We start from the raw sequence: 144,179 nt of genomic DNA on the forward strand, positions 1-144,179 counted from the left end.
AAGATTTTTTTTTTTTTAATTTAACTTCTGTTTAGATTTAAAAAAAAATGCTTATTTTCAGTTTGTACTTTCAGAGCTGCGCAGTTTTTTTTTTTAAAAATTAGGAATGATGGCATGCAAAGATGGTCTAAAAGAAAACAATAAGCCTAAATTGAATCTAACTGTCTGAAAAGAGATTCTAAACAAAGCGCAGCACTCAGTAAATGGCTATGGTGGTCTTAGATTTTATCATTGCATTACTGCTGGGGCTTGATTACTGTTCAGTGTTCAGAGAATAAAATGTGAAAAGACCTGTTGCCATAGTGCTTTACCATTTATGAATTTTAAGTTTACACTACTTTATACATTGCTGCCCCACCTAAACACTTTCTCAAACGTTTGAGCTATTTTGTCACGTTGCAAAAAATTTTTTTGTATTTGGCACCTGCGTTTGTATATTTTGTGTACATCTGTGCATTAGTGTGTTTTGTTGATGTTCTTTTTAGCAGAGGGCAGTGATTAGCATCGTCAATGAGAGGTGTTTGTCATCTGCAACAATTGAAATCTGCGTGTGCGTGTGTGTGTGCGAGAGAGGCTGAGTGGGTGGATGTGGATAACATGCTAATGATACTGCTGTTACACTTCCTGCATGACTCATCGCAGTGTGATCCAGCACACTCTCTCAGTGTGGGCACACACACACACACACACACACACACACACACACACACACACACACACACACACACTCACAATCTCTTTTAAAGCCTGTGATTTGATGTATAACTGCATTCATTCTGTTCTTTCTTGAGGCATGCTGGGATGCTCATTAGCATCATAAACGGCTTTATCACAGACTGTATGTTCCTTCTGAAATGCTACTAAACTTTTTAGATGTGCAGTGAAATCTGTTCTGAGCACTTAACTGTGGTGTAAGCTATACTAAATGCTAATCAAAATTCATAATAATTTGAAAACACTGTTATATGTAATGTTTAGGAAAGCTTAAAATGAGTAACTGTTCATGCTAGTGGTCAACTGATACATTGCTAAGTGCGATTATTATTTTTAATTACTAGCATCGGCTGATAAGATTTTCAGGTTGGCTAGTAAGTTGTTGTGAGTGTGACTTTTATTTTGACAGCCAGTGCTTGTAAAACAATGTGAATTCGATGTGGACAGTGTCAGTAGACATGCACAAGTGAGCAAGTTTAATTCCTTGATTTCAAAACTATATCCAGTTTACCTCTGTCATATACACTGTGTAGTGTATTTAAAATGAACACTACCTGGTCCTTGAGAAAATACAGTCCACACAGATATACCAGATTACTGAGTGTACTGGATGAAGTGTTTAACTCACTCCCTCCTGGTACTTTCATAGAGGCCATTTATTCTCTGCCATAAGCAATGTTCATCTCAATGTTTTGATTTGCTGGATTTCATGGATTTCAACATCATTCATTCTGTGTCGTGCTGTGTTTCTAACACTCACAGTTTTACAGTTTTACCAGGGTGTATGATGGAGAGCTTAGTGGGATAATGTGTTATATGTGATATGTGACTTATTAACACCCTGATAATGATTTCAAGCATCCTCTGATGCATAGATGCACATTTTAATCCTGTGACAAGCTTCATAAAAAATTGGGGAAGAAGTTTTCAAATTTGCATTCATGATTTAAGTAACTGTTTTTTCATGTCAAGCCTACAACAAAAAATATCAGAGATAATCATCTGAAATCTAAGACATTAGAATGTTTTGATATATATATATATGAATATAAAAATTCCCACCTCCAACCGAGCAATCCACAAAGCAATGTGCTAAAAACATTTTAGCAATGGCATAGCAATGCTATGGCAGCCACCTGCAAGTTTAGCAAGTTATGCATGGCCACAGTATTCAGGTCTTCATGGGTATGCAACATTTTAAACTATTAACTTCTTCCAGTGTAAAACATTTAGTGGAGATCATTACTTTGTACCTTTAAGGGTTAATAGAAATTGTCTCTTGGTTTATTAGGCATTCACACATCATTCTTGTTATGATTACACCCTGGATACTTTTCTTTTTACTCCCAGCTCTTTGGCAAGTCATTTGTCAATAAATCCCAATACAATTAATTGTACATTTTATGAAAGCTATTAAATGTCTATTATGTGGGTGGAGCCAAAGTGCAGACTCAAATTAATATAAGGAAGCCCGTCTTTGTTCTCTGACTTACCCTTGACTCTGAGTTCTTTCAACCACATTGCCATCTTGCAGAAGTCAATAGCTTAGTCAGACCGTTTTATAATTTTCAAAGAACCGAGGACTTGCTGAACAAAGAACTCTTTTATGTAAATTGTAATATAATTAATTATTGATTAGAGAAACTAACGCCTCCGTCACTTTTTAGGGTTTTGACATGTTAATAAATCCACATATGTCCACATATTTTTTAAAAGTGTAATTGTTTTATAAATTTGCATGATTTAAATAGGTCACTCATCAATGAACAAAACAATGATGATGCTTCCCGTGATAATCAGCCCGCTGGTGTTAAATAAATGCTAATTTCGCCTCTGAAATAAAACAATCTGTATTCATTTCATCTGCTCACTACAAAGAAATAACCTCCTGAAACCAATTTATTTTTCAGGGGAAAAAACCCTCTTCAATTCTTGAGTCTGAATGGGAAGATGACCCTCACCCCTCCAGAGCTTGTCTCTTCTTGCTGCTATTATTCCTGTATTTGGTTTAAATGACCTTCCCAATCACTCGTCTGAACCAGACTATTCAACACACAGCAGTTTCTGTAAAATCAATTTGCTGGCCCGCATTTCATCTTCTATAGCTCTTGTTAGTGGAATTGTTAGTGCTTTTGTTCATATTGGTGACAGTTGATCGTGAGTATTGTCAGAGTGAATGCACTACTTCTGAGAGCCCTACATGTTTTTGCATTTGAGAGGCCTTTGTTGTGACCTTAAAAAAAATTACAGCATCAAAACCGAGGTGAAATCAAAGAAGATTGGTTGTCATTTTACGCCATGAAATTGTGATCCAACCCACACATCCATGAGTTAAATAAGTGATATTCTTTAGAAAGCATTGAAGTCTTTAATGAAGATTCAAATGCATTCAAATATTTCTATTTTTAAGTCTGTTCTGATCCCACCGTCAAAAACATCAAAAGCAATTTAGTTTGAGGCTGAATTTGCAGCTTGTGATGCCAGTGGGAACACGTCTATTCCCTGCAAACTAAAATCCAAAAAGAAATAAATATAGAACTCCGGGAGTGAGGGGACTTAACCAGCTCTCTTTTTTCCATGTCTAGTTGATCTTCCAAACTGAAATGCCTTAGTGTGCAACAACCACATAAACAGATGCAAAACAATGTTTTCTTTTACTTTGACATTGAGGGCCCTATCTTGCACCCAGCGCAATTGACTTTGTACACCGACGCATGTGTCATTCCTATTTTGCACCCGCGCAAAGCGCGCTTTTCCCTCCACAGAAGCACGTCGCTAAACTAGTGAATGAACTTACGCTCCCTGGGCGGTTCAGCGCAAAAAAGGAGGCGTGTTCCGGCGCAAACGATCCCTGGTGCTATTTTGCTGCTCCATTACACAATTGCGCCACTGACCAGAAAAAACCTAGTCTAAAGTCAGTGGCGCGTTGCGCGTTGTTCATTATGCTATTTTAAGGGCGCATGCTTGGCCATAATGTATAGCGTGCACAACGCGCATACACTTTGCTCATGTAATCTACACAGATGCAACAGTTATTTTTGCAAATCATAAATTGTTACACTAAAAAAATATTAACACATGAGATGACGGAAATCATTGTGGTGTGACACGAAGATGTGAAAAAAAATAGGCATAAAACTAGCTCACAAATTATTCAGGCTAATTATTCTCCCATCCCCATACAACACAACTTCTCTGTCTTTCACTGCTCTTACAAGAACATCAGTCTCCTCGGCTGTGAACCGCTCCTGGCGTGCGCCTGGTAAATACGCCATAATAATAGCAATCCATAATGGAACTTGCGCACCTGCTTTTAAAGGGAATGTTGGATGACGCTCTGATTGGTTTATTTCACGTTACGCCCAAACCACACCTATGAATAATGAAGCTACTTCAGACCAACCCATTTTAGATTTGCGCCGGGCGCAAGAGCCATTTATCCCGCCGGGAAAATAGCAACAGCGCCGAGACCCGCCCACAAAGTTACTTGCGCTTCGCGCTTTGACACTTGCGTTTCAGATCGTTAAAATAGGGCCCTGAGTCTTAGAATGAACTTTTGCATGTTCCATATAAGCCTCTCATCTTTTGTGCATTTTGTTCAAGTCAAAGTAATATTCCTCCATCCATGTCGCCGGCCTTGTCTGTTAAAGGTCTTGTTGTCATGGCCTCTGGGCTAGATGATGCGTGACCCGCAGACTCCAGAAATTTCACAGATGAGAAACAGAAGCCAATGAGAGAGGATAAGCTTTGTCATTACTGTGAGATACACAGAAAAGATTCTCCTCCCTCTCTTTCCTTCTTCTTCAGCCTCTCTCTCACTCAGTCACTCTCTTTGCTCTGGGAAGCTGGAAATGGGGTATGATTTAACTTCAGGCCATTTCATTGTTCCCTTTAAGCTTCTTAGCTCTAAAATATTCATATTTTGGGCACAGGAAGCAAAATCTGTGACAGCACAGAGAGCAGACAAGAAGGAGAGTGAGAGGGAAAAAAGCACAAGAGTGTGAAACAGAAATAAGATATTTCTGTAGCTGATGTGTTTAGATAAGCTGCAGACAGGCTCGCTTTCCATGCTTATCTCTTTCGCTTTATCCTTCTCTGCTTTTCTGTCTCTTTCCTGGCTTTCTGTTCATCAGTCACTTCTTTTTAAAGTATTATGTTGAGCACCCGAGTGCGCTATTCACTTTCACTCGCGTGTGGGAAAACAAACAAAACGTAGCTCAGTGCTTATCCTTTCTTCAGCAGCTTTTTATTTTAGCAGCATCACTTGAACATAACATCAGTTCACATCTTTGCTTTTTAGCTGAGAACATCACGTAATGATATAACGTCATCACGTACACAACCGTATACCTCCAAATAGAAACTAAAGCTAATTTTGTATACTGTAATCTAATGTATAAGGGCGCAATACTTTTAACACCCCCACTCGCTCTTAGCCATTTGTATTACCAAAAATAACAAATTAAATAACAAATAAACTTTCACATAAGTTTAGTGTTACATACATTTTTACACTTTTTATGTTCCAAACATATCTTGAGTAAACCTCTTTAATTTCTGCTTGGTGGGTGGCTTTGTCATTATGTCAGCTATCATTGTCTCTGTAGGACAATATTCCAAGATAACTTTGCCATCATTTACAATTTCTCTTATGAAATGGTATTTGATATCAATGTGCTTGCATCTTTGCCTACAGATTGGGTTTCTGGCTAATGCAATGGCACCTTGGTTATCTTCATACACCTTTGTTTGTGCGTATTTGTATGAGTCCATACCCTTAAGCAACTGCTCTAAGTAGATACATTCTTGCATGGCGGATGCTAAGGACATGTATTCTGCTTCGCAAGTAGAAAGGGCTACTGTTGGTTGTTTTCTGGTTTTCCATGAAATCAAAGAGCTTCCTTCACTTAAATTAACACAGTATCCTGAGGTACTACGTCTGTCTTTCGTATCCGATGCCCAGTCAGCGTCACTATACACACTCAGACCTAGCCTCTCTGTGTCATTCCTTCTGAAGCATAATTGCTGTTCTACTGTACCTTTAAGGTACCTGAACACATGTTTTACTGTGTTCCAGTGCTGTTCTGTTGGTTCAGCAAAATACTGAGATAGTTTACTGACGACAAAACTCAAATCTGGTCTCGTGCAAGTGGACAAGTATATTAAACTTCCTACTGCCTCCCTGAACCTCTTTGGTTCTTTCATTTTTTCAGCATTTTCTGTAAAATCAAGCTTTGGTTCACATGGAGTTTCCCTAGATTTACAGTTCTGCATGTCGAAACGATCTAGTATTTTTCTCACATATCTTTCCTGTGACATTTTGACTAGACCCTCTGATTGTTCAAAATCTATGCCCAGGAAATGTTTCAACCTTCCCATGTCTTTCATTTTGAACCGTTCTGTGAGCATTGTTTTCACATTTTTCAGAACACTTTCATTGTTAGCAGCTATAATTAAATCATCAACCCATACTATCAGGATTACTTTCTCATTTGGCTTTTCTTTTGTGTACACACAGTTATCAGCTGGGTTTTGTGTAAAACCATTCTCTGTCAAACATACATGTAACACCGCATTCCAGTTTCTGCCAGATTGCTTAAGGCCATAGAGAGATTTCTTTAGCTTGCATACTAACTTTGCATCTCTTTCAGATTTTTGCTCATAACCCTCCGGTTGTTCCATATAGATCTCGTGATCTATTGGTGCATGTAAGTAAGCTGTCTCAACGTCCATCTGATGCAAAATCAGATTTTCTTGCACTGCTTTCTGCATAACCACTCTCACACTTGTCATGTCAGCTGTGGGTGAGAATGTTTCATCGTAATCAGTCCCTTGTTTCTGACTGTAACCTTTCGCCACAAATCTTGCTTTGTATTTTTCAGATCCGTCAATGTCTCTTTTGAGTGCGTAAACCCATCTTCCTCCTACTGGTTGTCTTCCTGGTGGCAATTTCGTGAGTGTGAAGGTCTTATTCTCCTCCAATGATCGCATTTCTTTGTCCATAGCATCCTTCCATTGCTTGGATTTTGTTGATGTTATGGCGTCCTGGTAGGTTTGAGGTATGTCACATACTGCTCTGTAGCAAAAATCTATGCATGTTTGCAGTTTGTCTTCTGTGTCCTCAATTTCAAAATCCTGTAGGTGAGCTGGCATCTTCCTGGTTCTTGGTGGGTTCTTTCTGGACACGGTTTCTGCAACTCTACCTGACTGGTTGGGATCAGCTTGTTCAGGCGAAATCTCTGGAACATCCCTCTGAAAACCCTGATCTGGTTCATCCTCCATACTTTGATCAACATTAAGTTCACTGCTGAAGATCTTTGGATTCATATTTTCATATCCTGTGTGTGTCTCAGATGTCTGTGTTTCTCTTTCACTGATTGTCTTTGCTGTAAACTTCACCAATCTGTGCTTTTGGACTTTTTCAGTGTTAGGATAGTACACTAGATAGGCTGGGCTGTTCTTGTCGTAGCCTATGAAAACACCTTGTTCGCATCTTGAGTCAAATTTGCTTTTCTCTTGTTTGTAAGCAAAACATGTTGATCCAAATTTCTGCATCTTGGAAAGATCTGGCTTTTTGCCTGTGAATAACTCATATGCTGTCTTCTTTGTACGTCTACTGTAGCACCTATTCCTCACGTAGGCTGATGTTTGCATAGCGTAGTTCCACAACTCATCTGGTAATTCACTCTCTATCAGTAAGCACCTACTCATTTCATAGAGTGTTCTCCATCCTCTCTCTGCTGTGCCGTTCTGATGTGGTGAATAAGGCGCAGATGTTTCGTGTCGAATCTTATTCCTTGTTAACAGTGTTTGAAAATCTCGACTCATGAATTCAGTGCCGTTATCTGAACGGATGCACTTGATTTCTCCAAAAGGTGCAATGTCAGCTAAAAACTTCTCTGTAGCTTGTGTTGTGTCACCTTTAGTCTTCAAGAAATACACAAACATAGTACCTGAATAGTCATCTGTGAATGACTGTGCATATCTGTGTCCTTCCTTGCTCTGTGTTGGCATGGGGCCGGCCAGATCCGTGTGAATTAGTTCTAGGGGTTTCTTTGCCTTTCTGTCTGGCTCCCTGTTTCTGGTCTGCGTGAATTTTCCTTGTGTACACACTTCACATAGCTGTTTCTCTTTCACTTTATTTCCTTTTATCTCCATGCCTCTTACTACATCTTGTAGCTTCTTTAAATCTTCGTAGTTACAATGTCCCAGAATTTCATGCCAGGTTTGTAAATCATGACACACTTTGCACTGGTCAACATCCTCTTCTAGTGTTGGTAAATAGTACAAGTTTCCACTTTCATGAATATCAAACCTGCTTTCGTTTTTGGTTATCAAGTGATTGTCTCCTCTTTTGAAAATGATTGTTGCTCCTCCATTTGTCGCTCTTGCTACCGAGAAAATGTCATGTGGGTACGAAGGCATGTATAGCGCGTCCCGTAGCTGTGCAGTGTGCTGTTTTCCAGCGTCATCTAGGAGATAAATCACTGCCGTTCCTCTTTGTTGCGCCATTCCGCTGCACTTCGTTCCGTCTGCTAATTCCACTGAATGAGTCTCTGGTTGAAAAGAGCTATCAAAACTTCTGAACTTTCTGATGTCACTCACAATATGAGACGTAGCTCCTGCGTCTACCATGATCCCTTTCATCTTTACTTTGTTTGCTGGTTTTTCATATTCTGAGTGTTCAGCTTTGAAGAGATGGTCATGGTCTGGGTCATTATTGTGTTCATCTGTAACCTTTCTGACGCCATCTTGGTCACCCTTTTTCTTACACAGAAACTCAGCGTGTGTACTATTTTTACAATGATTGCACCACACTTTCTTGTAACATTTTCTCGCTCTGTGTCCCTTTATTCCACATTTGTAACATGTCATATTTGTGTCTTCATCTTTTCTTTCTTTAGTGTGGTACCTGGCAGGACCCTTTCCTTGTCTCGTCTGTGTCTTCATCACATTATCTGTGGATTCTGTTCCTTTCATTTTCTCCGCCTCTTCGTAAATCCGCAGTCTTCTCTTAAAATCTGTGAATGTAACGTCGTCCTCATTCTGTGTTATGTGGACGGCTAGCGGCTTGAAAATATCAGGTAATCCACGAAGAACCATCGCTATGGTTAATCCATCACTCATGGTTTCTCCTGCATCTCTCAGTGCTGTGATGATGTTCTCTGCTCTTATCAAGTAGTCTGTAACACTCTCATTGTCTGACATGCGTAGCTGAGTTAACGATGTGTACATATTTATTATCCGTGGCTTGCTTTTCCCTGAATAATGTTCTTTCAGTATTCTTAGGGCTTTCCTGCCATCGTCAGCAGCTTCATGTCTTATCAGTGATAGGCTTTTATCATCTATCAGTCTTACAAGTTCAGCATAGCAATCAGCGTTCTTCCGTCTGTCTTCAGCTAGCTGTTCTTCATTAGCACCGGTGGGCTCATGCAAAATAGTCTCTTTTAGCTTTAGAGTGTGTAGATAGCTTAAGAATCTCGTTTCCCAAAGATCATATTTATCTTCAGATCCATCAAACAAAGAGTGTGCCATGACTCCTACCGCTCTGTTCGCCATTTTGTAGGATCACCGACCTTTCTTCTTATATGTTTCTTCAGTTTAGCTTTATCGTTAGCTTTATAGCACGCGTTATACGTCGCGTCTGACTGAACTTAACTCTACTCACGCTCGTTTGTTTCCGTGACTGGGCCCATAACCTGTTGAGCACCCGAGTGCGCTATTCACTTTCACTCGCGTGTGGGAAAACAAACAAAACGTAGCTCAGTGCTTATCCTTTCTTCAGCAGCTTTTTATTTTAGCAGCATCACTTGAACATAACATCAGTTCACATCTTTGCTTTTTAGCTGAGAACATCACGTAATGATATAACGTCATCACGTACACAACCGTATACCTCCAAATAGAAACTAAAGCTAATTTTGTATACTGTAATCTAATGTATAAGGGCGCAATACTTTTAACAATTAGTTCACCCAAAAATGAAAATACTGTCATTATTTACTCACCCTCATGTTGAGCCAAACTTATGTGACCTTTTTCTTTTGTTGACGGATGTGAATGAGGATAGGCCTTGTAAAGCTTCATAATTAGTAAAGTATCGTAAAAGTGATCCAAACAGATTCACATTTTTTTTCGCTGAAAATCTTGACATCAGCCCCAGCTCTTCCAGAGAAGTACCTGGAATGATATGTAGTTGAGCAAAAAAAAAAAGGTGACCTGTCTCTTTAAGTCTGTAATGCAGTGCGCTCTATGCCTGTTTGTGTTTTAAATGGGAATCTGTTGTGGGGTTCAGTGTCGAAGCATACTGCACTAATTATACATAATCATATTGTTAGGAACTTGTTTCAGTGAGCTAGTGTGTATGCCACTTCTGACGCACATACGTCGCTTGTGTCATTCTCTAGGGAGTTAATTGGCAGTGATATAGTACATATACAATTGCACACAAAGCTCATTTGATTGGATTTAAGCCATAGTGATATATACTTGGCTCATCACTTTGTGGTTAGAGGCTCAGCTTCTTGCTTGCTAATTTAGTTTTTAAATGGAAAGTAGTGACACTGATAACAAAGTATTTGTTAAGACAAATGAAATTCTAATCAGAAACAATGGATAAAGAGAAAAATACACCTCCTACTCGACTCTTTTTCTGCAAGTATTATAAATAACATTTTTTTATGTAACTTTTTTGAATATATATTGAATATATATTATTTGTGTTATACTATAATTTATTTTTTTACAGAAATTAATATTTTTACACATTAAAATGGTCCAAAGTGACATAAAAAGTGAATATTTAATATTATTAAATATATATATATATATGTATTTATAAGAAAAAATGTATCTGTTTTCTACAAAAAGTTTAAGCTGCACGGCTGTTTTCAACATTAGTAATTACTAGTTAAACATTACTATTAATAAGAAACGTTAGCATGATTTCTGGATTATATGACACTGAAAAGTGAAATGATGACTGATGAAAATTCAGCTTTGTCATCACAGCAATATTTTACATTTTAAAATATATAAAACAGAAAACTAATATTTTAAATTGTAATAATATTTTGTACTGTATTTTTATTTATTTATTTCTTTTTTAAATAAATGCAGCCTTGGTGAGATTAAGAGCATTTTTTTTTTAAACATAAAAAGTCTAACTGACCTCAAACTTGGCAGTGTAAATAGCACAACAAATATTATTTCTCTTACAAGTATTGGTCAATACAAAATATTTTGTGAACAAATTGAGATTTTACTTCTGGTTAGATGCTACCCGTGTTTCATTAACTTCATATTTGCATGATTACAGTGACATTAATATAACCATTACCTGGAGGGGAGAAGGCAATATATTGCATGACCTGAAGTTTTAATCCCTGTATTCCTCAAAGTGGGACTGTTAATTCCTACCTAAATGTGTGCTGTCTGTCCTGCAGAACCTGTAAACTACCCTCTGACCTTTTGTAGTCACATAATCGAAGGCTGCGCAGGGCTGCATCACCTGAGGGCTTTGTATTACATGTATTTGCTGAACCAGGCACATTGCTACGTGATTTAATTACTTAATTATCTCTCTTGACTGAGAACACTTTTGTTCGTGAAAACAGGTATAGCCATTTCCATTGTTGAAATAAATATCTGCTGAATATACAGTCTCCAGAGTACTGTGCCTCTCTCTGCTTGTTGTACTGCAGCGTTTCACAATATTCTTCCAGATAATTGAACCTCAGATTTGTCATGTTGCCCCCAGGTGATTTGAGACTGTTGACAAAATATAAAGTCTTAGAGGCAGAGATAATGGGCAGCCAAAAACCTTACAGGGCCACAACTAAAGACAAGTCAGAAAAGTTGTTGATCAATATCTGCTTTTCAATGACCATTCCCTAAATTTTGTACATAGTGGTGCCTTGTTGCCATAGAAACACATTTCTTATTATTATCAATGTTTAAAACACTTGTGCAACAAACATATTTTTCATAATATTTTTTTGAGTAAATAGTTCAAAGTAACAGCATTTATTTGAATTTTTTTTATATATATAAAAATGTAAGTCTTAAAAAAGCATCCTTGCTATATAACTGTATGTGTATATATAAATGTTAATATAAATTACTGACCGCAAAATGTTTTATGTTTTTGTGTCGATAGTAGGGCTGTGAATTTTTAAGTACTGTGGGCAGCGATTCGATTCGATTCATGATTCATACGTCTTTGATTCGATTCAAGAACAATTTTTGCAAATTTAGAACGATTTGATTCACAATCAAATTTGATTCGATTCGATTATAACGATTCAATTCTGCATTCTTTAAGTGCATTCACAGGATTACTTAAATGCTTCCCCTAAATTCTTTAAATGCTTAGTCAGGGGGCAAATTACACAGCAGCCTTTATGATTAGAGAACCATAGGTAAAAAACAACAACAACAACAACAAAAAACCTTTGTCCATTGTTAGATGCTAGTTTAATGATCCTATGGCATGACATGGCATACGTAAAAATATATGTAAGCCAAAATTTACAATTATGTATATGCTAACATTTTGTCACCCCAGGGATGTAGCCATCATTTCAGAAGTGACAGAAATGTCAAATACAATCATTTTATGTATGTAGCCTATATATTATCATAATCATTATAATTTTAATAATAATTTAATAATAATTCTTCTGTTTTTATTACTTTTAATTTGCTGTAAGAAATCAAATACACTGCTGAAAAATAATCAATCATTTTTAATCAGTATTTTTTTTTCCCTAATGGCAATTTTATAATTGTTTTATATACATTTAATTAACAATTATTTACATTTTCTGCACAGAATAAGGTAGAAAATATACTTTATAGTTTCTGTACTGTAATGAATGATGTCAATTAGCACTGCATCATTCATAAATTGTATGTATTTATTGTGGGGGGTTTTTCTTAACGTTTCATCAGTTCGTTCTGCTTTTATTCAGTTTAGCTGCAGATAAAGCCTGGCGCGTCAATGAGAGCGAGATCACTTCTCTTTCAGTGTGAAAACTTCTTCTAATTTTCACAAAATTAAATGCTATAGTAGCTATTGAAAATTTCCTCTCCATCAGCGAATGATGATTCTGAGAGAAAACACGCCAGATGTCTGTTTGCCAAAGCAACGAACGCTACTTTCATGCATCTGATTATCAGATAAACCTTGCTTTTATTTCATGGTCGTTGTTAATGCTGTGGTTATTTTAACAGTTTCCTTCATACATTTGGTTCATCAGCATTGTTAAAACACATTTATCATTCAATGGAACTGTGCTTGTGATTTAGACACTTACATTTCTGATCTGTCCATGCAATAAATACGCAGCTTTCGACTGCTCGGGTCACTCAGTCAGTAAGATGCAGAGAGCCATTGACAAACTAAAGAAAAGTAAAACTTACTTCACTTTAGTATTACCGTATTTTCCAGACTATAAGTCACACTTTTTTTCATAGTTTGGCTGGTCCTGCGACTTATAGTCAGGTGCGACTTATTTATCAAAATTAATTTGACATGAACCGAGAGAAATGAACCAAGAGAAATTAACCATTACCATCTCCAGATGGTAATAGAAAACATTACCATCTCCAGCCGCGAGAGGGCGCTCTATGCTGCTCAGTGCTCCTGTAGTCTAGCACTGAAGACATAGAGCGGCCTCTCACGGCTGTAGACGGTAATGTCTTGGTTCTTGGTTCTAAATAAATGCGACTAATAGTCCTTATATATGTATTTTTCCTCATCATGACATATTTTTGGACTGATGCGACTTATAGTCCGAAAAATACGGTACTGGCCACGAGTCCCAAGGAGAGATCACACATCAGCTGCATCAGAGATGAATGGAGCGCGAGCGCATTCCTGTGACAATCTCGGTCGGTAATAGTGGAACGCGTGAAGGAGAGGTAAGAGGCACGATTCACGAACACTGTTCAAGATCTCCATTAATTGGTGCTTGTAGTATTTTAATGTGTGTATATATTTTGAAAACATTGAATTGCTATAGACATCGCGATTAATTCGATTCTTAGATAATCTTTTAAATCGATTACTGTCCAAGATCGGCGAGCAAGCCAGGGCTTGTAATCGATACATCAAGAAAACGAGTGAATCGTTACACTTCTAGTCCATAGTGATAAATGCAATACAATTGAATTTGTGAAATAAATTGAATTTGTGATTTTTAATTTGCCATTTAAATATAAAGCTAAGATGAAAGCACAAAGTTCACCCGGAAAATTAATTTCTGTCTTCATTTACCCTGAAGTCATTCACGCTTTGAGTGCCTAGAACAGCGCTATATAAATGTAATGAATTATAATTATTCTGCACCTGTTTGATTCTCTTTGTATAATAATCAGTGAATAATGACTTAAAAGAGCAGTTTGAACATACTGCTAAACTTCTCCTTTTGTGTTTCACGGAGGAGATAAAGTCATACTGTTTTGGAGCAACATGAGGGTGAGTAAATGATGACAGAATGTTCATTTCTGGGTAAACTTTCCCTTTTTATTTAAGTCTTAGCTTTGTGTTTAAACTGCAGATTACATTTCACAGAAGTACATTTAGTCTCAATGTATTTGTCACATAAAATCATAAAATGAAATGTACCTCACAAGTCATCATTCACATCTGTATCACTGAACCCATCAGACTCTTGGAAATGCACAGATCTGTCCTATCAAGCCATGAACCGGGCACAAAATTGCAATTACATCCACTTAAAGGAAGGATTCAGCAGTACTCTGGTGGTTGCTGCATTAGCTGGGTGATTCACAGCGTTAAGTGGGATACGCGTGGACTGCTTCTTGTAGGCCTGCATATAAAACACCACACAATTGATATGCTAATTGGAGGAGCGGTGAGTGGGAGGCCTGAGCAGATAGATGTGACTCTCGCCCTGAGGAGAAGTGAGAGAGAAAAATCGTTAGTCCCAGACATTATTTTACAGATCCTCTGTAATGCTGCAATTAATAACATCTGACTGCTTCTTCCACAGTGTCTCAGAGCTGATGCACCTTTGAAACACCAGGTGTCTGCCAGGAGTTGCCACACAATGGCAACAGGCTGTCATCTACTTGATGTGTTATTGTAGACATGTCAGGATGCTGACTTACAGAGATAGCTGCTGGAGTCGCACCCCAATACTTAACAACTGGTGACAGTTTTTGGAGACTGGGGTGCAAGTACCAGTGATGTTTTGTTACAGTATGTAACGGGAAGGTATACCAACAGCCAGAACTTTTCTCATAGCTCCTTTCATAGGTATTTGTTTCTTCAGTAACTCCAGGGCTGGTGGGCATCTAAACTACACTTTATAGTACAGTGACAATAGTTAAGAAACTGTTTTTAAAACAGTGTAGCTATAATTTTTTACATCACATTATTATTATTATTATTATTATTATTATTAGATAAGGCAATTAAGCACAGCTTTATTCATTTTGGGGGATCTGTTCATTCAGATGATTCATGTAAATGAACTGGTTCATGAACCGGGTTTTTAGGGTAACGCTTTTTTTTAGGGTAACACAAAGTTAATATTAGTTAATTATATAAGTTAACATGAACTATTAATGAAAAATACTTCTAAAGCATTTTTTTTTTATCTTAGCTGATGTAAATTGCAATATTTACGAATGTATTATTAAAATCAAAAGTTGTATCATAATATAATTTAATGGACTTGAGTTAACATTAACTAAGAACAGTTGTATTTTTATTAAGTAACATTAACAAAGATTAATAACTACTGTAACAAATGTATTGCTCTTTGTTAATGTTAGTTACCAATGTTAACAAAAGGAACATTATTGTAAAGTGCTACAAGATTTGGTCGAATGTAGATTAACCAAAATAATATCATTGATTGATTGATTGATTGATTGACTTTATTAATCCAAAAGGGGAATTTACATGTCACAGCAAAGCTCACCACACAATAGGTAGATAAAATAAATTAATAAAAAATACTGCACAATACTGTATTTCATAAATCCTGCCTTGTTTCAACCTTGTTCAAGTATGCAATACAACAATACAAATTGACTTTTTATATCAAGCTTGTTATTCAAATATACACCCAGGTACTTATATGATATGACAATCTTAATTTCTGGCCCTTGTATATCCACTGGCGCTACTTGATGAGGATATCTACTAAAATCAACCACAATTTCCTTAGTCTTACTAGCATTAAGCCTAAGACAATTTGTTTCACACCAGTGCACAAAACTCTTTAAAAGCTCCCTATATTCACTCTCATCATGATCCTTTATATAGCCAACAATTGCAGAATCATCAGAGCATTTCCTTGAGAGGACAGTTTGTGGTGTTGTACTGGAAATCTGATTTATAAAATGTTAATAAAAACGGTGCTAAAACCATTCCTTGAGGAACACCAGTGCTACTCGTTACTACTTGGGACACACAGTTATGCATCCTTACATACTGTGTCTGTTTGAGAGGTTGTCCATCATAGTCCACCATTATCATGTTGTTTGGGAAGCTACAGCTTCAAAGAAGCTTCCCCAGTACCATAATTACTCAATTTAAAACACTGTTTAGGCCTTAAACTAAAGATAAAGCAAGTGTCCAGCATCAAAGAAATTCACTGAAAGTGAATTGCTACAAGAAGTGGCAAATTAATTTAAATTAAAGTTGTGAGAAGCAGGGTTTTGGAACAAGTTGACATTGGGCGGAGCTACCGCACAACATTAAAAAAATCCATTCAGCTGACAAACTGTCTTCATTGCTGTCACTTTAATACATTTTGTCTCAGAGCATATTGCGACATTGGAAAGACTGTGGAATCTGTGGAAATGAAATGAATCCCAATGTGTTCCTCCTGACTTTCTCTGCACTGAGTCCATTTCATTCTCTGTATCTTTTCCCCTGTAAGTTCCCTGCTTACCAGAGAAATGCCATTCAGATTCAGTCCCTAGGATAGAACAGATCAATAGAGCTTACATGCCCTTCTCACTTTCCAGCACAGAGCAATCATAACTGTGCGGCTTTCAAATCCACATGTTCCATTCCCATACCTCCTCTGAGGCTTAACTGTTAACAGACCCTGCCAAACACACTTTGCTCTATGGCAAAACATGCATGGAATTCGTTTCACATGTCTGTGTACACAAACTCATGTTCCTGTAGTTATGCATAAACGTCTGTTGGTCAGAATGGCTTTTGAATTTCCTATCACGTGTGTGTTTTCCTGATCAGAACAGGGGTGGGAGGGAAGTTCCGTTGTGGTGCAGGAGCGCAGGCTGCTGGTTGGGGTACATGGTGGCTGGGGTTGAGTGGAGAAGCCTCATGTATTGGTGCTGGAACATGTGGCCAGAGGGAGCGAAGGGGCCAGGGCTCATGGAGCCATGGCAGGCAGCAGCTTCAGGCAGACCTCCACAGACAAACTCAGGTGGATACTTGGCCCATCTGGCCTACTAATTTACCTTAATTCTGAGAAATGTTTCCATACTTCCATGGATCTCTCTTCCAGTTGCATCCACTTTTACTGAAATTATTTTACCAGATATCCTGGATCTTTAATGATCTATTTTTCTTTTCAGCTGCATTCAACTTCAATGGTCTTAATTCTCATAGTTCTCATACTACTGTCTATAAAGAGATCATTAATTGGTCCCCTTGTCTGTACTGAAAATCTTCACATCTGTATTTATTTTGAATGTTTCTTGCTGATCTTGCAATGCAGGTGCGGTCAGGCTCCAAAACTGACATAAATCAACAAAAACGTGGTTAGCACATAATATTTTGCCACCTTCTAAGTTTTCTAATAGCTTTGATCGAGGTTGAACAGATTGAAAATTTTATTTAAATAATTTCATTATATATAAATTACATTATATGCCTATACTGTCACTTTCAATCCATTTAACACATTCTAGCTTGAAAGAAAAATTTTCAGTATATTCCACCCATTTTATTATCTATTTTATTCATAAAACTTTAAATATAGTGCATAAAGTCAATGGTTCACTGTTATGCTTATTCTTTTTTAAATCTTTATTTTATCTTTATTTTCAGGAAACACAGCAGCAGGTTTTTCAAAACGTCTTATTTTGTATTCCAACCAAGAACACAAGCATTTTTGTTAAGCATTTTCATTTTGGGGTAAATTATTTCTTTAATATAAACACACTATGGTCTCTCTGTGGCCTCCTCCAGTTTAATGCTCCATCTGTCCTGTTTCAGTGACTTTAACTCTCAAAGCCACACTGGTTGTCCTCCCTAGTGCTTACCAAGCAGAGATCCCTTTGTCCTCTCCTCACCTCGCTGGTTTTTGTCCCAGTTCCATCTTTTTTTCAACACAGTCCTTATCAAATATATATATTTTTATTAAATTTTTTTTTTTTTAAGAATCTTACCAGAAAGTATTGAAAACAGTTCCACTTTCTAAATTAAGGTTTCTTGTGTTTGCACTCTGCATTTAATTAAAATGCCGATAAGCTGTCGCTGTGCAGCACAAATGAGAAATGAGGGTTTGATTGTTGATGTCTGCTTCACTCCATCTGCTGTGAAAAAATGAGCCCCGCCCCCTACCACCACAGAGTCACTGCCATGTGAAATCTCACTGAAAGAGTCACAAGCACTGTTCATGTGCAGTGAGAGAAAGAGGTCTATGATTACCCAATGAGAGAAATTAGGTGTCTGAGAGAATGGAGCATCACATTCTGCCCTTTTGGAAGAGAGAGAAATTGGGTGTAATTATGGAGACGTTAGCAATAAAAAAATTAGCTGCACGTTCTCAACAACACTGCTGTGATGACTGTAGCAAATATGTATATGAGAGTGTGTGAAAACCCGTCAAGAATGAGGCAAACAATCTGATGCCAACCTGTCATTTCCTAGATTAGATTTTGGCAAGAAAACCCGTGCTTAGAATTTCAACACTTTGTAGTAACACTGCCTGAAACAAACTTTTCTGAGTCCTTTGAGTTGTTTTTCTTTGTTTTCCTGTATGGAAAAATTGAAAATTTATTGACTTTTATTTTGATGTTTTTAATTTTTTGCACTGTGTTGTGCTCATCTAAGATGGTGTGTACATTTTTCTCTGTAGTCTGTACCTGCTTATGTAATAATCTGCAATCATTTTTAAATGCTTTTTTGAGATTCAGAATCTGACTATAAGGACTATGACATGATGACTACAGAATGCATCATAGCACAAGCAAAACAAATAAATGAAATAGAAATGCAATTTGAGTGACTTACCATATTAGAATGATAATGGTTTCATTCTAATGTTGCACAAGCATTAAACTCAGGACAGAAAAACAACTTTTTTAGTTTAAAACTGTGTATGGTTTGAAAATGGTAAGATACAACTGTTTAACTCTAGGGCAGTTGGAAAATGGTCCTATTTTCAAAAATAGTGGAGTTTTCCTTTAATTAAATAAAGTACCATTCAAAAGTTTTGAGTCAGTTCCAATTTTTTTCATATTTTTGATACAAGTCTCTTATGCTCTCTAAAGCTTACTTTACAATATTTGATTAAAAATATTATTGCAGTTTAAAATAACTGTTTTCTATTCTAATATATATATATCTCTATAAAGTGACGTCTTGAAATTCTTTTTCAGTTGACAGTTGGAAAAATCATGGAAATTCATTGTTGAGCATGTGTGGGAACCCTGTATAGGGCTTTATTCAGCAGTGCACTATATGGGATTCATACTGTGATTTCCAAACTCATAAAACAGTGAACTGAGACACCTGTGTTAATGAATGTCACTCAACTAGTTGTGTTTTTGGGTCAGTGTGGGTGTGTAGGTTCATTACTCAAGATGCCATGCTGATCTGTGATATTTTGGTGATCTCACACTCTTCTTTCTGCCTCCTGCAGTGATGGAGTGTCTCTTCGTGGCAGTGTGGAGCTGAAGATGATGAGTGACATGGCGTTCAGCATCGTCTTCCAGCTCCAGTATGTTTTCTCTTGTCCTCTTACCACAGATGGGCAGGTGAGTCATATGCTAATGATGCACCTCTCAGCATTTCTTTCTCGACTTCACTCAGGTCAACGAAATTCGAGGAGTGAATATCTTATTTAATGGTACTTGCACTATGTATTTTTTTTATACAAACTAAACATTTTGAGAATTTTGCTTATGAAAGAGTTCCAAAAATAATTTGGGAGAACCAGATTATTTACTTGTGTTTACCTGGCACTAGCAGCTGTTGAAATTTTCCTGAGAAGAGGTCAGGGCGTTTGTTGTGATTGATCAGTTTTTGTTGCTCCTTTGATTGTGTGCTGGAGTGTAAAGTTGATTGTGATTTCACTAAGTAGGATGTAGATATTTTTGTAATACTAAGGCTGCGTCCGAAAACAGCTGACCTCACTGCCATATGAGGCAATGACTTTACAGGCAGTGTTTTTGCACAAAGGCACCTCATGAAACTGATTCCGGACAGACTTCTAAGGCATCTTAACGGTTTAATGATCTGCAACAAAATAGAACAAGTTTTTGTGATAACTAAATTAATATTTAATTACTACAATACTGATTTCTTGCTAGAACTAGCATCAAATGTGCAAAAAGTTAGTCAGAAATATACTTTAACACACAAACTGACCACCAAATGCAACATTCAGATGGCATCTTTTTTTTTTTTTAGCTCAACCATCATGGAATGGAATGCACAAGATTGTGGAATATCAAAGGTAATGAAGGATACATCTATGCTGCCTTCAAAATTAGAACAGAGGAAGGTACCTCCGGAGACAGGAAGTAAAACAGAATTAAAATTTGAACGTGCCTTGGAATGCATCCTCCGAAGGCAGCATTTTAGAGCTTTCGGATGCAGCCTAAGACATAGACGCTCACTGGCCACTTTATTGTGACACAAATTACTAGTCAGCCAATCACATGGCAGCATCTCAATGCATTTAGGCATTTAGATGTGGTGAAGATGATTTGCTGAAGTTCAAACCGAGCATCAGAATGGGGAAGAAAGGGGATTTAAGTGACTTTGAACATGGAATGATTGTTGGTGCCAGACGGCTGGTCTGGGTATTTAAAAAACTGGTGATCTACTGGGATTTTTATGCATAATCATCTCTAGGGTTTACAGATAAAGGTAAAAAAAAAAAGTGAAAATATCCAGTGAGAAGAACTTGTGTGGCTGAACATGCCTTGTTGATGTCAGAGGTCAAAGGGAAATGGGACTGGTTAGAGAAAGGCAACAGTAACTCAAATAACCACTTGTTACAACCAAGGTATGCAGAATACCATCTCTGAACGCACAATGAAAATTGCGTGCTGTTTCTCCATTGCAGCACTTCTGAGGGGAGATGAGACAAAAATGGTGTGCAGGTAGTTGGTTTGCTGTAGTTAGTAAACTTAATTTAACATAGCAGCCAGTTATGCACAAAGTAGATGCATTACATACATGCCTGATATGTAGTTTATGCAGCTTTGCTCTAAGAAATAGAGACCATCTCAAAGAGTCAAGTTAAATAATCCATCAAGTCCTGTCCCAAAAAAGACGTAACTTTGCCTGAATTAAATAATATGCAGCCATGAATGATCGCATGTTGGAAATAAAAGCACTGAATTTAATTCTCTCTCTGTTGTCTATGCTCATCGTTAGTCTTGTGAAGTCGGAGTCACTTAGACAATCCATCAAGATCCTCTCCCAATAAAGATGTAACTTTGCATGAGTTAAATAATACTGCCATGAATGAGAGCGTGTTGGAAATAAAAGCACTGAGTTTAATTATCTTTCTGTTTTAAATTTGCTCGTCTCGCGAAGCCACTTTCATATTGCTGTTCACTCAGCGGGTTCATGCTCAGGAAATGCTCCAGCACGGCCACTGCATGTAACTTTTAAAAAGATTCACATTTTAAAAGATTAAAATGTAATATATAACCATTATTTTGCTAATTAACATCTAAATAAATACAACTCTTTGGAAATTAATTATTATCACCGCGAGCGATCGTAGTTGGAGTAGAGTTGTGTGTAACTGCACAGATAAACGGCACTGTCAGCAGGCATTTCATAATCTAGAAGGACAAAAACATTATCAATAATTCTGATATAACATTCCAGTTGAGAAATGCAATAAAACATGATGTTTTATTTATTATATTCCAATATTCCAGAAAATATTTTTTAGTGAATTAACATTATCCAGTGAATTATTCTTGACTCTGTAGCTATCAAACAGCTTATAAACCTACTAAAACGGTAGTTTAAAATGAAGTTGATATGACTCCTGTCCTTTATTTATTTTCTCCATTTGAAAACATTAGACACACTACATTTATTTTGCTTATTGTTAATATTAGTGTTGTTTCTGTTGATGCTTTTTATAAATCAAATGTTTTTTAATATTGTAATATAAAGATTAAATTTAACATGACAAATTTTCAACACCCAAAAAAAAGATGAGTGAAAAGAGGAAAAACCAAAGTAAAGTATGTTCTTACTTAACCTCAGTCATTTATTTACTTTATAACAGTAAATAAATATTGTTTCCGCATATGGTTCATCGGGCACTTAAACAGGCAAATAATTGGTATCGGTATCGGTAAAAAAACACACACACACACACACACACACAAAAAACAATATCGGTCGATAACTAATGTCCATCCCTTTATGTCTACAGTGTACCCATCTTCTGATGGCTACTTCCATCAGGATAATGCACCATGTCACAAAGCTCAAATCATCTCAGACTGGTTTCTTGAACATGACAATGAATTCACTTTACTGAAATGGCCTTTACAGTCACCAGATCTCAATCCAATAGATCAGCTTTGGGATATAATGGAACAGGAGATTTGCATCATGGATATGCAGCTGAAAAATGTGCAGCAACTGCGTGATGCTATTATGTCAAAATGGACCAAAATCTCAGGGGATTGTTTTCAACACCTTGTTTAATCTATGCCACGAAGAATGAAGGCACTTCGTCAGTCTTTTGTTTGTTATCTGGCTCGGCTCGGTGTTCATCTTCAGTTCTCTCTTCACAGCAGTTCGGTCAGTGTACTGTTTGAGTGCATGCATTACTCCGGGATATTGGTTTGTTTTAACTCAGAGATTGTCAGCCACATTAAAAAAGTTAACAACTTAAGTCATTTGTGGATTAATGCGTATTAGAGATGCGAACCGTTTAAAACGATTCAGTTCAATTTGGTGAACTGGTTCAAAAAGATCCTGTTACATCGGATGATTCGTTCGCGAACCGGATATCACAAACTGCTTTGTTTTGAACTCTCACAACAGACACGGAAGAGAAGACAATGCTGAATAAAGTCGTAGTTTTTGCTATTTGTGGACCAAAATGTATTTTCGATGGTTAAAAAAAATTCTACCTGACCGTTTGATGTCACATGGACTACTTTGAAGATGTTTTTCTTACCTTTCTGGACATGGACAGTAGACCGTACACACAGCTTCACTGGAGGGACTGAGAGCTCTCGGACTAAATCTAAAATATCTTAAACTGTGTTCCGAAGATAAATGGAGGTCTAACGGGTTTGGAACGACATGAGGGTGAGTTATTAATGACATAATTTAGATTTTTGGGTGAACTATCCCTTTAATGTTTCATGTGATGGTGAAGCTAAATTAACCCATGTCAGCGATTAACCCATAAGAGCCTAGACCAGTTTTCAGTCTTCAGTGTCACCATGTGATCCAGCAGAAATCATTATGCCGATTATGTGTGCACAGATCATATTATTTTTCATGTTGAAAACAGTTGTGCTGCTTAATTTTTTTTAAATATTTTTACCATCAATTTAATAACACATTTTTTTTTATTAATAAAAAGTTCAAAAGAATAAAAATAAAGTTAAATAAAAATCTTTGTGTAACATTATAAATGGTTTTACTGTTACTTTTGAAACATTGAATGTATCCTTGCTAAATAAAAATGTATTTATTTAAAATATATTTATATATATACACATACATCTTAGGCCAGACATTTGAATTGTAGTGAATATGTAAATATATACAGTATATCACCATTCTGAAATGGTCATATTCAACATTTTGGATTAGCGTTTTCCAAATAAAGGACTCACTGACTACCTTGTTACATCAGAACATTAAATATAGAAGTTATTTTAGATAGAATAGTTAAGTCTGAGACCTCCAGTACAAGACCCAACTACTCTGCAGGGATGTTCTCCTTTTCTGTCCAGAGCTCTTTCTAATTGAGAATGGGTTTGAGAGATAACTCTTTCTGTCACACTCTCACTCTTTCGCTTTCTCCCCTCCCTTATCTCGCTCTCTCTCTCTCTCTCTCTCTCTCTCTCGAGCATTGCCATGTCTCTCATTGCCTCTCCCTGAGGAAATTAAACAACCATCCTTGACCAGACAGCCTCAGTAAATAAACATATTCGGGGTAGAAAAAAGGGAATCTCAGGTTCCAGGCAGCAAGCACAGAAGCAATTCAATCAGGCTTTATTCATCCGGCTGGACCCCCATCCTCTCGTTTCTTTGCTTAAGGCTCTGGTTCAGCCTTAACACCCTCAGGATTAGCCCTCTCTTATGAAATGACACAAATGTGGCTCTTAAGTCTATCTAGAACAGTCTCAGCACATATGCAGTTGTCTGAAACCCCAATACGTCTCCAGAGTGCTTGTTTTTCTCTGCCAGGCAACACAGAAGGCTTTTAAAAACTCTCGTCTCTACAGATAAGTCTTGAGAGATATTCAGCCAATTACACGTGTGGGCGGAATCGCCAGAGTGCTCTATGGGATGGACACTCTTCGTGACCAGCAATATTATTTCCCACCTGCGAGGGCTAAAGATGTCGCCAATTAAAGTCTGTCAGAAAACAATATGCCGTTCCGTAGGCATGTTAAATGATAAATGCTCGGTATTTGGACTAAAAATGCTCATTTCTAAAATTCTGGCTCAGTTGGAACTGAGAACTCCTCACCATTTCAGATTGTTCACGAAGATTAAATTTTCAAGTAATTATATGCAAGTGCAAAGCTTTTTTGGAAACTGAGATTTTCTCGGGCTGTCGAGGCTCCTGGTTGAAGAGACAGGCAGAAGTGTTGGACAAGTATCGCCTGACATGATCTGCACTCTCAAACTGTGCTGAGTTTGAGGTTTAAATAGAAAATTTCAGTGTGTGTGTGTGTGTGTGTAAATTCCTAATGATGTGTGTGAGCGAGAGAGGGTAGACAGACAAGGAGAGACAGGGAGGGATGGAGTAATTGCGTTATAGGTGTATTTATAGAGCGTGCTGAAGGAAGGTGTCTGGAAAGTCATCACAGTGACTAATAAAGGTGGGACGAGACTCGACCTCCTGAAGATAGAATGACCTGCCCTGCAGAAGCATTAAAGAGAGAGATTTTTCTTTACATTTTAACAGCTAATGGATTGAGAACACAGGCTTTTCTCCTGCCGTCATATTTTGGTATAATGACTTTTAAACTGTACAATTAACTAAACCGATAAGTGATCTTTCTCTGTCACTCAATGAAAACATTTCAGCTCAAAATTAATATTTGATGTCCATTTATTTGTTTGGCAACCAACAAATACCATCATTGTCCTAATAATTCTCTTATAGTCTAACACTGTCATCATCATTATTTTTATTAACGATAATTTACTATTTTTATGTAATATATAGTGTCTGGGACCACATAAAAAAAAAACAGCAAAAAATAAAACATTGGAAGTTTAATTTAAAACTAGCAATAAAGTCTCAGGACTTTTTAACTTCTTTAAACACTTATTAATATTTTTTATTACAACAATTGAAGCGCACACCAAATACTGAAATTTTGAACGGATAACCAATTAACTAAGAAAAAATGCAGTCTCAGACTCATTAATATAGATTTTTGTATATATTCTGTACTGTATACAAATACTTATTAATATATAAATAAAATTACTTATATACAGTGTATTATTTAGGTATTTTTATAGCATGAAGGTTAGATTAGTTTAGAGCTTCTAAATAATTATTCAACTAATTAGAATTAATTTACATTTGTCCTCAATTAAATGATTGTTTGTTCATTTTAACAACAATAAAACAACAATTTAAAAACATAATAATGGTCTGTCTCCTTCCTCCGTGATCTACAGGTGTGCTACTTTTCTGCATGAATGCACTGTGATTCCCTATTAATCGGTTCATAATGGCTCATGATGGCCCAAATGCTGTTTATTTTTTCCTTTCTTCTGGAGTCACAAGATGTAAAACCTGCATTTACTATTTCACCAGAAGGTGGAGCTGTGTAACTCACAAACAGTCTTCGCAAGAGAGTGTGCAGTGTTGAAGTCATACTGTGTTGACCACTATTTACTGCACCGCATGTCTGTCCAATTGCTCTTGTAATACGGTCTGATAGATTTGTTGAATGGAGCAAAATTAGGTCGGCGACTAATTAACAAATCCACCACAAAACAGACTGCAGTACCTCACTTTTAAAGGATGTTAGAGCTCCAAAACTCTGTCTGACAGCTCAGACTTCTTAAGTTTGAGGAATTCTGAAGTGACTGTTTCATGCTTGGGTTTTGGTTCTTTTACTCTTTTCTTCATAGGGTTTGGTGGACCGGTACTCACATCCGTATCAATATGCACATGGAGAAAGTGAAAGAGAATAAAAGGAAAAACAAAAAACCTAGAGGAAAGACAGTGAGAGACTCTTTGGCAAGTAGAAAAGGGAAGTTGGAATGTGTATGTGAGAGGGATACAAGCTCAAGCAGCACTGTGAACCTCTTCCCAGCTGGATAGAGAGACTGAGGGCCGAAATCAGTTGCGCATAGAAAATGTGAAAACCCTGAACCTCCCACTGTGCATCTTAACCACAAAATGTGATGAAATTGCACCGCACCTTGAGCATTTTAAGGAAGTTAATTTCATTGTTTTCTTTGCAAAAGATACATGGCAGATTGTGGCATCCTCATCAAACTGGCAGTCAAAACAAGCCAGCATTGTGAAGAATTGCACTGTGCAAATAGCATTCAGAATGGATTTTTTGGGGGGGATGTGTTTGTGATGTTTTATCTTATTTGCATAATTCTTTTACTCAATCAAATGATAAAACAGCATTGACACGTAGCATGTGCAGATAGACATCACTATCAGAGGAATCAGTTCATTCTGACTCAGTTCTCACTGAGGAACTTCAGTGTTGTGTACTTTAGATGAGAGAGAGAGAGAGAGACTGACAGAGGGAGAGAGAGAAATATGAACTGCTTACTTGGCATGGTCTGATTTGACTCAGCACAACGAGACTTGTAGTGCTAAATCTTGAGCACCGAGAATCTCAATCATCCAAGCCTCTGGCCTAAAAACACCATCTCCATAATATTGCTTTCTGCATTACTCTGATCAGCTTTTCTGTGCCTTACTAACGTATATGCATAACATTCCTTTGGAAAAATCCTCATCAACATCATCATCTGATTGACAAGAGAGGTGGTAATTTCATTAAAAGCAGACTTGGACTGTTACAATCATGTCATTTTTGGCTGATGATTAAATAATTGTCAATAAATATTTTTTTTTTAGTTTGTTCTTGTTTTGGCATTCGTTCATTTTTAAGTATAAAAGTATAAAAATTACAAGTATTTAAAATTGTATTATACTTGTTTATGGAACCCTGTCAGCCGTTATATTATGATATATTTTATTACTTTACATTATATATTAACACAATATTATCCACTTTTTTTTTTTTACCGAAGAAATGCATCAATTCGATGGTGCTTAGAACGGCTCTCTCCTGAAGAGGAGACAAAAACCACTGCAATAACCCAACCATTGGGTTACGTCTGACCCAGGAGCACAAAAACACAAAAACTACCCACACACTAATCAAATAACCCAAAAGGCTCAACCCAGCATTTGGGTTGAAAAAAATAACCCAGGATTTTTCTAGAGTGCATAACTTAGCACAAGGTTTATTTATACTCTACACATTCTCTAAGAATTGTTTGGTTTAAGTGTTGTGTTTCGTATGGCTAAAAAACTATGAAGGTATTTTTGATTCAAATTAACTGAGCACCTGTGGCAGTGCGATTTGTAGTTGTAGAGAAAAGCCACACATGTGTATCAGTAAATTTGAAGTCACAGAGTGAAATGTTTTTAAGAGTTGCAAACCTGTAGCCTTTTTTTCTCTCCCACAAACACAACACAACAGTTACACCTTCTCAAATTCTTCATTGCAGGTGCACAAATCCTATTCTACAAATCACACATTTAGAAACTCGTACGCTCACATTTTTGAAACAATTGCTGCAGTGAATGTGGTGCAAAACGCATTTACACACCCGCATCAAGAAATGTGCAGTCGTGGAGAAATGTTGAACATCCGCAAATCAGTACGTGAATTCATCAAATGAGAGTTGCACACTTGTAGAATATTTTCTCAGAATGTCTTGTATATTTTTCTAACACAAACACAAAGTACATAACTACAGCTTCTTGAATCTGCTGCGATGAAGCTCAAACACTGTTTTTTCGCTTTCAAGCGACAAGTTTCGCGCTCTCCCTTTTGCACCGAGATATTTGGTTCAAAAGTGATTTGTGCATCTGTAGAGGTAGTGGGCGGGACTGTTTAGAAATTACAGAATTTCAGCCAATCAGAAGAGCTACTGAGCCAGTAGATATACGCCCCAAGCAGTTTTACGCCCCTGTTGTTCCTCATGCGTCCAGTAGGGGGAGGCAGTATATTAGTATATGAGCCCAGTCATTTATAAGAACAGCAGACCATATCTATATGTATGATAGCAGCAGACCTTCTTGAAGCGATACGGATGAGGTATGTTAAATAATCTGCTAAAGTACTTGTTGTTGATTGTATTGTGTAATGATGCAACATTTATTATTTATAAAAGATTGATCAATTAAATAAGAAAGAATAGCGATATCAATTCAAAAGATGGATCAGTTTATTTCGAGAGGCAAAAGTACTTGATTGAGTCAGATGTTCTGTCTGACTCAAACTTAACTAACCACAGTCTATCATCAATGGACAAAAAAAAAAAAAAAAACAATCAAAGTGACTTGACACTTTTTCCAAGTGTTCCATCAATATTGTTCATTGAAGATCAGGAGCGAATTGATGTTATCTACACTCAGATGACTTCAATTTTGGATGGCACACCTACACACACCCACAGTGACCAGATCAGATTCATTATGGATGTCCCTTTTCCAGAGGTATGGTCTTGTGTGTTAGTTGTGCTCTGCATGGTGTCATATTCACATTGTTTTTAATGTCAAATAGTTTATCCATAATGTTAGATAATTTCTATAAAATAATAGTTTTGTGCTTAATATAGAAAAGGAACTTTGGATTTTGTTGTAAAAAAAAAAAAAAAAAAGCAAAATGATGCTTGGCTTATTTGGGCTGTGATAAATCTTTCTCTGGTGGTCCATCATCTGTGCTCTTGCTGTTGTGAAAGATGTGTCCATCTTGGAGGCTGAGGAGAAATTCCTTCGAGGACCTGTCATTGAAGCAAAGTACTGTAAGGATCCTATAAAGGAAAAAAAAAAATTGAAACATGACATCCTGCCATTATTTATAAATAACCATTGTTTTCTACCACTATGCAACTTTTGCTTTTTTATTTATTTTTATCAGAGAGTGGGATCACTTTGACCGCAGGATAAAGAAACAATTAAAGAAGAGTGGCAAACCATTGGAGAGTCATCTACAGGAGTCATGCTGTTAAGAAATAACCAAGTCATGGTGTTAATAAAATTTTTTTGTGAACAACAATATTGTCTTTCTTTTAAATGACCCTTGGAACTTTAGAAAATTGTTAAATTTTGTTGGTCTTCATAAAATGCTATGTAGAACATGTTCTGTTGCTGTATAACGAGCAATTGTGAATTGTAAAGCAAATATTTCATTTAGGATCCATATGATTACACAGTACTGTATGTCTAATGGCCTGAATATGGTTAATATCTAAATATAACTTAATATAAATTCACAACATCATATATCAGTCAATCTCTGTATATAAAAACAGTTTATAAATATATATAAATAATACATTTTACAGTAGGTCATAGGTCTGCAGCCTCCCCCTACTGGACGCATGAGGAACAACAGGGGCGTAAAACTGCTTGGGGCGTATATCTACTGGCTCAGTAGCTCTTCTGATTGGCTGAAATTCTGTAATCTCTAAACAGTCCCGCCCACTACCTCTACAGATGCACAAATCACTTTTGAACCAAATATCTCGGTGCAAAAGGGAGAGCGCGAAACTTGTCGCTTGAAAGCGAAAAAACAGTGTTTGAGCTTCATCGCAGCAGATTCAAGAAGCTGTAGTTATGTACTTTGTGTTTGTGTTAGAAAAATATACAAGACATTCTGAGAAAATATTCTACAAGTGTGCAACTCTCATTTGATGAATTCACGTACTGATTTGCGGATGTTCAACATTTCTCCACGACTGCACATTTCTTGATGCGGGTGTGTAAATGCGTTTTGCACCACATTCACTGCAGCAATTGTTTCAAAAATGTGAGCGTACTAGTTTCTAAATGTGTGATTTGTAGAATAGGATTTGTGCACCTGCAATGAAGAATTTGAGAAGGTGTAACTGTTGTGTTGTGTTTGTGGGAGAGAAAAAAAGGCTACAGGTTTGCAACTCTTAAAAACATTTCACTCTGTGACTTCAAATTTACTGATACACATGTGTGGCTTTTCTCTACAACTACAAATCGCACTGCCACAGGTGCTCAGTTAATTTGAATCAAAAATACCTTCATAAAAAACTAAATTTATTGCATGTGTCTATTCTCTTATTATTGGCAATATGTGACTTATGGTAATTTAATGTGCACGTTGATCGCTGTTATCTCTAATAATTGCGGTCTGGTGATAATGTAGTAATCATGTCTGCCTCAGTGCAGGCTTTTGTCTCAGTCATTACCATAAATTCTTCTATTCTGCTCTCTATCTTTTTCTTTTGCTCTGTCTGTCGTTCTCCGCTTGAGTTGCAGCTGTACAAGACTGACAACTGATCCCCTGCACAGATAGCTCCTAATGCTGGTCTGTCAACACCAATTCTGTTACGAGGCAGCTCGAACGAAACCAGTCTTTGGCTTGAAATGCTGCTTTTAATGTTCCTGGATGAGCATCTGTCAGTCAAGCCGCACTAATGTAATAAAGTGTTGCGTGATGCTGAGGGACAGGCCAGCTTCTGGGCGATGTGGGGTTTTCTTGCCGGTCCGCCGCTAGCTGGGACTCATGGATAATGTAGAATGAGCCAGAGACTGAGACTTTCCCATTCCTGTCCTGCAGCCAGTATATCATTTGTGTTACAGCAGCTTTCATGTGAAGACACTGATGCTGGTGTGAAAAGGGGTTTCTCCTCTGAGGCCTGGAGGAAGGGTGAGCAGTTTCGGTCACATAATTGTGATTTGTAGTAACAGATGCAATGGAAATGGGTCCTGACATGCTCACGGACACACTGACGGTTCTGCTGCAATCCTGAGTGAGTAATGATGCCCCATCCTATCTGGTGACTTACAGCAGTAAGAAAGATTAGTAATGAATAATGATTTAAACATTAAACTGTTCCTCACACAAAGCTATTTTAAGACTTCATAAAACACGAGTCTATAAATAATAGTTGGGTTCAAGATGAATTGTATGTTGGTCTGTTTATTGTATTTATATGTCTTTAATTAATCATAAACAGTTAGGAGAAAATCTAATGTGTGTCAGTTAGAGGTCTGCACAGGCTTTGAACTGAAGGCCAAACCTGGCCCGTACCTCAGATCGTCTGACCCGACCTGACCCAACCCGAGTTCTGTGTCAATTTGGTAAACTAAAAATAATCAATCTTCATTTTTTGTGTTTTTTTTTTCCTTTTCTGTGATGTATGATTTTAGTACACTTAACGTGGTATAATATAGGGGAAAATTTTATAGTTTTCGGAAATTTTCATGCAAAAATCATGAAATCCTGGTGGGACTATTTAGTGTTTTTTATTATTATTATTATAGCTTGACATACTTGTCTGTTGTATGGACTGGAGCTTGTGAAGAATCTCTCCTTTTGTGTTCCATGGAAAACATAACAGTATGCATAAATGGCTGAACTATCCCTTTATCCTCTCTGGCATTTGTAAAAGAGTCTCTGAAAAAACAATGGAGGAAGTGTGAAGTGCTCAGTCAGATTAACCTTCAATGGAATTCATACCATAAGGCATGAAGACCAACTGGAATCAGGCTGTGAGATCACCTGCGAGTTTAGCAAGGATAATGATCCATTTCGGATTTGACAGCCATTTCTCAACATTTTACTCGCAGTGGAGAGCCGCAGAGGAGGACGTTCCAACGGATGGAAAAGCATGAAAAAAGAGCATCTAACTGAACAAAGCACTTCAAAATCAAATAGACCGCAGCGGCCATGTGGGTTGAAACATACAGGGGGCGGACACAACAGTTTTCAAAAGAACAGCTCTTTGACAGCATCTGAAAATTGATATTAATACATATGGAACACATTTTCAAACAGTGCTCTAGTGTAAATGAAATGTAATGTGTCTTGTTGCAGAGGCAAATAAGAAGGTCACCAGTGACATGCTGCAGGTCAAGGAGGTCTATGATACAGAAAAAAGCTTTTTGCTAGCATTCCCATTCATCTCAGTGGAAGTTGCTTGACTGACGCGGGATCTTGTGGAAGAAGTCGGTCTGAAATTCGACACTTATGAGCCAAATCTATTTTTTGCTAATTTTTTCCCCTAAGTGAATTATTCAGTCACTTTCAGTGAACTTTAGACAAAGTCATGTGACTTTATCCACATTGTCCAGTTTGAATATATGTAACAACAAAAAAATAATAATATTAATAATAATAAAAAATTGGTGAAGGTGGTTCCATAGTAAATTTTATTTTATTTTTTACTTAAAAAATATAGTGTTTTTCAAATAATTTAAAATCAGTTATTTTTTATTCTAATTTATTATTGTATTTAACTGATAAATTAGGAAAACATCAGACAGCTATTTTTGGCTGTAAATGTAAAATGCATTTGCCTGCAAAATTTTATAGTTTTATAGTGAAATTTATAGGCCTATCCTAGCCGTACTAAGCATTCAAACCTTGAACCCTTGCTGTGGGTAAGTTAATGTTCCATATCACACAATTCTAGATTAAGATCTTAACCAACACTCTAAGAGCAGCGAAGCCATTGGAGCAGAAATCAATGGAGCCTCTACAATTGATTTACCACTAACATTCAGCTCTTTTACAACAGCACTGCTACATGATTTATTTTTGCAGCTAAACCCTGCTGATTAAATTTCAGCCTCCATGTTCCATCGAGGAAGACACTTCTTCTGTTAGTCAGTGTGACCTGCATGAACCTCAGGAGTCTAAGAGCTTGGTGAAGCTCTATTAGCCCTACACTTTGCGTTGAGTAAATCATGGCCAACTTACTGCTCACATGGCGTATAAATTATGCAATGGTATCTCACTGTTGCACACCCCATATCAGTTTAGATTTACTCATGCTCCTTCACATCTGTGGCAAAACACAACAGCATTTCTGCATTTTTAAAGGGTTGCTGATGTTGTTTTAATTGGGATCAAGTCTTGCGATTCGTTTTTTATGCGCTTAATAAATAATTTTCCTCTCTCTCTCTCTTTCTCGGTGTCTACGATGTTCATTCAGTTCCTCATTAAGGCCTGATTTTCTACAGGCTGTCTGACTGCCCTCAGTCAGTCCTGCGATAAAAAGACGATTTAGGAGTAGTAATGCTTATTTATACATGTTTCTTTTATTTAAATGTTTTCCCGTTCTGTCGGAAATGTCACACAAATGTTAATTAAATGTTAATCAAACATCACACAGTAAGAGAGCCCATGTCTTCACCATTGTGCAGATATATTTAGCAGTACAGAGAGGTCAGTCTACAGCAGGGTCTGATGCCTTCGCTCCAGGGGTTTGCATGGGAGAGCAGGAATAGGAGAAACAATGGTCAACTAATTAGTATGAATGTCAATTTCTCCTACTGAGAAGTTCATAAATCTACTAAACAGCCTACTGGGAGTTCACCCTGTCACACTGAGCCGCACTTTCCAGACCTCCCCTGTGCATCTGCCTGCACTGATCAATGATTCCATAACATACTTCTAAGTGTGCGGGAGAATGAACAAGGCCCTCCTGGAAAGTGAACAGAAACCTGTAGGATATTCCCATCCATGCAAAAGCTAAATATCAAAAAAAAAAAAAAGAAAAAAAAAAAAAGAAAAAAAAACACGCAAAATTTGTCAATAAATAAATAAATAAATAAAACCTTTTACTAAACTAATGTTTCAGATATTCGTATAACAAAATATCATGGGGGCCAACTGGCAACTTAAAAAAAAAAAAACGCCAGTGTTTAATGAGTTGACATTGTTTTTCAGAAAAAAAAAAAAAAATTTAAGATTGTATCCCATCCTTTGAGAACCACAGAGCTAAGTACTGTTACCTTTGTCTTCCTACTAAGTACCTCTAAACTTGTTTTTACACTTGAGTTTCTCTCAGTCACATTGGTTTTCTCTATTACCTTCCTTCTCATTCTTTACATCCCCTCCATCTCTTTTCGTTAACTATATCTCTCTAGACTTTACCTAATTTAGGGTCTTTCAACAGAGTTTAATACTTTACCTTTTATCTGTGTGATTCGGAATGAGGATAATCTCACAGTGGGTAGTATTCCAAATTCAGCCGTTTTTCATATATTGATATCACATTGTCCTTATATATTATTCATACGTTTTGTGTTGAGTTCTTTTGATGTCTGAGTCGAGTTCACTTGCTTGGTGTGAAAGCATTTTTCTAGATGCATCAACAACTTTTTCATATGGATCTGATTCTGTATAAAAACAATTCATCCTAATTTCCATAAGTTAACTGCTGTTGATTAAAACACAGTATTATTCAAAAGTTTGGGGTTTCGTAAATATCTTATTTTTTACCAAGGCTGCATTTATTTGCTCAAAAATACAGTAAAATTTTGAAATATTTGTACAGTTTAAACTGTGTTTTTAAACAGTAGTGTAATATACAAGCTCTGGTTTGAATAAAGTAATAAAAACAAGTCTGAAAACTACTTTTTACACTTCTTCGTTTTGGAAGTTAGAACTACATTTAAATGCAGGATTGGCTCCCATAAATAACCTATTCATGTGTGATGAACACAGGAGTCACTCCTGAAATTGATACTCATTTTGATGTCTTGCTGCAGTAAACAAAGCATGAATATGAGGAGAAACCAATTTAATTTCGCCTATTTTATGTGGAGGAAAATTTAAAGAGAGACCCCTGGCAATTGTTAGCAGACGTGTAAAGGCACAAACTGTAAAAAACTGAAGAGTCCCACAGAGTCACTGAATGACATTTCTGCACACGCTTAATGTTTTAATGAAAATTCTGTCACTATTTGGAAAGTGGACAGCTCTGTTTAGCTGCTGTGTAAACAAAAACCAACCAACCAGCATTTAACAGGGAGTAACAGTGGCTCCTTAAACACTTATTTATTCATTGAACCTTGCCATTGTCTTTTGTGTTTCTCTCTCAAAAACGGTTTCTCTCTTTTAATTATTTAAAACAAAGTTTCTGACACATTCATCACTGTTCCTTCTGAGAGTTTTTAAACAAAGACAAGAGACAGTTCTGAGAATGTGCTGAGCTAAAGACTCGACACAGCATGTGCAGGAAAGGTCTGGCATCAGCCTCTCACCATGACGGCGGCGAGAGCCAACAATGTATTGCCTTGTCCCTGCCACCCGCCACATGCCTGAGCCGTCCCTGAGGAATACGCCAGCCAAATGTCTGAGAACACAATTTCATTCATCAGTATGCTGCTGTCTCTGCCGTCGCGGTGGAAAAGGAGTTGTCAGACTACAACAGTTTCACTGTATATTCGAATCAACTTTCGGTTTTAGTGTTATTTCTGCAAAAGCTAGATAAAAAAATAAGGAGGACCGAATGATCTGTCTTATGTCTGTGAATTCGCCGGCAGCCATCTGTCAAAGACGTCTGGTCTTTCACCTTGATTGGTTTATGCATTTATACACGTTTTTGTTTTTGTTTTTTTTGTGAGGGCTCCAACATTTAATCAATTTCTAATGATGAATTTGGTATTAATTAACTCTTTGCAGTTTTTGTTGGCATTCTTATGCTTCTTTCCGCTTATAAACACAAAAAGCTTAATTTCTGCCTCTGGCAATTTCCTGTTTATTGTAATTGTATTCACGCATGGCAAAGTTTTCCTTGTTTGCTCTTTAAAATCATTTTAGCATTTATGTTCTTGAGACAGAGCTGCGATGTTGTGAGTTTTAATGTGGAATTCTTGTTAGTTATGTGCTACAGTGAATCTCGATTTGATTTCTCTTTGATGCTTTTCTTTGTCTATCAGATGCTCTCTGCTGCATTGCTTAAAATGACATAACAAGGACTTCATAAGTGTCTTGCAAAGATAATCGGACATGAAATATAAGCCATGTAAAGAGGTGCACTATTGTAACATGCTTATCAAATGATATAACTACAGTTATGTTCCAATGGGGTCTTTCATAAATTATTATATGATTATTTTATTTAGTTCTTAATATGTCTATATGTATAATCTTTTCCCGCCTCATTAATTTGTTTTTTAGAAGTTTATTAATATTTAAAGGGGTCATGAGTTGAGAAATCAACTTTTACTTCAGCTTTTGAAATGTAAGAGGTCATCATACTAAAAGGATATCCCATGAGTTTGTACTTTTTTTGACAGCAGGCCCACTGAAAGCCAGATCCTTGAATCTGCCTACCTACAGTATGACGTAATAGATAGTTCAATCAAACTGTCAAGTATATTTATTACAATTATATAGCAAACAGTTAGTGTTGGCGGTATGGTTATGTTCTGGGCAACACTCCACACACCTGTCCATGCAGCCGTGCTTGGACAGAGCAGGGATAGCAGCGAGACAACCCCCCCCCCCATACATAGATATATGCATACATAATTACAATTCACAGTAACATGAGTTGTAAAACACAATGTGAGAGAGAATGCATCCAATGAAAGGACTGTAAAGAAAGAACAAAGTTAGATCAGATTACAGGTTCAGTTAAGTGGAAGTCGGGGTTGGACGAGGGAGGTAATTGCAACCAGCGATGCGATGAAAGAGATGCTGAAGAATGGGAATTTAAATCAACCGCTTGTGATAGGTGTCAAGACTGGATTGGTACATGTCAGGAACAGTCGACTGTCCGCTGATGCCAGCTTGACTGACATGGCCTGCCTGAACTAATGCGATGCTGAAGGTTAAACACCGCCTTCACAAAAGAATATCAACGCCTAATTCTGAACCCCCGCACACTGATTTGCGCATGATATAGTAAGTAAATAACATAAGTGGCGCTAAACCAGAGCGAGCAACCAAGGATGTAGGGTTTCAGAGCGAACTGCTTGAACAGCTTTAAACATTAGAACAAAAGAACAATTATGGACAATTCCAATTCGGAAAGGAGATTTTCAAATTTGGGGCTAGTAATCAAGATTGATGGTCAAAGAGATGTACAGCATGACCATCACATGTAAATCCATAATAATAATCATTATCACAAGCTCTTTGGATTGCCTTTACCCACCTAGAGAAAAGAAACAGACTTAAATTCCTTTAAAGGGATGTTTAACCTTTGGTTAGGCACTCAAAAAGACTGTAAAAGACTTATAAATTAATATCAGTCCATTGCGTGACTCCATATCATATATGTAACTCACAGATTGGACTATAATGTTTCTAATCACTTATTGTGGATGTCTTTTTAATAACTTGAATAGCTTAAGGGTTCATATTCATGTTTAGTATATGTGTGTTTGAATCTTCTTGCTTGAAACGTTTCTGACAATCAAATCTGTGTCATATGTATCATATTCTTGTTATAGGAATCATGTCCAAAAGTATACACTGCAAGAGCGGAAAAATTTGGATCACATGATTGATAAGATGACATTTGATTTATGAATGGGAAGGAGGAATATACAACGCCCTGAGCAAAGACAATATCTAATTGGTTAAGACACCATTTGGGAGTTGTCCCGCAGCTTGGTTCAAATATTCAGTAAACCATCAAATTATGCTCTTAGCTTTTGCTTTAAGTGTTAGCTTTGAGCTTTTGCTTTTAGTCATGCCAGCCTTTTAGCTCTTTAGCTTTTTGGTCATGGCTTGTAGCCGTGGATTTAGTCAGCACTTTCAGCCATGCTTTTTGCCATTCCTTTCGCGTTCTCTGAGGGCCCTTCCAGCGTGCTTCGGGCTGCATGCCCGCTGCTACTTAGCCACAATGAGAAGAAATGCCACCTAGTCTTGTCAAACTTTACTTCTATTCTTTTACTTTAGTTTCTTTTCCGTTGAGAGTTTTGTGTTCTGAGTTAAGTTTTGCCAAACGCTATGTCTTCGAGTCCATCCTTGAGTGCCTCTCTGAAACTTCATCCTGCCCACAACTCTGTATCTTCAGACAATTTCCAACGACTGGCTTCCCAAGACATCACTTCAACGACTACTGAACTTCCAGCCAATCAGCAACCTTGAGAAACCCTCTTTTCGACAACAACAAAGGGAACCCCTTTACATAGGCAACACAAGTAACTTACCTCCAGATTCTGAACTGAGCTGGTGCATTTCATATAAAGTTTAACCTCATTGTGGAACTCAATGCGGGAGTTAAGTGATTGATGGTTGTTCCTGTCTACGCAATTTCACGTTTTCTGTTACAGTAATTGTTTAAGTTAATTAAGGAATAAATGTTTGGTTTGTCTCTCCCTGCTGGCTGCTCTGAGAATAAAGCTGTTGTATCATGTGACTGATCATATGACTAACAAGGAAATTAGCACTTACCATGCTGGTATTCTATTCTTGAGTCAGGACGCAGTGAATCAGTATCCATCTGCATTCATCCTTGGCCTTTGATAGCTTTGTCGGTATGTTTTATTGTCATTGTTCATATTACCTTCAATTGTATTTGATTAATTTGAAGTTTTGTAATTTGTATTAATTGAGTGCATCTTAGATGTATTTTCTCGTTAGACCATATGAGAGCCATTGATACATTTATCATTTGCATTTGCCTGACAGTGTATTTTTGTGTTATCTAATAAGCAGAAATGTTTGATCTAGATTACAAGATATCTGAAAGATTGATTCCTTTACGTACACATTTGGAATCACAATTCATATTGTTTATTGTTCTCTTCTTATTTCATATTTTTACCCTTCCCTTATTAAAGTATGAAAAAGGAAATTCCATATATGTGATGTTGATAAGGAGCAGTTTAGCTTGCTGTTGAAGTATACACAGGACATATACAGTATGGAAAACAGTACACGCGTATTGCTATAAACTTGGGATTTCACATTTTAATTTTCTTAAACTCATTCTTTACTTTCTATCTTGCTGCAACTTCTATCAATGTGTTGAATGCAGTCGTAGAACATTGATTCTGTCCAAATTCCATATAATACCTTAAATGATTCCCTTTGAACTAAATTAACCTGTTTCCCTTACATCGAGTCTCCAAGCAATAAACACGCCATTGAAGATTGCAAAATATTGTGCAGTTCCTGGTTGTGGAAAAACACAGTCACTTCCTTCCTTCCTTCCATGTCAAATATTAGGAATGCATGGTTGAACTTTATTTTTAATGAAGTTTCAGCTCACGTGAGTAAAACATTTGTTCGCTTCATTTCTCAGCGGATTCCTTTGTAAACAAGACATAGGTCGATGCTGGATTTGCAGAGAGACTGAGATTAAAAAGCAATGCTGTGCTGTCCATATTGGATCCAACAGGAATTGCACAGCACACTTACGTGAGTAAAAAATACTGTTCTTGTAATATGTCACTATTGCTTTGTTAGGGATTGCTTGGTTTGTCCTGATTAAGTGCATGTGTCTAAACAAAAAAGGACATATCTTGTCAAACAGACACACAGTAAGTTTACTATGCAAAAATAATAAAGCCTGTTCATGACCCCTTTAAATTCAATTATATAATATGGAACTTATATATGTATGATTTATATATTTCATTTTAAGATTTGATAATTTTGTAATTTGTGAAGAAATGCAAAAATAATTAATTAATTTATTACATTTTGTTTCATTTGTAAATTTTGTATAGATAAATTTTGGTGTAGTTAGTACATTTACCATTTTCTTACAGAACTGGGAAGATTTAAAGCTTCAGAACAATTCTACGGTAGATTCTGCTTGGATGTTTTATTCAGCTGCTTTAAAGCAGGTTCTTGTGCAATGGCAACACAGTTCTGACTGAAGTTTGCTACATGACTGGACTTAGGGAAGGATACTTCATTATTATTCCGCCTGCTCATCCCCTTCCCATCAGTCCTGCTGGCAGTCCCAATGTAGCATAGCGCACACCCGCTGACAGTTCTTCACACTGGGCTGCAGCTCACGGCCTCCCTACCCGAAGCCTCGCTCCAACCTCCACACCACCAGCCACTTTAATAGCTCAGCTTGTTACCAAAACCAGCAGTTATCAATTTGTTCTCAGAGCTGGCAGTGATTCCGCCCTGCTTTGATTTATTGTGTGGAAGCTGAGGGTAAGGGCTGTTGAGATGTGTGTTTTATGATCATTGCCTGACATGGGTGCCATGTCATTGTTACTGTCTGGCGTATGCCCATAGGGTTTGTTCTGAACAGTGTTGAAATCATACGCAATACCCTAGATTCATCACAATTCTTTGAAAAGCCACAGCTTAAGTTTATATCTAGTAATGGTTTGATTTATTATAATTAATTCTTGACTTTCTTGCAGGTCTCAAACATACGCTGGATGCAAATAGTTTGAATACCTCTAGACATTTTGAGTGACTTTTTAACAGTCATGTTTCAGTCTACCATTTACAAAAATTCAGGCCACATTCATATTTCTGCAAAATATTTAATTAATCCAGATTTCTCTGAGCCTCAATGTTGTTGTTGTATATCCATGCCATATCTCATTTTTGAGGCAATAGGCAGGAAAGATAGCGATTAATATGTTATATAAAAGACATAGTTCTAATCAGAGACATCTCCAGAGAGATATTCAGCATCAGTCTGCTCAAAAGATTTTGCGGGAAACGTTCCAGAATGAAATCTTGTTGACTCCAGTGAGAGGGGAGCTTGGGAGCTGACAAGAAGGATTCAGGGTAAATTATGTAGCAGTGATTATTTTCATCTTCAGACCATGTTAGGTTGAACAAAAGCTGGGGAACTTCAGTCTAAATATCTGAAGTGTTCTAAGGATTTTGTAAGGATTTGTAGGAATCGTCTCCATAGTGAAAAATTGGCAATATGCCGAGTCTACACCTTCATGAATAGAATGCTCTTAAAAAGAAAGTGTTTCTTGGAGCTGGCGCTTTAATTAGAAATGTGGTATTGATATCCCAGCATGTGCTATGTACCTCTCCAGGTGTCAGTAATGGAAAAGTGCATATGAGTTAATTTTGCTTTAATGACAGCACTTGAGCTACATCAGCCCCACAAGGTTGTTGATGATCATATTCTTAAACATGATTTAAGAATGAGCCAAAGAGCATCTTGAGCTTCACTGGAAGCAAGAACATCTGACAGTTTATTCAAATTAGTTTAAATTATAAACACCACAAATTTGGTTTATTTGATTAGTAATCTAGAAATAGTACATTCTTAAAAATTCTTATTCTCTCTCTCTCCTTGTTTATTTACATTATAATGCATAAGTAAAAAAAAAATAGAAAAAAAGACTTTGAATCTGACTTTCAATGAGGCCTAGACTTTTTGCTCCCCATTTCTAAAATGTGTTATATGATGTTATTACATTTTATTATTATTAATAATAGTATATATTATTAATTAATATGAAAATAAAATGAAATATTTAAAATGTTGCTTCTGTTATTTTTAAACAGTAAATATATTAGTAATAATAAAATATAGCACTTATATAAATATATATATTTAATGTATATAAATTAATAATTTCAGTCAATTACATATGTTGTATTTTATTCGTTGTATTTTAGTTTTGTCTGCACTGTGATGATGTGCACTTGTCTGTGGCTATGAAAGGAAATTCTGAGAGAACAGGGTTTCTTTTGAAAGATCATAATTGAGATCATTTGTGGCATTTGTACCCAAGACTGATTGTGTCATAGTGGGTCTGAGATACTGAGGGACTGTTAAAGGTGATTATAAATCTCTTACTCGCTCTTTCTCTGTCAATCAGTGTCTCTCTCTCATGCTGTGAAGTGTAAAATACATCTCTATGTATCAACGCTCTATGCTGAACTGGATATTTAATATACAGCCTGAGCCTATATATCACTGGCCAGATACATCAAACCTCAGAGGGAGGTGGCAATGAGAGAAAGGGGGGCTGTATAATTCCTTCTCTCCCTTGCTGTTTTTCTGTCATGATTAATTACGGTGAGCTGAGCCTGACCAGCTCATTTATTGATTAACTTTAATGCCTGATCCCAAGGGATCATAAGAAAGCCGAGGGGAGGCTCAGTTCTCCATCTTTTTCTCTCTCGTTCTCATTTTATGTCATCTTTATTTTATTTAATCTGTTTAGTTTGTGTAAGTGTGTGTACATGTGTACATTTTGGGAAATAAAAGGCTGATATATTTCCTATCTGTGTGATTGTAGCTGCTGATTTTAGATTCTGGAAAGTGTTTCTGGCAGCATTGTTTCCAAAGAAGAAATCACTGTCCAATTGGTAGTATGAAAAAAGTTGAACCAAGTTATATTTAAAGAGCGACACCTTGTTCTGATGACTTGGAACATTAGATGATGCGTTTTCGGGGACAAACTGAGAGCAAAATGTCTCTTTATCTTGTTCTTTCTCTCTCTCTATTTCGTAAGATTACATCCCCAGCTGTGCACAGAGCAGCGTTTATGCAGTGTGTGCGTCGGTGTGCTTGGAGTCTGTTTTCGGATCCTGAGGGTCCCGGAGAGAATGTGTGCCTTGACTTGCAGGGCAGTGCTCTCCCCAACCCTTGGGGCGACATGGTCTACTCTGCAAGCACACAGCAGGTAATGATTGAATACATAAAACCACACACTGGAATAATGGTAATATCACAAGATGTGCCACTCCCATGCAGGCTGTTTTAGAGTCCTTATGCAATGCCTCTAATCAGGAGGTTGCAATTAAATTAATGGTGGCAGACTAATTATGTAATTATACATTTAGAGAATAGTGCTAAAAGAAATCTGACTCTATTGTGGCATTAATGGCACTGATTAAGAAGGAAGACAAAATAAGAGCAGTTGGATTATATCACTCATAAGGAACACATTTGAGGAATTTTTTTTTTTTTTTCCTACAAACATTTTTAATTGTTTATTTTGCATGTTCATTGTAAAATAGTTGCGCTGCTTAATATTTATGTGGAAACCGTGATACTTTTTTTCTGAATTCTTTGATAATTAGAAAGTAAAAAGAAAGCAATATTTATTTTAATACGCCATCATGCAGATTGTTTTATTTTATTCGGTCATGAGGTGAATGGGAAGCTAAACACTGTAAAACTGTGACAAAACTACCAAGCAGATTTTATTGGATAAAATCAATCTTATTCAGAATTGGTACAGAAAAAAGTATGGACCCACTTTATATTAAGTGGCCTTAACTACTATGTACTTACATTTTAATTAATAATTTAGTACAATGTACTAATTGTGTTCATACATGTTTTTACATTGTACTTATATAAAAAAAACAGATGTATAATTACATCTGTATTTAATTTCTGTAATTACATTTATAATTGCACTGTTGACCCATACTTTACACCTTAACCCACCTTTAAACTTACCCATACCTCCAACCCTCTCCCTAACCTTACCCCTATCCCACAACAATAGCAGCAAAAGTGTTTTACAATGCAATATGAACATAATAAGTACATTGTACCTATTTTTTATGTAAGTACATAGTAGTTAAGGCCACCTAATATAAAGTGGGACCAAAAGTATTTAAATATTGAAAAATTACAAAACTAGGTTGAGCAGTTGAGCGATAGAAGTACTCAACATCTGGTAAACCTTCATGAAATACAGTCCCTTGAAAGAAAGTTTTGCAATTTTTTTCACAGACAAATTCGGGGAAATGTGTCAACCTATTCAAGTTTTCATCTAGTGTGGATGTGGAAGGAGCTTCTTGCAGCACGGCATTGAAAGTGAGCCGCCGGGAAACGACACCACCTAAGAAGTTACTTTCAGCATCCCAAGGTGAGTCAGGGTTTATTGTTGTTTTTCTGCTAGGATGTGAGACCTTTCATTTGTGCCTTGTGCGGATTTACAAGGCTGTGATGCTCCATCCAGAGAGATAATCAAAGTGTCTACACAGAAATGAAACACCACTCTCACTAGGTCTGTCTTCAGCGCTGCTACATTTCCAGCCAATTTTCTTGCATTAGTCATTGAAATACAGGTGTTTTAAAGTCTTTTACAAGAATATTTTTACGGACTATTGTATAGGAAACTCAGAAGCAAAGACCAGGAGACTATTTTGTACCTTCAGCAGGATTCTTTATTGAGAAAGTGATATGTTACGCTGCAGTCATCATAGTCTGACTAGGGATCTGTACGTTGCACTTCGAGACAAAGCACCTGGGAGACATCATCATCTGATGTCATCATCTTTACCTTAAATATAAAATACAATGTACTTCACCTTAGTTTTTCATGTGATGTTATGCCAGGACAGATATTAAACTGATTCTTAAAATGGTATTGTATTCTTAAATTTGTATTGCAGTCATCTAAAGTAATGGGTTACTCCGTTGTGTTGAGTTGTTGTTAAACATTATGTACTGTTTTCCCATAACCAGAAGTATTAAGAATTAATCTGACATTTTTGTTATGAATTGTTGTGGATTTGATCTTGAATTGTTAGAGAAAGAATTGTCATGCCCAAATGAATCACCCTTAATATGTTGTGGGGAGGTAATTACAAAATTAATAACTACTAATTACTTTTCCGTCACAATCTCTGCCTTCCAATTAAAAGGGAGTTTTTGCATATCTCACATTTCCCAGTTTCTGATAGAGATCGACTCCTGGTGGGTGAGATGTTTGGAGGTTGGGGGTCAGACCCACCAGCACAACTTCTGTAGTGCTGTGTGGGTGAAATATGCTCTGGTCAATTTGAAAGCCTCAGGGTCATATAGTCAAGGCCAGAATGAAAAAAGACCGTAGCATATGCTTGCAGTCTTCTTCTTTTAATTCCTCCTCACTTGAGCTCTGCCTTCTTTGGCAATGAGGGATGAAGCTTCTGGCCTGAGGGCCAGGCACTCGGCCAAGTCTATAATTTCTCCCTCTCTCTTTCCTGAGGCATGGACTCCCTACATGCATGAGACTTCAAACACCTTACCATTTTCTTTGCTTATATCTCTGAGATTTCTTCACTAATATTGACAGATAACATACAGCTCGTGCCATTGCTTGAGCCACGGTTGCTGTCATAGGTTGGTCAGCAAGTAATGTTTTGATACTATTCAGGTGGCTTATTCATTGTTGTCTTTGTGTATTAATCTGCTATTTTTATATAAAAAATGACATGTTTGGCTTTAAACGCTTAATAACAAACTATTAATATTTCATGAACTACCGTATCAACTTCTAACATCTCTTCACAGCAGACAGGAGAATTGTTTTGATGTGTGCTGATTGTCAAAGATCTGGAGAGCAAGAGAAGAGTGTGAAACATGGGCAGCGATGATCAGAATTTGTTCTTTTCTCTCTTTGATGTTGGTTGTTCTATTTACTTCCCATGAACGCTGATCAAAAGCAAAAAGATCTCCTGTGATTTTGCCCTTTAGCCAATAGTGCACAGTATTTACAAATACGTGATGAATGCGTCGTGAGCACGTCCATGTGTATTTATGAGGGTGGTTTTCATAGTGCAGATGTCAGCAGTTCAATTAGCCTGTGTGAACCACTGCCAGCGTGGCAGCCTGTCCATCCACATTATGCAGGAAGTCAATCAAGAGTTGATTGGTTCTGTCTCCGGAGATCTCGTTTCTGTGTCTAAATTCTTAGAAGCGGCTGAGGCTGCCGATCAATGCATATATACTGTATATATATATATATATATATTTATGGAGTGAGCTATCAGAATGAGAGCAAGATGTGAGATAATTGTTCATCTCTTGTCTTTCTCTCCATTGTTCTGTCATATCAGGATTAATGAGAAGAAATGTATTGTATTTTGGAGTTTCTCCAAAAACCTCCCAAAATTTGATCAAATAGAGGAGAGTAGGTGTAAATGAGAGTGAAGGTGTAAGAAAGTCAGAAAGTGAGTGAGTGATGAGTTCACACATGCAAAAGAAACAGATTGAGCATCAGACTGAGGCATTACTTAGAAACATGTTGTCACCCAACAGTGTGGTCACCTTCATTCGGCAAGGAAACGTCACCACTTACGCTGACACATCTCTGGATGTCCTTTTTGACAGTTCCAGTCCAACAACTGCGCCTGATGTGCAATCATGTAGAGAGAATGCTTATTTTATAGTCGTTCAGAGAATGCACGGAATTACTTTATGAATATTTAAGCATTGTATAGCTTGGTTAAGTATTTATACTAGTGTCTGAGTGAAATATTTTATTTGGATTGTTACACTAATAGATTTTTTTTAACTAATCAATACTTTTATTCAGCAAGGCTGCCTTAAATTGATCAAAAACGACAAGGATGACATTTATTAAGCTACAAAAGATTTTTGTTTCAAATAAATTCTGTTCTTTTATTCATCCAAAAATACTGAAAAAATTGTAACACAGTGTCCACCGAAACATTAAGCTGCACCGTTTTAATAATTGATAAGAAACGTTTCTTTAGCATACTAGTATGATTTCTGAAGGAAACTGAAGATTGAAGTAAACGACACTGAAAATTCAGCTTTGCCATAACTAAAATCAATTAAATTGTAAAATATGTTAAAATAGAAAATGGTTATTAGAAATTCTAAATAGCACCCTAAATGACTTTTTCAAAAACATTAAAATCTTACTGACCCCAGTCTTTTGAATGGTAGTGAAGATGGCCCATTGGGGATGTATTGTAATCCAAACAGTTTTGATACTGATAGAATTTAAAGATGAAATGTTTAATATTTTCATGTTTAATGTTATGACTGTTAAAATACTAAAAGCAAGTTAGTTACTGTATACCGTATCTTGTCACATCCCTCTGAATATCAGACAGGTTAATCATTAATGTTCCCATCACAAAATACAAATCTCCATTAATGTTCCCTTCTCAAACAAAAAAATCACCAGGCAGGTTTGATATCTGTTGTTCCAGACAGGGAGGTGAAAATCCAGCTGACAAAGCACACTAGGGTGGCTGAGAGAATGTTCTCCTTAAATAAAGATCCATCCAGAACATTTACTCAGTCAGGGTTTTGGGAAGTCACAATAGCCTGAAGAGCTAATCCCCTCAGGCCTGTTAACCAGGGGTATTACACTTAATTGATGGACACATCAAGGGTCTGTCATTCAATATAAAGCCTCACAAAAGAACTATTCCTTGTAGCTTATACACATTTACACTCTTCATTTTTAAAAGAGAACTGCTTAATTAACACTTATTTGTTAACCCATGTCCCATAAGCACAGATGGTTTAGCACATTCTATAAAGTTAAATAACCACAGTTGGTGTCAAATCCCAGGCGCCCAATTTTAGACTCTCACAGGATTTCACACTTGTCAGGCGCTTATTTTATAAAAATCAGTTACCAAAAAACAAGAGTGAATCATAAAAGGTGTCTGGTTTAGCATAAGGCAGCTTATGGCCCTCTCATCCAAGCATCTGTTAATCGTGTTTGAAGAGGTTTAGATCAGACAAAGGAGCACAAATGTGCAGCAGTCGTTGAAGATGAGAATCTGTCATTCAGTTTCCTCCTACTCTGGCACTGTTTACACCCAGTGTTAACATCCGTCTTAGGCGATCCGTTCCCTGGCGGTCAGACGAGAAGATTGTCAGTTACACCTGTTGGTAACACGTCTCTTGTGTTAAATTAAATTGATTAAATTAAAAGTAAATATATTGACACAAAAAACAATGCTTCACATTAATTGTGCTTTTGAACTTTCTATTCATAAAAGAATCCTTTTAAAAAAATGGTCATGTTTTCCATAGATCTATTAACCAGTTCAAATATTTTGAACATTGATAATAAATATGAATATTTCGTGAACAGTAACCCAGCATATTAGAATGATTTCTGAAGGATCAAGTGACACTGAAGACTGGAGTATTGATGCTGAAAATTATGCTTCAGAGGAATAAATGGAAAATGGTAATTTATATAACAATATTTCAGTTTTTACAGAATCTCTGTTCAAATAACAAAAAGACTTCCTTAAAAACTTGCTCCTGCAAATAAACAGAGACAAAAACAGTACCCCATTTATCTCCACTATGCTTAATTTTCATTTTTTTTTTTTTATATAACTGCAGCCATTTTTTTTACATTTCCTCCACTATAAGGTGAGGGGACAGGCCATTAAAGTATGTGGCACATGCCTGTATGATGTAGCCAAATGCTTTTTAAATTACAACTGAATCTTATGTAAATTATCTCTTTGCACAATTCTTTGCATCTTTTTTAGAGACTGATGTTAATTCTGGGTATAAACCAGGTCTCTGTGTGAGGTAATTCGTAGTTGCGTATAGAGCTGACCTCATTATCTGACTGAGCAAATGATGTTCTGTTAACTGTGACTCTAACCTCATCTCTTGCCCAGCCCAAACCCTTTCTTCTACTGCCAGGCTTACGTGACAAATGTGATTCATTCGGTGGGTCATTCGGCTGTCTTTACACCATGAAAGCAAATGAGTATTTACCACATAGCCTAAGGCCATAAGAAATGCTACCCTGAGCCTTAGCAGTCCTCAGACTCCACATTTTGCTGACGTAATGCTGTGTAAACTGGGATAGACACACATGCTGTGAACAAATTGGACAACTCATGGACAATGCACAGCTGTTATAAGTCCAAGCATGTGACGAAAAAGAGAGAAAAAAAGTGTCATTTGCATGGTTTTGAATTTTACGCTTGAATATATTTAAAGAATCTTTAGTTTTACAGTAGATTTGAGTTATTTAGCTCAACTCAACCTGTGACATTATTTAACACAATTAGAAAACTGTTGTGAAGGAGATACTTTGTTTGCAAATATACAGATTTGAGGAAGAAATGAATGTTTAAACTGCTCAAATTTTTGTTTTATTAGCTTGACCTTCAGATGAACACATCTCGGAGCCGACGGCTACAACGCTGCAGTCTCCACACGGCCCAGCGGTAAGTCACTTGAAATCATCACATGCCAAAAATCTCTCCCAGGGCTCAGTTTGTTTCTGTGGCACCAGAATGGCAGCAGTTTTAGAACAAACTGTTGTATCCTGAATGTGATGTTGTAATGTCTGAGAATCTGCGCTAGACAAATCAGAGCGGCCTTATCGTTGTATTCTGCTGACCTGAGCAGATGGGCAATGGTTTCTGTGAATTACGGCAGCATTGCACCATGAAAGCTTGAGAAGTCTGAGGAGGGTTTGCAAACTGAAGAAAAAGGTATCGAAGGCCAGGATGGAGAATGCGCCACTGTTTTTCAGATAGCACACTGTATTCAGTTTCACTTCCCACAGAGACTCATGAAGCTCACGACCCCTGCCCAACTGCAGATCTACAAGATGTACAAATATACCAAGCCAACTATCAGATCAACATTTTCGGCTTTGTCATTTTAAAGCAGGGATGTCCGATCCTGCTCCTGAAAAGCCAACATCCTGCAGATTTTGGATCCAGCCTGCCAAAAACACACTTGCCTGGAAGTTTCCAGTAATCCTGAAGACTGAGATTAGCTGGTTCAGGTGTATTTAATTAGGATTGGAGTTAAACAGGACAGTGGCATGACTCTCCTTAATTTAAAGTATTTGATTTGACGCAATGTAATTTTGACAGAATGTGATTTGTTACTGTTTTGCTTTGATTTGATTTTATTTGGATACTAAGCAGTGTGAGCTGATTTTATTTAATAAATTCATTATTTAGAATTTTATTGTAATTGACTTGATTTGATTGCTTCAGTTTGATTTAGTGAGATTTGATTAAATTTTAAATTGAATTTGATCCAGTTTGATGTGTTTTGATTCAGAATTGATTTAGGTTAGGTTCTATTTTTGATTCAGTGCCATGCAATTTTTGTTTATTTTTGTTTCTGGAATTTGGCTACAGTGGTCATTTTCTTTTCTTTGTGAACCTGATTATACTTGTTGTGTTTGCATGCAACCCAAAAGGTCAATTACACACACACACACACACACACACGCACACACACACACACACACACACACACACACACACACACACACACACACACACATATATATATATAACATAGAACAGAATCTGACATTAGGATATATAAAAACTAGTTGACAAGAGTGCTTCAAAAGTAGAAAAAAAGGTGAATTGACAAGGCTGCATACACTACTGCAAATGCAATAGCAATCAAAATCAGAACAAGTATGTCAACTACCAAAGATTGTCCCAATTCAAATACCATGTGTAAAAAAACCTGAAGATCCTGAGAATTTTAAACCTGAGATCTAAAATTTTACATTAATGGATCTGACTGAATATGCAGTTAAGATTGAAATAAAAATGAGTTTAGTCATAGAAAAACACTGAATACATGCAGTCAAGTCTTTATTTTCACTTTAATGGCTGGATAAACCCCCTCCATTTTCAAATGTGTATTGCAAGTTTCCCAACAAAAGATTTTGTTGGCTCATAAACATAAATGCGTTAAATCCAAAGCCTGATTTAACACTTCAGGAAAACAAAAGAAAACAAAGCAGATGCTGTCAGACCTTAAAGACCCTTTAAAATATCCAGTGACACTTCCTAGGCTCCTAGGATGGATCTGGTCTCCATCGATTTTGGTACGGCACTAATTTAGAGGGACACCTATTTGGAAAGGTTGATTGGAGCTCTTTTTTCACCGACCCTGCTGCCTGTGTTTGTTCACTTTGTAAAGCCTGAGTCCCTCACTTAGTCTGGAAAAAGCCTGTCAAGGCTGTAGCACATCTTTCTGATTGATGGGCTGCTCTGTCTCGTTCTCAAATGTTCTCTCTTTTTCACTCACACTGATTCAGAATGGCATGCACAGACTGGTTTAGACATTCTGCATCTTGCGAAGGATGCTATATTTTACCTAATATCAACTAGTTTCATAAATGTTTCACACACGTGTTTGCTTTTAAATGAATATATATCACAACTGTTCCATAACCCAGTTAGTTTCCTTCTGCAGGCAGCATTTTATTAAGGCATCATATGTGCGCTCTCAAAGTCAAAGCTATTTTTGGAATAATTCTATGACAATGTCACATGCATCCTTCATGGAGAAAGAAATAGCATTGTGACAAGCGTTATGAAAAAATAAAAGTAAGCTATTTTAGTTATAAGCAGGCTATAGCAGACTGAATTTGTTATAATTCAATCAATACTGAAAAGAGTAAAAGGGTTTTATAGTCAATAATAATTTATATTGTATTATATTATAATGATTTTTATATTATTATATCAATATAAATACAAGATACATTTCCATACATGCCTCCATTTAATCATTTTAACAGGTGTTTGCTATTTGTTTATAGTTATTAAATTATCGCATCCTGTCATGTCATCTGTTTTAAATGCAACTCCATCAAATCTTCCTTTTGAGTGAACACTTGGTTTCCAGAAGAATAAATTATTTTCTCCTTAGAGACATTCGCCCACTGCCAATAATAAAAAAAACATATTAAGTCTTAGACTTTTAAATTATTTGTATACGTGCATTTTTGTATATATTAGATTGATTTGCATATATACATGACATTGCATGTATTAGAAAATATGGTGAAATAAATCTAAACAACTATTTGAACCAAGGTTGAAAATATAGGCAGTCACTGTTCTGCTCTATTAATGCCAATGATTTTGAAATAAAATTTTCAAAAAGTGCTTTTGGATGTGATGTTCAGGTGTACAGTCCCTTGTTGCATTCCTGACTTACTGTATGGTGTTTTAATGCTCTCTATTTATAGTTAATGCTTTTAAAAAGAGCCTTCATCTCTCTCTCTATCTGTTTCTCTCACTCTCTTTCAGACTCTATGCCTCCGTTATTGATTTTATGTTTTTAGTATGCATGAAAGTGAGTGTATGTCAAACAAGAGCTGGCTTTGTGAATATCGACGTGCATGGTTTTTATTCAAACCATGTGCCTTTTTTGTCGGCACTGTGGCTGTCAGTACTTCTGCTGTCATGTGGATCTGTCTTTTCTATCCTCTCCCTCTGTTTTCTTACTTCTCTTTTCGCAGTGATAGGTGTAATAACTCATTGTAGTGAGAGCCATTTGTTTTTGTATCTGCTGTCGGACGAGGATCACAAATATTGTTGCTATTCATCAGTGCAGCAGAATACTGATATCAGTACAATGTAAACTAAGGCTTCCCAACTTTTTACAATTTTTTTAACAGAATACATTTTAAATATTAACCTTAATAATATACAATAATTATTTGTTTTAAGTCTATGATTTCAGATGTTAAAATATATATATATATATTTTTTGCAATTGGGATTCCTTTTTAACATTTACTGTTCATGTCTTTTAAATAGCAGACGTGTTTATTAAAATTAATATACATTGCAACCTAACTTGTTGCAATGTTGTGCACCACAAAGTTTCGAGGGGTTCACGAACCCTCAATTGGAAAGCTGTGGTCTTAAATTCATTTTATGCAGTTAGTTGATCAGTCGGTACTGGGTGCCGTGCGATTCATTGCTCACTGTAGTATATGTATGTGTTTGGGCATTATTGGGGTCAGAGAGTCATAAATTTATGCTGTTTTGGGGTCAGTGGAGAAATGCTTTTAGGGTCTACTGGCTGTCAGTGATTTAGGCTGTATTGGAGGCAGTTGAGTCATGAGTTTAACACCGCTGACCTCATCACAGTCATCTACTAGATCATCACACAGCCTACGAATCCATCAGCCTTTCTTAAGGGCAGAGAGGTGCTTTACTTCAGCAACTGATGCATGCGAAAGTCAGTACAGATCTCTGAGCATTAGCTCTGAAGGAAGTCTTTCAAACAGTAATATCTGACTAAATCTGATTATAAGCGGCACAGTTACATCACTTCAGCATTGATGTCTTCATTTAGATAAGTATCAGAGTGCTTTTTATGATTACGATTTAATATATCATTGCTCACTGTAATACAGGGATGCAAACTTTTGACCTTTCTGTGAGTTTGGATCGCTTGTAATGCTCATCTTAAAACGCAACACATGCCAACCGTGTGTCAACGTTAAACTGACTAAAATGAATTAATGTCAATATTGACAAAATATGACAAAATGTCCAAAGACAAAAACTCTAAACTAACAACAACATATGAGAAACTTGGCAACTGAGATGAATAATATCAGAATCTCAAAGCTGATGAAATTGGCTGCATCAGAAAACTCTTGTGCATATTGGTGTTAAGGTATAATGTTACTTTTAACAACAATAGAGACTCAAAATAAGGCTGGAGGCAAATAGGAACGGTGAAATGCTCTAAGTGAAGAAAGAGAAATTAGGGCTTGTATGAAGATATGTGCATACTGAGACACAAAGCTGGATCTGTCACATTTATACCTAAACAGGTTTCTAATTTCATCCTGCTTTTGTGTTGGCTGGATGTTGGCATTATGTAGATGCCAGCTGCGGGGGATTGTCAGACCGTCAAATGCTTCTGCCCGTTGTTTTGTATGATAAATATGGATTAATTTCTTTCTTTCTTTTTTTCTCTCCTTTCTCTGGTTCTGTTGTTCAGCTGTTTCTCTCTCAGCTGGTTGCAACTTCACGCTACCCAACCATGAGCCACACGGCGGGGTCTCCATGGCAACAACAGCTCCCCTCTCTGCTTTCTCCCTCCCTGATGGCATCGGCCCACCAGCTGTCACGTCGTAAGTTTTCCACCCACATATGTATGCACACACTCATACGACCACACAAATGTATATGTTTTTTTTTTTACAAAGCACAGAGATACATTCATGCGAAGAAATAAAACACCTACACTCAAAACATATGGCATAGAAAAGAAATCACATACATTACCTTAGTAAACAGACACCTGTACACCACGAAAACCACAACCTGTAGAGAGCAGAAGAAAATTCTTATTAAAGCAGGGTTTTTTAACATGTTAGAGCTGCAGCTGTTCACTACCATTTTGCAGGTTAAAAATTGTGTATCAAACTACAGAGTACTTCTTAGAGCCCCATTAACTGTCCTATTGGTTTGATGAAATTAGCTACTCTATGATAATGTTTCATGCTTGCAACAGATCTACTGTGAGTGCCACTTTCACATTTTCTATACCGCAAAAAACTGAGATAGACCAGAACTTTAAAACTTGATCAGGTTCAGTGAGTGTATGGCACTATATTGGAAAATCATGCAAATTAGTTTTTTATCATAATATATCCATCAGTGGTCCAACTGCAGTTCAAACTGCTGATAAAAACATCACAGTAATCCACAAGTAACTCATGTTAAGTCTCTCCATTAATTTGTAGTGAAGTGAAAAGCTGCATGTTTGTAATAAACAGATGTATCATTAAGGCTTTTTAACATTAAACCTTTGCTTCTAGCCAAAATCCATAACAGCACTTTCTCCAGTAAAAAAAAAAAAGTGTATCCCCTGTTGCCTTCTCACATTGAAATCTAAAACATGTTTAGAGCCATTTTGAACTGTTTTCACTAGGTGGATGATCTGTGCAAACAGTATTTATTTTCTGATTCAGACAAGACTTCTTTTCACTGGAGAAAACAATATTATGGATACAGGACTCATACTGTATATAAGCTGAAAGCAATGGTTTGAAGTTAGAGACATCTTGATGGATTTATCTAATACAAACACAAATATTTTATTTTCACAATACATTAATTGGTGGACTGGAGTTGTGTGATTTACTTGTGGATGATCGGGGTGTTTTCATAAATTGTTTTTATAAGCTGCATTGGATACATTGGTGAGCAAGTGATGTAATGCTAAATTTGAGGAAACAAACTCATCTACATCTGGCCTGCAGGTGAGTAAATGTTCATCATATTTTGGGAAGAACTATTCTTTTACCTTACCGTTTGTACCATCCTATGTAAAAATATACTGTGTCCGTATTATACGATAAAACTGTCAGTGCATTATTACAGCTGTTCTACAGCATTGTCAGCTAGCCATGCTGAGAAATCAGGACTGGGAACGGTTTGTAATGGTAATGTGCTTTTTAATTTTATTTGAAATACAGTGTGTTTATATGCAGCCTGTATAGAGTGGGTAAATATCACATTTTGCCCAAAGATATCCACAGATATTATGTTAATCATGTGTGGGAGCATGTATGTTTGTGCCGTTGCCTTTAGTCATGCAGTGCATTTGACTATAAGATAGTGTGTAAATAAACATATAAAGTGCTTTGTTACCGCCTCCACATTTGTTTAAGGCTGTTTGTGCCACACATGGACTCTTCTGCAGAGATTAGGGAGGACATTCCTGCTATGCTCAACTCCCTGCTTGTCATTTCTGGGTGATTCTGTGATAGTGTTAAATTATTCCCTGTGCTTTTTATTTTCTGTCTATGAATCTCCCAGTCTCAACTTTAAGCTAGAATTTCAAAATCATTTTAGTTTTGGTTGCAGCTGACTTATTACAAAGTTTTGTGAACATCCTGAGCTGTACCCCTTTTAATACACAAATGCAGGATGTTGGAATTCACTTGCAGTTTTGCTGAAGTGCTGCGATTGTGTTTTTTTTTAGTATAAGTAATAGTATTTGTATGTGTGTGTTTGTATTTGACTGGATGTGATTTTCAATGCATATACCAGCATGCCGCACTACAGCTGGTCCTGCATTTATTCACTTTGCAAATGAGGATCACTACCACACAAGCAATTCATCAAAAGTGGGCACTAACATTAGAAGTGTGATACAAAGAGCCAAGGATTGCCAGAAAAGTTCAATCTAATAGTTAATATTATTTATAGTACAGTACTGTTTTATATCAAATGTTTGATTTTTTTTTTTATTAAGTCTGTTATGCTCACCAATGCTGCATTTATTTGATGAAATATACAGTAGAAACCATAATATTGTGGGATATTAATAAAGTCTAATAACATTTTTAAAATTAACTGGCTTCTATGTAAAATTCTTTACTGTCAATTTTGATTAACGCATCCTTTCTGAATAAAAGTATTAATTTCTTTTTTTTTTTTTTTTTTTTACTTCTGACGAGATTTTTGTATGATAGTGAAACGTATCCATCCATGCATCCATCCATCCATGCATCCATCCATCCATCCAGTCATCCATCCCTTTTAAAAAAGGTTTTTTGTAAGGAGTAGCCTTACTTTGACTGTTGGCATCTTTCGTTTTGTTTGTTCATTTAGGATTTCAGTACTGAAATTTCCTGACAGTATCTGTATCTGATCTGTTGTCCTCTTTGTTGTCTTGACAACTGTTCTTACCCTCAAATATGGATTTTTTTTCACATTTTAGAAGATGCTTTTTTAGATTTGCTGATGAAATATTCTCAGTATTTTTCAGAGTCCTCACAGAGAGAGAGATAATTGTACACTGAAAATTTATGAGCCATAACTTCATCAAAGACTCTGTTTGTATTGAACTAGAGTCCAAAATTTCTTTTGAATTTGTCTGTTTTTCTGTCTTTCTGCCTGTGTTCTGGTTTAAATTGAATCAGGAGCATCCAGTTGCTGGCAGCATAGCTCATCTGGAGCTAAGTGTGCAGGAAAGAGAAGGAAACAGAAGTGAGGAAGAGGATGAGATGCAGGAGCTGACCTTCGCTCCAGTGCACGCCCCTGTCATCACCCTCAGACTGCTGGGTGAGAACCAGACAGACACACACACTAACAAATAATTCAGTTATACAGTGGCCATATTCTTCACTTTTGTAGCATTGTTTTTTTTTTTCTTTTTTTTTCAGAAGTCCACTTGTGATTCTGGCACTGAAAACAGCCTTAGGTTTATACCCATATTCCTTTGTCATTTTCATGACTGCATTTGTTTCTGTTCCTTTTTAATTCTTATAAATGTAAACGCAGGCACACTAAGTGCTAATATATGTGAATGTTGTTCAACTAGAGCCTAATTTGCTGAACATTGAATAGATGTTGATATGTAAAAACACAATAATATGCTCATAGTTCTGACATCATTAACCAAAATGAAAGATAAATGAAGATGGTTGACGATGGATAGATGAATGGATGGATGGATACATGAAAAGACAGACTATTTCTTTTCAAAAGAGTGAGTAAAATCCTTTTTTCCATGATATATCCTCTTTAGAGCATCACTCTCCCCATCATGCATGAATTTGCTTCTTTCTCTAATGCCAGTTTCTCTCTCAATATCCCTCTCTGCTGCCGTTGTTCCATTTTCAAGACACCAGCACATTTGTTTATGTCATGTTTATTTTAGCTGAAGTATTTCAGGGCCCTGTCTGTTTTTATATGTGGGCTTGTGCTGTTCTTTAAAAGTGGCAACAGTTCTGCTGAAGCTGTTAGTTGAGATGTCTGTTTAAAGTCTGTCGGAGTGCAGAGATGTCATTCAGGAGCTGTTCGGAGTCAGTTCATCATCTGATTCTGACCAAAGACAGTTGACGGGCCAACATTATTTACATCTGGCCCTGCAGATTCACACAGCACACGGAACAGAATTGTGTCACATGAAACTTTATTCAAAATAAGAACTCTTATTTGAATCGTCTGTCATATCTCATTGTGACCTTTGACATTAAAATTGAAATCTAAATAATAAACTAGCTGGAATGAATGAAGTTATATTCTACTGAAGGTGAATTCAAATTATTATTATTTTTTTCTGTGTGAGGGACCTTAATTTGGTCAGATCTGTATGCCTGTATTTTATAAAGAGCTCAGACAATCACACACAAGGACAGAAGTTCTTTTGATTTCCCTGAGACATTGTGATAAAACATTTGCATAATACATCTCTTGTCTCGTGTTCTAAAGGTTATAAATGAGCTGCTGGTTACAAGTCCAATTCCCCCGTAGTCCTTTGTCATTATGAGAAACCAAATTAAAGATGCAGTTTTGAGATCAAGTTTGTAACAACTAGAACATATATATATTTTTTAATAAATGTAGTTTTAATTTTAATTTAATCATGCCCACTAAACAACATTTTGGTATGGATTGCTGTGGACTCTGTAGGCCAGTTATAGGATAATGTTCAGTAATAAATAAAATTTAATTGAAATTATTTATACATATTTTTACATATTTATAAATTACATGCGCACATACATAAATAAATAAAGCTCACTTTATAATGTTTATTCAGTAATTTTGTCTGCCACAATAATGTTTTGAATTATCTTCACTTGTGAGCATTTCCCAGCAAATATTGATAGTGCTAATTAACTATGATTTATATTAATTAGCATATCATGTAATTCAATATTTTTTATCCAGTGTACCGATTATGCATTAATAATGGATACAAATAAAGTTAAATAAATTGTTACCAAAGCATTTGTTTGCCTTTGCCTTTGTTTATGTCTCTCTTCTTTCTCTTTCAGTCTTAATCTTTTTTTTTTCTCACCGTATCCTGGTAAAAATATATTGGGCAGGTGAGTGTGGGAATAATAAACAAAGCTTATTAATGTGTAATTCAGCAGAAAAATGACCATGATCCATAGGTGATATTATATTACTCATATAATATATGTTTGCTTTTCTTATTGTTGGAAAAGGGCTTCGTACACCATCAATAGAGGGTCAAATATTTTTACTAAGGAGACATATTAAGGGTGAAATGTTTTACATATATTTATTTAAATTTTAAAATTATTACAACGAAACGCTTTTTCGTTTGGAATAATAATATGCACCCTCTATTAAATCATAATAAGACTTGCACTGAGGAAGTAAACAGTCAATTTTGACATCGTGTTGACTTTTATTTTCCTTATTCAGAGTTCAGCAGTAGATATAAGCTCTAGCAATGGAAATCTATTGCTGTATTGTGTTCTCAGATCTGTGCCGACAGCAGGCAGATTGTAGTTCTGAATTGTTAAACAAACTACACACATATATATAAAAAAAATCCACCATTTCATATCTTGTGCTGTACAATTCTGCACAACAGCTGTTATACTACCCACATTTTATTGTATTTGCTCTGTTTGGCTTTCTCTCGGTGTGATTTTCTTTCTATGTCTAACAGAATATATTTCAAATGCTTGGATCTGCAAGCATGCAATTCTTCCAGGAAAGAAGTCATTTATGAAGTTATGAAAGTGGTGCTTGATATAAGCCTCATAAAACCATGGATGATATCTCATGTGTGAGATGCTATTTAAGATATCACAGCAGGACATATTACAGATCACTCCAGATTATTTCACTGCAGCTCTGACATTTGACACACTTGTACATGTGAAAAACTGTGACGACATATTGAATGTATCTGATAGCGCACAGTAGGCTTCCGCATCTGTTTACTGATCTGTGTCCTGTGTTGTCTTGACAGCATTTGCAATTCATGGTCTTCAGATATAGTACTGTAACTAAGAATCTGTCTAATCCAAAAAAAAAAAAAAAAAAAAATTCTAAAAGTCACACACAGAACTGAATAAGACCCAGTATGGCAGATGTTCAGTAAGAAAATGCATAGGTAATTGGAAAAGCTACATTATCATTGCAAATCTCATGAAATTGTATGACGGCCAGTTTTTTTTTTTCATTTTTTTTTTTTTTTTTTATAACTGTGCAAGTGTGATTTGTCTATCGCAGCTCTTCCAGATCGACCTCCTGGAAATCTTTGGCACAGTTCTTCTCCTTTGGTTTTTCTCAGATCCTGGACATTCAGAACCTGGTGGTCGAGGTTCTGGATCCTTCTGAGCCTGTGAACTTTAACCCCCAGAGAGAAGAAACCGATCCTCTGCAGGCCAACACTCTCATTATGTAGTTCTTGGCTTTATCAGGTAATTCTAAATGTCAGGCCATAACATCACTGATTGCCTTTCGTCTTATTTTATTGCTATATTGAGTTATTTTCCAACATGTTTTTTTTTTTCTGTATGAGTTATATATTCATCTATCTACGGTAATTCTCTGCTTTTATCTGTGGGCATTAAAATTAGCATTTAAAAAAAATAATATAGAAACGGTTAACTAAAAAGGCTTTATGCTCGTTAAACACATTGTCACTGATTACTTCCTTGCATGCAATCTATTTAAATTATAAACGTGTCTGGGATAACACAGACATTGTGTTTTTATTTTGTTTTTTCTAACATCATCCATCTGGAATAATGATGTTTATTTAAGTACTCCACTAAATTAAATCATTTATTTCAATTGGTTATTATTCTATTCCAGGAAAAACTATTCATATGGGGAAAGGCCGTAATATAGCACTGAAAATGTATAATGGTATTAAAAAAGGAATATAATATATTAGATTTGTAATAGTGAATTACAAAATGACAATCTGCTTAAAAAGATTCACAGGTTACAGAGCAGTATGTTTTAGTCTACAGCCTCTACGAGCAGTGCTGAAACACTAGTTGTTAAACGGGAGATGTCAGATCCTTTAATTCAATAGTAGTGCAGTTAGGGCTAAGCATCTCTGGCTAACTTATCTCTGCCTCCAATCAGCCAGTGTCCTTATATCACTCAAGTATTGATGCTAACTTTTCTACGTAAGAAACAGCACTTCTCAAGTGTGCTTGTGACAGACTTAGGCACCTCTCTGTTCTAAGATCAGACATTGTTGGATTTAAAGGCACACTCTCCCTCTCTTTCTCCTCTATCGCTCTCACTTGTCTCTGTCAAATCATTGTTTTTCTCAAATGGGAGATAAGGTGATTAAATGTGTCTCTTTTCAACCTTGAGATAAATTTAATACAAAATAACATATAATACCTTTTAATAATCTTTTATTATATATAATACATTTAAATAGTGATATTCCTTAATGGCTTTATATGATTTAGTCTAATGCAAAAGATAATTTTTGAAATTGTGTAGCCCTATGCTGTAAATCACTGCACAGTAAAACAGTCAAAACACTTTAAAATATACACTTAAAAATATTAAATATTTTAGTTGTTCACTTATATTTCATGTGACTATTAACCAACATCAGAGAACCCCGAACAAAATAATTTTGAGAGTCCCCGGTTTAATGCATTTAATTTACCTGTTTTATACTGAATTAATGATATCATGTAATATTAAAAGAATAAATTGATTGATAGCCCTAATAATATAATAATTTATATAATGTTCATATGTCTTAATATGAGGTTATTGTAAAACTCTACATTTGAGATTTATTTATTTCTTGTCTTCAAATTTGATGTAAGAGAAAGAGGGCAAACACTTTGACAGGCTAATGGATTGGATGGATTGGTTCAACATTTTTTTCTTAACGCTCAGTAAGAAGGCTGGTGAATCAACTGACATGACATTGACCTACTACTGGTTAAAGGTAGATGGAAATACCTGAATACATTTTCTGTTTTGTAAAGGAAATAGAATTATGACATTTATCTACTTAATGAATCTCAATTTTAAAAGGCACCATTATTGTTCATGTGTGTGCATTCTGCATTCCCTCTCAGAAATTTCCTCTCACCATGCTGAGCTATCCAGCCCTTTGTTTACCAGATGAATATACATGTGAAATCCTTGCATAGCTGTAAGGCCTATTCTTTTAATTGAAGAATTCAAGTCATTTGATTGGCTCTGAGGTCAGAACTGACATTTTGAGTGAATAGCACTTAAACTCTGGAATTGTGATGTGATCGCGCTCAGTGGGCCTGCCAATTGTCCGCACTCTAAATAGTTTCTATCCTTATCTAATTCTGAGTGATTGATTGCTAATCTTGCTCACAAAGAGAAAAGAAACCAATCATCCCTCCCTAATCTATCCCTCTGTTTTAATTCATTCTGCTGAGGATGGAGGCGAACTCTTCACACTGCTCTGACAGCTCTCAAATGTCACCTAGGACTTTGATTAATTCATTTATATCATTTAATTTAATTATTAATGTCTTTTTTTTATCCTCGTGTTCATGTAATGGCAGCCTGGGGTTCTAAGCCCATGTTGGTTTTTAAACTTCAGGTTTGAATGACTGAACCCATCGCCCCTGAGCTCCTGGTGTTGAATGAAGTTGTTTGTGTGGAGCAGTTCAATGATGGATGATTATTGCTTGCATAAAATGCAGTGGACCATTAATGGATAATTAAATAGATTTAAAACATTGTGTTTTTAAGGAAGTATCTTCCTGCTGCTTCAAAAAAAGTCCTGCTTCAACAAATCACAAATAACTGTATTTGTATATTTATTTCTTTATTGATTTTTCCTCTACTGTGAAGGAGCCACAGTGCAACGAATTTGAAAAGTTATTGATTTTGCTTTCAGGAAATGCTGAAGCTTCACATGATTAAATGGGAAGTTTTGTTTTATCATTTACCTGCCCTTTCTGATAAAAAAAAAAAAAAAGGATACTGTTTTATTGTTTTTAATCAGGTTAGCGGTTCAGTCAGGCTATTATTCTTTATTTACATTATTATTATTATTAACTTAATATTATTGACATTATTTGTAATTACAATAAATGTAATAATGTTAGTGTCAGAATGGTTAAGGATTGCATGTTAGTTTTAGGGTTATACAATTTTGTTCCCCATTGAGGGAAAAAAATAATTATATTGTGTCCTGTTTCCTATTTTATTTATTTATGTATTAATAAATGTTTTGTTTATGTTTGCCAAAAAGTTTAAATACATGGGAAGGAAGTTTTCGTTTTGAAAGTTACAGTTTGCTTTTATAGTTCAATAAACTACTCATCTTAAAAAGATCAAGGACATTTTGATTCCTAGTGATATGCCCTCTGTTTAAAAAAGAAAAGTTTAAATCAGTTACTATTGATCTGGTGGAAAGGAGTTTGTCATGGAGTGACAGATTCTTCATGAAATAGTCGCTTGAACTGGCTTTCCATTATTGCATCACTGATACTGGTTCTTCTATGAAGGAGTCACTCACACTTGCTCTTTATCATCAAATTACTGAGATTTGATCATCATTGTGAAGTCACTCAGATTGATTATTCATAACAATCCACCACCAAAGGACTCCTAATAATATCTGTTTTAAATCATTTGCGATGTCCTTACAGATCCAGTTGTATCTCAATGTATATCAAAATTTCTTTTCAATTATGCCACATGCCCCAATGCCAACCAGTTGTCTGTCTCTCCCTAGGGTCCCTCAAGCTAGTGTGAATTCAGACTGGCCCAGCACTGTCCATTTCACCTTCCAACTTTACCGATTCCTCCCTGTCACCACAGAGCATCTGAAGCTGCTTGACCTGGAAAGGAACAGCAAGCTGAAATCCAACTCTGATTACCCCTGTGTCCTCTCTGTTATCAGCAAGGATGGCACACTTAGCTCTGGTATGATTACCATCCTCCTCCGAATGCTTTTTGATTCTCTTCAGCGTTCCACAACATGTTTATTTCATTTGAATAATCGGGTTCTTTTTTTAGAAGCATCCATGAAAGCAAATGTATATTTCTAACACTCCTCAAAATCACCACTATCACTTTTTTTGTTCTGTTGAATTCGATCAATGCCTGTTTAAAACTTTACAGCCGTAGTTAACTGCAATGCATGCACTGTTTCAATTAATAAAGCTCTAAAAAATGAGCAATTAGAGTTTTATGGCTCTTGGCCGAAGTCCAGTAATTGCTTTTAAGAAGGAATCTTCATACACAGCAGCCCGCTGAGGGGAAGTGTAGAAGCGGCATGACTTTGTGATGAACTTGGTCATGCTGAGAAAACAGTTTTGGCTCGGCTGGTTCATACGGCTGCCAAAAATACTTATTACCTGCCCCTGATGTGAGTTATTTTTATCAATAGTTTCTCACAGACTGGCAAAAGTGGATATTTCAAAGCACCTTAAAATTTTTAACTAAGAGCACTTCAAGTACACTTTTCCCACTGCCAGAGTGGGGCTTTTTGCTCTCATGTTATACAATGAAAATCTTGGCTAAAGCTCATTGCCTTGATTTATTTGTGTTGCAAGCAACATCTTGCCTGAACAAAACTCCCTCTATGAGGGAAAACTGTAGCTGTTCAGTAATATCACCAGCTGTTGCATTTACTGATTAGCTAGATAAAGTATCCAATGAGGTGGAACATACAAGACATGAAAACGTGTCTGTCTCATGCGTAGGCAGCCTCTCATTTGCCTACAGAGACCAGCGGTTCTCAACCTTTTTTACTCCAAGGCCCCGTGTTTTCTCCAAATCAGTAGTGCAGTGCCCCCCAACCTCTTCCATTAAAAAAACCCTTTGTTTTCTAGTGTTGTTACTTTTCTCAGGGTTCGGGTAGAGGGATTAGGCAAGGACTCAGTAATGCAGAGAGAAGGGCTCTTTATTAATATATATATATATAAAATAAAAAATAAAAAAATAAAACTTCCCTGTAGGGGAAACGGACAGAACTTGAGTTGCAAGGCAGGACACGAGGAGCACAGACAAACATTCATGAATGAACTCCCGCAAGACACGAGAATAAATAGGGAGCTAATGAGAGCAACGAGGGAACACATGTGGGGCAAATTAAATCAATAATCAGGTAACAAGATTGATGGGGTCAAGACATTTGACATGAGAGAACATGGCACACAGAAACTAAACTGCTCACACAAAACAAAAACACAAGCACATGGTCAGCAAACCAATCACAAGCCATGTGCTTGAACAAGACATGAACACGCAGCTAATGAGCAAACTACAACAAGACAACAAGAAAAGCATGCGGCCAAAAACACACCATGTGCTACACAAAATACAACACACGTGGACAGAAGAGCGCACGGACAAGTGAACTCGAGACCGCATGCTCGCACAACAAGACAGAACATAGAGCACGAGTGTCCGAACCCTTAAACAAAACCGAAACTCAGCAAGACATGAGTGCCAGGATCCGAACACCACGCTTCAACATGAAACAGGACACGCAGACGAGAGCGCATGGCATCCCTAACAAGGAACACCCAAAAACAAGACAGGAACATGACAGTACAAACCAGAACACACATGACAACACAAGACTGACACACAACAACAGAAAACAAGACAGGGAAATCAAAACACAGATACAAACAGGGGAGGGGAGCCAACAGGAAAACCCAAACACTAATTAAAGGGACCAAGGAGGGGCGGGAGGGCTGAGCCAAGGAGGCTTAGGCAGTCCAGGAGTCCTGGTAGGGGGCCAGGGCGGAGCCGGAGGGATGAACCAGCCAGGTTCCAGATCCCAGCAGACCACCAGGGCGGAGCCAGAGTGATGAACCAGCGAGGCTCCAGCCTATCAGGAACCCTGGCAGTACACCTGGGCAAAGACAGAGGGGCAGACCCGAGAGATTCCGGCCGAACAGGAACCCCAGCAGGTAGCCAGGGCGGAACCGGTAGTGCCTGGCCATGTGGGATGGACGAAGCCTTTTTCTTCCTCTGTTTCCAAGACTTTTCTGAGACAGCTGACAACTTTTCAGTTCTATGTAATCATTTTTAAACAAACTAATTAAAGAATGTGCAACATCCACGAATTTTAGAATACATGATAACACTAATGATGATATGATTTATGTCAGTATAACAACAATTAATGTATTAACACTTGGAACATTTTAAATAAAGATAATTGTTTTACCAAGTTCAAGATTGAGGATGGTTCCGACAAAACTATATTTTCTGAAAAACACTTTCAAATTTTCATAATTTACAATTTATGTACAAAAGTGCAAAAGAAAGAAAAATCTGTGAGGGAAAAAATAAATGCACAGGAACAGGAACACATGGAGATGCCAACAGGCCACTATGCCAGTTGCCTTAACCTGAATTTACGGACATATTTACGCATGCATTAATAATTATTTAACAGAGCAAAACACAAATTAAAAAAACAAATAAAAGCTTCTTTCTTTGTTTGTTGGCATAATAATAATAACAGACTCACATGTCTAATAATGTATGATTGCGTAATCATCTTTACCTCCATTACAATCATCTTCCATCTAAACTTTACTGGTGAGATACTGGTTTGATTTATTTAGCACAAACATAATAGTCCTGACTTCATATTTCTTATTAATATAGATATATTTGTCCCCACCAATCAGTGCACAAGTTTATGTATGATGACGAAAGCACGTTAGTGCTACCCCTCCCGGAACTCATATGCAGATAGTACACGTATGTCTGCAAGAAATCTGTTAAAGATCTCTTCATCTGGAAAGTATCTGCCATGTACAAACATCTGACAGACGTCTCTAAGATGTCAGTTTTACATACACTCTAAATCATAAACATCTTTAAAGACATTTTCTAAACGTCTATTTGACATGTAATAGGAAAAATCCTGTAGACATATTAAAGATGAGCAAACACTAAAAAATACATCTTGCTGATGTAAATGCAAACGTCAGATAGACATCTCCTTTATGTACGTGTGCTATCAGGGATAGAGAATGCATTGTGGTGCCCACAGGTAAAAATAAATAAATAAAATAATAATAATCTGTGTATGGAAATCTATGAGAACAGTTTGGGCGATTCTCGGCCAGGGGTGCGTTTCCCAAAAACATAGTTGCTAATCTTTTACATATCAATAATAACGAATATGCATATGCCTAATGTACGACTCCTGTATCTCGCTATAATCGCCTTTTCCTTGATTACAATCATCATCCATCAAAACTTTAGTAGCGTGACACTGGCATGCTTTATCCAGCCGAGAGCTGTAGTTTGCACATCTTATGCTCGTGCAGCGGTCGGGTGTTGTGAGCCGCTGTTCAGTCTGTATTTCACACAGTGTGATGAGAAAGTGCTTGAGCTGCTCCAAAACACAGAATATCATAGAATACTTAATATGTTAATATTTAACATATTAATCATGAAATGTTTAATATTTTTAAGTTATTTTGCACCCTACCCAGAGGATCACTGAGACCCCAACTACCTGGTTAAGAACCACTGGAATAGACAGTAGATATAACAAAGGTTTGAGTGTTAGAGTGGTTGAGAACAGAAGAAATGAGACAGATAATGAGAGAATGATAGAGTGCAAGAGCATACGAAGAGATGCAGGGGTAAAAGAGGATCAGCTCTAACAGCCTGCTTTCAGTCTTTATTTCAGAAGATATGTAATATCATACAAAAGAAATGCATCTAGTGTGAGCATGCAAGCCCTGTCCTCACAGTCAGCCCTGTAAGACAGAAGACTCCAACCATTTTCAGGCCAAAGACCACTTGGTGAAAATAAAGACAGAGCAGGATCCCTATTACATATTGTATAACACAGAGTGTTACATTTTAAGCCTGGTCTAGAATAGCATGTGTATCAGGGATGTGCAAATCTATCTGTCTGCCTGTCTGTCTATTTATCAGTTTATTTATTGGTCTGTGTGACGAGTGGGGCGGGTGGCGTAATTGGAAATGAGTGACACCTGCGTAACTCACCGGTCTTGAGTCCCACGGAGGAGCTCTGGAAGGATAAAAGAGGAGTTACGACGGTGAAGAATGAGAGAGGACTAGGCCTGGGTTTTATTTTATGTTTTGGTTTCGTTTGTGCACGGCAGTTGCCCGCGAGGTACTGTCGCGCTGTTTTATGATTATTTGGTTATTAAAGTTTTATTTGAATGTTCGCCAGTTCCCGCCTCCTCCTTCCCGTACTATGAGGGTTTTTATAGCGTTACATTGGTGCCGAAACCCGGGAGGAAGGAGGGACACGCTGCCCAAAAATCCCTGTCTGTCTGTCTATAGATTTCACTTTTACATACTGTTTGCTACTTCAGTTGAAATTAAATTTAATCAAGTTTTAAAAGGTATTAAATTTATTGGTGCACAGCCCTGGTTCATATGGAACCACATTAATGCATTTACATGCTACGTTATGCTTCCATTGCAAATAATACAAAATAATTAACAGTAATGTACAGTGTATATTGCATGTGGGAGAAACTATGAAACATTTACTACTTCTTTATCTTTGGATTAACTTTGTAATTTGTTTAACTACATTATATTTATTTATTCACAAAAAAAAAAAAGAAAAAAGTTTGTGCAAATGAAAATTGTCTGGCACCTTAGCAGTTACAAACCCCCTGTTAAAGACCCCTGCTATTGTCACGTTCATGAACTTTGTTTCCTTTTTTGGTCTTCCTGTTGTTAAGTGATTGATTCTTCCCACCTGTTTCCAGTTCCCTCATCACCTCCTGTTTGTTGAAATACCCGTCCTGTTGAGTTCTCCCTCGTCCGTGATTGTTGGTATGTTTGCACGTTTGAATGAAGATGTTTCCTAAATGTGTAAATGCTAAATGTAATCGAGTCTATTCTCTGTATTCTCCTCAGTCTTCCAGTAAACTCCTTATTTGTTCCCGATCCTCCTCTTGTTCCTTATTTTACGTTTAGCACTACCTTCGTTTATAACAGAATCACGGACCTAAACCGTATGGTTTAATTTAGCAGCGATTTTTCTTTCATTTATCTTTTAATTTTCTCCTCTCCCGGAATGGCCATCCCAGCAGTCTGTCTCCTATGCCTGGAGCAACTGGACCGTTCGCTGGAGGACCACACCAGGGACTTTTTATCTCTGGCGTGCCTTACTTACTTCCCCGACCGCTCGCTCTCTAACTTTTTCTATGCCGGCCTGAGCTAGCGGAGTAAGGCACGCTTGCCAGCAAACGGTCCCCGAGAGGATTTCGCCGCTTTTGTGTAGTGGGTGCTGGAGAAAAATGGATCTTCATGGACCGTCAGCACCGCCGAAGAGGATATCTCCAGCCCCACTCCCAACCCAGAGACCAGCCAGCCAACAGCACGCCGCATGGAGCCAGAGCCCACCGCAGCCGCAGAGCCCGAGCCAATCATGGACAGTGAGCAGGACCTCGATAGCGTGACTGACCAGGTGTGTAAGCCGGCAACACTGTGCATCATGGAAGTCCTCGTGGAGATCGAGGGAGTGGAGGAAAGCCCTGCCCACACTCCTGCGACTGAGGGTGAGCTGTATGCAGTCTCTGAAGGTCATATGGAGCAATTTCTGGATCTGATGGACTGGTCTATGGAGGTAATCCCTAATTTTCCTGTTTCCCCGCTGGTTCTGACCAGCCCTGATCCCCCTGTATACCCTCTCAGTCTCCCACTCCTACCTCTTCCAGTTATTTCCTCTGCTCCATTTCCGCTGGTCCCACCCAGCTCTGAATCTTCTGTCTCTCCGCTGGTCCCGCCCAGCTCTGAATCTTCTGTCTCTCCGCTGGTTCCACTCAGCCCTGAATCTTCTGTGTCTCCGCTGGTTCCGCCCAGCTCTGAATCTTCTGTGTTTCCTGTGTTCCCTCCCGGCCTCCCTCTCCCACCTCCTCCAGGACCTGCTGGTCCCTCTGCTCCACTTCCGCTGGTTCTGTCCAGCCCTGATCCTCCTGTCCTTCCTCCCATCCTTCCTCTCTCTCCTCTTCCTAGACCAGCCAGTTCCTCGTCATCCCTGCTGGTGCCAGTCAGTCCCGCAGCTCACCCTCAGTCGTTGACCCCTCCTTCACCATGGCTCCTCCCACCGTCGACTCCACCATGGATCTCCGTCCTGGCTGGTCTCTGGTGGACCATCTGGCTCCTCCTGCTCCGGGCTCCTCCCTGGCTCCTCCCTCCATCCACTCCGCCCTGGTCCCTACCTCCATGCTCCCTAATTAACCTGCACCTCAGCCTGCTCCTCGCCCGCCTCCAGAACCTCCACCCTCCCTCCGCTGGTATTCCTCTTGCGGTGTGAGGACGCACCGTTCCGGGAGGGGGCGAACTGTCACGTTCATGAACTTTGTTTCCTTTTTTGGTCTTCCTGTTCTTGTTTTTGTTAAGTGATTGATTCTTCCCACCTGTTTCCAGTTCCCTCATCACCTCCTGTTTGTTTAAATACCCGTCCTGTTGAGTTCTCCCTCGTCCGTGATTGTTGGTATGTTTGAATGTAGATGTTTCCTAAATGTGTAAATGCTAAATGTAATCGAGTCTATTAACTTTATTCTCCTCCGTCTTCCAGTAAACTCCTTATTTGTTCCCGATCCTCCTCTTGTTCCTTATTTTACGTTTAGCGCTATAAGGTGTTAAAGCATTATGCTACAGTACGCTTAGCTTACCCCTTAAACCCACCTGGCTCGACTATACAGACAATGAACCATACAATGTCATAAAGATTAAAGGCTGAATGATGATGTTGTCCAAAAGGCCTTTTGATATCTGGAAGGAACATCTGTATCCTGTGGGATATGATGCTGTTATAGTGCAATTACTGGTTGTTGCATAACTTATCCCAGATTCTCAGCTGAGTATTGCACTCCTCTCCAATGAAGAAATAATATTTTTGTATCTCTGTCTGAAGTAGTACAATGTAAAAGCAACAGTCAGTTTAACATTTTTACTTCATTAAGCATTACTGTTGCATTTGCTTGTTTTGTTTTGCCATGAATGAAAATGCATCTAGGATTTGTTGTTTTCATTTGCATTCAATTTTGACTCTGCTTTACCCCATCAATCAGGCTTCAAATCCAGTCGCTCCACTCAAACTGCTGTTGTTTCCATAACCTCACATCACCAGAGTGTCCCTGGTTAATGCCATACTGTTTGTTCTGGATCTTTTGCCAGCATTTGATGCTACAAACATCAAACTATTGGTCTCTAAGCTGGTAAAAATTCTAATTTGTAGGTCAGTGCCTGGATGACAGTAAGTACCAAGTCAACTGGAAAGGCTGACACGCCTTACTCCACCGAAGTTCCACAGGGATTGGTGCTTGAACCTTTACCACTTTCTTTTTACTCTAGATCACTCAGATCTAAGGATGTACTGTATGTTCACATCTTAATAATGTATTCAGTTAAAAAGAAAAGTGTAATGTTACAAAGGTTTTTTAAATAAATGCTTTTCTTTAACACTTCATTAAACCGCACAACCATTTTCGACAAGTAATAATACAAAGAAAGTTTTCTTGATTGCCAAATTGGCATACTAGGGTAATTTCTGACTATATATATATACACACACACACACACAAAAAAACCAGACTTGTGGGGTTGCTTTTTCTTGGCTGCTATTCCTTATCCAGTCTATGGACATGTCATGGTTTAACTACTGCACTTGCCTTTTTGCTAGACTGTCAACATCTCCACTGTACATCAAACATGCTCTTTTTACACATGCTCCTTCTTTTCTGGCCTACCAGCATCTGCCATACATCCCATCGAGCACATCAATGATGCAGCTTTACACTTCTCTTGTTTATTCTGATTTTATATCACTTCTTAGATCTACTTTAAATTATTGCTCAGGCCTACACATATTCTAAAGTATTGGTCCAGAACCTTCTCCAGCTTTGCATAAAAACAAATGTAAATGCAGTGTTACCCAAACATTTTCAGAACTGATTACTGTTGTCACTTTAGAAACAGGGAAACATTTGGGAACATATAGAAAACATCAGCGCCTGTGGCACTGCCAGTGTTTGATATTCATGACTGACAGGATGTGGGGTGTGCAAAAGAGATGGAGCTCAGAAATGTTTATGTAAATTCCCACACATTTCGTCTGGTGGTTGAACCGAGCTCAGAGTGTTTGGTTTTTACATAAAAGTCCTTGACTGCTTGCTTCGGAGAATTGGACATTGTGTTTTCTCACCCACCTGAGATTTGTGTTATAGATGGGTGATTTATTTCACTCTCATTCGAAATGGCCACTAAACCCATCCCTTTAATCACAACCACTTTTTCTTTCTCTTTTTGATATTCAAGTTTGTTCTTTCCTGTTGTACTTTTCTTTTCTTCTTACCCAGGTTGTCCTTGCAGTACCGAGTTCACCCGCAGTTTCTCAAGCCAGGCGAACGAGGCTGGTTCCTGCAATACCTGGCACTTCATTCCCTGCAGATTGATGTCTGCAACAGTGAATCCCTAATGCTGATTGGCTCAGCTGCTGTGAAGCTGAATGTAAAATTACCTATCAGGGTCAAAAATGAGCTTTTGCCCCACCAGCTTATAGTGGGAGAATTAAGTGAATTTTCCAGCCATGAAATTGCATTACGCAATGGAAAATGTTTGTCTGTCTACCATTTCAAGAATTTGTAATTAGTTATATATTTCAATATTTTACAAAAATGCTGTACATTTTAACTTTCTTTTAATCAAAACAAAACAAAAAGGCTTAAAAAATAGGACCACTCTTTTCACAAAAATAATAAGATGCACAAGTGTATTAAACAATGATAATAATAATAGGAAATGCTTCTTCAAATCAGGAGATTAGAATGATTTCTGAAGGATCATGTGACACTGAAGACTGGAGTGATGAATGCTGAAAAATCACAGATCACAAAATCATGTTTTGAATAAGAAAATAGTTATTTTAAATTGTAGTAATATTTCTGGAAAACATTTGAAAATCGTATCTATCCCAAACTTTTGAATGGGACCATATTTAATAATAAAACTTTCAGAAAAAAAAACACACACAAAAATGGTTTTGACATTATCTTACAGTCAAAATTGTAACAATGTAATTTGTTACAAAGACATTTGCTCACTGAAGCTGACAGAATGCCAATAAAGACATTTACATGACCTTTCATGTTGTCAACATGGTCATCTATGTAAACACGTTCAAAAGATTCAAAGTACTGAATACCATCACAGTAATATTACAATAACTCAACTCGTTCCACATAAACCATAACAAAACAATATTACCATACACTTCACATTCCTCTACTTGGCAACAGCCTAGCAAGTCCTCAACTTGCCATGTTGGTAATAACCCCACAAGCCATACACAGAATTTTGACACGGGTACAGATACTGTCCTCATTAATAGCCCAACAGAACTCACACAGCTGTTTCACTCAGACAGACAGTCAACCTGCACATCCAAACCTTTCTGCGGTATTCATTATTTAGTGTGCTCAGATGGAAGTGTCATGTCGTAATTATAAAATATGCATGCCATACTTCAGGACAGCTGCATCTGTTAGATCTCACCACTGCAGGTCGATGTCAGCTGTTGAATAAAGGTTAAAACAAAACAAGACCAGAAATAGATACAATCGGACCAACATAACTGGATTGTTCATCTTTAGCATCGATTCTGACCTTTCCAGAGTTAACAAAGGGCCCATTTAGGATTCAAACACAACCACAAGGTGTGGCATTTGTCAGCAGCCTGTAAAATATGTCTTTGTTGCTTGTTATTTATGTTTATCTTTTTGTTCTACATGGTTAATCAATAATATTGATTCAGGGGTCATGACAAATAGCCTTAATTTTTAGCACATTTTATAATTGATCAGTCTCTATTTAAGAAACATAAATCGACAGCTTTAATATTAGTATTTCACATTTGTTTCTGCAGCGTATTCTGTGTCAAGGCCATGCTGCCGTCCAGGTGAACCATGAGCTGGAAGTGATCACTACTGAGTATATGCAGGATGCCAACTTTGCCAGCAGACATGACAGCAAGCAGAGCACTACTCCAGTCATCAGTGTATACACTAGAATTAAACCAACCCGATCTCGCGGCAATTCATACATTTTTCACAAGGTGGCTTATTCGTATGAATTCGTACGACCACACTCGTACAAATTCATACGATTGCTGCCAAATCGTACGTATTTTACGATTTGCACAATTCGTATGAATTTGTACGAATGACCTACACCTAACCCCGCCCCTAAACCTAACCGTCACTGGGGTCGTATAAAATCGTACGAGTGAGGTCGTACAAATTCTTATGAATAAGCCACCTCCTAAAATACGTACGAATTGGCGTGAGATAGCGTTGATTAAACCAATTCTGCAATCCTTGGCAACACTGGTTAGGACTGTTTGCTAACCACCATAAATTCATGTAATTTTTTTTATAGCAAAATACTTTAAAAAGCAATTTGTAAGATTATTTATCAGAAAAGTGGAAAACATAATCAGTGTTTTTCACTTTTCTGAGAAATAATCTTACAAATAGCAATATCAAAATTTATGTTTTTGTCAAGGTTGTGTGCCATTTAGAGTTACCTTTTAAATTACAGTTCAGTTCTTAAATTTGAAGTGAGATAAACTAGAATTTTTTTTTTCAATATTAGAAATACGTTAAATTAGTTAAATTAGTCATTTTTACCTAGAACATTTTGAATGAAGACCTGACAAAGCCTTATTATTTTTTTTATTTGATTTTTTATTAAAAAGCCATGCATGTAGATGATTGGATGGATTTATGGATGGATGCATGGATAGATGCATAGATATGCTAGTGGTACAAAAATATAACACTTCGTCTTTAAAATTCTTCTGAAAATTTAAACAAGAAATCAGCTTCCTGAGACATCACTATAGTGTAAGAAGCATCCTTCATTAGTTTTTAGAGCTGTTTTCCACTCTGGAAATCCAAGCTGAATCAAAGTTATTCACAGGCTGTCGTCATGTTTATCTGCTTAAGCTCCTTCTGAGAGGCCCAGTGAAAATGCAAGTGTTTCTTGCGAAATTACCCAAAAAGTCAGATACCCATCGGCTTTCCTCTGTCTCTGGCTCTCAGCGGTTGGAATCAATTAACTTGTCCACAACCCGCTCAAAAGCTGCTCAATACCATATCTCAATCTGGGATTAATGCATTGTCCATTTATTTGTTTCCTAATGAGTGGTCGCCATTAACAAGAGATCAAGGTTTACTCACTCTCTAAGGCTTACTGAGATGTTTATCCTTTGAAAGCACCTCAGAGGATCAACTAAGACAAAGCAAACAAAATTATTAGTCAGAGTAATGGGAGATTGGGGGGGGGGGGGGACTTTTATTACACTCAGATGTATTTTGAATGGCTTGATTTGTGCATTGAAAACATTCAGTCAAATTTTTATAAGATGGGGTGTCGTGAGTCTTCCGCTCTGGGTAATGTACATCGGATTTATGTCTTACTTTACGATCGCGCCCTTTTTCGACATTTTCTTCTCAGATAGGATATCACGTCATTGGGAATTAATGAAGCTCCTATGTAATTGGACTTGTGATGATTGGCATCTTGTCATATGCGAAAACGCAATGGAAAAAACTGTTAATGAAATCCTCTTTAATTAACTTCAGCTTGATGTGAAGAGACAAGTGAATAATTAAACAAACAGCGAATCCACATAAAAGAAATGGATAACTTAATTCAGCACTAATGGAACAGGTTTAGCATCATCTCTGAATTCAGAGTGTTTCGGTGCATCTGTCAAATGTTTCTCACAGTAGTAATACGCTCTATCAACTCCGGATTCTTTATGCCTTTATACCAAACAGAGAGAGAGAGAGAGAGAGAGAGAGAGAGAGAGAGAGAGAGACGCAGGGCCAGATGGAGGGGAGAAAAGATTAGGATTTTATAATTTGCCTGCCTCTGGCCCCACACTGCTCATCTGCAAACGTTTGATAAGCATGACGAAGATTTCAGCGCAGAAGAGAGATGAGGAACAGGAGAGAGGAAAAGAAAATCGCATTTCCTCAACAATTTTTTCCAAGCGAGTCCCCTATATCTCCTCTCATGGTGAAAATACAAAAAAACAATGGTATACGTTTGCAACAGGGGCCAGTGTAGACTTCTGTCTATCTCCTCTAAAACAAAGCTACTTATTTAGAAGATAAGAGAAAGTGCTTCCTAATGGGAATCCTATCATGTGCTCTACTACAGATAAAAAGCTCTATATGTGAATGACTTCCAAAGCTATACAAAAGTATTCTCCAGGGTAAATAGGGGTCTAATGGAGGCATCTAAAAACAATTAAAAGGCCAACCGGCAACTGTACAATTATCGGACACACTGAGGAAGAACTGAATGATATTTCTGATGTTTTCAGAATTTAAACTTGCAGAAGTTGTCGATGCTAAACAGTCTTATATGGATTCGTTAGGCTATAGGGCTCTCTTTGGTTCCCAATATTGTACAAGAAGTCAGTGAAATCTGCTTTGTTAGTTTAAGAGCAAACATTAACGAGACTACAAATCTTAAAGGGGGGGTGAAATGCTCGCTTTCATTCAATATCCTGTTAATCTTGAGTACCTATAGAGTAGTACTGCATCCTTCATAACTCCAAAAAGTCTTTAGTTTTATTATATTCATAAGAGAAAGATAGTCTGTACCGATTTTTCCCGGAAAAACACGACCGGCTGGAGGCGTGACGTGTGGGCGGAGCTAAAGAATCACGAGCGCCAGTAGGCTTTTGCGTTGAGAGCGTTTGGAAGCTGTGACTTTACCGTGAGGAAAAACAAACCATGGCTAACAGTCAGATTCAGCGTATATTTATGATCCAGAATCAGATCCAGAGGCTGAAATTTAACAAGAGCAGCATCAGCAACAATGTCTCTATGTGGTATGTACTGAAACTGTATATATTTGCTTAGCGGTTTTGGAAAATGACTAAGTTCCACTTTGTCGTCTTTTTTTATTTTTTATTTTTTTAAGCTGTACATGTGGAAAGTGCAGTTTGATGACAACATCGCATGTTGTTTACTTGATGTGCTTACGCGCCGATAGCTAAGTTAACAACACAGAGATATTTGAAGCAGTTTTACTCGTTCAGTTTGATGACAACATCGCATGTTGTTTACTTGATGTGCTTACGCGCCGATAGCAAAGTTAACAACATAGAGATATTTGAAGCAGTTTTACTCACCGCATGCGGTTCCAACACACGATCGTGACCCTTTTTCGTTGGACTGCATTATCATTAAGACATAAACGATGTGCAAACTGGGCCTTGTTTGTAAAACAAGCATCTTCGAAATGCAGGGAACAAACAAAAACACTCCGTTGATGCTCTGTAAAAATAAACTCCATCCACTGGTCCCTTAATGCTGTTTATTTTTTTAAATCTGTGCAGGGTTGTCTTGCCCTGGCAACCAAAACATTTCGCGACACTCTCGCTCTGATCAGTGAATGTCTGTTGTGCTCTCAGTGCTCTGCTATACGAGAGCGCGCGCTCTTCCGGCAGAAGTGCCCTTAGGACCCATATAAGGAAATTCCGCTCCATCTAACGTCACACAGAGCCATACTCGAAAAAAACTTTCCGAAACTTGTGACAAACCGGAAGGAGTATTTTTGGAACAGAAATACTCCTTCAAACGTACAACTTAATTTTTGAAACTTTGTCCATGTTTAGCATGGGAATCCAACTCTTTAACAGTGTAAAAAACTCAGTATGCATGAAATAGTATTTCACCCCCCCCCCCCTTTAAGATGTACATTCTTTGAAATGGTATTCTTTAATATTAATGCTATTTTTTCTTAGAACAACAGTATATCCAGCAGTATTTTGATTGTGGAACCTTATGTGCGAAAATGCTGTTATCTGTATAACCTGGTCATAAAACTTGTTCTGATCTTTATTAAAACAACAATATATTAACACAGTCTGCTTAAGCAACTAACACACAAACAATGAGTAATTTTTATTTTCTTTCATTTTTATAGCATGTTATATATCATAGATGGATCAAGCAGAATAAGCAGAAGCAGAATGAGCTTTATTGCCAGGTATGTTTACACATACGAGGAATTTGTTTTCGTGACAGAAGCTCCGCAGTACAACAGAATGACAGCGACAGAACATAAAACACATAATAAAAGAATAAAAAATACAAATAAGTAGATAGTGAATGACAATATACAAATTGACAATTGTAGGCAGGTATATTACAAAATGCAGTTATGTATGTACATGTATATTATGTGCAAAATTTAAGTGTATACTAAGTATGTGTGTTAGATAAATAAGTGTGTGTGTATATAAATATAAAGTGTAGAGTGTTCGCAGTTATTATCAGCTGTTCATAAGATGGATTGCCTGAGGGAAGAAACTGGTCCTTTGTCTGGTCGTTCTAGTGTTCAGTGCTCTGTAGCGTCGACCAGATGGCAACAGTTCAAAGAGGGAGTGTGCTGGATGTGAGGGGTCCAGAGTGATTTTGACAGCCCTTTTTCTCACTCTGGATAAGTACAGTTCTTGAATAGAAGGGAGGGTTGTACCGATGATTCGCTCAGCAGTCCGGACTACCCTCTGTAGTCTTCTGAGATCAGATTTAAAAGCTGAGCTGAACCAGACAGTTACTGAAGTGCAGAGGATGGATTCAAAGATGGTGGAGTAGAACTGTTTCAGCAGCCCCTGTGGCAGGTTAAACTTCCTCAGCTGGCGAAGGAAGTACAACCTCTGCTGGGCCTTTTTCACAATGGAGTCAATGTGAATGTCCCACTTCAGGTCCTGAGAGATAGTGGTGCTCAGGAACCTGAATGACTCCACTGCAGTCACAGGGTTGTTCATGGTTGTGAGTGGGGGGAGTGTGTGGTGTATTTTGCCGGTTCTCCAAAGAATCGAACTCAGTCAGGGATTTTTCTCTCAGAAGAAAAGACTTTATTTTAAGCAAAACAAAGCCGAGAGGTCCTTGCAAGGTGATCTCCCGAAATGCTAGGTTGCATCTTATTATATACCCTATACAGGGCGTTTCCAAATAGTCAAACTTTTCCTTATGCTTGCAATTTTGATCCCTCCCTAGAGAGGAGAGGCCCCCTTTCTGTATGTCTGGCCATATGTTTTTCTCAGTTCTGAACATTCCTGCAACAAAAATGGCTAGATTCACATTGATTATTCTTGTTTGATTACAATCTTACTAATACAAATCTTCCACAAGTGCAGGGGGGTTTCTCCTGAAGTCCACGATCATCTCCACTGTTTTGAGCATGTTGAGCTCCAGGTTGTTGAGACTGCACCAGACAGCCAGTTCTTTAACCTCCTGTCTGTAAGCAGACTCGTCACCGTCCTGAATGAGGCCGATGAGTTAAGAGACAAACAAAAAATGCAACTATCTATCTTAATTATGTACATAGTGTTATATCACATATATAAGTCTTTTTTCTTGATAAATAATCACCTATTACTGTCTGGGATCAAATATTATTCCTTGTTGTAACACTTGCTCACTCAGTCACCATTTTATAAAACACTACAGTATAATGATCATAAAATAAATGCGATTCAGGTTAATGCTAAGCTGAAACATTTGTCTCTGGTTGTTTTCTAATTAAAAATATATATATTTTGTGTTTAATGTGTAGACATCTGACTTATGTATCCCTCTATTACTATTTTCAATGGAGTTTCATTCAGTCACAGGATGTGCCCTGAAACACACGCACACACACATTCCCACCCGTTCTGTGCCAGACCTGTGTCTCAGACTTGTAATTACTGTTCTCACCAGTCAGTAATCACAGGTAAAGCCCACTGAATGTTTGGGCCGGTTGGTGCTTGTTGTGAAACCCATGGCAGCAAAGCACTTATACTGTAGTTTAGACAATTTGCTTCTTCTCAATGCACAGCAATCACTGCTTAGAGATAGAAACCAGCAAGATAAGGGTCATTGGCCAAGGAGAATTCACCCACACCAAAATTGCAGTTTTTCTACATAAGTGTTGTTTTTGTATTTTTATTTTTTACTCTTCCGCCTATTCTTCCATTTCTCCCTGTTTAACATTCTTTTTGACCACAGAATGTTTCTCATTGCAAGGCACCAGTCAATTCATCTCTCTTTGTCACATTGTGATGGTCACCATCAGTTCAGCCAAATAACAACAGCCTCAGTCTCTTTGTGTGAAACAAGCAAGAACAGCCCAGTTGCAATTAGAACAAAAACATCTCTAATAGCAAATCTAACTCTTTGACTGTCATTCTTAAGTCTGTCTTTGAGGAATGCTTTGCTTTACCTATATTTCTCATACTGTGATCCGAGAAAAAAAGAAAGAAAGAAAGAAAGAAAGGAAGGAAGGAAGGAAGGAAGGAAGAAACAGCAACCAATCTGGCTTCAGAAGTGGATATTCAACTGAGAATGCCTTGGTCTCAGTTGTTGAAGCCCTAAGACTGGCAAGAGCGGAATCCAAATCTTCAGTACTTATCCTGCTTGATCTTTCCGCTGTTTTGACACGGTTAACCACCAGATCCTCCTATCAACCCTACTGGCAAAGGGCATCTCAGGAACCACACTTCAGTGGTTTGAGTCTTACCTATCAGATAGGTCATTCAAAGTGTCTTGGAGAGGTGAGGTGTCCAAGTCACAACATCTAACTACTGGGGTGCCTCAGGGCTCAGTTCTTGGACCACTTCTCTTCTCTGTCTACATGGCATCATTAGGTTCTGTCATTCAGAAACATGGCTTTTCATACCACTGCTATGCTGATGACACTCAACTCTACCTCTCATTCCATCCTGATGATCCGACGGTAGCATCTGAGCTTGTCTAACAGACATTTCTTGCTGGATGATGGACCATCACCTTCAACTCAACTTCAACTTGACAAGAGAGAACTGCTTGTGGTTCCAGCAAACCAATCGTTTCATCACAATTTCACCATCAAGTTAGGCACATCAACCATAACTCCTTCAAAAACAGCCAGAAGCCTTGGAGTTATGATTGATGATCAGCTGACTTTCTCAGACCACATTGCTAAAACTGTCAGATCCTGCAGATTTGTTTTATTCAACATCAAGAAGATCAAGCCCTTTCTTTCGGAACATGCGGCACAACTCCTTGTTCAAGCTCTTGTTCTGTCCAGGCTGTTGCAATGCTCTCTTGGCAGGTCTTCCAGCCAGTTCTATCAAACCTTTACAATTAATGCAGAATGCGGCAGCAAGATAAATTTTTTATGAGCCGAAAATTATACACATCACACCTCTGTTTATCAATTTGCACTGGCTACCAATAGCTGCTTGCATAAAATTCAAGGCATTGATGTTTGCCTACAAAACTACCACTGGCTCTGCACCCATTTACCTAAATGTATTACTTCAGACTTATGTGCCCTCTGGAAGCTTGCGTTCTGCAAGTGAACGTCGCTTGATTGTGCCATCCCAAAAAAGACCAAAGTCACTTTTACTGACTTTTAAATTAAATGTTTCGGCTTAAAACACATCTCTTCCATCTTTATTTGACCTTCTAACTGTATCATTCTTCGACTATTTTAATTTTATTCTTAAAAAAATCAAACTACCTTTCTTATAATTTGTATTTTCTTTTCTTTTAATTTATTATGCAATTATGTGTGTGTGTGTGTGTGTGTGTGTGTGTATATAAGACCTCTAACACTAGATTGCTCTATTCTTTTTCTATTCTATCTGTTTTCTTTTCATTTATTATATTATTTAAAAGCCCTTGCTACGTGTACTGTGTTAAGCTAACTGAGACTTGTTATAGCACTTACAGTTTATATCATTACTCTTTTTGTTGTTTTTGATTGCTTCCACTGTCCTTATTTACAGTATAAGTTGCTTTGGATAAAAGCGTCTGCTAAATGAATATAGATACAGTACAGACCAAAAGTTTGGACTTACCTTCTCATTCAAAGAGTTTTCTTTATTTTCATGACTATGAAAATTGTAGAGTCACACTGAAGGCATCAAGGGGTATTTGACCAAGAAGGAAAGTGATGGGGTGCTGCACCAGATGACCTGGCCTCCATAGTCACCGGACCTGAACCCAGTCGAGATGGTTTAGGGGTGAGCTGGACCGCAGACAGAAGTCAAAAGGGCCAAAAAGTGCTAAGTATCTCTCGGGGAACTCCTTCAAGATTGTTGAAAGACCATTTCATGTGACTACCTCTTGAAGCTCATCATGAGAATGCCAAGAGTGTGCAAAGCAGTAATCAAAGCAAAAGGTGGCTACTTTGAGGAACCTAGAATATGACATATTTTCAATTTATTCCACTTTTTTGTTATGTATATAATACCATATATAGTTCCACATGTGTTAATTCATAGTTTTGATGTCTTCAGTGTGAATCTACAATTTTCATAGTCATGAAAATAAAGAAAACTCTTTGAATGAGAAGGTGTGTCCAAACTTTTCATCTGTACTGTATATATTAGTGGTGGACATAGATTATTTTTTGCGGTTGAGGCCCGTCAGTGCGTTCCAGGAGCGTTGTGTCTGCAGCAGTGCAGCGATCGTTTACGTACCAAGTAGCGGACTGCAAACGCATCCTGTGTGAAAGCACAATGAGTCCGTGCTGCTTCAGCACCTCATATATAACTCACATGGACTGCATACGCACTGCAGACGGATTATGTGTGAATGCAGGCATGCATCTTTTCGATGTTTCCATTGGGAAGCTTCTTTAAACCAAAACAAAAAAATCCCTGTAGCAAACCCGGCGGCATCTTAGCTGCATCCATGTTAGCACAGCACGTTTGATGTGGTAATTTCAAAGTAGGCATACACACAGGTGCAAAGACTCGTTCTCGCTCTCTACAGATTCGGCTAGGTATACATCCGCGCCAAAATATCAAGGTGAAAGTCATCATAGCTCGCGTGGTATAGACTCAGCTCCCAACCCAACTATGAGAATAGATTAATGGCGATATTTTTTTTATCGCCCGCTAAGAGTCTCCCGTTAATGCATCACGTTAATGCAGATAACGGCTCATATATATATATATATATATATATTTATATATATATATATATATATATATATATATATATATATATATATATATTAGGGGTGTAACGATACGCGTATTCGTATTGAACTGTTCGGTACGACGCTTTCGGTTCGGTACGCGGTACGCATTATGTATACCGAACGGTTCGTTGGAGTAATTAATTATATTTGAAAAAAAAAAAAAAAAAAGAGAGAGAAAGAAATATAATGATATGCGTTCAACAAGGTAGCCCAATAACCCAAACAACGTAACAGGCAACGCCCCTGACACTCCCGAAGAAGAAAAAAACACCATCTTATATGTTTATGTTAGGCTACTCAGCAGGCGCTCGCTCACTCAGTACACGCTGAAGGCTCGTTGCAAAATAGCCAATGCGTTTAACAGACTAGAAATGAGAAGATCCTCCAATAACCAACAGGTCTGGTGTTTGGGTGCACTTTGGATTCCCTTTAAGCTATAATGGTGATGGCAAGAGAGTGGTGGATAAATAAACAACGGTATGTCGCATCTGCAACATGACAGGGTACACGAGCGGGATTACAAAAAAAAAAAAAACAGCGGGAATATCTGGGATATATGCGTCAGTACTATCTGGGAAAAGACGAAAAAAAGGAGAAACATGCACGCAGCAAACTATCCCTGCAGCATTTAGACACTATAGCTTACAGGGAATCCAACCCAAACACCAGACCTGTTGGTTATTTTAGGATCTTTTATTTCTGGTCTGTTAAATGCATTAGACATTTTGCAACGAGCCTTCAGCGCGTGCTGAGTGAGCGAGCGCCTTAGGGGCCGTTCACATATCGTGCCTAAAAACGCATGGAAAACGCTAAGCGCGTCTTTCTCCTGAGGCGTCTGTCTTTGCTAAGCAACAATGACGTGCTCTCTCCATGAGACGCGGAAATTTCAGCGAAGGATAAATGGATTTGCAGCTCTAAAAATCGCTTGCAGTAGCTCTGCTACTGAATTTATTTCAAAATTGCAATCCATATACAACTATGATCAGCTGTTCCTTCATCTTGGCTGAGCTCTCAACGTTGTTACGGGAAAGGATGAAGCTGATTGGTTAGTTCTTGTCACATGACCCGCGGTGCGCTTGCGGCATTCTGAAAAGTTGAGATGTTTTTACATTTTGCTGTATCTAAAACGTATCGAACCGAACCGAACCGAACCGTGACATCAGTGTATCGTATCGAACCGAACCGTGAATTTTGTGAACCGTTACACCCCTAATATATATATATATATATATTTATTTATATATGCATCAACATTCACAAAACACTGTCCACTGTTATTTTTTACAGAAAAGAGTTCAACAAGCTCGTAATCATGACTTCTTAAGATGGAAACAGGAAGTTTCCAATAGCACGTGAAGAACGCAGAGAAGTGTTCTAATGACAGCATTGCTAAGATTAGTTTTTTTGAGGATCCAACAGAGGATCACAGTATTGTGACATATGGAAATGTAGTTTGCAAAAATCTGCTTAGAAAACAGTATCTGTTTCTGCAGCAATGCTGAGAAAGCAACATGTATTAGGATTGCATTATGAATTGCATTATGACACATTTTAGAATGCAGTGATGTGTGAAACCAAACTTGCAGCTAGCAGCATTCAAACAATTAGGCAGGGTGGTGGGTCGTGACCCAAAAAACTGATAATTTCTGATCGGATAAACTGTATAATCATACACAGTTAGGATAAATTAAAGGATTAGTTGACTTCCAGAAAAAAAAAAATCCAGATAAATTACTCGCCCCTATGTCATTAAATATCATCTTCAGTCACAAAGAAATTAAAGTTTTTGAGGAAAACCTTCCAGGATATTTCTCCATATAATGGATTTAAAAGGTGGCCAACTGGTTGAAGGTTCAAATTGCAGTTTAAATGCAGTTTCAAAGGTCTCTACACTATCCCAACTGGAAAAAAGAGGTCTTATCTAGCAAAAAAAATGGCCATTTTCTAAACAAAATTGTACAGATGAAGAGCTAACCACACGTGACCTTTCCAACATTATTACGGAATGTGTGAATTTGCGGACACACTTCACGGAGCTAGTGCAAGATGTGCATTTGTGGTTAAGGTATAAAAACATTTCACTAGATTAGACCCCTATTCCTCAGCTGGGATCATGTAGAGCCCTTTTGACCTTGAACCAACTGGGCACAATTGAAGTCCATTTTATGGAGAGAAATCCTGGAATGTTTTCCTCAAAACAATAATTTCTTTGCGACTGAATAAAGAAAGACATGAACTTCTTGGATGACATGGGGCTGAGTACATTATCTAAAACAATTTATTCTGTAAGTAAATTAATCCTAGTAATTTTTGCATAGGTGGAAAAAACATCCTGTATCTTTTGTTGATGACATCACAAGGCCATATAAATATAATACATTTATATAAAAAATTATATATGTATATATATATATATATATATATATATATATATATGTCACATTGTATATATAATTTATATAATATATATGAGAAAGAATATATATATATATCAGATATATAAGTAGATATTGTTTATTTATAAAAAAAAAAATTATAAGTTTGATTGTAAGGACAGTTTTCATGTAATGTCACACATGTACATTCCATTCTGAAGCAAAGCATATTGAATGTACGGTAAGGTTCTGGCTTCAGTAATTTGCTTGAATTGTGTGTGCATGTCTGTGCAACAGTATCCATTCTGGTTTGTCTGTACACTGAAGAGCAGGCTGCTTATGACTCTGGAAGACATCAGTGCCACATAATGTTGTGTCCTGCAAAGATAGCTGAGACACAGCCAGTGAAAAATAATACAGAAGCTCCCACATGTCTTTGGGCCACAAGTGGGCTGTTACAGGATAGGTGTGTGTATGTCAGCCTGATGAGATGGGGATAAGGAGAGTGCTTCAACATGCTCTTGTTCATCACAGAGATGCCCTATTGTCTCCAATGCAATGTCAATCTTTCTCTCTCTCCCTCCCTCTCTCTCTGTAGGAAGGACTACAGTGGGAATTTAGGTTTAGGAAAAACACTGGCAGTCTCTTTTTGATCCTTCGTCTTTTGATCCTCTGTGGTTCTGTCTTTATTGGCGTTAAATCACAGGATTATGTTGGTTGTGATGTTGAAATCGCATTGAAGCATGAATCTCAGAGCAGGTATATCTGAAAGTGGGTCTCATTGGGTGGGAGGGATAACTGGAAAAGACCAAGATGGATTTGAGGCCAAATGGAGGTTGAAAATTGTCCCCCCGAGAAAGTGAGGAAAGACAGCATGTGTGTCTTGTAGGGCGAAGGATGTTGTTTATGCATGTGTATATGTGTGTTGCAGCAAGCAATGCCAGACGAGCCTGCCGATTGCCAGAAATTGACAGCGAGCTGGTCAGACTGCTTCAAAGCACCATGAGGGAAGTAGGCAGAGCCGCACTGCATCAGTAGGCCGAAGCGAAAGAAGTGCACCAGAGGAAGATCGACAGAATGGCAGCTGTCCATCAACACAAGGAGCAGAAGACAACACCCTCTTTTCAGGACAGCTCAAATATCATGGTAAGAAAGAAGGACAGTTTTCAGTTGAGCTGGATCGAAAAGCTGTCTGTCTCAGTATGAGCTGATATTCACTAGCACTGTGCTCCATGTGATCCTGAAGGGATAGTTCAGACAAAAATCGATTATTTATTCACTCTCATGTCATTTGAAACCCATTTTACTTTCTTCTTTAATGAACAAAGGTTTGGATCACTTAATTCATTGAAAAGATCCAATTCAAAAGAGTAATTTGTTTACAAATTTGAAATCTCTTGAATGTGCCTATTAGAACAAGGGCAGATATTCTTGTTGTCAGTTAATAATGAGTCAAATTTTCATTTGTTCCTTTCACAAAGCTATCATATGACTTCAAATGACTTGAAATACTGAACACGTGTCGTGTCGTATGGGACAATTTTGTGATACTTTATTGTGCTTTTTTGTAATGTTGAAGCTTGACAGCTCCAGTTTTCATTCACTTTCATTATTCGGAAAAAAGCTCCCAAGATATTCTTCAGAAATTCAACTTTTATGAAAGAAAGTAAGTCATATGGGTTTTGAAAAACAGAAAAACCAATGAAAATAGTACTTTTTGGTGATCTATTGTGTTCCTTTCAAAACAAGTGCTTTATTTTAGCTCCAAAGAGGAAACGGGTGAAACTGTGTTGCATTATTCACCAGTTCCTCCCACTCTGTGAGAATGATGAAATCGAACCTAAATTCACTTTTTTTTCCCACTCAACAGCCTGGCACAGTCTTGCTTCAGGCACATCAGTTTTATTAGTTTCTATGTCTTTCCGGTGTAGTTTCAGTATGTAATTTCTTAGGATACTTTCTTTCAGAGGCATCGGGCAGAGCGTATGCAGCATTCCTGTGACCTGCGTGTGATTGAAGCCTATCGTGAGTGCTGTAAAGTACAGGAGATCACCAACATGCTCTCTCAGGGCATCACTACTAAACACACTCTCTATGCCACACTCGGAACGGCAGAGTTCTTTGAATTCGTACTCAAGATTCAATGTTCCTCACACTATCACCATTGAATATGATGACCCAGAGTCAAATTAGGCTTTTGAATCCTATACAACAGTTGTTGTCAAACTTTAGCATTGAATTACCATTTAGACACATTTATATCTCAGTCTGAGCCTTATAATGTCAAATAACATAATATTTTCATTAATGTCAATATTCCTGCAGTTAGTTTGTGGAGTTTTGGAACCTTGACCGCTGATTAGAGCAACAGTCTGGCAGAACTTCTATTTCAGACTGTTAACATTATCAATAAAATGCATTATCAACTGAGTGCTGAGGGTCAAAGCGGGTCACTCTTAAAGCTAACCTTAAGGAAACTGAGCATCTAGATGCCACTCGCAAACAACATAATTTCTTGCGTTTTTGTTAATCCCTTCAGATTATTTTTAAACATTATGGGAATGCCACTTTTGACTGTTCTCTAAATAGTAAAAACTACAAAAATATTTCATTAAAAAGTTCCATGGATGATGTATAGTGCAAATAATGTTTTATGCTGACATTTTGAGAACATTATAAAAGACCAGATTTGACTTTGAACGAACATTCTACTGAAATTACCGATATTTTGGGACCTCTGAACTTCGCCACACTGTTCGCCAAAGTTCTGAGAATGGTCCTTAGTTGGGTATCTATGGGTCTAGTTATCTATTCCTCTATCCATCCTACTTTTGGCCTTTTGCCTCTTTATTAGAGAGACTGTGTTAAACTAAGTCAAATCTGTTAATACTGTTAGTAATTTCAATCAGAACAACAGTGTGGTGACACTTTTAAATGGAAATCTACGAGAGTGTGTCTGTGTGTGATAGTGAGTTTTTGTCTGAGATGTTTGAATACTATAGTACCTTAATGTGTGCTTTCATTATAAGACTAATGCCAATTTTTTTTTTTACATTCTCAGTTCATTATGCAGATGGTTTAAGAAAAATGCTTTAAAGCTAATATGTACATACAGTAGTAAGCCTATACTTTAATCATGCTCAGCAGGCACTTTGTCCATTCAAAGATTACATAAAGCCTTTGCCTCTGGCATTACAGCCCTGAAAAAAATTATGCAGAGATCAATGTTCCATTCACATGTGAACAGCCTGAAAATGAACATCTGAATGAATGAGTTTTCCTCAGCGGGGCATTACAGGGGCCAAGCGCTTCCCAGGGGGTTGGTAAACAACACTGAATAAATAATCAGTGACACCCCCCCCCCCCATTCCAGCTTATTTTAATTGCAGCTTGATGTAAAATATCTTCGCCCATCCAGGGCCCATGTGAAGCTCGAGGATCCAGGATTATACCGCAGAAAATATGAGTTTTCTGCAGGCCATAGACTGAGTCCGCACACTCCATCATGATGAACACAAGCCAAGAAAGGGAGAGAGAGAAGTTAGGAGGTTGAAGTGGAATAAATTACAGCATTAACACCCCTGCATTTCTCAGTGTTTAATTAAAAAAAGACATTAGTAGCCTAAACTCCACACACACACACACTTTGCTTTGCTTTAGGACAAAACAAATATTCTCTGCTGCCCTTCTTCATGAAGTATGTTTGTATGGCAAACGTTTTCCCAGTTTGCATTGTGTTGTGGCATAAAACTGAAGCACTTTGTAATGTGTCATGGAGGTAGCTGCTCACCCAGGAGCGGTGTGTGCTTGTCTGTGCGTGAATCCTGTGAGTCAGTCCAAAGAACTCTTGTATGCACCGAGCTGTGGCAGGGAAACAAATACCTGAGATCTGGAGTTTGCATTTGCACATGTTGAATTGATGCTTCTCTCTTCCAGTGCATAGGATATGTCAGGTCTGTGTTTGTATTGCTGATGTATGTAACAAATTAGCTCAAAGTGAGATGAACATAATTAATCATAACGGGTTATTATTAATTATATTCATCTTCAGGAATTACTTGTAGCATAGCATTGATAGTACAATAAAATGATTTGTTCGTCCGCAAGACAGACAGTGTTAATTGTTTATTGACTCCAAGTAAAACTATTTCTCTGGCCACAAAAAATAATTGTAATACTAATACATTGCTCACAGAGCATGTAACAATACTGGAACGTTAAAGTGACCTCATCCTGTGAGCAACAAACTCAGACAACCAAGTGTGAATACATATGGATGTTTAATAAACTACACTACAGGTGAACATGCAACATCTGACTAGACACAAACATACACACATTAAACATAGATGCCAACACAAAGAAGGCATGGATATAGAGAGAGAGAGCACTGTAGAGAGGGAGAGAGAGAGAGCGCGCAACCTGTTAAGAACCATCAAAGAATCTCATCACCTTAATTAAAAGGCATCAAAGCCTAGAAGCGCATTTAAATAGTTATCAAGCGGTTACTTGCATTGGTTCTGTAGGTTCTGAGTAAAGTGTCCCGATGCATGTATAATGCGTAGATTTCTGTTGAATCCTGTTAGGAGTAAAACATTCGTCATTTCATCCATGGGTTGACTGCTCCGAAGTGAATCTGAAAGTTGCTGAAAACTGCCAGAAGATCGGACTACAGTCGCAAAGTCGGAAGGGGAGTCGCAAGGCTTCCAAGGTGATGGGTTTCTCCAGGGAACCGCAAGCTAAGAGAAGCTTCCTTTTCGGTTGTGGGAAAGGTTTTATCTGGTTTCCCTGTAACACCCCTTTTGGTTGGATTGACCTTTAACAGGGCATGTAGTTTCAGCGGGAAAGTGTTTCTTTGTCCTGTTGACACCTCATTTGCATGCCTTATGACTGGCGTGAGTAATTGGTGTAGTTTTACCCAAAATATGGTGCAAATAGTGTGAGGCATTTCATGATCACATAGAGTACATCATGGTTTGAGGAATAAAGAGCAGATCATTTTGATACCAAGAATGAAACATTTAGAAGATATTAAACCAGAGATACATTTATACACCTAAATATTAGCATTTAGCGCTTAACTAATGCAAATAAACTGTGGTAACAAGACTTATGTAATAGGGAAACATAATGACAACACATGCATATACCAGATGCATTTTTTTTAACTAATTGATTATAGTCTAAAATAAAGAAAATGTCTTTATGTGTGTCATGTGTTTTGAAATTGTGGAGACAGACCTCTGGTCTAGTCAGGCCATTGGTGCCTGCCACAGGGGTAATTTTCTCCTCCTGGAATGCGTTTGAAGTCCGATTGAGAGGAGCAGAGAGTTGCTGTTTAACATCATCTTGATAGTTGAGGGAAAATCCTTGGCAATTTAGCCCCCATAAGTGTAGAATGTGAGGCCATGTCTACGATATGCAATATGCAATATGCAAATCTCAAAAGGCTAAAAAGAATTTCTAAGATATAAAGCCCACACCTGACCGGATCGTATACTTCAGTTCTCCAATTGGAAGGATATAACTTAATCTTACATGATCGTAAACAGATGATACATGTATGCCACAAAGCCAACCTTATAAAATCACCTCTCTCTTATACTTTTTCTCACCTGTAAATGGGTACAATGAATGGATAAAGTGCAAAAGATTGATAAATGCAAGATACTGCATTATAATGTTTCTATTAATGTTATCTTATGGAAAGATAAAGTGAAGTTTCCTGGAAGTAATAAGGTAAATCTTATTCTAGATTCAACAAATAAATCAGGAGATTTAACTGACATCATGTCAACGGTCTCTGGAAAGAGGTTTGGAGACAGTTATATTTTTTTTCCATGTCTGGGCAGCAACATCTTATACTTGCTGACCTGGGCTTGGGCATGTTTTCTATTTAGGCCTGATAACATTTCAGTGTACCTTTTTCTCTTTATCGTCCTCTTTTTTCCCTCTGTTTTGCAAAACCATTTTAAAAGAGCTCTTTGCATATACTGTCGCCTTGGAAATATAAGGTTTCATCTGCCATTTTTGTCAAAATTGAGTTATTCACATATTCTTATTCTGTGACAACTTATTTACATTGTGTTTTTATAAGTTGTGTACATTTTGTGACTGATTTATGAAAGAGACTTGTTCCCCATATCCCATATCACTATATTGAATGCAAACACTTTGAAGCTCAATATATCGAAACTGCTAAGAATACTGATAGACGTTTAAAATTCCAAGGTGACGATATGCTTCTCTATGAAAGAAAGGGAAATGGGCTTTGCTTTTGTTTACATAAGTATACTTTTCTGCCACTTGCCTGGCTCTCTGTTATTAAAGAGAGAATGTGATTGAATTTTCTGAGACTTGGTGTCACATCTTCTGAAGTATATACAGTACAAAAGAGTTTTTACACCTCTAAATTCTTTCTTTTTCTTATTTTTTATTTTTTTCATTTATGTCGAATGATCCCTTCTCGGGCCCGGAGGTGCTGCCTTTGATGTTTCAAATGCCCTTTTCCTTCATATATTTGTGCATGAAATTTGTCTCTATGAAACAGAAAGTAATATTTCACACCCAGTGTGTGTTATCTTTAAACCTACCCTCCCAGGAGTTTCAGTTCTGTGAGGGCTTATGTTTGACTGTATCATGCATACTCAAATACTCTTTTTCACTGCCAATAAGATACTGCTGGCAATGCAAAGAAAATCCACAAGCTGTTCTTTTCTTCTCCTCTCTGTCTCTCTTTTTGCTGTTTTTCATCTTTTTCTGTTTTTATCCCTCAGGCTAATCGTGAGAAGTGAGGACTGGAGATACTTCAAGGAGTTGACGAAGATTTAAGGTATTTCACCTAAAGAAGAGCACACAGACTCCACAGGTTTACCTACGGCCCAAAGAAAGTATCCATGTCCTCTTCAAGTACAAAACCTTCATGCATGGTCACACTTTCCCTATTCAGGTAAATCTAGGGTGAACTCTCTTGGACATTTACTCAACTTTTTTCGTTGTTGTTTTGTGGGTTTTTATTTTGTATTTAAATTTTTTCACCCTGATGTGGTAAAGTCTGGACAGGCCACTACATAGACACAAGTAAATCTCAAGTGAACCGTCCACTGAACTGTTGGTGCTGGAAAACAACATCATTTGGAGAAAATGTGGACTATTTAATTGTTTTTGTGTGTTGTGCTTTAGTATAATTCAACCATGAACGATGTGTCATCACTGAGAAAATGCATTTGTTTCCTCATTTCCCTTTTGCACTGATGAGACTTGCATTAGTTCACATGTTTCCGGTTTAATTGGATTTGGGTTTGCTTGTAGTCTGTAGTATTACAGAGGCACCCACAAGTGAAGGAGAGAGGTGAAAATGACTCAAAGCATCAGCATTAATGAAATGGATTAAAAACAGCCTCATCCAGATGGTCTGAACAGACCTGTCCAAACAATGTTTTCCCCATCCCTTAATGATATTATTTCAATATGATTGTTCTCCTTCTGAATGCTGCACTGTTTATGATGACTCTCCACAGTCATACTGCAAGATACAAAAAGCTTAAAGATTTCAAGAAGTCCACAGATGGCTCAGAAACATCTGGTTTCATATCCATCAAGGTAAGAGCTTAGTACTCACTGTACTGCTGAGCACACACAGGAACTCAGACTCTTTCTATACAGCCTGATTAGTAGTTGTGCAGTCAGAGATGTGGGCTGGCACTCCTGTAGTGCTTCAAACAATCCAGACTGAAAACAGGACTTACTGTCGACAACAGGAAAACTGAATATAATTGATGCATACTTATACGGACCAAATAGAAGCTACATGCTTTTGCGTTGCTGTTTATATTTTTAGGCTCACCATATTATATTGTGAAATAGTAATACATTTTAAAATAACTGTTCAGTTTCTTATGGTGGAAAAGCTGATTTTTCTAAAATATTATATTATATTATTGTGGCGAGTGGGGCGGGGCTGAGAGGCGTGGGAACGAGGAGTGAGGCCAGGTGCAGCTCATCTTCAATCACTACACCTGGCCTCACTCCTCGTTCCCACGCCTCTCGGCCCCGCCCCACTCGCCACAATTATATTATATTATATTATATTATATTATATTATATTATATTATATTATATTATATTATTCATAACATATGAAAAAAGATCCTTATCTTATTTATGACTTTTTTTATTTTTATTTTTTATTTGTACTTGCATATTTTACACATTGAATGGTTGGGGTAATGTGCTGTTATTTGGCATTGTGTGGTTCATTGTGCCTTTGGGCTGTTCCTGCCATATGTAGCCAAGAGAGACTGATGCCTTGCAGTTCTTCTGACAAACACTCAAACACACACACACACACACACACACACACACACACGTGCAACTCCCATATAATATTTAGGTCAGTTGGGGTCAAGCATTGCTGTGCACAACCTGACATCACCTCCAGAGGAATGCCAATGGGTTGTCTTGAGCTGTGAATCCGACAGCTAGCTCAACTGTATCTCACGCGAGAGAGGTTATGCACTCAGACTGCAGATAACTCACGGTACTTCATATCACATTACATACTGTCAGTGCTGTTCATTCGGTGGGGAATGATTTCAGATAGGCTTGTCATTTAGTGGTAGACCATGACCACCTCTGCTGAAAAGAGCAGATTACAACATCATACTGGGTCAAGGGTAGTTTTTGCTGATTTGGTGTTTAACTACAAAGAAATCTTGTGAGTTGCAATTTCAGTTTTGTTAATCTCTTAAAAAATGCAAAAATATGTTTACAGTAATGCACTTACAATTGTAGCAGAAATGAGTCAAATCAGACAAATCAAAGAGTCTATCAGAGCTGTGTGCATTGAAACATGAGCTGAATTCCTCAGGAAGTCATAAATCAGTTCTAGTGCCACAAGAACCAAGCAAGATAACCAACCAACCAACTTGTTCACACAACAGCTTTCAACATTAACACCAATAGAACAATTATTAACAATTTTAATTCGAAGAAGAGATTGTCAAATTTATTGTTCGTGATTGAAATGCAACGCTGGACATCACATGTAAACCCAGGAGATCAAGTTAAATACTTGCATTGACTCCCCCCCCCCCAGCCAGTGAAACCAGACTGAAATTCCTAAGGGGGAAGGGCTTTAAACCTTTGTCTTCACAGAAAAGTCCCTTTGCGAGAGAATGGCAAAGAAACTGCTTTTTATACATTATATATGGACCAGAATGAACTCAAAAAAGACTTATGAATGAATCATTCCATTGCTTAACTCCATATTCATTTACGTGTAACCCACACATTTGACTATCATGTATAATCACTTATTGGGTATGTCTTTTGATAACTATAGGATACCTAGTCATGTCTAGTATTCAAATAATCAAATTTTCTTGCTTGATATTGTCCTGACAATCATTTATTTGTAAAATATATCATAATCATGTTATAGGAATCATGTCCAAAATTAGACCCTGTGAGGCAAGAACCACATGCTTGGTAAGATAAACAATGATTTATGATACCCCAGACCCCAGGACCATATCTGATTGGTCAAGGCAACATTTGAGGGGTGGCCAACAAGGAAGTTTAAAAACTTTGGACACGATTAAGTCTGCTTTTAGTTCTAGTCTAGCTGCTGCTATTAGCCATGTCGGCTTTTAGTCTAACATTGCTTGTGCTATCAGTCATGCGGGCTTTTAGTCTGCTTTTAGTTCCAGCCTTGCTCGTGCTATCAGTCATGCCTGCTCTTAGCTTTTAGCTTGTAGCTTTGCTACCTAGCTTTAGCTTTTAGCATCTAGCCATGCGGTTAGTCATCAATGTTCTTTGAGCGCGGTTCCAGCGTGCCTGCCTGCTGCTACTATGCCACGATGAGAAAGAAAACAACCTAGTCTCGTCAAACTTTATTTCTTTTCTTTTCCGTTTGAGAGTTTCGTGTTCTGAGTTAAGTTTTGTAACCATTCAACTTCAACCAGCGAACACGACTCTGCACTTTCAGCCAACGCTCAACAACCACGGGCTTCCCAAGACGTCACTTCACTACTGAACTTCCAGCCAATCAGCGACACCGGGATACCCCTTTCAACTGGAGTCCCTTTCACAGCAAACGAAGGCAACGTATTCCCAGATATTTGTTGTGCTGGTGTATCTAATATAATTTTAACCCCATTGAGGAACTCAATGCGAGCGCTAATTACGTGATTGATGGTTGTTCATGTTTATGCAATTTAACGTATTGCTGATAACTTGGGATTCCATATTTCCATTCTCTTAAACTCATCTTTCCCTAACTTTCGACCTTCCTGCAACTTGTGTGAATGTGTGTGTGCGTGCGTTTATGTGTTAGATTAGTTTGTATGTCTTAGATTTATCTAATAAAGCCTTATTCATATTGAAAAGAGAAGTATCTTGTGTTTTGTGCTTACAAGTTAATGTCTTAAACTGTCGATCTTGTTACTGTGCTAATTGATAGTGTTTTCACTATAGTTTGGATATTAGTATCCAGCGCAGATTTGATGTTAAACGGCTCGTTCACTGAACCGCAGGCGCGTCTCCGTGAGCAGCCGTGAAACAGTGATTCTGTTCAAATTCCCTTTAAAATCTTAAATGATTCCCTTTGAGCTAAATTGACCTGTTTCCCTTACACAATGGAAGTCAATGGGGCAAAGCATTGCACTATGACAAATGTTGTTATGAAACAGTTTGAAAGTATAGCCAACAAGACAAATAACTCAATTTTTTGTGCAGAATAATTCATAAAAGTGTATAAAACAAGATGCAAATTTCTGCTTTTAAAGGTGCAGTTTTTAATATAGCTAGTGGATGAAATGGGCACTTCAGTTTCTCCTGTCCTATGTGTCCTACAAGTATATGAACTTAACATGTTTCCTGAATATCTGCAAATTTATTATGGTGTTTTTATGCTTAAGTACAGCACCTTTAAACCATCTAGGATACCTTTCCCCATAGACATCTATTGTGCAATATTCTACACCAGAGTTGTTATAGTTAACTAAAACTTGATTTACTAAAATAACAAAAACAGAAATACAAATAATACATCTATATATATTTTAAAATAACAAAAACTAATACAAATTACAAAAACTTGAACTGAATGTAAACAGCAAAGCAGAAAATAAAAAAAGAAAGTCCTATTCAAAATATTTATAAAAAAGTATAATACCAATGATGCTAAAAAAACACTTTTATGTTTTTACAAACTGTGGGTCAAGTTAAAATTACTATCTGTGGTAATCGACAGCATGTCGCTGATGCAGTTGATACCTGTCAGTTTATCTTGTTGCGAACCTCTGGCATTCCTGTGTTTTCTAGTGAAGGCAATTGATTTAGTTGAACCGACACCACATGTGGTGAACCAGACCTTCTGTTTCTACCAGCCTGGACTCACTTTCCTAAAGAAGGACATTCGCTTCCCTGCAGCCTGGGATGACACAGCAGGTGCTGCTGATTACAAACATCTCTGCCGCTGTAGATGCACACACACACACACACACACACACACACACACACACACACACACACACACACACACACACACAAACACGCTTCAGTGTCTGCTATTAGTCGTGAACTAAAGACCCCATTTGTGCTCTGTCTCCTTTTGTACTTGATCACAGATGGTTCTACCACCCTCCATGTGCGCTGCAGCGACCCAATGTCATCTGCTACACCACCAACCTGGTGAGCCAATCAGGAGTCACCCTTAATAGCAGCCAGCCATTCAGAATGATGATGAGTTATTAATTAGTGTCTGAGGCTTTGTGCTGACTCATTGTGGTGTCATGGCCCTCACACTTATTGTTGACAATTCTTTTTATATAAATTTTACATACACATTTCTTTTTTTTATGTTTAATAAATCATTATTTATTATATGAAATATTTATTCTTAGATTTTTAATTACAGATTATTTTATTTTGCATAAAAGGCTATCATTACTTACAATACACTTTAATATTCATATAGTTTTCATAAACTGTTTACTTTTAGATTTTTCATTAAGTGTTTTTTCATATTTATTTTTTTCATACAAGTATATTATTCAATATTTTTTTATAAAAGCCCATTATATTTTTCCAGTAGCCCATTAGTAATAAGTCAAATGAATCAGGTATTCATTATAGATTAAACATTAATGTTTTATAAGAAATTTGTATTTTAATTTTTTGAATAAATCAATATTATTTTTTTAAAGTTTCATAACCTATTTATATTTCATAATTGTTATAAATGTGTTCATAAAAGTTCGTTTTTTATATAATTTTTTTATGCAAGTATTTTTTTAATAAAATATTTATTTGTATTTTAATGGCTTTAAATATTAAACATTATTATTTTATAATTCATTTCCTTGTATTTTGAAACTTTAGTCTCCAGGAGAACCACAGGATGTTTACCTGAAAGTACCGAGTAGCCCAAATCCACAGATTAAGAAATTCTTCATTACCATTTTCACGTACATAAACCTCCATTATCGCCTTCCCTCATTTCTTTTTTTTTTTGTTCGAACCTTTTAATTTTCACTCCTCCAGATGCACACTGAGGTGTGTGTGTGTGTATGTGTGTGTGTGTAAATCTCACTTTGGCTGTGTGTGTGTGTGTGTGAAAGCCAGTCCCTGATTAGTCCCTTCATGTGTGATTAATGACATTTGCTTAAACAGGATGTCTCATTTACTGTCTGATTGCATCAGATCATAATATTCATTTATTCATCAAAATCTGCGACATCTTTGAGTTCATAATCAGTGAACATGAATAAAAACACAGTTTTAGAACTTGCACATCACACATCTCTCTCTGGAACTGAAACCAGTGAGAGTGACAGTAAACATAGAGCAACAGATATTAATTAAAGCCATACAGCTCACTTGCATTATGCTTATATTTTACTATTATCCTGGATGCTATATATTATAATGTGTATAATATAATATAATTTTTCATATTTTAAATCACAGATTTCCAAATTTTGATTTTTTAACTGAACCAATTCGACCTATAATATCACATTGGTCTACCCACATTTTAATGAATGATTAAAATACATTTGCGCATTCAAGAGTTCTCTTTTTGTTTGTTCATGTAGGTAAACAAACAAAATATTTCATATGTTTAAGTAAATTTTATTGTGATAGGTTTTACTTTTACTTTAATTTTAATTTAATTAATGATTAGCTTTCCTTCAAACTGTTAAATTTTCTCACAAACTTTCAGGGGTTTCGCGGACCCAAATTTGGGAAACCATGTTTTAATATTTGTAATCTATTATCATAAATATTATAATAATAAATTATAATATTTCTTGAACACCCCCATCTGCCGTTGGTCATCAAACAGATAGTCACGCCCCAAACTCATGCCATTGTTTGCTATGTTTCACTGCTAGAGATACTCAAACAATTTCAGAATGTGCCATATTATATATATATATATATTAAATAAAAAAAATAAAAAAACACAAACCTACCTTAATGATTTAAAGTGTTAGATTTAGTTGATGTACAATGTTATTTTAAATGTATCTTTCCATAACAGGCTATTATTTTTTATAACATTTTCATGAAATATTAATTAAATTTAATAACTAAATAAATCAATTATTCAGTTATTCTTTCTAAATTTTTCTTAGCATTTCCTTGGGCTAGTTGAGAGCCTTAAACAATTTTAAAGAGTGCCATTGTATGTAGACTTTTTTTTAATGATTTACATCGATTTAAATCGATTAAAAAACTTGAACGTTAAAATTATCTATGCTTTCTCCTTTTTCCTTTTTTATCTTACAAAAATTTTAATGTCACTTGGCAGTGGAACAAATGCATTGGTATCCACTCTAATTAACGAACTAATAATGGACTTAATGGTTTGAAGATGATTGAACAACAGACAAGCTCATCAAACACACAGTAACCCATCAAAACTGAGTTTCTGAGCATTTATAATCACCAGGAGGTCAATGAGCTGTAGTTTTTTATTTAATTTTTTTTTTTATCCCCAATGACAGCTGTTTTTAAGGACCATTCGGCAACCAAGGACGGTACAAACGTTCTTCAAATTTTGTCCCTTGAGTTTGAGCCCCTCAGGCAGGGTGAGGAGCCCACGCACAAAGTCCTTCATTTTTAATACAGTCCAACTGTAGAAACACCGGCAGGCAGAATGACATCAACATCTGCAAACCTCCTGCGGGGACACGAGTGCCCGCTGGCACGTGAGATGCTGTTAAAGAAAGGGTGAATGGATGAATTTAAAAACGCTGACATTTGGGTCTTTCTGAACATCTCTCTTTTGAAGATTTGCGATATGTCTGTGTCTCTCTCAGGGGAAGTGTGGCCTGTCAGGTCCGCCCTGCTATTGTGTCAGTGTATATGAGGAGAAAAGTGATAAAGTGTCTTTTGTGTCTCTGTGTCAATCTCTCTATGGCAGTGACCCTTGGCTGGCCTCCCCTGCGCAGATCTGGCAGGTATACGTGCATTACCTGCAAAGGACGGACCTGAGCTGTGTGTGTGGCACTCTGAGATGGCATTCGCTGGTTCTGCACGGCACACAGGCCATTCGCAGGGTCAAGGGCTACACGTCGCATCCCCTCGAGCTGCAGGTACGCACTGTGGGGTCAAAGGAAAACATACTGGTCAGGGTAGTGAGCTCTGATGGGAAATTATGTGACCTTTTTTCCTGCAATGGGAGGTTGATGAAAAATAATGAGATGGTAAGTATATAAGATGACTAGGTTATGTATATTTTATTTCTAATTTGAATATGATTTTAAAAAGTGAAACTAATTAACTACATTTCTTTCTGCGATTTAAGATATTTTTTAAGTTTTATGCTTTCCCTGGGAATCGAACCCATGAAGCCATGTTGCTAGTGTTTTGCTCTGCTGTAGGAACTACAGAAATATACATACAGTACACTGTAAAAAAATGACTGTGAGTTTAACGGTAAAACACTGTAAAAATGCTACAGTAAAAACCTGTTAAATGGTTTACAGTAAATTCCCCTACTATCTACAGTGAAAAACTGTATTGGACTTTACATGTAATTTTATACATTTACATTTTAAAACATCAAAACTAATATTAATTTGTTGTAATAAACTATAGTTTTTCAATACTTATTATTATTTACATATGCTGTACAGTTCTATTCAAAAGTTTGGATTCATTATTCATTATGATTTTTAAGTAATTTTAAAATGTTTTTGAAAGATGTAGGATTATTTGATGAATAGAAAGTAAAAAGAAAGTATTTGAATCTATTTGAAATTGTAAAACATTTTTTTTAATCAATTTAATGCATCCTTGCTGCATAAAAGTATTAAAGTAAATAAAAAAATCTCACTGACCCCAAACTTTTGAAAAGTACTGTAAATAAGCATAGAAAGGTTTATGCATTATAGTCACAAATCCATTTCTCTATAGAAAAAAATGTATGTGGCTTGAACCTTGTTGTACTCTATTGATGTAGTTTGCTTACTCACCTTAGAGATTACAGGCTGTCGGCATGTGATGCACAGCAGCCAGGAGGCATCTAGCTGCTGAGTGTCCATATCGACTACACTGAGGTAAAAGAAACAGCTTTCAGGGCACAGAGCCCTCAGGCCCACGCAGACATATTGAACTCCCTGTACAGGAAGAGCAAATATTTCACCTGGATCCACCTGGAACACACAAATCTAATGATCACAGAGCTTCTGGCATCAACCAAAGAAAAAAGAAAACACAGACAGCAAAAAAGCAACTTCAGGGAAACCCTTCTCTGCAGAACTTCAGAAAACATGAGGCTGCACCTGAAGCTCAGTGTTAACTATTTTGCCTCATCATCTTTCTTGGCACCTGTTGTACAACTTTAGCACACGGCCAATTAAACCACCAGTAAGGTCTCTACGAGCACACAGCGCTCTGTTGACATGGGAGCTGCTGTATTTGCTCTGCTTGCATATTTCAGATAAAAGGAAATACCCATTTTGAGAATTATGTTGCTCGTATAATCCACATATTCCAGTATTCTTTCATTTTATGTATTAATTAGCATTTTTTGCTTTCTTTGCTGCGGTGTGCTGAAAACAGGAAGTTAATGATACTGCTGCAGCCAAATGTTTTATTTTTTTCATCCTTTCAATGCCTTGCTCACACAACTTTAACTGCATCTACATTTTTATACTCGACTATTTGCCTTGCAGTCCTTTAAAGTGGCAACTGACAGATAATCAGCAAATATATAGGCTAAAGAGGCTGAACAAACAGGCATGCTAAAAACCTTCCCGGAGGAATCGCGTCAAATCCAGTTCCTGTAAAATCACTGATGGACTGAAAAAATAATACATACATTACTTTCTGCAAATAATATAGACTGTTTAACATACAGAAACACAATACATTTTAAATTAATAGTTATAATAGTTATATACAGCACTGCAATGATTTGTAGTTTAGGATTATTAAATGCTAAAACATTATGACTTCCAAATTTAATATTGAATGGTTATAATTATTATTTTATATAATTAATTAAATACGACCTTCAGATACTGCTTTGGTAAAAAAAAAAAAATACATTAAAGAAATATTATTTAAACTTCTAAATTAATTAAACTTCACCAATTAAATATACATTTGCGAATTTCATGTGCAAAGATGTTTATGCTTTATCATTTTTAATTATACGTTATATATATTTTTTTAATGAGAGCTTTATTAAATAGTTAACAATTAGGTCTACAGTGGTGCTTTACATAAATAAACACACTTGAAATGTTATGTGTGATTAATTGTGATTAAGTGCAGTGGAAGTCGCTTTGGATAAAAGTGTCTACCAAATGCATAAATTAAATGTAAATTTGTGACTATAGAAAGATAGATAAATATAGACTAGTATTCTTTTACATTTTTTAAGTCAAACAAAGTATAAATATAATATGTGGATGCCAATATAGAGTCCAAAAAAATGGGTTTACATTTAGTAATCATTACACAGCAACAAAACTGACAGCTTATGTAGATTTTTAGAAGAGCAATGGTATGAACTGAATGGGTCTTTAAATTTCAGATCTGTGGCAGAGGATATGGTGCGTGAAGTCAGTGCCATTGATTTAAACCTCACATTTTTATTTCAGTTATTTTACGGTATGTCTATCGGTATGTGCTTGAATCTCCCCAGGCATTTGAAATCAGTGTTCCTATAAATGGAGGGAAGAGCAGCAATAAGAAAATATGTTTCACAAACCCCTACTCTTCCTCCAGAGTATTCAATTTGCACACAGATCTCCCAGACCTGCTTCAGTTTAAAGAGGAGTAATTTCAGGTTAGAGAACCCGAAGCTAATTCTTGTTCTCTCAACAGACCTCAGACTTTTGTCTGGAGGCCTTGCTGTTTAACACTGAAAAAGAACCATATTTTTGAAAGCCCATTCACCAGAAAGTTGTCTAGAGCCCAGAGGAGAAGAATCTTGACATGCCTCTGTCTAGGAATCAATTTGTGTCTGTCTAAACTGTCATTCTTAGACAAGTTTCACAGTGTGTGAAGTTCTTTGTACAGTACATTGGAGAACTCAATTTGTGCCCTGGCTCCTATCGCAATGCCGGTCCCCTGAGGAAACCATAAAGCTGCGGTCCAAAAAAAATGGATCAAAAAGACAGAGATTCTCACAGTTGGCCTGGGAACGTCAATATCTCTCACCTTGAGGGCTCGGAATGATGCGTGTAGGTCTAACAGCTCTACGTTAGACTTCAATTAAAAGCTGTTAATTGATTAGGTGATCGATACACAACCGTTGGCTATTACTCCAGATGGAGACAGAGAACATTAATTAGCCACAGGGACAGAGAGTCTCAGATATTTTACTGTGGCTTTGGGGCCACAAAGTACTTTTTCCTGATCATCATTTTGAACAGAAATGGTGTAAAACAGAACGGTGTATAATGTTAATTTCATCATTCAGTGCTCTCTTTGATCGCTGTATGGTTTAGTGAGTTTCACATCCCATATCTGGGGAAAAAAATAGCGAAACAATGTGAAATATGCAAGTGACAGTATTGAACACAACGGATTAATGACACATCGGTGTCAAAAAAGAAAAAGCGATGAGACTCATAAAGAAAGGAAATGGCCTGTTCCATTTTCTTGCTAGTCAACACGGCTTCAATTATCTTCTCTCGCTCTGGATTTATGCCGTCTATATTTTTGAAAAATGTAGAGATGTTGCTTTTATTCTGTCTTTGAGAAATAACAACTGTGTCACTGTAAAATAGGCGCAGAGCCAATAGACAGTGGAAGAATCGATATGACCGTGCTTTTGAGGAGATTATGAACTAAATCCTCAGCTGTGTTCCATATGTCTTAGTCAGCCATTAGAGATAATGTATAAAGATGAAGAGAGAGCAATTTCTCTACTCTTCCTCTAAGCATTGGAGTGCAATTTCAGTTAAAACCATATGACAGAAGATTTGGAGTATAGTCGTGTAGACCACTTTTCTAATTTTATGGTACTTTTGTATACTTTGAAACTAACTGCATGGGGGAAAAAAACAAAAGTGCAATTATTCCTTGGAAGAAAGAAAGTGATAAAGGTTTAGAACAACATGAGCCTGAGTAAATTATGACAGAAGTGTCATATTGGTGAACTTTTCCTTGAAATGGTCCTTTTAAAACAATGATTTTACAAATTAATAAAATGGGCCGTACTTGACGTACTGTATTTGATTAAGGGATTCTCGCCACATTGACTGAAGAATAGAGCCAGCCTTGTTATTGTTAACTAAAACTTAATGATTAATGAAAAACTATTTTTGGGAAATGAAATAAAGCTGTAAAAAATATACATATTAGATGAAAAAAAAATACATATTAGATGAACAACTTAAATTAAAATTAGAAATGTTACGTTGGTTAATAACTGAAATAAGTTTAAGTATGAGAATTTCTTAAACAGGAAATAAAGCTAAACAGTATTTTCAGCAATTTATAAAAGTGACAAAAGCACACAAAATTAAGTACTAAAATAAATATGATTTTTAAATGTATATGTGACTTAATTCTACACACACAAACACACACACACACATACACACAAATGTAACACTGTACAGAATTTACAGGCTTAAGGAAAGGAAATTACAAGAGCACAGAAAAAAGCTTGTTTTACTATAACAAAAAATCTATAAAATGTTACTTCTACAGTTCATATAAAGTGTAGAAATATAGTGTCTGAAGGAACCCTTTATATAAAAAGCTTTTTTGTTGTTGTTGTTTTTGATCTGGTTATTGCTGAAAACAGTTTTTTGATGCCTAAACTTTCTCTAGTTCCCTAGATTTCGAAATTGAAAAGTTTTCACTCAGAACCATTTCATTATAAACAAATAAAATGATTGGATACTTTATTTTTACATTTCTGTACTATCAGTGTGTCTACATGTACATTCCTATTCATTTGTATGTGTATGTGTGTGTGTGTGTGTGTGTTTTAGATTGGGGAGGGGAGCTCTGCACCTACGGCCTACGTTTTCCTCCAAGTCAAAACCCTGGCATGGAAGAGATTCTCATCTTTATTAATGGCATACAGGATAAGAACGAGGACTCTTACTGTGTTAGGGTCCAATACTGATAACACAACACCATCACCCTGCATTACAGCTGCTGCTTTTGCCCACAAACAGACCATAAACCAGCAGATCGATCCAGATTTACTCATATCATGGACATGTGTTTTAGCTTATACAATGTGATAAACTGATCCAAATAAGATATCTAGTAAAGTACAGATCAAACATACTCTTTATATAAATGCAGACAGAAAGTAAGGTTAACTTCATCCAGCTCATCGAATAAAGAGAGTAAAACATCTCTCACGTGTTCTGGAGTAAAGCTACCCTGCGGGGCTGAAGGCTGAAAGCGAGAAGAGATTCCCAGTAGGGCTGATTCTCATATCCGTGCTCTTGATGTGTGTATTTATCGTTAAACTGAAGCCCTGCTGTGATGTGTCATTAGCAGCAGAGAGTGGATGGCCACTTGCCCAAGAATTCAGCTCTAGATCTTCTAAAAGTGAGACGTGTTGTATGACCAATCATTTTATTTTATTAAGTGTTCAGAGTACTACGTTTGCACTCACTGATGATGGAGTGCTTCATTTGGGGGAAGAAAACACAGTCATCCTTCATTCTTTGTACTGTATTTTTGACTAGCATCAATAAAAACGTCTCTGATTTGTGAGTATGATACTTTGTATCGATGACATGCTGTGCTTTGAGTTTGTGCGTATGCGAGTTTGCAGTAGCTGTGAAGGGTTTCCATTAACATCCATGGACTAATCTCCTGGCTCCTATTAGAGCTACAGCTGTCTGAGTCTGACAACAACCAACGAACCGGTCCAGACATGGAAGACAGGAGGACAATAAGAGAGGACCATAAAAGAGTACATGGAATATACTGTGGGCTGTGGAATCTGAGACCACATAGAAAATAGAAAATGTTGAATTGATATAATCTCATTCGAAAACTGATTGGTTTCTTTAAAAAATAAAAAAGAAAGAAAAAAAATATTACATGAAATGAAATTTAGTTTAAGCTGTCGGTCAGTAAGATATCATTAGTTTGGGTATTGGATATTGTTTAATTGATACATTTATCACTACTATTCAAAGGTTTAGGGACTGTAATTATCAAACCCCTAAAAAAATGAATTACTTGAATACTTTATAAATTTATTACCCCTAATTTATTACTTTTATTTAGTATTATTTTATTTAGCAATGATGCATTAAAATGATCAAAAGGCATTTATAACCTTACAAAAGACTTTTGAATGATCTGTTTAGGAATCATAGGAATAAATTGCATTTTGAAAATTTTTTCAAAAAACTTTTTAAAATTTTAATAGTTCACAATATTACTGATTTTATTGTATTTTGATCAAATAATTTGATAAAATAATTTACTCTGGTAATAGGGTTGAATTTTACTATTTATCATGGGCAAAATCCAGAGGCAACAGGGTTGCATGCAAAAGTTGTTACTTTTATTTATTTAACTGAGGCAGCTCAACTGCTGCTGTTATTAAAACAAATGGGGGATGAACCAAATAAGACACTCTGATAATTTTTCAATTAAGCTTTATCATTAAACTTTTTTTTTTTTCAGTCAAATGGTTATGCTGATAATGTTATTATTGTAAAAACTTCTAAGTAGAAACATTTTCACTGATGCTTTCAAACGTTTTAGACCCCACATTATGTATGTATGTGTTTGTGTGCAATCAATCTTCAGTTCATATCAGGCCTTTCGGTGCAGCGATGTTCAGAAAGGACTTCACTGTCCACAGAATGTTGACACTGTTGTAGAACCGTTTTTTTTTTTTTTCAGTGTATATGCATTTCTCCTCTCACACGCACACTCTCAGAATACACAGTCTCTGCAGACGCAGCGCCTTGATGTTGTTAGGTGTTGCTCGGAGGGCTTTGCTGCCACTTTTGTGTGAGCAGAAGAAGTAGGAAACACTATCAAATACCCAATGAAAATGTATCATCTTCCTCCGAGGTGCGTCACGAGAGGAGCTTCGAGAGTCAGGCTGATTTCGCTCTCTGTGCTCGTGAACATACATCCGAGCGCTGGTGTGAAATAGTGTATTTTTGGTGAGTGAGAATGAGAGAAGATTTGAAAGTGTGAGTTTGAGAAGACTTGAGCAGAGGGAGGAAGCGAGTGCTGATGGAGAGGTGTTGAGACGAAGGTTAAAGGGCGCAGCTCTCTGGTAGAGTGTAGGATTAAACTCTGTCTCTCTCTGGTAGAGAATAGATTATCTCAGCAGAAGTTAACGCAGTGGTGTCTTACTGAGAGATTTGGGTGAACATATGGAGTGTGTTTGTAACACGCATCAGTTTCCTCCCGTCGTTACCACTTCCACCTCTTTCTTGTGATTCTTACCGGCCTGTAGAGGGCAGCCCTTACCATGAGAGAGTGAAAGAGTTGGAAAGCAATAAAACAGATTGCCTGTAAGCCACATATCTGATGGTGGGTTGGTGGATATATCCACTCTGTCTTTTCTATGACACATGCTGTCCTTCACTCTCTTTTTCATTTGGGCTTTCCGAGGGTTCAACTGCCTTCGACATTAGGAGAGCCTTTGTAGTGTTAGAGCTGTACTATTTTGATTCAAGTATATATTGTGGCTCTGGCTGAAAGGGACCATTGCCCGGGGCCAGCGACTGCCTGGGGCCTCAATTCCTGCAAATGAAAATGTTTGTGTTATTAATGTTTTTTTCATTGATATTATTTTGGCAGTGCATTATTTTTGGTGAATACTTTTATGTCTGACCTTCATACTTTTTCTCAAATTTGAGATATTTTTCATAAATTGAACTTAACTTAATACACTGCAGATCCACATCATTTTGATTGGCTGTTGACAAGTGAGTTTTATTTCTTAGCTTTTTATACATTTACAATTATAATATAAAACCTAAAAGAATAAAAACATATTTTGTTTAAAATATTTGTTTTATAGCAACTTTAAATTGTAATTGTGATGTCAATTTGCAAATATGAGAATAAGATTCATAGTTTTTTATAAAAAAAGAGAGATAATCCTTTTTTTTAAATTTAGTAACTTCTTTTGTGTATTGTGTATATGTTTGAATAACGGTGGCTTTGGTAGGTCAGTTTTATGAAATATATTTTAAAATATAAAACTTTACAGGAAGTGTTTATATCTAATATTTTTGGTTTCTCTGTTGTATTATGTTGAGGTCATATTTCTCAAATTAAGTTTAAGTTTCATCAAAAGCAAATAGCTGCTTTGAATGATAACAAAACACATTTAATTTGTGTTCCATTGGAAAACTTACATGTGTAATTCTCTCTATTTTTGAAAATATTACAAATATGACAAAACATGTAGGTAATTGGTTTATTTCAGGTAGTATCAGGATGTGAATTTTCTCAAGAACCCCTTTTTAAAAAACATAGCAGCAAAATGTGGACTAATAGTTCACCTTGAGAAAAGTCTTGTCTAGAAGCTGCAGCCTGACTTTATTTAACTTCTTTCTTTTTTCTTTTTTCTTTTTTTTTTTTGGACAGCTCCAACATTAAACCATTAAAACATTTGTGTTGATTATATTTTCAGTATGTTGGCCTTGGTTTATACAAGGTAGAAAAGAAAATGACCTACAAAGTAAATTATGGATTGACTGTTGAGCTTGCTGGAAGTAGAAAGACAGTAGAGAGAGCATCCCTTTGATCACAACACCAGAGATCTATACATGTCAAGACAAGTATATAGTTTTAGGAAGTGTTTTGTACTGCCAAATGTACTTTAAATTCAGCTGTAGGAAGTCTGTTTAACTTTTAACACTTTTAAATGGCATATTACATCATATCATCTGAAGCCAAGCTTTCTCGTATTTTCAAGGCCTTAGAACTAAGCATATGAATAATTTAAAAGGATCAACACCAAATTAAATACCTTGAAAATATTTATCCATGTTAGTGTCAAGTACAAATTCGATTTAAGCATTCGTGTCTTTAGAAAAGTTTCTGGCCTTGGTTATTTTCGCCCGGAAGCTTCACACAGCTATATTGTAGATGATCTGCACAAAAGAAAAACAATGCTTAATGCAATGTCTCAATCTCTTTTTATTCTTTTCCTGCAGTGCCCACTGACAACAGCCTGCCATTTCTGTCACAGAATACAGAACAATAGACTTTCCTATTGTAAAGATGCTGATGTCACCACTCCTCAGATGATCTGTATGCATTTTGCTTGTTTATTCTCATTGAGAAGCACTCAGATAATTACATAAGTGCATGATAGAAAGAGAATTTAGCAAATAAGAAAGTCACAACATCATAAACAGACAACAACACTGTGCATTTTGGATATTAACTAATCACCGCCATATATTCCTAATTACAGCTCATAGAACTAATTACAGTGAGTAGTTACCACTCCTTGACTGTAGTCTGACTTTCATTTGCATTTCAATGATGATTACCGAACCATTTGTTTAGCACATTCTTGTTTTCTTTTCCGGTGTTGTCTTGGCACTTTCAGCCTTGGAGTAGGCTCGAAGTGACTTTATAGTTTACAATGTGACTTATTTTGTAAGATGTAAAGTTGAAATTATGAGAGATGAATAGATAGACCAATTTTAGGTTTGTAAACATTCAGGATGCACGCACATCATTAGTTGTAGAAAACCTGGGAGCGAATAGCCTTAACCGATAGAGAATTACACGGATACAGTATAAAATTGTTAGGTTTAAAAAGATTGCAGATTATATTGATTAGATTTCATTTTCAAAATGTGCTCTTCATATTACAAGAGCTTGACACTCAGCGATAACCACTGTTAGATAGTGGGATAGTCTTATAGATCTGAAACAGGGATGATGTTTTTTTTGTGTGCGGAGACTATCTAGTGGCAGAAAATGACTGGAATAAAAGAATAAAAAAAGAAAAAAAGTAAATTTATTTCTACATTTCAAAATTCTGACTTTATTCTTGCAGTTCCGAGATTATATCTGACAATTCTAATAAGGAAAAGCAACTCGTCATTCTCTCTTTTCCCCTCAGCTCTGCAGTTTTTTTTTCTCAGAATTGACGAACTGAACTCAAACTTTTTTTGAGTTAAGTCGAGTTATATAGTCTGAATTTAAATATATAAACTTGCATTTGCGAGGAAAAAAAAGTCAGAATTGTGAGATAAAATAAATAAATGCTATGTAAAAATGTTAATTGTAAGGTTTGTAGTGCTAATAAAAACATCATTGAACAGCAAATGTGAATATTATGTAGACCTGTTGTTTAAATGAAATGTATGCTTTAAAAGTAGAGTAATCATAGCATTTTTCACCCAAAATATGTCCATTTAAACGTCAGTGTTTAGCTTCAAATGATATCTTTGACGACAGCATTCTATAAAAGTATTTGCATTCCGATCTTGACATCAAAAGGCACACAAATTTATACATTTTTCTCTTATACCATGGATTTTACCCATTTACCTCCACTTGTTCCCAGTGTTTTTCTGCAACCACTATGTGCGTACAGCAGCAAATGACGTAATTGTGAGTCTACTCTGAATTGGTCTATTTGAAGTGGCAACAACACCAAATCAGTTTGCAGTTGTCTTTCTTCGACTCTGAAGTTGAAACAGGCTTCTGTAGTCCGTTCTTATATAATCGATGCGAACAGAAATACTTACATTAGTTCTTGTTACAATTTATTTGAGTTGTAAATCTAGTTAATGAAACACTTTACAGTCATTACAGGGTTTATGCCATCCTGTTGGCATTTTTGTTTTCACACCAAAATTGTGTTAATGCTTGTCTTGTGTAAATACTGTTGAAACAGTGGGTATTTCAATGTTTACAACCCATTCTCACTCCAAAGGCGTCAAAAACCGAAGCATGGTCAAGCGCCCCTAGCGTCACTTTTATGACGCCAAATGTGCCTCTCGGCGTCGACTATCGAAGCACTACGACCTTCATTGCTTTCAGTGGGAAACTTTTGGCGTCAGAATTCGACACAAGGACATGAGATGTTTATCGCTATGAAATCACGTTCAAGAAGTCTCATTCAGCACACATCGCGCGATACTTGCTATCAGTTCCACAGTTTGGGTGAGTAGTCGTATATACGCTCTTTTAATGCCTTTTATCAAATGTATTCTGTCTTCTTTATTAATCAGATTAGTGCCATATGTTTAATCGCTGTATTATATCGGTCATCCGCGGCTGTCTTTGAGTTTCATTGCGTTTAAATAAATGAACACAGCTGCTAATTAGTGTGATTAAACTCTATCTGTCACGTGACGTGCCATAGACCTTCGATCCGTTTTATATTATTATTAATTTCAGGATCAATGATGTAAGTTGTATTTGTAGTAAAATCATGGTAATCACGACACAATAGTAATAAATGAAATGTGAAGTTAAAACACAGTAAATGGGACATTAGTAACTGTAACTGTAGTTTTACTATGATATATTAATAATCAATACAACAATACAATAATCACCAAACCAGCTATGTTTGTATCACTGTAATGTTAGTGTTTTTATGTGCTTTTATATGACAGATATCACAGTAATCATGTGTTCTGTACCATGCTTTTAATACCTTTTAATGTGAATCCAAAAAAATAAATAATCAAATTAAAAATAAATAATAAAACATGTATTTTTCCATCTTGCAGTTCATTCATATCAGTTTATATATATATATATATATTTATTTTTATATATATATTTATATATATATATATATATATATATATATATATATATATATATATATATATATATATATAAATATTTTGCTCACAGATCATTATTAACATTCTGTATATAATTCAATTTTATTTTCTCTCCCCTTTTTTATTATTTTTATTTTTAGCTGAAAAGACGTAAAGGCAGTCAGCCCAGTGGTGTTTCTGGAGAGGGATTCCTTCAGAAATGGAGAAGACAGAAAGCTGCGGAGGCAGATATTTGCAGCAGTAAGTCTGTGATAGTTTGTCTCTTTTATCAAAAATTCCTGCTGTTATAATTTGTACAGCATTTGTTGTTTCTTAAACTGTTGCACTGTACAAATACCCACACTTGCCATCTTTTCACTTGACCACTTGATTACTTATTTGAAGTCTTTCCTGTATTTGGCCTAGTGTTCGAGTGAGCATGATGACCACGAGTGTGTGTCGAACTTTTCATGACCTGATGACTGTGTTTCCCAATCCTGATCCTGGAGAACCCCAGCACTGCACGGTTTTGGTGTCTCTCTTATCTGCCTTGGAGTCTTCACTGATGAGCTGATGAGTTGAATCAGGTGTGTTTGATCAGGGAGACATCTCAAATGTGCAGTGTTGGGGTTCTCCAGGACCAGGATTGGGAGCCACTGCCTTATGGGACACTTATGTGTTTAAAGAGATTTTTAATATCTAATTATCAATATTTCACATACTGTACATTGGACAGCTTTCCATGACCTCTTGTGAGATCTCGGCAAAAAGTCTGACGATTTATTCCAAAACATGATGCATGATGGGATACACTAAGCTTTGTATAGCGCTCCAGAGCAGTATTGGAGAGGTTTAGTGTGTGTTAAGGACGCTGTGCTTTGGCATTATTAAGACCGGGGACAGTCTTGTGCACACACTGTCACGTACACACACTCTCAAGTGGCCAAGACTGCAAGTGTGGGTATCTGGACAGGGTCAAAGTCTTAAAAATGATCCCTAAACACATCACAGTCTTAATAATCCAGTTTAACACTTGTATGATATTGTACAAGCCCCAGGACTGTCTCATCTGACACTATCAAAGAATTCATATGACTATAGCTTGTTATTAATTACTTGCTTTCAATAATGGATTCATTTAACATTTAATTATACAGCATCTTTACAGAGGTGTAATGTACAAGCTGCAAGTAATTAATAATATGTCCTTCCTTCTGTCTTACAGGATTTTTTCCAGATAATGCTGTTCTTCTTTTTCAGGTCTAAAATATCGAGCTCAACAGCTATTTTAAGAGCCAACCCTCACAAACCTTCCTAAAACCTAAAAGAGCTATTACTGAGTCTCAGCGAATCTTGCCATGATCAGCTCTTCCCAGGTACATTTGTTTACTCCAAAAATGCTCTGGTCTGAATCTTACTTTAAATTAACTTAATTATGTTTAATGAGCAATATTAATTGCACAGAGAGTAAGTAGAGATTATCTTGTTTCACAGAAGAGAAGGAAGACCAAGGATATGATTTGCTCAGGATGAGGAATGAAGATGGCCATCTTGAGCTCAAACAAACAGAAGTCCTCTGGTATGTGTGTGTTGAAGCAATGTTATACAACATTTTATGATGATCTCTCACAGAACTGGTCATGTCAGCCTTGATTTCGTTTTATACTATTACAATTACAGCATGTTAGCAAAGTGTGACTGGACATTTTTAATATTATGTTTTTAAAAACACACCACCTGTTTTATTAGCAGACAAGTGTCATGAAATTGGTTTAGTTGATATAAACACCAATTGACATTATTTCATTGTTTTGTAAATGTTATGTTATTAATTGTGAATTGATAGTTGATTGGTTTGAAGCCAGGCATTACACTGCACAGACTAAAACACGTTTGTGAGAGAAGTCAGGAACTTTGGAGAAAGATTCTAGAGGAAGAAAACACATTTACTGCAACAACAGATGAATTCTAGAGTCTCTGAGAACTACACATGCTAATGTCTCATGAGCAAGACCTTTGCTTCTGTAACTTTTTCTTAATTCTTGCAGAATGACATATTTATTGCAGTATTTTTATTTGTACAGATGATCTCATCAGCCAAATGAGGGGTTTTGACCAAGTGATGCTCTTGAAAGGAGTGAAAGAAGAGGATGTGGTAAATTGTCTTCAGAGAAAAGCTTCTCAAAAGATCTTAAAACAGCTTGAAGAATGGTAAGTGTACAGTACTACAAGGGTCATAGTTACTCACCCTGCTAAAACCACACAGAACATAAGCTGCGCTCTCTGTCCATTAAACAACTTCTTCTGTATTGTTTGTTTCACTTTGACCAGGTCTGGGATCTTAGGACTGAGAGATCATCTGGCTGAGAACAAGCTACACCTCATCAGTGCTGGACATCAACCACAAACTGTTTCCAGACACGAGAGAAGAAGATCACGATGGGGAGATGAAACCAGTTTAGATGTGATGATGGGAATCATTATTTTCTGGAACAGTATCACATGTCTTATATGTATCACATGATCTGTATCACAGTTGACTGGATGGGACTGTGTGACTTTTAAGGACATTTCATCACTCATCTGTGTGAACTGATTTATATATGAGGTTAATGTATCTTTGATGATAATTATTTTCATTGAATCTTATTTGTCTTGATGCTACTTTATCAACTTTATAGTCTATGCTTCAATAAAATGAAAATGGTGAATATTGTGTTCTGAAGATTCTTGGTAAATACATCATTTTACTAGGTAGGCTCATATGTGTTTATTTTAGACTTGGAAAAACGACATATTAATTATTGGGATTATTTTTTTATTTAAGACATGAACATTTTTGATCGGATTAATAACATCTGGGACATCAGTACACCAGAAAGTAATTTTTTTATATTTTAGTAACAAATATGCACATTTTTTTGTGAAATACAGGGAGTTACAAGATTAATTATTCTGCATTACAAGATGGTGCCATGGGCTTTATTGTTACAAGCACTTGACGGATAACTGAGAATGTAGCAGGAATGATCAACGTGGATCTTGTACTGCATTAAAACCAAGAGCACGCACATTACTGATGTCCAGCACATGAGGAGCAAGATACGGGGGTGAGGAGGACATTTTTACACTGATTTCGGCTAATTAGTTATATATAATGCTAATATATATATATATATATATATATATATATATAAATTAATATTCTTAGCACTGCATGAATTTGTCCTTGTGTAATAGTGAAGTATCACAATGTGTATACATTGTCCTTGATTACTGCTTTACAGTGGGGAATAGATAATGGCAAGTTGTTGCAGGTTCATCCATTATATTTCTTGCCATTTACTTCAAAAATCAAAGAAATAATCTATTATTTTCATTAATAAATCATTTCTTTATAATTTTTCCATGTTTCATCAGATGGCCTCACAATGTCCTGTCAAAAGGTATAATAGCCATGATGAATAGAATAGAAAACAGAGGACTGTGAAAACTGTCAGATATAAATGTGACTCAGCTCAGTTTGTTGTTCATGATGAGGAGAATACATATATGTAGGTTTTACTGCCCTGCTACCCCCAGGGGCCCAGTAGCACCCCCCGGAAGAGCCCAAAACTGTACATTTCAAATGGCTGTAAATCAGAGTCCAATTAACATATCAAAGAGAAAATGGGCAGGATTATTACTTATGCTATGCTGATAAAATAATGTTGAGCTCAGTTTTCAGAAATAAGTGGAAAGCTGGCATAAAAGCATTTTAAATATTGCTCACTGTAAAATACCACATTTCAGCCTGCCTCTCAAAAATATCATAGAGGTTTGCACAATAAACATATTTAGATATCCAGTTTACCTTAAAATAAATAATTTATTTAGTTTCGTTAATAAAAAGTTTTAAACTACATTACCCACAAGCCTCCGTCGTTCTATCTATAGAAAGGCAACACTAGGGGGCTGTTTTTGTAGTTCATTGAAGTTATGCTTAGGGTTAGGATTAGGATCTCGCTAAAGATGTCATTTTTCTCAAGATAGCAACACTTCATTGTTGACTTAATATATTACTAATGTGATGATAGGAGCAAAACATACTTTTTAACATGATGCGCTGTTTAATATGGGTTAAAAGATAGTCCAACCACAGACTGTCCTGAAAAGTCATAGCCAATGGCATCTAAGCTGAGCAGCAGCGTCACACTTCCTTATCCATGTATGACAGATGTCTTTCGTTTTTCGGCTGAAGGGATAGATTCGGTTAACAATAGATTAAGCTTGCTACTTATTAGATTCTGTTTTATTAACGTCTTCACCTTCCTCCGTTGTTCAGCTTGACAAAAATTGGGCAATATTGATGTGCACATGCCCAGCAGTCGCAGTTGTATCCAACAGATAGATTCTTCTCATTAAATATAAGACACATTTTTAAGATTTGTATATTTTTTTTTTGACCAAAGACAAATATATTTACTAATCAAATGACGTGCTTCTAAAATTTACATTGTATATTACATTGTGTTTTAAAGTTAAAATTGTTCACATTTGTGTTTCTGTGATTTACCATTCTCTACCATTTGAACCCTAGGAATAAAAACAGAAATTATAAATGAATGAATGAATGAATGAACAAATAAATACATAAAGCATAATAAACATGCATATTTTTGTAAGGATCTTCCATTATTTATTGATATGTCAAACTCATTTAAAGACAACATGCCCAAATTACTACACTGCATCCTCTGTCACCAAGCTCGTTTTTGCCACCATAAAGAATAAAAAGGCAGTTATGTTGTAAACATTAACTATTTTCAGTATGCAAATGAAAATGCTTTTATTAAAAAACAAAACAGTAAATACAGTATGTCTTTCAGAGAACACTGGAAAAAGATCAATTTTATTAAAAAAATTAAATTGACCAAAATGTTATACAACACAATGTAAATGTTTCAAACTCACAAAAAAACACCATGAAGACATGCATGTCAAGTGTGCAATATCATCTATAAAACTCAATCAGCACAGCATCAAATAAACACTGATTGTCTGAACAATGGAAGACAGAGAAAGTGTTCAGGAAAAAAAACACCTGCTAGCTTTGACATAACATCATGAATTCACTTCATGACTGGAGCTAGGGGATGACTGTGTATGAATATCTCCTTTACTAAAACTCTTAATTAAAGTCTAAAAAGTTCACTGTATGAAGCTTGAAAAAGAGAACAAAATGCTTTATCAATACGAAAAATACTATTTTTAACTATTGTTTTCATCACTGGTTCTGTAATGTATTCATTATGAGCTTATAAATAAAACAAAGTTACATCTTCTGCAAAAATCAAACCACTGCAAAGTCTAATCACTGATCCAGGGACCATATCTGTGTGTGTGGGGGATAAAGAGTTAATGAGGTGAGTCCTTGTGCATGATGGAGAACTGCAGTGTTATCCTCAAACAATCCTGTAAAACAGAAATATTACATTACATTCAACTAATACATTACACTGTGTTTTGTTTAGACCATAAAAGCAGCCTCTGTAAAGATGCTGTAAAATTAAATGTTAAATGAATCCATTATTGAAAGCAAGTAATTAATAACAAGCTATAGTCATATGAATTCTTTTGATAGTGTCAGATGAGACCGTCCTGGGGCTTGTACAATATCATACAAGTGTTAAACTGGATTATTAAGACTGTGATGTGTTTAGTACAGTATGTGAAATATTGATAATTAGTTATTAAAAATCTCTGTAAACACATAAGTGTCCCATAAGGCAGTGGCTCCCAATCCTGGTCCTGGAGAACCCCAACACTGCACATTTGAGATGTCTCCCTGATCAAACACACCTGATTCAACTCATCAGCTCATCAGTGAAGACTCCAAGGCAGATAAGAGAGACACCAAAACCGTGCAGTGCTGGGGTTCTCCAGGATCAGGATTGGGAAACACAGTCATCAGGTCATGAAAAGTTCGACACACACTTGTGGTTATCATGCTCACTCGAACACTAGGCCAAATACAGGAAAGACTTCAAATAAGTAATCAAGTGGTCCAGTGAAAAGATGGCAAGTGTGGGTATTTGGACAGTGCAACAGTTTAAGAAACAACAAATGCTGTACAAATTATAACAGCAGGAATTTTTGATAAAAGAGACAAACTATCACAGACTTACTGCTGCAAATATCTGCCTCCGCAGCTTTCTGTCTTCTCCATTTCTGAAGGAATCCCTCTCCAGAAACACCACTGGGCTGACTGCCTTTACGTCTTTTCAGCTAAAAATATAAATAATAAAAAAGGGGAGAGAAAATAAAATTGAATTATATACAGAATGTTAATAATGATCTGTGAGCAAAATATTTATATATATATATATATATATATATATATATATATATATATATATATATATATATATATATATATATATATAAAAACTGATATGAATGAACTGCAAGATGGAAAAATACATGTTTTATTATTTATTTTTAATTTGATTATTTTTTTTTTTGGATTCACATTAAAAGGTATTAAAAGCATGGTACAGAACACATGATTACTGTGATATCTGTCATATAAAAGCACATAAAAACACTAACATTACAGTGATACAAACATAGCTGGTTTGGTGATTATTGTATTGTTGTATTGATTATTAATATATCATAGTAAAACTACAGTTACAGTTACTAATGTCCCATTTACTGTGTTTTAACTTCACATTTCATTTATTACTATTGTGTCGTGATTACCATGATTTTACTACAAATACAACTTACATCATTGATCCTGAAATTAATAATAATATAAAACGGATCGAAGGTCTAAGGCACGTCACGTGACAGATAGAGTTTAATCACACTAATTAGCAGCTGTGTTCATTTATTTAAACGCAATGAAACTCAAAGACAGCCGCGGATGACCGATATAATACAGCGATTAAACATATGGCACTAATCTGATTAATAAAGAAGACAGAATACATTTGATAAAAGGCATTAAAAGAGCGTATATACGACTACTCACCCAAACTGTGGAACTGATAGCAAGTATCGCGCGATGTGTGCTGAATGAGACTTCTTGAACGTGATTTCATAGCGATAAACATCTCATGTCCTCGTGTCGAATTCTGACGCCAAAAGTTTCCCACTGAAAGCAATGAAGGTCGTAGTGCTTCGATAGTCGACGCCGAGAGGCACATTTGGCGTCATAAAAGTGACGCTAGGGGCGCTTGACCATGCTTCGGTTTTTGACGCCTTTGGAGTGAGAATGGGTTGATGTTTATTAGGGCTGCTCCGATCACGATTGGCCGATCGTTATGCGCATCTCGTCAGTAAAGCCGGTTCTATAATCAGTGGTAAATTCCCTCAGGTGCGTGATTTCACATACAGCAGCTGTTACTACACAGAGCCGTTGTTAACTGAGAAGATGTGCAAATAAACGCTGATAATGAACGTGGATTTGCGCAGCTTCTCAGTTATCAACGGCTCTGAGTAGTAACAGCTGCTCTATATGAAGTAGTAACAGCTATGCTCTATATTCAAGTGCCTTGCAGACTTTTGTAAGGAAAAGAAGTAGAACTTAATCTTTGAGCTAATCAACATCATGCCACAAATGCTGTTGACTGATTTTAACATGTACTGCACAAAAAAATCTTAATTTATGGCATCACCTTGTAGATTGAAATCATCATTAACTTATCAGTATAGTTTTTAATTTCTATATGGAGGCTTTCCATTTATTCTGCTTCAGGTGTTTGTCCAAGGTTTATGCTGAATCTTAAATATACCAAGCTTCACAAGAGGCATAAGAAATATCTATAATTAGGCCTCTGTAATAATCAGGATCAAGCCTAATTAGAGCAGCGCTGGTATTCCATTACTTCAAGGAATGGGCCTGAGGCATAGTCTACATATTAACTTGAACAAAAGAGCATTCAGTGAGCACACGGTAATGAGTAGGATTGTTTGTATATATCTACAGCTCACAGTGATGTCTCCTTTTACAATAAACATATGCACTGGAATGATGGTTTTGTGATAATTGAATATCTCTGACTGCCTGAGAGCAAATAGTAATTATCATTTATTTTCAGGCGCAATTTTTTCTATTGGATTAAGTAAGCAAATCTATGGTTTTTACTTAGAAAAGTGCCACAAGGAAATGTACAGCTTTTAATTGTGTGTGTAACCTTAAACAAAAGCTGGGGATTATTTGATGTGCCAATCAGCTTAAAAAAAAAAAAAATACTTCCTTTATTTCCCTTCCAGGTTTTTCTGAATTGTCATCATCAAGATGAACGTTAGGAGCAAAGACCAAATCTACTGTAACATCAAAGCGAATCCCAACTGAAACTGCAGGTGATTGAAAGTTTTTCGCATAATGTACACTTTTTCTTTCTTTGCAGTTATACATGAATATAAATTTCAGACACTCAAGACTGAATTTAGTTTAGATTATTATTTTAATATAAAGCTTATTGTTTTCATTTTATAAAATGACAGTCAATAACATTGCTTTAAGGATGTTTATACTCAAAAATGTTGTTTTTGTGTGAATCATGTGCCGTAGCGCAGAACACACTAAAGTTTTGCTAGGGTTAAAAACTGTGTTAAAAATATTTCCGCATTAGTAAGGAGGATTTTTTAATTATTAGAAGGTTCATGGTCCACAAACACGAGTGAGATGATCCTCGCATCCACATCGTGGTTCAGAAATGCGTTTATTCATTTTTGTTTCATCTCTCTCAGCCACGTCAGAATTGATCAGATTCCGGTGCACACTGAAAGTGTGTTTGATCTTTAGCTGATCATTAAATTAAATCTCTGCATGATGTTTCCATCTATGCTCAGCTAGATATAATGACCTCGAAATCTCTTCAGGGTTTTTCCTCCTGCACCCCCTGCCTCCGGCATTCCGGTGTTCATTTCCAACAGACTACTGTACCAAAAGAATTCCTAGTTGGGTTTTAATTACAAGGTCTTTGTTTATAGAAACAATTGATTCACACAAGACAAAATACCCCTTTATGCTAATAATATTCGTCTAGTGTGTTTCCAAACTTTTTCATTGATTATGACAAGCAGGAGTTCAGGAGGAAAGTCAAGGGCAAGTCTAGAAAGTTCAGGTTGAAGGATCAGCTCTCTTAGGAGCATTGTAGTTTAGCTAGCATTTAATTGTTTTTACTCATACACATACTGTAACTCTCAATTTCTTTATAGTTCCTGTAGCTTAGGTTACAGGAACATGCATCATATTTAAAGTCAAAATAAAGTTTAAATGCAAATCTGAGTTTATATCTCATAATTTCCCCTACAATTGGAAAGTTCATGTCTTGTAATTATGAGTTTATACAATTATTTATTTTTCTCAGAATTGTGATGGGAGAAAAAAAATCCAGATTGTGAGAGTAACACATACACACACACACAATTACCTTTTTTATTTCATGGCAGAAACAGTATTCCGTAGATCTTACTGTGCGTCTATGCATATAATTTTCAGGGAAGAAGAAAAACGGGCTACAAATGGAAGGACTGGGAACAAAAGGAATAATATATTCATCCTCTTAGCCTGTAAATGAATCTTGTTAAGGAAGAGCAAATGTTTTATATGAAAAGCCAATCCAAATGAAAGCACTCATAAACTCAAATACATTTCCAATAGTCTTTTCTTCTCTGGGGAGAGAAAATTAATGTATATGGCTCAGAAAGAAAGATATACATGAATGAGTGAGTTATTTTCTATTAACTGACTGAACCGGTAGAACAAAATTCATTTTAATTGATTACTCAATATCATTTGACACTTTTTAAGAAAGTCATTTCTCTCTCTCTGAATAAATCAGTGGCTGTTGAAAGCTGGGCACCAGATATTTGCTGAGTCTCATTATGAATGCTGTGTATTGGACACACGGATGGGGAAAATGAAGTGGGCGAGTGGGTGTAAGTGTAAGAGCTGGTGACTGTGGGTGCAAACTTACAGCATAATTACAGCTCCACTCCTTTCATGTTTGCTGTATGTCTGATTATTATACAGATGCATTGCTTGTTTCTCTGGACCTGACACAAACAAACACTTCTGAGGAAAAAAGCGTTCATCCATCACAACGACCAAGCTGAAGTCAGAGGTCTGTGTTTTAATTAGTGATGGGTCATTCATGAACGAAAGACACAGGAAGTCAGCTTTCTGATGATTTATCTTCGGCTGCATCATAATAGCTTCCTGATCAAAGATTGCATGTGAATGTGTGCAGGGAATTTGGCTTTTGAAAATATAATTTTTCAACTTGGACGAAATAGCATTTTGTTCAACAAGACTGAATGAGCTAGTTTATCAAGACTGAATCTGATAATTATTACCAACAGATGAATTTGGTTAGACAAGTGACCATCTCGCTGTATATTTTAATCACAAAGTAATGCCTAGATTTTCTTGCAAGCACACATGCTAATGGCAAAATACTGAAATATTTTATTGGTGGCTGAGTGCAGTGCAGGACCCTTTAGAAAGCCCAGAACAGGTTTTGCACGTCAGCACCTGTTTTTTTTTTACAGTCTATGGTCAGAACCACTCTCATTTTCTTCAGAATATATGTCTAGCTTTCTTTTAAAGTATGTGTTTTTTGAATAATGAGTCATGCTTTGCAGTGCTGTAGGCCTCAGGTGTAATTATCTGTCCAAACATAGATGGTAAATGTGCCTTTACTGTAAAAAGCTAGAATAATCAGGACATGAGACAGCAGAGTTACTCTGTGGATGATGACAGAGCTCTGTCTGCTGCTAGATATTATTCACTCCATCTCTGTCTGTTCAGATAATTCTTAATTATTCTTGAATCATTAGAATTAATCACATACAGTATACGAATTCTGCATAAAAAAATGTTACATCAATGAGTATGATACTTCTGAGGATCGGATGTCTGTTCCTTCTGAAGACCGAAAGAGTCTGTTGTTTCACAAACAAAGAATAACACTTTGTAAAACGGTGGCCAGTGGAGACTGGGTCACAAACCTCTGCACACATGCTATCATGCTGCTCCTCATTTTCTCCTCTATGAGACAGAAAAAAGCTTTTTCCAGCACTTCTCTTTCTTCACGTTTTGGTGTCCTGAGAGTAATTGTGTAATCACTGATAAAAGGCTGCAGCATATTGTTGAAGAGCAAAGACGGGGCGAGTTGTATCGTCCCCTCGGATTTCAGAGTTGTTCTGTGAGCATAATGAAATCTGACAGATATTTCTCATCACTGCTCTGACACTGTTCTACATCGAAATAATTCCGGAACAATCAGATTTGTCCGACCCTTCATGCTCTCTCCCAGGATTACCTAATACACGGCTTTTCACTTTCCCCTCTTCAACTCAAAACTCACCAGTGTGTGTGTGTTGTTGTGTGTGCATGTACTGTGTGTGGATGTGTGTGCCTGGAGACAGCAGAGGAGGGGAGGAAGGGACCCGTGGCTGTCATATGTTTAAGCGATGGTGTTTTTTAATCATCGTCTAGATTAGTGTAATTAAGGAAGCATATGGATGTACACCTGCTCTGGAGCTCCATGACTCACAGCTCTATAAAGATCCCTCACTCTTCCACAGGTCTTAACTTAAACACTTTCCTAAGGTTCACTTGCAGCTGACGCAAGCATGACATGCAACTTACAGCCAACTTTTTTAAACGGATAATGTAATTGACATAATTCCAACATTAAAAGGGAAGAAGAAAAATCTCATAATCCTAATTTAGTCAGATTTCAAGGAAATCTTGTGCAGAGAGGAAGTGTTGCAATCCTTTTTCATTTCAGCTATCAGAGGCAGGCAAGTTTTAACCCAACTATATCAAACTATACATTATACGTATGGCCTACCTGACTCCCTACTAAGTTATAAAACATAATCATTTACATTTAGCAGATGCCTTTATCCAAAGCTACTGTTTGATACAGAATGTTTCTTGCCAACCATCTTTTGCTCTTATTTATTATTTTTTATATAGTTCACTTTTGCTGAAACATTTCTATTGTTTTTGCCATTTTTAAAATCCATCAAGTTTAGAAGCTGTGTTGTACTTTGTTCTTATTATATTTGTGGAGGTTTTAGGTTTTTCAACAACGCTTCTTAACTCATTGTAATGCTTTGCCTCTTGTGGCATATTGCTGTATTTAATCACACACCAGCATTTAATGATTACCCATACAAAATTGCATATTAATCAAGAGCGGGGTTGGACAAAATTCAGAATTTAACTCTCTTCCTTTTAATTAACGAGAATGAATTTAACTTAAATTTGCCACACACCATAGAAAATGAAATAGGCTTTAATCAATGAAAAACAATTGTGGGATTTATTATTTTATTTTATTCTAATTCAAATAAATTGAGGGCCATTCGAGAAATCGAGTTTTTCCACCCTGCTCCATTACTATATTTTAACTATAAAGAGTAATATATATTTATTTATTTAGTCCACACAGTATTTATAGTTTGTCGAGTTGGTCTTTTCTAATTAAAGAATACTGTACACATATTGCAATGCTATTATCTGGAAGTTTTTTTTTTATGTTTATGTGATTAAAGATTTTTATGATATAATAAAATGACAAACATAATTCAGAATATTGCAGAATGGGATCTCCAGATGTTGTGAATGTCACTGCGTGATTAGTTTGTTGAGCGGTGCCTCATTTGACACATGCTGTGAAGACACAGATGTGTTCAAGAAGCCTTTGAAATTGGCTAATACTGTTTAAGTGAGTTTAATGTTGTGCATCACAAAGAAAATCACAAACAAATAATAGTGGACTCCACTAATAGACTGCTTTGATCAATAGTTGTTTTTGGAATGAAAGCCAGACTTTTACTTTATATATTTCTATATAGCAAAGCTGACACAAAGAGACAAATTAAGAGAATTGACATGCTTTCATATGCTGTTGAAAAGAAATAAATTAAAAAAAACATTATTATTAGTTAATTAGGCTCAAGCCATATTGCTTATTGAATGTTTTTATGAGAGAGAGAGAGCATGTGGCTTTGGTTGTACGTTGAAATATTTCCCATATTCACATTCTGTTCAGTTTTGAATATGGAGGCCCCCCCCCCCCATACACACACACACCACAGCGAGACTTTGTCATAAAAATTTGTGCTTTTGACATCACAGCCTGAGGACATGACCACGCTAAATCAAATAAAGCTTTATAATCCAGTGTGTGAAGAGGCTGAGCTTAGAGCTGAGGAGAAGGAACCGCATCCTGAGCGCATTAATTCACTATCTCGGCTCTGATGAAATCATATGACTGCAGGCAGGGAGCGTTATTTTGCGACAGGAAGTCATAGATGTCATTGGCGCAGCTTTCCGTGTCAGTTTATTTATTCAGGTCTGGCCTCGTTTTGGCAGATGCTTGCTGTTTTAATTAGGAAAAATGCCACCTAACAGAACCTCTGTTTGAGAGGAACCACAACGTGACGTTGTTACAGTGGCTGATATGAATCAGGCGAAACACACATATACACAGACGTGCAGTGCAGTGTGTGTATGTGATCAGCACTTTGTATTGCTACCGATCTGGATGGCACTGATAAAACTAAGCCCACGATTCTAGTTTAAGCTCCAGTCCCAGGCCTGCTAAGGATCCGCAGTTATTCTGAGGGCACAAGCGCTCTGGGCCCCACAGTATTCTGAGTCTCAGCTGAAGAATCCTGATCTGGGATCAGCTTACTCATGCATGTATAATCCTATTAAGCAGGAAATGAAAAGCACAATCTGATCTAAGACCAGTTATCACACAAACCCAATGCTTTCAGTTTGTGTAGCTACCAATAATGGACTATCTAGGACTAATTAAGCAGATAATGTTTATCAGAATGGAAGGTGAGGTCAATCGCAATGCAATCTCAGAAAAGATCCTACTATAAGGCAATTAGCAGATCAACTTAAATATTCTAATTAAGAATGCTCAATATATTTTATTTACATTGTTTTAAATGTGTTTTTATATTATCATCACTATATAATTGGCACCTTGGAATTATTGAGTTTGACAGATCACATTTTCTTGTTCTGTCACAACTTATTCACAGTTTGTGAAGTTTTAAAAAAAAAGTTGTTTACACTCTTGAAGTCCTAAAGTGCTGGTTTGTTTCCCAAATGTTTTACGGTTCATTTCCTGCTGAGCACAATATTTAACTGGGTTATGAAGCATCTCTTTTAAGGGATTTGCTGCTAAACATAAGGAAATGTAAATCTGCTCAGTGCTTTTCATCATATTTAAGGGATAATGTGCCCAAAAATGAAAATTCTGTCATCACTCACTCTCATGACGTTCCAAAACGTATGGCTTTCTTTCTGGTATGACACAAAATAAGTTTTCAATACACTGAAAGCGAATGTAAATCACTTTAATTCTAAGGAAGAATTAGCTCAACAATAGTTCCTTTAGAAAGAAAGTCAATTTTTAAAAATATTAGAGTGAGTAAACGATCAAAGGATTTTCATTTTTGTGTGAACTGTTACTTTAGTGGTGAGATGTGGACAGAAAAGACAATCACCCTGTCATATTCTCTCTATCTTTGCCTCTGAAGTCAGCTATGCTGCTGATTACTTCATCGATATCTTTCTTGCTCTTCATTCTTAATGTTGATCATTATCATTCCTCTGTCTATAATGACAGAATCCATAAAGTGCAGAGCCACACCCGTGGCTGAAAACACAATATCTCGCTCTCACTCTCTCTCTTTGGGAATAAGCGTCACATATAGATTTGACCAAAAATGAAAATTCTGTCATCATTTACTTACCCTCATGGTGTTCCAAACCTGAATAACTCTGTTTCTTCAGTGAAACACAAAAGATGACATTGACAACAGAAAGTCCATACTCTTTTAAATGGTTATCAAGCACTTATTATATTATATTATATTATATTATATTATATTATATTATATTATATTATATTATATTATATTATATTATATTATATTATATTATATTATTCAGTTTTTCTAAATTTAAAAAATCATGTAGCTTCAGAAGATTTGGAATATAGCACATAAGTCATGAATCACATTTTTATGATGATTTTTGGAGCTTGATGTCATGGGTAGGTGGTTGTAGGAAGCGTATGATGAAGGAGATGATGAGAAAAACAGTATTAAATAAAAAAGCAAACTCGGGAAAATCACAACCATGTACAATACAAACAATAACCGACAATGACTGAAGAGAACAGGGAGTATCTTCACATGGCAAATTAAGGAACTAAAGAGGAAAACTTAACTGAACATAATCATAACACTTGACATTAGCCCATTTAGCATTGTATGGACGAAAACTTGTATGGACGAAAACTTGAATAAATAACTTAGTGTGAATTTTTAGTGTGAACTGTCCCTTTAAAACCGATTTAAAATATTTATTTATCTCCCTCTGTGTCTCTTTTGTCTGTTATCTTTGTCTCTTTCATCTCTCCACCCTTATCCTATCTGACAAGATGCGGCGGTAGCAGATGTATGCAGGGCTTCCGATAGTATGACAGGTTCATATTTCTCCCGTGTTTGACTTGGCAGGCAGCTGGTAAGTCTGGCAGGGGAAGACAGTGGGGTGCTTGAGTGTGGGTCTCCTGACTCCTGGATAGACAATACCTGCCTCTGCTTTTCTAAGTGGTGAGAACAGACAGCTCCTTAATGCTGCCTGTAATATCCGCTGACACCACCTCCATAGACCTTCACCTGTGAGCCTCATAGGTACAAGTAACACATGCAAACGTGTGACAACCATATCAATCTTATTATAGACGCTATACTTTAGAAAATGTACTTTTGATTTTCACCTTTTCAATTTTTTGGTGTTTGTTTATAGGTAGACTCAAAAATAAGAATTTACTGAAAATGTACTCACCCACAGGACATCCAAGATTTAAACTAGTGTCTTTCTGCTTTGGAACAGATTTGGAGAAAGTTTGTTCAACAATGGATCCTCTGCAGTGAATGGGTGCCGTCAGAATGAGAGTCCAAACAGCTGATAAAAAAGGGGATGAAGTAGTAATACTATGGATTAGGGACTTATTTTGGCCAAAAGCAATAGTTTAAAGTTAAAATGCCTTAAATGATGGATTTGTTTCTTACAAATACACAACCTCTTAATTCACAAGATGTTAATTGATTTTTTTTTTTTTAATCAGCTGTTTAGACTCTCGTTGTGACAGCACAAATTCACTGCAGAGGATCTATTGCTGAGCAACTCATGTAACAGTATGTTTTTCTAAATATGTTTGGCTGAAGGGACAAACCCATCTACATCTTGGATTGCTTCAACTTGAATTAGCTTTAAGCTCATTTTTATTTTATGTGAACTATTCATCTGTCATGAAATTGAAAAGTCACCTTAATAAAAATAATAATAATAATAATTATTATTATAATATATGTATATATGTATGTATGAATGCACAAAATGTCGATTGACAATTAATCCATGCATTGTGTTGACCTTGAATTTCTTTTTTTATTAAAAATATAAATCTTCCAGTGAAATGACACTTTTCGCTGGTGACATAATCTGGACTTCTTTAAGTTCACAATTAGATCTGCCTCCTTCCAATCAACAACCAAGAGACAGAACCAAGGCCCTACATTTATTTTTATTTTATTTTATTATGCGTCAAAATATGGAAGTAAAGATCGGTTGCTATATCCTTTTTGGGGGATGTTCTCCCCCAAAATCTAGCATGCATGTCATTTTTATATGTGGATCAAGTATCTTATTTATTGTGAATCTATGATATTTATCTATCTATTTATTTATTCATTTGACTTGTTTTTTACATCCACAAGGCGAACATCATTAGTTTATTTGCTTAGAAAATAATAGCACACCTCTCCTGAATAGGCCGCATAATTTCAGTTATCATTCATGTGCATGCAGGTGTTATATTAAAATCCCTTACCCCTAAGTATGAACAATAATAATACCAATGATTGCCTTAGAAAGCGGCGCAAACTAATAATCATCATTCACATCACAGCTGAGTGTTCTCAAGCATGTAATACCAGTTTTCTCTCCTCCAGATTATTATTCAAATGTTGGTCTACACCTAAATTTAATTAATATAGACTGACCGAGAGAGAGAGAGAGAGAGAGAGAGAGAGAGAGAGAAAACTATTACCATATAACCCCAAATTTTCTAAAAGTAGGATGTGAAAGAAAAGTGTTGCGGTTGGTTAGTTTTGAGCATCACCATTTTAAAGTGTGACTTTCATTTCCTTCTCAATGTCCCTCCTGTGGTTTAATTCAACAAGGAGTGCCTGCAATTCCAGACTGACCATTAGTGTTAGATTTAAAGGCTCTGTATTGCATTAGTATTTATATATGTTATCCCATTTTCAGCTCGTACACATGTTTAATCAGATTACTAAAATTAAATCAAGCCAGTGGTTTATGATGTTTATGATGTTTTTAAACCTCTAAAATCTTCCATCTAAGGTATATTAAAATGTTTGGTTAAAGGTCATGTTTATGGCAAATTTTGATTGATTCTTGGGGATAATTACTATAGTTTCTCTTAACTATAGTAAAAATCATAAAACTATAGTAAAAAAGCCTCTGTGTGGATTTTATGTCTCCATTATGCATGGAAACACAAGACCCACACAAACTAAAAACCATTGCTTGAGTCACACAATAAGCATGTACGTGTATGCCTCATGCGGAGCTCTCCAGGGTCCTGAAACCAGGATGAAGGCTTAAATGTCAATGGTACCAATATGACTGCAGAGCTGAAGAGCTGTCCATGGTTCTGAACTAAGCTGGAGGCTCCGCACAATGCCATGGTATGACGATGCTGTCCGTGGTGCTGATGAGAACTTTTGAGATGGCCCTGCATGACATTCCCTCTAATTTGTCCCAGATGTGGAAACTCATATGCATATTTAAACACACATTTACATTAATGATATAACAGTATTAGGCCTGATTCACGCCGCACATGAAAGAGTGTGTTTATTTAAAAATGATGCAGTAGCTTAGCATAAACTGGTTCAAGCAATGTTTTGGTGCTAAACCCATTTTTGCCATGCATAAGCATTCTGAAAATATGGTGAAATATGCTGTATTCCTGTTCATTAATATAATATTTTGCGATTGTACTTTTATTAAGCAACATAAATTACTAGAGCAGGGGTAGACAATGTCTGCCCTGGAATGCCAATGTCCTGCAGAGTTTAGCTCAAACTAAATTATATATATATATATATATATATATATATATATATATATATATATATATATATATATATATATATATATATATATATATATATATATATATATATATATATATATATATATATATATATATATATATATATATATATATATATATATATATATATATATATATATATATACTAAATTAAATTGGGTCGTGGCCTAATGGTTAGAGGGTTGGTCTCCCAATCGAAGGGTTGTGAGTTCTAGTCTCGGGCCGGACGGAATTGTGGGTGGGGGTAGTGCATGAACAGCTCTCTCTCCACCTTCAATACCATGACTTAGGTGCCCTTGAGCAAGGCATCGAACCCCCAACTGCTCCCTGGGCGCCGCAGCATAAATGGCTGCCCACTGGTCCGGGTGTGCGCTCACAGTGTGTGTGTGTGTGTGTGTTCACTGTTCTGTGTGTGTGCGCATTTCGGATGGGTTAAATGCAGAGCACAAATTCTGAGTATGGGTCACCATACTTGGCTGAATGTCACTTCACTTTCACTTTCACTTAAATTAAAAATTAAATTTATGCATTTAGCAGACGCTTTTATCCAAAGCGACTTACAGTGTATTCAGGCTATCAATTTTTACATATCATATCATATCATGTGTTCTCTGGGAATCGAACACCCAACCTTGCACTTTATAACGCAGTGCTCTACCAATTGAGCAATAATTACAATTAATTATATTTAACAGCAATTATTTATCAATATATTTATCAGCTGCAAGTCGTAACTGTAGCAGAATTTATATTATCTTCATCTAATGTGTTCATCCAGCAAACATTTAGTGTAATTTCATATAAACTCTAAGAAATAATATTGATGTGGCCATAAAAAATAACTTGCAGTATTAGTGCATTAAAGCATGTAACAAGATCTGGAATTGTTAAAGGGACACTATCCACAAAAAGTGACTGAATCAGAAACTCGTGTAATTGGTGCACAAAGGTTTTATTAACTAAAGACTAACACAAAACTTATCTAACACACACACACACACACACACACACACACTCACTCACTCACACACATACCTGCATGCAAAGGGGAGTTAAACTGGATGAATGAAACTTAGAGAAACCATAGAAGAAAGCTTATACTAGACCTCTGTTTCATTTAGTTAAATGCACAATTTCCTTGGCTGTTGAACAAGCATCCAGATGCAGTCTCAGATGAAAGTCCAGAAGGTTTAAAAGTTTGGTGGTGTTGGAATTAAATTGATGAACTCCAAAGATGTTATTTTGACTCAGTGGTTGTCGAGATTTCTCCCAGATGGAAAGTGAAGACATGACTGTAACTGAGGCTTGTCACTGGCCTCGGGACTTGGTGAGTCCCACATGAGCAACAACTAGAAGAGGAAGCAGAATAGCATCAGAAGATGATAAGAGAGGGAGGTCACTGATGTAGTGGCCTTTTAACTTTTGTGGAGGTAACACCTCCAAGGGGTCATTGAGCCAATGCTGATTTATCATTGCTTGCCATGGTAACTAGAGGCCTGTTCTGTCTTTTGAGGGTTTTAGTTGCTCTTTGGGGGTTGTCCACAAAACTTTAACACATACAGTAGTTTGCATTTGGGTGAGGGGGTTTGCTGGATTATTCATTAAATCTAATGAATAATTGTCTGATTGGTAAAGTTGCTCCAGATCCTATCTCATAGTCCAAATGCTTCACCATGATTAGCTTGTTCAGGTGTGTTTGATTGGGGTTGGAGCTAAACTCTGCAGGACAGTGACACTCCAAGACCGACGTTACCTATACCTGTACTAGAGTATACTCCTCAAACATTAGCCCAGTAAAACCAGTAAATTGCCATCTTTTTTTTTCGGTAGAGCACCATTCACACATCAGTTTCAAAATACTGGTAAATTCTGTGACATCATTAACTGGAAATGACCTTTAACTGGCTGTTGTGTTGGTAAACATGGAGGGAAAAATGTGGTCAGTGTTTTTGTTGATGTTTTCACTTTTGTGCAATACGTTCATATTCATGCAGCTGGTTTTGGCCCAGAGACATCATATTAGATGATTTAGACATATTAAGACATTTCTTTGACTTCTGTAAACAGCGCAGAGTAAATGTGTCATCGGCATCAGAATTTTATGACAGAGGATAGATAGATAGATAGATAGATAGATAGATAGATAGATAGAATAGTATCAATATAATAGTGTGTTTCACAGTAATCAACCCCCTAAAACAATTTAATTAAAGAATATGATTAAAACAATTGCTCAATTTATTTTTATTATGCAGTAAAAATCTAGTCAGGGTCAATAATTGTACAGTTGCCCTGTTGCTTTGCTAATGCAGTGTTTGTGTGTGCACTGTAAAACAGCCTTTAGCCCATTCTTTCCAATAGTATGTGTCTGTATGCCCTTTTATTTAGTCTAAAAGCTGTCAGAACCAGACAGCATTTGTTTGAATCCAGCAAGAGTAAATACAGGCCTCTGCTTTTCTCTGTTTATCAGCTCTCAATGCTTTTCTGCTCATAGTTTATATTGTGAAAATGGAGACCATAGAGCTTCCGTCTATCAGAGCTTATATAATTACATTCTGACCTTGAGGCTATAGTTACTTCTCTTTCTTGCTTTCTCACGCTCATATACACTGGAAAAAGGAATATGATAAACAACTCCTATCCTGGCGGTTTATCACTTTCATTCTGTGTTGTAAGTCTTGAGTGCAAAGTCTGTGGGTGGATGCAAAGTGCTGACAAACATTCCTCTGATTGACTGAATCATTAAAAACTGTGCGAGTGCTGCCTGCCTCTTTGGGTTGAAATAATGAACTCCACTTTCAGCTCGTCCTCATTTTTAAAGGGATAGTTCACCAAAACAACAACAGCACCAACACCAAAAAAATGACATTTTGTTGTTTGTTTATTCAGCCTCATATTAATTCAAACCCATATGACTTTCTGTCTTCTTTAATGATACGTTATAGTACTTTGTCTACTTTATACCTACTTTTTAAGATAATCCTTCATTTTGAAAGCTTGATCATTCCAGTTACCATTCATTGTAATTGCATAGAGAGAGAGAGAGAGAGAAATTCTTCAAAATATCTGTCTTCTTTATATATACTTTATCTGTGTTCAACAGCATGTGGAACAACAGTTTGGAAACAAGATAAGGGTTTAAGAAATTATGACAGAATGTTCATCTCTGTGTTTTTGTTTTAAGAAATGGATCCCGCTTTTGTTGATGGTAAAAGATGACAGGATATTTCAACGGTAGGTGTTTTTCAGTTAAATTTAGTTTGAAACAAAAGGTGAGACAAAAAAAACAACATAATATCAGATGCTTCAAATCTGGCTCATTTGAGGTCAGGTCAGTTTGATATTTGGTGTCTGGTTAAACTCGCCTCAGTTGTAGTAGTGGGTTCAGATGTGCAGGGCTGCTCGATGACTCAACTTAAATGGATCAGTTTCATATGAACCTAAAGAGCGTATAGACCTTTTAAGTCTTGCAGATATGTATGAATGTAATCCTTACCAATCCTCAATAACAATTGACTTTCAGCTCACCATCAGTGTCTGACTTTGCCTTGCTTGAGCAGTTTTAATTATCTTCAAGTATCAAAGTTAACAGCTGTTTTTCTGTGTGACAATTTCAGTGATTGAAAGGAACTCCTTCGGTTTATATGTCAAAGTGAATGGAAAAGCAGCACTTCATAAAGCTCTTATTTCATTCCTTAACTCTCAAGTATGTCTTGTATCATACTGTTAACCTTTTATTCAAAGCTTATAATGATCATCTAATTAGTGGACCATCATGACAATGTGTTTGTTTTTGCATAGAAAAAGAACACGCAGCATTCACACTTTCTGCTCACCATGAATTTTCTTGGTTATTAATAAAAGAAGAGTAGCTTGTTAGCTAACTAAATGTAAAATAATTATTCTTTACATTGTCTTGTTAATGGTAAAAGTGTTCTTGCATATAATTGGTTGTGCATTCACAATTTTGCTCCTAACTGACCCACATATTTAAATTCCCACAAATTACAGCACATGACCTCATGGTATAAAGTCCTTTTTTGCAAACCCAAATATTCACAACAGAAAAAGAGTATTTTTGCTTTTTATAATGCTTTTAAAATTGAACATAAGCATTGCATTTGGATTTAGATGTTTCCATTGATTGTTTACAAGGAATTTACACATTTAGAGTAAGTTTGAGATATAAATTGTTTTAAAAATAGTTGCATATGTGCATTATTTGGTGTTAAGTGTGTGTGTGTGTGTGTGTGTGTGTGTGTGTGTGTTTGGCAGTGCAGTGGGAGTAGTTTATTCTTTCTGCCTGACCTGCTTTTTAAAGAGAGAGAGAGAATGAGAGGAGCCACACTTTACATATTAAACATATTACAAGAAAATCCTGACAGCTACACACAAACTGCAGGATTGTTTCACAGCAAATATTTGTGTTGTAAGCTTGTAGTTCGATATTTCTGTCAAAGGAAGTCACAGATACTACAAGAACTCTACATAACTAAGTACTCGGTAGCCAAGTCAATGCAGTCACCTGACATGACCTGGCCAGTTCTAATAAATCTAACATTGCTGTTGTACAAAACATTCCATTGCTCATTCCAGTAAATGAACATAACTGTGGTCTCACTGGCAGTAGAGTGACTTTATGATTGTAGGCGCCCTCCTTCTTCAGATACTCAAAGATGGAGGCAGAAGGGGTTTACAGACTTGATGGAGACCAATTCAAGTGTTTGAAATAGGGTTGAAGGAGGGCACGGAAAGTTCAACCCATCTTCGACCTGCAATATCACCATGTCTTCACTGCGGGGCAGTGATAGTGATATAAGCCAGGATGAATAGTCATGTAAAATCTAGCCATGTTGAAATCATTATGTACCTATAGTATTTGACCTGTAATGGATGCTTTATGTGCTCATTAGAAAAACTTGCCTTCCTGCATTTTTTGCTAATCTAAGAAAACATTAAAGTAAAATTAGCTGCAGTTTCCAGCTTAAATAACCACTAGTGGAAGTATAACACCAACAACTTTTATTTATTTTCATAAACTTTCCTGTCACCAAGTTCAATTTCTTGTGTGTGTAAACATACTTAGTATTAAAGCTCATTCTGATTCTGATTATCAAAAAAGTGTGGTTATTGGGCAGATTTTTTTCCTTGCGCAATACTATTACTTCAAGTACTTTTATTGCAGGATTTATAAACTAATACATTTTGACATTTGCATCACATAATCAGACTTATATGTATGGATTTTCAGTAAGGTTCCCTCATGTTTGCTTTTGTTAAAAGTATTGGTTAGGATTAGTGTAGGTGGTAAAATACACCTGAAATGGGTGCTATTTTCATGTTTCTTGCAACACACTGGATTCACTCTCTCTTGTTTCATGCAAACATCTTACATCTCAGTTCAGAATTAATATTAGCCTACTGTAATACTGTTGCAGTGTTCATCTTGTTGCTAGGCTAACTATTTTCCACATTGTAATGGACTATTATTTCTTAGCAGAAGCTTTAAAATAATATTAACTGTAAAAAAAAAATGATTGGAGAATGTTTTAAATGAATGTACTATTTCAGTTTTTTTATCATATGTTTATTTTAATGTGTTACTTGCCATTTCTTTGTAATTGTTTGTGAAATTTACTAGCAATTACTGAGTGAAAATTGCTTCTTTGCAAATAGACTCAGGGCAAGAACTACGGGTTTTGTAAACACTTTAACCGATAGACAACAAGGTTTAGACAGAAGAACATAAATGAGAAATGTCATAACTAATCCTCATTAAATGTCTTTTTCATGCACAAGAAAAGATTTAACAGATTTCAGTTTGTTTTTTTAAGTCTTGGCCTGTAGGTTAATGATTCTTGTTTGGCTGTGGGGTTATTGCTTTCTCTCGCTGCTGACTGCATCTATATTGTAAAGCGTGAACAGGGAGACGGAGCTGAAGACCTTAATTAACTCCTCTCTAATTGTTGTGATGATCAGGACTTCAGGAGGAAGAGGAATAAATAAAGAAACAAAAAGCTATAAACTTTGAAAGTTTAACCTGATATGAAAAACATCATGTTTATAAAACAGTGAGAACTTTTGCAATGGCAGAAGCATGAAAGTCTTTTGAAACGGTGCATATGCCCTTTTAGGGACATGATCAATAACTTGAAATAATATTAAAGGTATCAGGGATATAGAAAACCATATTATAATACATCAATCTCAAAGGTAGTCCAGAAAAATTGTAAATGCTAGAAGTAAGCATTAATAATACTAATATTTTCTTCTTATTATTGACTTAAGAGGATTTTATTGATTTATCATTTTAGGATTTTTTTTTCATGGTTGTTTCAGTAAGTCTTAATTTTGAATAGAAGGGACTTCTGACTATATCTTGCCCACATGTGACATTTCTCCTTACAAGGTTTGTCTGTGGTATCCAATAATGGCAGATTGATTCTATGACGTGATAAAAACCTTTCTTCTATTTTGTGTCTTTAATGATTCTCTTATGTCTCTATCAGGTTGGCATTTCCCTGCGGGACATGTGTGATCTTCTGTCCACCCTTGTGTGTATGTGTGTGTGTATGTGTGTGTGTGTCTGTGTGTGTGTGTGTCACTGAGACCTGTTGAAGCGGCTTGAGCAGAAGCCTGATCAATTTAGAGCACACTGTGTATATCAGAGGAGAGAGAGAGAGAGAGAGAGAGAGAGAGAGAGAGAGAAATAAAGAGAAGAAGAAAATGGTGAGATTAGGAGAAATGGTGTGTTTAAGCATGAATGTAATGTAAAAGCTAAAGAATGTTGGAAATGAATTAGTGCCTGTCATAGAAAGGAATAACAATGTAGGGGAAAGGGACATTTAGCCTCAATTAAATCCACTTATTTTTCCGCTGTAAGAGAGTGATTAGTTGGAAAATGGCAATATAAAATGGCATTCCAAAGCAATTTTACTTCTTTGATATAACATATTTATGAGCAAGCTACAATATTCAACGATACAAAAAATATTTAAGATGGTATTTTATCCATCAGGCATTGACATTCAAAAAGGTTTTTTGACCTGAATGTGAAGACTGAAACTGATTCAGTGAATTTTATTCACTCTTTGGAGCAAAGTAATTCTGTTTGGAGATGTTAGTGGCAAAGAAATGACACACTTCAGATTCAAGTGATCTAGTCTCACCCACATTTTATTTAGATCATGACTGAGCATCCTCTTGACCAGACTTAAACGGCGGAGTAATGGTTTAATGATCTACAATAAAATTGAATGAGTTTTGATGATAACTAAACAAATATTAAATTATTATAATATTGATTTCTCGCAAGAAATAACATCAAAGTGCAAAAAGTTATTCAGAAACATACATTTACACCCGAACTGACCACCAAACGCAACTTTCAGATGCCATCTTTATATTTTTATCCCAACCATCACGCACAGGACAGGACAATGCACAGGACTGTGAGAAAACAAAGGCAGTGAAGTATACATCTATGCTGCCTTCAAAATTCGATCAGAAATAGATACAGTACCTCCGGAGACAGGAAGTGAAGCAGAATTTGTATTCGGACGTGCCTCGATGCCTTCCTTTTATAGCTTTCGGACACAGCGTAGAGATTGGCATTAATCTTCTCCCTTGTAATTTTTAATAACTCTTGCGATTACTTTCTTTCTCTGCACATTAATGATCTAATATATCTAAATGTTATGCTATAAAATGTAAAGTGTGGCTGGAAGACACGTTTTTACTACTCGTAGACTTACTGTTGCCTCTGTTCTGTGGTCATTACCCTATTTTTGTTTATATGAAGAAAAGTGAGCCATTCTGGTGTCTGTCTGTCTGTCTTCAGGGTCTCCATGGAAACGGCAATTGAAAAATGGAAAATTGTTGCATTTATTTTCCAATTGAACAATTTTATTAAATGACCTGCAGACGTAATGTCACAAATCACAAGCTTCTAACTTGTTTTTCCACGTCAGAAAGCAAAACCAAATTGCCAAAAGGGACAGGAAATGTGACGCCCCATAAAAAAGCATTGGAGTGATAAGGGTAAAGTAAACACATGGGAAACTGGTGATTGTGTGCGAATTTGTGTGTGCGTTAGTTGAAATGTCCACAGGGTCATGTGAGATGCGTGTAGCACAGAAACAGACAGACAGTTGCATGTTTGCTTTTAGGCTTGTGTTACATCAAACGCTGCTCTTGCTGCTTTGAAGTGTCAGACTTTAACCAGTGGCACCCTTCTGCCCTTAAACATTCAGACAGCAGCACTTTACACTCTTTTCCTCCTCCCCTTCTCTCCATCCTTTTGCTCTCTCTGTTTCCTGTTATGCGTTTCATAATTTCATGTCACTCACATAAATGGAGCATAACTCTTTACAGATGTTTTATGTATGAGTAGACTGATAACATCACGGTGCGGTGCACTTTAGCAGTCTTTTTTATGCATATGCTGTTTATGCATGTTCAAAGTGAATAACAGTACATTGTACCTATCCCTTTATACAGTATAGCTATCATAGTGATAGTGCTTAAAGTACATTTTCAGGTTTTTGTGCTTTGACTGTATATGCAATGATAAATCTTTCTTTGTGTTACACTGAAGAAGGAAATTCAGAGTGTTTTGGAGGAACATGAGTGAGTAAAGGATGTCAGAATGTTCATTTTGGGTCTTAAATAAAGCTAAAACCTCCTAACCTCTTCGGATTGATGTGAATAGGACCTTTCTGTGCTGGAAATGAAGTGACGTGGCTCCATATCAGTATCTCCACTGCCCACCTATTCATAAGTGGACAGAATGGGCTATAGACAAATGGACTAAGCTGTGGAAGAATTGCCCTCTTTTTGTAGATAAGCACAATGACACTCTATCCTTTGAATGGGGTATTTATTACACCTGGCCATCCAGAAGAGGATGGGTCACCCCTTTTGAATTTTGGTTATTTGTGAGGTTTCATATTTGCACTCAAAAAATATTTTCTATAGCCACTGGAAATGATTTAGACAACCTGTGTTATTAAACATTATGTAGCCAAAGTAAAGTGTAGCTGAATAATGATAATGCTCAGATTTAATGTGATGAAATGATTTCAGTTTTCCCAACTACTTTCACTTCTTAAAGAAGAACCCCACCGTGAATCATTTCTACTGACATTAACACCAATCTAGACTAGTATAACACCTTTTATGCCTCGTGCATATGAAATCTTTTTATTTAGTAGGATGTTTTATTGAATTATTATTTAAGCAAGATCCTAAACTATTTTTGGCACGTTTTGTTATTTTACTCTTTAGTCTTTTTAGTCTTTTTAGTCTTTTTAGTCTTTTTTTTTTTTTTGAATGTGCAAATCGAGAACTTTAACAAATATTTTTTGGGCCTCTCTTTATTAGCACTCACTCTGTCTGATGAGAGGCCTGGACTTGTGTAACAAGCTGCGGCTTGTCAAAGACTAGCATTAGAGTTTAAACTGCATTTCACCTCTGCTGTTATATTAAATATGGATCAGTATTTGTTCTTGATGCAGAAAGAGCAGAGAATCCTGCTTTACACAAATAAGTGTTAACAAGCCAGCAGTTACGTATAGTTAGCAGCCATAAGGCCATCAGTCATTCCTAAACTGGACTTAAAGGGTTAGTTCACCCAAAAATGAATATTAGGCTGAGTTTTACTCACCCCAGATACATCCTAGGTGTATATAATTTTTTTTTCTTTCAGAAGAATCCAGTCTGAATTATATAAAAAATTGTCTTTGATTTTTCAAGCTAATTAAGTGTTTATTGCCACTCAGCGGGTGTTGCATGCATCAGTCCAAAATAAGTGAAATAAAAAGCACCCATCCATAAAAAAGTGTCCCACACAGCTTCGGGGGGTGAATAAAGGCCTCCTGTGGTGAATCAATGTGCTTTTGTAAGAAAAATATCCATATTCAAAATGTATTAATCACTTTAATCTAGCTTGCACTCACTGTTGTAAATAGAAGCAGTTAAAGGCTGATGACATCTGCGGTCAGCGTTGCGCATGCACCGGTGAGTTTGGTGAAAACCAATGTTTGTTTACAGGATCAAATGAAGTAAAGTTTCTTTACTTTAGCAAAGGAAAACCAGTCTCATATCTCAGTCTTATATTGAAATCCTCTGACATTCTTCTTTAAAAATCCTAGTTTTGTATTTCTAATTAATGACTATTGTGTTATTTTGATCTGCAATGGAGATAAATTATTGTATTAATAATGTGTGTGTGTTTGTGTGTGTATGTGTGTGTGTGTGAAAGAGAGAGGGAGAGAGAGAGAGAGAGAGAGAGAGAGAGAGAGAGATATTAAGTCAAAACATGAAATGCATTTGTTACAAATTACCAGAAAACTTCAAACATGCATCATCAGTAGAGTTGTACCCTGCTTTAGGCCAAAATGTAGAGCTCACTCAACCTTTTTCACCGGAACATCATTTGGCATATTAATTTAACATAGAAAATGAATTGGTGTATAATTCAATATATTTGAAGATGAAAGATACAGACGAATTATAATTGAACAAACTTTTAGTCATGGTACATCTGTAAATTTTTATCTGTTTCTCATTTCAGTTCTTTTTTCACATGTCAGTCAGTCATTTTTCCTGGTAATTAAGTAAAACAATCACAACAACAAAAAACATCCATTGCAATCAATAAAAATTTCCATCAGTTTGCCATGTTCTCTGGTATCTTATACACAAAATGTGTAATATTTAATATTTCTAATATTGTAGTGTTTCTAAAATAAGTTCCTAACTGCTGGATATTAATTTAATTTATGTTCTACAAATGTGAAAGCAGCAGAAGAAGACACTACTGCTTTGAGATTATACAGCCACACAGATTTTTGTTTTTCATAAGCATAAGGACATATATAATGAATTTAATATTGACCAAATTTTTGTAAAAAAAAAATTGTATATATATATAAAGGCACGAGCCGCAAAACGCTATGAGGAACGATGTGCCCAGTTGATGTGCCTTTATAATTTCTTGGTCACTTATTTCGCCCCGCCCGTGACGTCACGCTCTTCTATAAGACAGATTACACATGATATTCAGAGTCGCTCAAGCTAAACGTGTTCCCCACAGCGTTTTGATGCAGTGTCTCATTCCCTCAAGGAACCATGGTTACATACGTAACCTAGAGACGTTTTTTTTTATCCACTAAAAAATACCTTCTCATTTGTCCGAGTCATTTGTTAATGATTCGGAATATTTATATTCACTAAGAAGAATAGTTTAAGCAGATCATTTAGCTGTGAATCAGACTATGTCACAAGTGCAAACAGGTCAATAGAAAGACGTTTTATACCACTGTTTTGCGACACTGTCTTTTATAATATGCCACTCAATACTGACTGCAAGCTCGCAAATAGGTATTCGTTCAAGCAGTGAAACAAAACGTAGCATAAATAAGAAGAACGCGCATGCACAAGAACACAACGCTCAGAAAGGAAGACAATTCTCCAGCAGGTTTTATTAGTTATTTAGATATTTTTCCTTTCCCGAACTTACAAGTTATTAGTGTCAGAGCCCAAAGGTTCAACACATTTTCTCCGGATGCACCTGTAGGTATGTTAGTAAGTTACTTTCACTATTCTAGTTTCAGCAGGCTTATGACCTCAAACATGCTCCCCAATTTAGATTTGTGAGCTGGAGGACTCACCAACTGAAGGCCCAATACAGCCATGGAAATACTCCACAAAACACCTGACAGACCTGCTCCTGTTCAAACACCTGCTGCAGGAATCACAGTCTACCATAAGGGTTAGGGGCACTGATTTTTTTTCTCTATGGCACTGCTGTATATGGAGAGTTATAAAAAAACATGTGAAGTTGGACACGGTAGAAGAGCATTGCTGCAGGAAACAGAAATAGTTTATAAGTGGAGCACTGTGTTTGTGCATGTATGAGCTGGAGTTCATGTCAAGTGCTTACAAATGACAACATTGCTTTTTCATCTTGTGCATTGGCCTTAAAATGTCTTGACCCAAATGCCATCTGTTAAGCTTTTTTGTTATAAGGAATTAGTCACTTCATCTTCAGCAGCTTCAGTTTACAAATGTAAATCATTTATGCTGAAAATACTGAAGCTAGTTAGTGCTAATTTGGCACTTATCCAGCTGGGGGATCAGCAAAGCTTTGCTGTTAAGCTAGTTGACAAAAATGATCTTGCCGGTTAAGCTAGTTATAAAATCGCATAGGGACACCAGCATACAAAGTTTAGGACCTGCAGCATCTTTTTGTTCTATTTCAAACTATAAATGCTTCTCCCCGACCAGGATCCTCTAAATCTTGCATAAGCACAGGGAGGTCAAAGGTCAGCTCCCCTGTAAGTAGATATGGCATTTTGGAGTTAAATGACAGGTAAATAATTGATGCAACATGTCATGGTTCATGGGCATGCTCTGGGGGAACTTGTCTACTGTATAATTTAAATTGTTAGGCCTTTATCAAGAGAAATATGAAATATTCATCTCCGCTGGAGACCACACCACCCCAGAGTTTCTGATCATAGCAGCAGCACCACATAGATTCCGACAGCTTCTAGAACAGAAACACGTATTAAAAGACACACCAGCCACTGGGTTATTGATGTTTAATGGAGGAGAGTAGCAGCCTTTTGGGAATTAAAATGGCAATTCCCCTTTTAAAGGCTGTGTTCCCTTTTGCTGAATAGATTAATGGCCTCCATAGTGTAAGTATCCGGGATTACTCCAGTTACTCTGAACTTCTTCAGAGTCCCATTTTAGAGTTTCAGTTTAGGTTATTCAAGAACATCAGAGCTAGGGGCGGGCGATATGTCCAAAGTCTTATTTCACAGTATGATAAATTTTATTTCAACAATAATGATATATGTATGCATGTATCATGATTGTTTTATTTTATATATAAACAAAGAAGCAAAGAGAACACTCGAGAAGTGTTAAAGATATCTTAATGCCCTTTTTGATTTTGGGTCTTAACAAACTTTCCTTTTACATCTTTATTAAGGTCAACAGTTTTTACTAATAGACATTCAAAGTTCGGTGTAAAACAACATGAAGCTGTAATTTTTCTAAATGAATTTTACCCTCCTATAATTTGGCTCTGTATCTCATGTGACAATGGTCATTTTGAGCCACCTCTGCTAAATAGTGGATTACACAGTAATTAAGCATCCATGACAATTAATATTTTGGCTTTCATCACTATACATGTTAATCATTCTTCAGAAAAAAATAGACATAATCAAAAATTTGAGCCAGGGACCTGGAAGTCCAGTTGTCACAGAATGAACCTTTACTCATCTTCCACTCTGATGTCTTTGAAATGTTTTATTTGAGATGTTATTTTTCAGTAAAATCATTATATGAGTAATTTTATTACTCAATCACCATATCCTATAATTCATTTACTCTGTTTAGTTAGTCCACAGACTACACGTTTGAAGAATCAGCTGAAAGGTGAAAGTGTTGTTCATTTCGTGAGATGTTATCCAGGGCTGTATGCTAAACACAGCTCTTTCCACACAGCTGGGTTTAGCACTCTCTTCCCTGGAGACTCGACAGAGAACGGTGTATAGAATCAAATTCCCAAGAGATCACACACTTCTGCAGGGAGCCCAAGGGATGTGTTTTTTGCTCAAGGTGATTGAGACAGGCTAAGGTTAGTTCTAACGATAACCTCTGAATTAAGCTGAATCACAGGTGTCTTTTATGGTGTAATGGATGCCGGGAAGTTTTTGCAATGGCTGAATTTGTCCCTTGTGGAAGGTGTGTGGAAATTGTCTGAGAATTTTAATTCCATTAGTGTGTTACAATGAGATGTGGTCATGCACTAGAATTGGCTGTTATTGGTGATTTGTGGATTAAGTTGAGTGTTGGAAAAAATTTGTTTAAAATACACTACCATTTTGAGTCAGTACTTTTTTTTTTTGTAAGGAAGTTCATACTTTTATTCAGCAAATATGCATTACATTGATCAGAAGTGATAGTTAAGACACTTATAATGTTACAAAATAAATAAATGCTGTTCTTTTTAACTTATATTCTTCAAAGAATCCTGTCCATTGAAAAACCTATTACAGTTTTCAAATAATATTAAGCAGCACAACTGTTTTCAACATTGAAACATAAGAGCTGATTTGTGGCTTCTGTCAGCCGGAAACGGGGCTGTGAACGATATCAAACAGACGAGCTGAACACTCTGAAACCCCTACAAGTACATGTTCGAAAGTGATATGTGTCCTTATATGTGCCTTTTATTACCTCAACATATCTCCCTGTAGCACCAAAAAAAATGAAGTGAATGGATCCTTATTGATTGCAATAAGCATGGCAAATGACCCCTGAGGTATTTTTAGATGCCGACCATATGACTGAGAAGGAAGCAGCCACTGATTTCCATGAATGAAGAATGAGTGGCTTTTTAAAGCCTTAAGATGGATGTGTGCTTCAGGGTGGGTTGGTAATTACTTATGCAAAGGGTCTGGAGTGAGAGGATCTGTGATTGAATTGTTTGCTGACGGAACGGCCTCTGCCATCCTTAAAGAGCAAAACGCCATAAATCATGCGCACAGATCCCAGTCGCCTCCCACGACACTCCTAATTTCTTTCACCCTGCTTCTATTTCCTAAAAAAACTTTCTCACTACATAAATTGACATGCAGCATGGAGGAGATGAGAGCAGCGATAATGGTCGTTCCAGGCCTTTGCTGATACTTGGCTAAAGAATAATAGTAGTCAGACCTTTGTGTTCTTGCCAATATGGAGCCGTCATCACGTATAATTTAAATAATCACACTGCGACCAAATTGATAACATAAGTTATGAGCTTAACTGATACATGTGGGCCGTGAGTGGTGGATCCTCAGGCCTCACACGGAAAGCCTGCTGAGGATGGGAAGTGCTTAAAAGAGCCCACCCATCTAATTTAAAAG

At 36.6% G+C, this 144,179-nt stretch overlaps 2 long non-coding RNA genes and 1 pseudogene across 3 annotated transcripts; all 3 read left to right on the top strand.

Moving 5' to 3' along the window:
* Nucleotides 1-28,242: 28,242 nt before the first annotated feature.
* LOC128018728 (uncharacterized) lies at nt 28,243-29,048 on the top strand. The gene is made up of 2 exons (XR_008184954.1): nt 28,243-28,506; nt 28,769-29,048. It is a non-coding gene; the product is annotated as an uncharacterized LOC128018728 (long non-coding RNA).
* Nucleotides 29,049-38,577: 9,529 nt separating this feature from the next.
* On the top strand, nt 38,578-104,837 carry LOC128018143 (nephrocystin-4-like; annotated as a pseudogene).
* Nucleotides 104,838-110,176: 5,339 nt separating this feature from the next.
* On the top strand, nt 110,177-113,715 carry LOC128018059 (uncharacterized). Of its 2 annotated transcripts, none has more exons than XR_008184714.1 (6): nt 110,177-110,390; nt 111,166-111,265; nt 112,230-112,380; nt 112,499-112,583; nt 113,089-113,215; nt 113,336-113,715. It is a non-coding gene; the product is annotated as an uncharacterized LOC128018059 (long non-coding RNA). The 2 variants fall into 2 exon arrangements; XR_008184713.1 differs by having other exon boundaries at nt 110,180-110,390; nt 112,265-112,380.
* Nucleotides 113,716-144,179: the final 30,464 nt, after the last annotated feature.

The sequence above is a fragment of the Carassius gibelio genome, chromosome A8 (assembly GCF_023724105.1).
Source record: "Carassius gibelio isolate Cgi1373 ecotype wild population from Czech Republic chromosome A8, carGib1.2-hapl.c, whole genome shotgun sequence".
In the NCBI taxonomy this organism is placed as follows: domain Eukaryota; kingdom Metazoa; phylum Chordata; class Actinopteri; order Cypriniformes; family Cyprinidae; genus Carassius; species Carassius gibelio.